Source organism: Neomonachus schauinslandi, chromosome 12 (assembly GCF_002201575.2).
Source record: "Neomonachus schauinslandi chromosome 12, ASM220157v2, whole genome shotgun sequence".
NCBI classification, from domain to species: Eukaryota; Metazoa; Chordata; class Mammalia; order Carnivora; family Phocidae; genus Neomonachus; species Neomonachus schauinslandi.
This window is the reverse complement of record NC_058414.1, coordinates 73436563-73562021: the sequence shown is the minus strand read 5'-3', so window position 1 is coordinate 73562021 and position 125459 is coordinate 73436563. Positions and strand designations below refer to the sequence as shown.

At 43.1% G+C, this 125459-nt stretch overlaps 2 protein-coding genes and 1 non-coding gene across 4 annotated transcripts in view; 2 read left to right on the top strand and 1 right to left on the bottom strand.

Moving 5' to 3' along the window:
- The first annotated feature begins 16991 nt into the window (after window positions 1-16991).
- Window positions 16992-59522, top strand: WNT2 (Wnt family member 2). The gene is made up of 5 exons (XM_021699375.1): window positions 16992-17074; window positions 19195-19421; window positions 24960-25237; window positions 42480-42744; window positions 59293-59522. Exons 1-5 carry the CDS (start codon window positions 16992-16994, stop codon window positions 59520-59522), a joined length of 1083 nt encoding a protein of 360 aa, XP_021555050.1.
- Window positions 59523-76851: 17329 nt separating this feature from the next.
- LOC123326410 lies at window positions 76852-76957 on the top strand. The gene has a single exon (XR_006541072.1). It is a non-coding gene; the product is annotated as a U6 spliceosomal RNA (small nuclear RNA).
- A 22128-nt stretch (window positions 76958-99085) lies between these two features.
- Window positions 99086-125459, bottom strand: part of ST7 (suppression of tumorigenicity 7) — a 184514-nt gene continuing 158140 nt past the window's right edge. Inside the window, exons 12-15 of one of the 2 annotated variants that reach the window (XM_021699418.1) lie at window positions 119531-119681; window positions 110129-110221; window positions 107335-107474; window positions 99086-99438 (exon numbers count right to left, since the gene is read on the bottom strand). In XM_021699418.1, the coding sequence (XP_021555093.1) occupies window positions 99343-99438; window positions 107335-107474; window positions 110129-110221; window positions 119531-119681 (480 nt within the window). In that variant the 3' untranslated portion in view covers window positions 99086-99342. The remainder of the gene's footprint in view (window positions 99439-107334; window positions 107475-110128; window positions 110222-119530; window positions 119682-125459) is intronic. The other variant, XM_044920175.1, reaches the window with a different exon arrangement.

Below are 125459 nucleotides of genomic sequence, written 5' to 3'. Positions count from 1 at the left end.
TTCTCCCTTTAGGAGTAAAGGACTTCCTAGCCCAGCTGCTGTGAGTGCAGGGAGCAGACCGGCCTCTTTGAGAGTTTTCTCCATTAAAGCAAAGCTGCCTTCCCTAAAACAACCGCTTCCCCAAGCTATCGCCAGGGATGGCTAATCAACCTAGGGGTCATTCAGGGGACCTCGTCCCAACTCAAGATAACCCTAAAGGACTCCCCTGCTTCAGAGCTCCCGGTGGGCCGGGCTGAGGTTTTCACTGAGGCTGTGTCACAGCCCCTCTCCCCTCTCGGCCCACTCCTGCTGCCTCCCTTCCCTTGCACAGGTGTTGCTCTCCAGAGCACTCCCTAAGAAATGTCCAGTATGCTAATCACCTGAGTATCTGCTTCCTAAGGACCCCAGCTGTCACCAGCAGTGCCTTGCGTAAGTCATGAAATACATTATTATTAATAATTATTTTCTCTGAAACTTAGTTTCCTAATTTGAAAAATAAAGATTATCCTGAGCTAGGGTTGTTGTTAAGAGTGTTAAATGCCGTGACATAGAAGGGGTTGTAGAGTTTTATAATTGATGCAGATCTGTGGCCAGGCAGACCTGAATTCTGGTTTCAGCTCTACCCCTTACTAGCTGTGCAGCTTTTAAAAAGCTGGCTAAGCCCCCCCAAGTCTCTGCCTCTTCATCTGTGACATAAACATAACAATAATAATCATACTTAAAAATTACCTTTAATTGGGCATTTACTGTATGCGAGTCATTTAGCTAATTTAACAAAATATTTTTTAATAAACCTATTGAGTTAAACCTATAAGGTTGTTACAAGGATTAGTGAACTAAGGCTTATAAAGGGTTTTCTACAATGTCTAATATATGCCATACATTAAATAAATGGTAGCCAGTATAATTTCTGTTATTACTCATCTAAAGCATTTATTACAGTGCCTCACATACTCAAAAATGATACTCTACATGAGAAAAAAAGTCAGATTTTTCTAATTGCCAGGACCGTATTTTTGAGAGAAATATTTTCTGTCATGTAGTGATACATAACTAAAAATACTTAAATTGTCTAAACTGACAGGTGTATTCACAATCCATAAGACAGCAGTTAATAGGTCTTGCAGATGATAAATTATCTGATAGGACTCCCTTTATTTCCCCTTGCCCTTTTTAACAGATTGTACCATACTCAAGTACAGAGAGGTACAAGCAGCCACAAGCCATTTGTCTATAAAGCCAAGTTTATTAAACCCTCTTGTGATAGTGGAGAGAGCTGGAGTTTGCATTCTTACTGTTCCATAGATGAAGACTGGGTGGTGTAAGGAGGTGTATGACTCAGTCGTGGTCAGACTGTCAGCTTGATACCTGCCCTAATACACTTTTACCTTCCCAAGTCACAGAGGACCTCATCTCCTCTCATTTTACACACCACAAGGGGTGACAGAGTTTATCCACCAGAAAGGTACACATTTTCTCAGGTTTTTATTCATTAAATTCACCTGACTTGAAAAATATTTACTCATTTCATGTCTACTTGAAAACTTAATACTAAAGACGTGGAAAAATCCAAGTTAACTGATGTGCTAAATAATCTGAAGTGATACAATTTTAAGCACAGATAGGGGGCTGCTACCAAACACCTAGAAGCCATAAAAGGGAGCCATACACTAAGAACAGTGAAAGAACCCTCCTTGTACATATCCCAGAGCACCCGCACCAGCTCTGGATAGTCTAACTCTTCAATGTGAGAAAAATAAGCTCCTCTTTGATTAAACCACTGTGGTTGGGTTTTCTGTTAATGGTGCCAAAAGTATTCCAAACTAATACGGAGTTATACTTATGTTGCCTCATTCTGCAATTTGCTTCTTCCCTCAACGTTGTTTTCCAATACATCCATGTTAAAAAGCAAAGATATAATTAATTCCTTTGAACTGCTGTATAATATTTCATCATATGTCCATCCTACCATCCTGTCCCCCCACTGATACAATTTTGAGTTATTTTTTATTTATTCTCAACAGTGTTACTGTACATGCTTGTACATGTGTCCTTATATACACGTGACAAAGTTTCTTTAGCTATATTTAGCAGTGGAATAGCTAGTTATCGGGCACAAATATTTTCAACATCATTAACTACTGATGTCGCCAGGTGTTTCTGTTTGCCCCTCCAGATCTTCTCACCAACCTGGGAAGCTGAATCTATGAACCACATCAAAGGACCTTTACACTCTTGATTGGGTTTATCCAGTGGAGAACCCCAGCAGAATATCTGAGGTAGAGCAGGGTTCATGTATTTCTTCACCTGGCTCTCCTCCCTGCAAGACTGCCATCTGTGACCCTCAACTGAAGGGGACTTGCACCTCTATTAGATTCACTCCTTCTGGGTTCCAGGAACCTTCACTTCCTTTTCCTTCCAGTCTGAGGGTGGTAACAGCTCCTTTGCCTACACCTTCAAAAATAGTCTCTTTGTAAATCAAACCTCCTTGAATTATCCCACCATGTGTTTCCAGGCGAGAGCCTTACTGTATCACTCCTACACTGCTCTTCAAGGAGCCTATATTAATTTACAGACCTATCAGCAGTGTATGAGTGAGTGTTCATTACCTACACCACAGCCATACCAACACTTAATATTAACTGAATTACACTCCTTCCTATATGATGGATTCAATAAAGTTGATTGTTTGTTTTATCTTGAACTTTTCTGATTACTAGTGATGGACTTAAACAACATTTACAGAATATTCTATCTAAATTCAGCAGAATACACATTCTTCTTCAGTGCACATGGAACATTCTCCAGGATAGATCATATGTTAGTCCACAAAACAAGTCTTCATAAATTTAAGAAGACTGAAATCATATCAAGCATTTTTTCCAACCACAAATGGTATGAAAGTAGAAATCAATTACTATAAGAAAACTGGAAAATCCACAAATACATGGATACTAAACATCATCCTACTGAACAAATGATAGGTCAAAGAAGAAATCGAAAGAGAAATCAGAAAATAGAAAATATCTTGAGACAGATAACATTAGAAATAGTACATACCAAACTTATAGGATGCAGCAAAAGCAGCTGAAGAGAAATTCACAGTGATAATGCCTACATTAAGAAACAAGAAATTTTATACCTCAAGGAACTAGAAAAAGAAGAACAAAGCCCAAAGTTAGTAAAAGGAAGAAAATAACAAAAATCAGGAAATAAATGACATAGAAACTAAAAAGACAGTAGAAAAGATCAATGAAACTAAGAGCTGGTTCTTTGAAAAGAAACAAAATTAACCTTTACTCACCAAGAAAAAAAAGAGAGAGGACCCAAAATTAGAAATGAAGGAGAAGATGTTACAACTGATACCATAGAGATACAAAGGATCATGACAGTTCCATGAATAATTATGCACCAACAAATTGGAAAACCTAGAAGACATAGATGAATTCCTGGAAACATACATCATACTAAGACTGAATCATGAAGAAAGAGAAAATCTGCTCAGACCTAATACTAGGTAGGAGATTAAATCACTAATCAAAAACTTCCCAACAAACAAAAGTCAGGACCATATGGCTTCACCAGGGAATTCTATCAAACATTTAAAGATTAATTAATACCAATCCTACTCAAATTCTTCCAAAAAATAGAGGAGGAGGGAACACTTCTAAACTTATGAGGCCAGCATTACCCTGATGCCAAAAGTGGACAAGGTCACTACAAGAAAGAAATTACAGGCCAATATCCCTGATGAACAAAGGTGCAAAAATTCTCAACAAAATATTAGCTAACCGAATATAATAATACATTAAAAGGATCTTACACGATGATCAATTGGGACTCACTCCAGGATGCAAGGATGTTTCAGCATGGACAAATCAATGTGATACACCACATTAACAAGATGAAGGATAAAAAAAAATCATATAATTATATCTCAATAGACGAGGAAAAGCATTTGACAAAATTCAACATCCACTCCTGATAAAAATTCTCAACAAAGTGGGTATAGAGGGAATGTACCTCAACACAAAAAGGCCATATATGACAAGCCCAAGCTAACACTGTACTCAACAGTGAAAAAATGAAGGGTTTTCTTCTAAGACCAGGAGTAAGACAAAGATGCCCACTCTTGCCACTTTTATTCAACAGAGTACTAGAAGTCCTAGCCAGTGCAATTAGGCAAGAGGGGAAAAAAAGTCATCCAAATCAAAAAGAAATAATTGTAATTGTCTCTTTTTGCAGATGACGTGATATTATACATAGAATACCCTACAGACTCCACCAAAACACTGTTAGAATAAATTAATTCAGTAAAATTTCAGGATACAAAATCAGTATCTAAAAGTCAGTAGTATTTCTATACACTAGTAATGAACTACCAGGAAGAGGATTATGAAAACAACACATTAACAATCACATCAAAAAGAATAAAATGCCTAGGAATAAATTTAACCAAGGAGGTTAAAGATATGTACACCAAAAACTAAGACAATGATGAAAGAAATTGAAGAGGGCATAGTAAACGGAAAGCTATTTCATGCTCATGGATTTAGAAGAATTAACACTGTTAAAATGTCCATACAAACTAAAACAATCTATAGATTCAGAGCAATCCCTATAAAAAATCTAATGGCATTTTCACAGAAATAGAACAATCCTAAAATTTGTATGGCACCACAAAGACCCTATGTAGCCAAAACAATCTTGAGAAAGAACAAAGCTGGAGGCATCATATTTACTGATTTCAAACTATATTACAAAGCTATAGTAACCAAAACAATGATTTGGGCATAAAAACAAGCACATAGACCAATGGAACAAAATATAGGGCCCAGAAATAAACCCACACATATTTGGTCAATTAATTTACAACAAAGGAGCCAGGGACATACAAAGGGGAAAGAATGGTCTCTTCAATAAATGGTATTGGAAAAACTGGACAGCCACATACAAAAGAATGAAACTGAACCACTATCTTATAATTTTCACAAAATTCAACTCAAAATGGATTAAAGACATGAATGTAAGACCTGAAACCATAGAACTCCTAGAAGAAAACATAGGTGGTAAACTCTTGGACATCAGTCTTGGTGATGATTTTCTAGATTTGACAACAAAAGCAAAGACAACAAAAGCAAAAATAAATAAGTGGGACTACATCAGACTAAAAACGTTTTGTACAGCAAAGGAAACAGTCAACAAAGTGAAAAGACAACTTATAGAATGAGAGAAAATATTTGCACATGACTTATCTGATAAGGGATTAATATCCAACATACATAAAGAACTTATGCAACTCAATAGGGAAAAAATCCAATTAATAAATGAGAAAAGTATATCTTAATAGACATTATTCCAAAGAAGACATACAGACGGCCAACACGTACAGGAAAAGGTGCTCAGCATCACTAATCAGGGAAATGCAAATCAAAACCACAGTGATATATTACCTTACACCTATTATAATAGCTATTATCAAATAAAAACAAGAAATAAGTGTTGACGAGGATGTGAAGAAAAGGGACCCTTGTACACTATTTGTGGGAATGTAAACTGGTACAGCCACTATGGAAAACAGTATGGATGCTCCTCAAAAAAATAAAAATGGAACTACCATATGATCCAGCAATTTCACTTCTGGGCATTTACCTGAAGGAAATTAAATCACTCTCTCAAAAAGATATCTGTACCACCATGTTCATTGCAACATTATTCACAATCCCCAAGACATGGAAACAACCTAAGTGTCCATTAAGAGATAAATAAAGAAAGTGTGTGTGTGTGATGGAGTATTATACAGCCATTAAAAATAAGGAAATCTAGTCTTTAGCAACAACATGGATGGACCTTGAGATCATTATGCTAAGTGAAATAAGTCAAAGAAAATACTGTATCATTATGTATATGTAAAATCTAAACGTTTTTTTAAATGACTTATAGATACAGCAAACAGAATGGTGGTTGCCAGTGATGGGATGAGGAGCAGATAAAATGGGTAAAGGCAAACTTCTAGTAATAAGATAAAGAAGTCCTAGGGATATAGCATACAGAATGGAGACTATAGTGAACCATATTGTACTGTATATTTAAAAGTTGTTATACAGTAAAGCTTAAATGTTCTCATCACAAGAAAAAAATAATTTTAACTACGTATGGTGATGGACATTAACTAAATTTATTGTAATCATTCCACAATATATACATATATCAAATCATTAAGTTGTATACTTAAAACTAGTTATATGTTAATTCTATCTCAATTTTTAAAAGCAGGAATTTAGATGGAATATTAGTCATAAAAAAAGAACGAAATCCTGCCATTTGAAACAACATGGATGGACCTAGAGGGTATAATGCTAAGTGAAAGAAGTCAGAGAAAGACAAATATCGTATGATTTCACTCATCCATGGAATTTAAGAAACAAAACAAACAAAAACAAACAAACAAAAAGACAAAAACAAAACAAAACAAATATAGAGAACAAGCTGGTGGTTGCCAGAAGGGAGGTGGGTGAGGGATGGGTGAAATAGGTGAAGGAAATTAAGAGTACATATCGTGATAAGCACTGAGTAATGTGTAGAACTGTTGAATCATTATATTGAACACCTGGAACTAATAAAACACTGTATATTAATTATACTTGAATTTATAAAAAAAATAGATAACATTTTTAAAAAGCAGTAATTCGGGGGACAGCCAGTTTGTTATGTAGCAATAGATAACTGGAAAAGTTATTCATTGTATTATTTCTTTATTGGTTAACCTAGAGATTACAATATTTATTCTTGACTTAGAATATGTATTAAACATGGTTTCATAATCATGCATTTTTATTCTAATATTTTCTAATATCCTTTGAGACTTCTTTGACCCATAGGTTATTTAGATGTATGTTGTTTAGTTTCCAAAAATTTGGAGATTTTCTTGATTTCTTTCCCTCACTGATTTTCCATTTCATTCCATTTCAATCAGGGAACATATTTTGTATAATTTCACTTCTTTTAATTTGTTAATGTTTATTACCCAGCATACCATCTATCTTAGTGAATGTTTCATGTTCACTTGAAAAGAATGTATAGGGCGCCTGGGTGGCTCAGTTGGTTAAGCGACTGCCTTCGGCTCAGGTCATGATCCTGGAGTCCCTGGATCGAGTCCCACATCGGGCTCCCTGCTCGGCAGGGAGTCTGCTTCTCCCTCTGACCCTCCCCCCTCTCATGTGCTCTTTCTCATTCTCTCTCTCTCAAATAAATAAATAAAATCTTTAAAAAAAAAAAAAAAGAATGTATATTCTGCTGTTGTAGAGTGACATTCTATAAATAACTAAATTCAGTTGGTTGATGGTGTTGAGTTCTATATCTTGCTAATTTTCTGTCTGCTCATTCTGCCAACTACTGAGAGTGGAATGTTGGTATCAACTATGATTGTTAATTTGTCTTCTTTTTCTTTCAGTTTGGTCAATTTTTGCTTCATACATTTTGCAAGCGTATTGTTTGGTGCATACACATTTAGTACTGTATTTCTTCTTGGTAAATTGACCCTTTTATAATTATGTCATGGCCCTCATTATCCCAGGTAAATATCTTTGCTCAGATACCTACTTTGATACTGACATAGCTACTTAATCTTTCTTTTAATTAGTGTTTGCATGATGTATCTTCTATCCTTCTCCTTTTTACCTACTTGTATTATTACATTTGAAGTGAGTTTCTTATAGACAGCATAGAGTTGGGTCTTGTGTTTTTATTTATTCAACCTTTATTTTTAAATATTTGTGTTGAGACCATATATATTTTATATAATTATTGATATGTCTTGATTTGTAGCTACCATTTAATTATTTGTCTACTAGTTTTGTTTTTCATTGCTCTGGTCTACTTTCTTACCTTCTTTTGATTTGAAGATTTTAATTTTTTATGTTCTTTGCCATATCTCTGTATAGTCTTTGTTATTGGGATTATATTATATATGTGTAACTTTTTACAGTTGATTCTGAAATAAACATTTTACAACTTCAGGTGGAATGTAGAAAGTTATCACCATATAAAGTCCCTTTACCCTCCCAACTTGATACTGTAGTTTCTTATGTATTAAATCTACACACATTGAAAACACTATCAGACTGTTCCCTTTTTTGCCTTCAACCATCAAACATATTTTAAATAGCTGGAGAGAAGTAGAAGTTTATAATATTTACCCAGCTATTTACCATTTCTCTTGCCTTTCCTTCATTCTAGGTTTTTCAAGTTTCCTTATATCATTTCCCTTTTGTCTTAAGAAATTCTCTTAGCATTTATTTTAAACAGGTCTGCTGACAGTAAATTCTTCATCTTCCTTCATCTGAGAGTCTTTATTTCACTTTCATTAATGAAGGATATTTTCATTGTATATAGAATTCTGGGCTGAGGGTTCTTTTCGTTCAGAGCTTTAAAAAATATTGTTTAGGGCACCTGGGTGGCTCAGTTTGGTTAAGTATCAGACTCTTGATTTCACCTCAGGTCATGATCTCAGGGTCCTAAATTCCAGCCTGGACCTGAGTGGGGCTCCCCACTCAGCTTGGGATTCTCTCTCTCCCTCTGCCCCCCCCCAATTGTGCATGCATATTCATGCTCTCTCTCTCCTAAATAAAATCTTTAAAAAATAAATAAAAATAAAAATATTGTTTAGTTTCCTTCTGCTTTCATAATTTCTGATGAGAAATCTATAGTCATTTAAATCATCATTTTTCTTTGCTCTTCATAAGTAATGCATCATCTGTTTCTGTCATCTTATAAGATTTTATCTTGGCTCTTAGCTTCCAGCAGTTTTATTCTGATGTGTCTTGGCATGGATCTCTTTGAGTTTACCCTGTTTGGGGTTTGCTGAGCTTTTAAAATCTCTAGGTTTATACCTTTGACAAAGTTTAGGAAGTTTTTAGCCATTATTTGTGCAAATATTTTTTGTTGCAATGGGATATTTCTCATCTCCTTCTAGGACTCCATGACATATTACACTTTGTAGAATTGTTCCACAGTTCCCTGAGGCTTTATTCATTTCCTTTCAATCTCTGTTTTTAGGGCTGGATAATTTCTGCTGATCTGTCTTCACATTCACTCACACTTTCATCTCCATTTTGTTCTTTGGTCTTGGCTAGTGAGATAGATACTTCATTTTATCACTGTGAAAGACAATGTGTACATTTTTGGTTCTGAAACTTCTGTGTTGTTACTCTTTCTGTTTCTTTGCTGGTATTTTCTATTATCCATTTGTTTCAAAAGTATTCATCCTGGGGCTCCTGGGGGCTCAGTCGGTTAAGTGTCTGCCTTCAGCTCAGGTCATGATCTCAGGGTCCTGGGATTGAGCCCCAGGTCCAGGCTCCCTGCTCAGTGGGGAGTCTCCCTATGCCCCTCTTTCTGCTCATGCTCTCTCTCTAAATAAAATCGTTTTTTTAAAAAAAGTATTCATCCTTACTTCTTGGCACATTTTCATAACAACTGCTTTAAAAGTCTTTGATAATTTCAACACCTGTGTCATCTAGAAATTAGTGTCTGTAGATTATCTTTTCCTATATGATTTGAATTTTTCGTGGTTCTTTGCATTCCAAGTAATTTTTATCGTATGCTGGACATTTTGAATAGATCATGAGAAGACTCTGGGTCTAGATTAAGTCCTATGGAGATTGTTGATAGTCTTGTTTTAGCATACAATCAACCCAGTTGGGTTCAGGCTAAAAATTCTGACCAACATTCTGTGGCTTCATGTTCTGATGTTATTTCAATTTTCAAAGCCTTTGCAATGCTATTCATGCCTGCCTCACACATATAAGACACAGTGGTTTGTCTGGTACCTGGGAGGTGGTCTATCTCATAGTTCTGTTCTCAAAGTCTTTGGTATGATATTTAGAGTCAGATCCACAGGTGTACAGCTTGGGAATAGGCACAAGAGTTCACATACAATGTTATGGGGTCTCTTTTCCAAGTTCCTCATTCTCTCTGACTTCCCAGATATTTTCTGGTTCTCAAGGACTCCCCTTCTTGGTCCTATGGCCAGAAACTGTGGCTTTAGTTACCTCACTCTGCCATTTACTTTCTGTGATTCTACCCATTTCTGGAGCCACACAACAGAAGAGAAATGAAAAGAGGAAAAAAAGACAATGGAATTTTGTCCTGCTTTCTTGAGACCACAGCTCCCCTTTTTGGAAAGGAATTTTCCCATCTGTCAGAGTTTTAGGCACATGTGGGCTCTCACTGTTGCTACTGTCACTACTGCCAACACCAACATAGGACTTTTCAGGAGACCCAGGTGTAAGAGATATGGGGTGGAGGGATAGCACTGAGGGGATTTCTCCCACTCTCTCTGGTATATCAGGAGTCCCTTTCATGCTCCTTGAATCAAAACCAGAGGGCTTCTCTGGAGACTTCTCTTGTAGGTCCCTCTATTCCTACAAGGTACCCACTTCAAGGGTTTGGCTACCTTGGGTCCAAGCTGCAAGATACCAGAGGAGGTACAAAATAAGAAACTCATCATAACTTATTAGTACTTAGAATTTCCGTTTTCTTCAATCCACCCACTACCATTTCCTTTTCATAGTCTTCAAATAGCTTCTCTATGCATTCTTTCCAAGTTGTATCTCTGTATTCAGTGGGAGAGACAAGGTATTACTTACTCCATCTAACCTGGAATCAGAGTACCCTTCCTGCTTTTTGTGCTAGTGATGTCATACATTTTCCTTTTACATGTTTTAAACCTCACAAGATATTATAATCACTTAATAACTGTTTTAACATTAATACCATTTTATATCTTCCCACAAATTTACCCTTCCCAGTGTTCATTCTTTCCTGCAATTCCATAATACTATCTGGTATAATCTTCCTTCAATCTAAAGAATTAATATTTATTTTCTTAGCTTTTGTTTGAAAGCATCTTTGTTTTGTCTTCATTTTTGAAGGATCTTTACAATGATTACAGAATTCCTGTTTAGCAGTCCCACCTACCACCCCTCTTTTTTTTAAGATGTCATTCTACTGTCTTCTGATTTCAACAGTTTCCGTTGAAAAGCCAGCCCTAGCTTATGGTTTCTCCCACAAAGCTACTGTGCCTGTCCTTTCATGTAGCTTTAGTATTTTCTCCTTGTCTTTGTCAGCAATTTAAGTGTGATGCGCCTAAGAATGGTTTTCCCTCTATTTGTTCTGCTTCAAGTCTGTAGATTTCTTGAGTATGTGCATTTCTTTCTTTCATCATTTTGGAAAATTCTCAGAAATATTTCTTTAGTCCCATTCTCTCTCTCCTCTAGACATTTTCACTCGATCTCTTATTTTCCTTTCTATATTTTATATCCTTTTAATTCTCTCTGTGTATTATGTGGGTACTTTTTATTGACCTCTCTTCTTGTTTATTAGTCCACTGTTCTGCTGATTCTAGATAGTCCTCAAACCATCTATCTAATTCTTAATTTCAGTCACAACTGCCCTTTCCCCTCCCTCGGTTCTAGGATTCTTATTTAAGTCTTCTGTATGAGTTCCAGTTCTCTGTTAAAATTATCTGTTATTTTTTGAACTTTTAAAAGTCATTTTGGTAACTCAAATCAAAACTCTAAATTACTTCTGGCTCTCTTTTCTGTTGATTTGCTTGCTGGGTTTTGTTTTGTTTTAATTTTTAGGTGCTGGATATAATGGATGAAAATTTATAGAGACCCTGAATGATATGTTCTTTTCAGGGAGAGCTGAGTTTTCTTGTGGCTCACTTTGATCCTGTCAAGAGCTGGCTTTAGACTTTACTGGGGTTGCTTTGTTTCAGTTTTGCCCATACTTATGGAGTACAGTCCTTATTTTCAAGGTAAGGGGAAGAAGAAAAAACAAAGAACAGCTCCTCTTTCAATTTGGAAAGGCATTTTTCAATTATTATAGCATTCTGTGGGGACCACTTTTTTTCTTTAAGCATTTTTTAAAAGTTGTTTTGTTGTCTCCTGACTTCCATTATTGCTAATGAAAAGTTAGCTGTAATTCATATTCTTGTTCACCTGTACTTAATGTATCTCTTCCCTTTGGCTGCTTTAGAGATTTTTCTCATCTTTGGTTTTAAACAGTTTGATTATGATGTATGTAGGTGTGATATGCTTTGTATTTATTCTGCTTGGGGTTTTCTGACCTTCTTGGGTCTATAAATGAATGTGTTCTCTTATATTGGACAAATATGGTGCAGTGTTTTTTCATATACATATATATAATCTCACATTTTCTCTCTCCTTTATTTTTGGAATTCCACTTGCACATATATTAGACTACTTGGCATTGTACCAAATGTATCTGAGGTTACATTTCTTTAATTTTCAGTATCTTTTCTCTCTGTTCTTCAGATGAGATAACTTCTACCTTTAAGTTTATCATCCTTTTCTCCTTCCAACCCCATTCCATTGTTATACCCATTCAGTGAAGTTTTCATTTCAGACATTATACTTTTTGGCCTTAGATTTTCATTTGTTTCTCATGGCTTTCATTTCTCTACTGAGATTCTCCATCTACTTGTTCATTGTGATCATATTTTCCCTTAAATACTTGAACATAATTACAAGTTATTAAAAAAATTTTTTTCCCACCAGTTCCTACATCTAGGCCATCTCAGAGTCCATTTCTTTTGACTGCTTTTTCTTGAGTCTGAGTCACATTTTTCTGGTTTTTCACTTGCCTATTAATTTTTGTTATTGTATGTTCAACACTGTAAATTATACAATGTGGTCTTCCTTTAATGAGTGTTGGTTTTATTCTTGTAAATTTCCCTTGGCTTGTCTGGTTTGTTTTTATTCTTTGAGAATGTGATATGGAGAGACAAAATTTTGAATTTTTGACCTAAAACATGATTTTTACACAAAGGTGTGCCCTTCCTAAAGGGATGGCCTTTCTAACATCTAAAGTGAATGCTTGAAGTGCTTCATGAGGTCTCTCCACTGCCACTGAGATAAAATTATGTCTCTCAACACTGCATGATATGTAGCAGGCGATCCCTGCTAGGCCATGCAGTCTTATCATGTCCATATTCATCTCAGCTCTTGGCCAAGGAACCATGGTGGATCCCCATGTAGACTCTTAGGGCCCCCTTTTTCACAGCTACCTACTTTCAGATACGCTACTCTGCCAATTTCAGCTGCTTCAATAGTCTAAGACTCCAAGTTCTCCTTAAATAAGACTACTCTGTATGGATTCCACTTTCTTGCACCCCAGGGGGAAAAAAGGTGCCTTTTAGCAGAAAAACCAGGACAACTATGGGATAGTCATGGAGCATACCTCATGTACTTCCCTTCTCTCAAAGATCACAGCTGTGTGCTGCCTATTACTCAGTGCCTGAGAAGATTTGTCACACGTAGCTTTAGAGGTTTCTTCCCAGTAGGAGAACAAGTCAGGTACCTATTACTCTTTCATGGCTAGAAGCAGGTCTTTGGTACACATTTAAATGCACACTGAGATTTGAGTGATACTTTTAACTATTCCTAAGAGGAATTTTTGATGAAGAATAGGTAAGAGTGCACTTAATAAAATTTTAGGAGTGATTAAAGACGGAAAGGGGCAATGTTTTTAAGGGCATTGAAAACAAACTTAAAATTTCAAAATTAACCTATGTTATGTATACGATACTCTAAGTTGGATAAACTTAGCAAGTAAAAAAATTATAATTATATTGTTGTTATTTGATATATAACCTATATTATAATGTATATGATACTCATAGATTTAGAAAATAAAAAGATATATTTTTCTTTCCTATTTTGACCCATCCTGTTAATACAAAATGTTTTCACTTAAGGTCACTGAATCTAAGTTGGAGATACTAGACCTTTGAATCATTGGTTAGTGAGTAGCTAAATTAGGAGTCACTGCCTTAGGAAGAAGCCAGTTCAGACTGAAACACAAATGACTATTTGATTGAAGAAGTAACTCTCCATTTTTAAAGGGTGGAGATGGTTTGGTAGTAAATTAGTTCTCTCTCTGCCCTGGGAGATTAGACAAACAATGGATCTAAGTAAGAAAATAGACTGACTCACTTGGCTACGATGCTATACCGAAGTTATAAGCAAACTAACATTAATCTCCAGAAAGGGAATCAGGTTCTGTATACTGTAAATGAGTTTTACAGTCAATTCTGAGATTTCTCACTAAATTAAAAAAAAAATCAGACATCTATAGGCCTAATGGCACTCTGAACCCTGCCTTTCCTTACCTCATCATCTGCTATAGCATAGCTGAAGTCATATGCAATTTACTTCATTATTTATTAACTCTTCTTTAGGGTGGTAGTTTTTATTGCAAGAGAAATGAGGATTGTAATAACTTCCCTTTCTCTGAATTTTCTTGAGCATTTCCCAACTTCTTCTAGTAGTGAACATACTATCTTCAAAGTGAAGGGTTCATCTGAAGAACAGGTACAGATGAGGAGGGAGGAAAGTCAGACCTGTTAGCAGGAAGAGGAGTTGTACAGGGCTCATAATGGCTCATAAGTGAATAGGGGTGGAGAATAAAGGGAAATGTAATCACAGATCTGGAAGAGACAAGTCATCTGGTCCAGACTGCCTCTAGACAGGTCAGGAAGGGGTGTTTGGGTGGGCCTATTTTCACATCTGGATTTAGCTTCTCTTGAACTTTTCAGCTTTTTGCCTTTTACCAAGGCTGATTTCTTCTCTGCAAGTCATGTGGTACTTCTGCCCCAGGATGAAGTCCTTTGGAGTGGATTTAATTAGCTTTGGGGATGGTCCGTTCTTTTTCCAGAAGGTCTGTTTCAGGTTTAGGTCATTCCATTGGCCTCACCAACAACTGAAGGGCAGATGTCCTGGCCACTCAATAATTCCCTGGGCGGAGAGGAAGGGCCTCTAAGCTGATGGTCACACTCCTTGTATTTCTAACTCCCCTTAGCTGTGAGGACAGGAGGTGCTGAGGTGGGTGGAACTTGGAGTTGAGGAGTTTTTTAGGTAGTTTCAGGTCTCGTAGTCCATAAGAGAAGCATACAGCTGCCTACCTTTCCCAACATACACATACACACCCCTACATTATTTGCTGGTAGAAGTGAAATTTTGGCAACTTACGGTTCCTCTGGGGCCACTCATTTCTTCCACATGTCCCAAGTGTCTGGATTTACTGCAAGAGACTGGACAAAGTAGAGTGGAAGTAAACCGTAGCTTATTCTTCCTATCTTTCATCCAGGAAAGAGGTTTATGAGCATCAGCAAAGAGGTAAATGAGATTATTTCTTGCTGTTCGGTGCCTATCACATCGCTCACCCCGCCTCCCACGCCGCCACCAGCGTGTGCACACACTGTGAGCAGAAAAGCAACCCCCACCCACTCCTGCCCCGCGCCCTCCTCACCCCTCCCTCCCGACCGGCACAGACCGACCAGAACTTCCCTTGGGTCGCGGCCCAGCGATATGGAGCGGCCCTGGCGCACAGCCCTGCTCTTCCCGAGTCGTGGGTGGCGCGGTGCTTGTTTCCCTCCCCTCCCTTTCCGGACCCAAACAGGGATGTATCTGGGTCAGCCTGGGAGGGGCTGGACCTGCCAGGGATCGGCGGGGGGGATGGGGGTGGCGATGACAGCATCTTTCAGGTTTTTGGCGTTTCTGAGCTTGGCCCCGTCCAGCCTCTCACCGCGCTCGCGCCCAGCAAGGGCTGATGCTCCGGCTAGTCCAGGCCCTGGGAGTGGGTGGGGGGAGAGCCTGTCCTTTCTATCTGGACAGCCCCCCGCCTCACCGTGCGAACAATGCGGCGCCCACCCCCACCCTCAACACGCACACACATTCCCCATTCCCCAAGGCACGCTCCCCTGGCGGGCGGCGGGTCCCTCCACCCCAGGAAAAGAGCAATGGAACAGTTCACGGCCGCCACGAGTTCCTGGTCTTCCTTCCTTTCCGGTGATAAACGGCGGGGCTGCAAGCCAGTTGCTGCTTAAGATGCTCCACCCGTGAGCCTGAGCCTCTCTTGGCTCTGTGCGGGGGGGCCCAGATCCAGGACCCAGGGTCCTTTTACCCCCGCGAGGCGCAAAGGCGTGACCCGTGTTGGAGCACAGACCCCCGGCAGCTCCCCGCTGCCTCGGTTCCTCCCTCTGTGATCTTTTGCGCTCCACAGCGCCGGGGAGGAGCTGAGGGTGCGTAAAAACCGCATCTTCCCCAGACACTTTGGCTGTGGGTGCCTGGGTGAGGTCCGGAGGGTCATGGACTCCCGGCTCCCCACCCTGCGAGCTCTGTATATAAGCCCAGCTCCAAGGAATCAAGGCCACAGGTCTTCATTTCCCTGAGGCCTGGCCCCTCCCTCCCCAACCTTGCCCGGCTTCGCCTCGGCAGCCCCAAATCTCCACTCGCTCTTCCTCTTGGCGTTGGGAGAGAAGCGGAGCAATGAGTTGAAAATCATCTCTGGATTCTTGCATCCTGTACACAGTAATCTCCTCATCCTCTCCTTCATTTTCCCCACATTGCACGCCCGGAGACTTCTGTTTGCCGGAGGGTAGCCTCGTCTTTCCGCCACACGGGTCCTGTGGCAGGAGCCCCACTGATGCTCTCTGACCGGGAGCTTCCCGAAAGGTGCCTACTACCTCCGCGGGTGCCCGAGGCCAAGCGGAGGTGTTCCTCCGTCCCCGCCTCACCTCATCGCCAGACATCTCTTGCCATCATTTCATCCACCCTTGTATAAAACCCGCGCCCCCCGCCCCACCCGGCGCCGCACCCCCTCCCTCGGCTGCTCCCGGCAGGCGGGGAGCTGAACGGACAGGGGCGCGCAGGAGGCGCGCAGAGCTCTCGGGCTGCCCGCGCTCGCCGCGCCTGGGGAATTGGGCTGTGGGCGAGGCGGCCAGGGCTGGCCTTTATCGCTCGCCCCGCTGGTGGTTTGAAACTTTATCAGCGAGTCTCGCCACTCGCCGCAGACGCGAGCGGGGGGCGGGGGCGCGGCGAGGCGCCGGCGGCCGTGACGAGGCGCTCCCGGCGCTGAGCGCTTCTGCTCGGGGCACGCATGGCGCCCGCACACGGAGTCTGACCTGATGCGGACGCAAGGGGGTTAATATGAACGCCCCTCTCGGTGGAATCTGGCTCTGGCTCCCTCTGCTCTTGACCTGGCTCACCCCTGAGGTCAGCTCTTCATGGTGGTAAGTCCACGCTCGCGGGAGCAGGGGGATTTTGGAGATGGGAGTGGGGAACGCACTAGCCACATAGACCTTTCCCAGTGGCGCTTCTCCGCGGCCACGGCAATCGAAATTCCTGTCGGAACCCCCAGCAGCTGTCCTCTCCTGCCGCCTCAGCCTCAGCCCCTTTGCTTTTCCACAGAAGACCATTCCAGCTTTGACAACTCCAAAAAACCCCCCGGTCTCCCTCAAATGAGAGCTCGGATGTTTGGTTGATTTGGATCCAGATGAGCGACAGCAAAATCAGCCAATTTCTTATCCCGTTGAGAGACACGCTAACCGGGTCTCTAGCTCTGTAGCACAGGCGTGTGTATGTGTGTGTATGTATGTGTGTGTGTAGTTTTCACCTTGAAAACTACAACCCTCTCCCCCCACCTAAATACCCCACACAAAACTCCCTCAAGATAAACCGACGGGCCAATTCCGGCAGTCGAGAGCTGCACAACGCAAAGCGTATGATTTTGCATTATTTCTCGTCCTTCCACATTCCTAATGCTTCACCCCGTGGGACAGAAGGACCTCTTGCTGCCTCCAGGTAGAGATTACCACCTTAACAGGAAGATCCAGCCCCAGGGGGCTCGAAGATGCTACCCTGTTCAAAATCACAGTCCCCCCAAAGAGTAACTTTGCTGTCCTTTGTATGCTGGTCTGAGATTTATTTTGCACAGTGAAGGAGTGGCAGAATGTTGAAATGTAACAGGTCTTAGCGTGGTTAAAAGTTCCAAAGGGAGATTCTCTCCCCACTCCATCTCCCTTCCTTCTGATCTTGAAAAGAGGTGGAGTTGTAAGCTCTGTAATGTCCTTGAACCTGCAAGTTTCAGAACAGATACTAAAATACTGATTCAGAAAGACCAGTTATCATGGGCTGGTTTTGGGGGTTTTTTTGTTGTTGTTGTTGTTTTTAATAAAAGGATCTGGCAAAAGTAAGGAGTCTCAGCCAAATTAAAGGCTAGAGCAGGGAATTTTAGGAAGACCCTGGAGCTCTTCAAAGGAGCAAGGCAAGGCGTTGATGGGAAGAAGGGTTCAATTCCTTCCTAAGCCGCTTTGAACAGGAAGGCGTTTAGCCTTGACGTTGCAGACACAGGATCAAAGACTGATTTATCAGAGTGACCATTTTTCAATAAAATGACTATTTCTGTTTCCATGGGTGTATAAACATTATTTATTGTCCAGGCTTTTTGTCACATTGTCTCTCAGCTGTCACTTAAATATACTTTTTGGAAGTCACAGCTGTAACGATTTTATGATCATATAAAATAATGAAAATACAAGAAAAAGACATTCTCCTTGTTTGATCGCTTCAAAAGACACCTATGGCAGCTTGGGTTATATAAAAGGTACCTTTCTAAACATTTCACAACTAATAGAGAACATCTGGGTAGAGATGATGATGTAATTTTTTGTTAAAGTTTCTTTTCAAAAGTACTTTATGGAGCTATAACACGGTTTGATTCTTCCAAACATTTAGTGTCCTTAATAACAATAGAAAGAATTTTTTTTCTCCAAAGGTTCCCTATAAAAGCCAAAGAGAGCTGGAAAAATGGAAATATTTAAAGGATTCTTTGGTAAGGAAAGAAGGGCATGTCTGTGAGGATGGTGTAACATCAGATACCACGAGCAGGTGTTGATTAGACAGATACAGACAGTTTCTAAAGACACTTAAACATTGGGCCAAATAAATGGGAGCAGGCAGCTTCTAAAGGTTGACTTCCCCCAAAGCGAAGCCCAGACACACTGTGTCATGGAGATCAGAGCCTTCTCGGGGTGGGAAAGTCTATGAAGCCTTCTTCCCCAAACCCACTGCCCCTCTCCCTTACTCCTGACCTTGACTCTTCCACCCCGGCCGGAGCATCATCAGGTGGTGGCCCTGGCTTCCTGTCCGAGACACACAGTCATTGCTCCCTTTGGGGTGGCTTCTACCAGATCGTTCCCCTGCCTGCTGTGCTGCTTCTTGCGTTCCAATATCCCCCAAAGGATAAGGAATTGCTATTTGAACCACGCTCTGAGCTCTTTAGTTTCCCGGGCAACACGGCACCAGCCCTGGCCGTTCGTGGTGTTTTCACCTCCGTGTTGGTCCTTTTCAGGTACATGAGAGCTACAGGTGGCTCCTCCAGGGTGATGTGTGACAATGTGCCAGGCCTGGTGAGCCGCCAGCGACAGCTGTGCCACCGGCACCCAGACGTGATGCGGGCCATTGGCCTGGGAGTGGCCGAGTGGACAGCAGAGTGCCAGCACCAGTTCCGCCAGCACCGCTGGAATTGCAACACGCTGGACCGGGATCACAGCCTCTTTGGCAGGGTCCTGCTCCGAAGTAAGTCCCCTGCCCTCGTGGAGCTCCGTGGGGCTGTCCCCTGACTGGGTCTTCAAAGACCCTGCTCGCCTTTTCTTGCATTTTATAAGTCAGAAGCTCTTTCTGTCGCATGGCATTGTCCCTGTTTTGCAGCTGATGACTAGACAAACCAAGGAACTCGCCTCGAGTTTTGAAGGAGGCCGGGCGTAGTTTAGGATGAAGTGTCTCTTTGCTCTCTGCTCTGTCTCTCTGTGTCCTGTCACAACCTTGCCAGGATCAGATTTTGTCTTCAGGAGAAAGGAGGAAGCAGTCACATGGCTCTCTTGATTTTTTTTTTTTCTTTCTGGGACTTGAACCTTCCAGAGGATTTGAGCAGATCAGGGTGGAATACTCAAATCTTTTACTGACCAAAAAGTATTTCAAAAAAACAAAACAAAACAAACTGTGTGTTTATTAAGAAGCAGAGACAAATCTCTGCTCAGCACCTTTCACCTCCCATTCAGCTACTCAGCTTTGGATCACTCTGTGTCTAAATTCAACATTTTTTTCTCCAGTAGATTGTAAATTCTGCAAGGTAGGGACTAGCCTCTCTTCCCTGCACTCGCGTGATGCCTTCTGGGGCAGGCACCATTCACTCATTGAAGAGTTGAATGAATGGATGAACTCGTAGTGAGCACCTGTTGTTTTTCGGGCACATTTTAGGAAGAATAATATTTATGGAGGATTTGTGTGAGAACCATGAATACATAATTTTCAAACATACATGTTTGTTTTGTTTCTGTTTTACTTAGAAGGAGCATTAAACACTATCTAATTACATAATGAATTTCTTAAAAGTTCTGAATACGGGAAGAAGCTGGTATACAATCAGAGCAAATTAACTGAAAATCAGATTTCATTGTCAAAAATACCCATCCCTTAACCTGGCACTGCTAGCATTCTTCAAGAAGCAGCACGGCCCATTTGCTATCGGGAAATCCAACTGAAAACACAACAGTTTATGTGTGAATCCCAGAAAGAGGAAACTACACTTGTTTTTGCCCACCGCGCCCCCCCCCCCCCCCCCATTCCTAAGAAAATCGTCCCGGCTGTACACTTGGTAATGCTTAACAGAGGGTGTTTCTATCATGTAATCATCACAGCCCTAGGGTTTTATGAGGCCAAATGCATAACTGAATGTCTCTAAAATCCCCCAAGGGCGTAGTACTCTCACTCAGTGTATCCCTAAAGTTAATTTACTGCGATATTCTGCAATTTTATTCTCTAGTTTAAGAACTATATCCTTGTGCATTCCTTTTGGAGTTTCAATATGACATCGCAAATTTTTGAAAGGTTAATAGTAAATTTCAGCTACATGGAATTTTAAGACTTCACCTAGATTAGCTCACCAGTGAATCAATTAAAGTGCTGGACCTTGTCAGAGACAGTTTACAAATATCTAACACCAGTGATCTTTGGGCATGTTATGGACAGGCTCTCAGTGTTTGAGGCTGTATGAGGACTTTCCTTTCCAAAGTACTCACAATCATTTTTCAATCGTTACAAATTAAATATCCTTCTCATTTACAAAATGCTCACCTCCAAATTCTGTCTGCAAAAATCCGTTCAGATGTCTCCGTATTGAATAAAAACCTTTAGATCACCAATCAGAGGAAGCAGTTTTGTCCACAGAACCTAAAGATAGCATGTCCAGCAAAGCTGGAGATTCAACTGTAAAATCCTTTCATCTTGGCTGTAGGGCTGCTGAGAGGAAAGAGGTTAGAACAGGAGGAAGCGATGGTCGTTTGACTTAGTGTCCGGCCTCAGGTAAATAAGAGAGTCTAAGCTGTACTTCCTTCAGAGTTCTTTCAGATGAAGCTGAATGCTTTGCCAAAGTACTCAAAACTTAAAACACTCATGCTACACAATTTCTTTCCATTCTTCACAGAAGGCCAAATTTCTTCCTGGACATTTATATAAACTCCTGTGACTGTCAGGGATGATTCTGTGTTGGTTATGGGAGGGCTGCATTTGGCCTAACATAGTTTATCCTGGAAATAATCAAGAAATTCCAATGAAGCTATCCAAAGATTTTTACAATTAATTGCTTGGAGGGAAATTCACATCTCAAGTTGTGAAGGACTCTCTTTTGGAAACCTAAATGTCCTTATAGATGAATAGGAAAGGCAAAGGCCAACACCACTGATGGAGAGAACATAAGAGTTACTAACATATCCCATGGTCGTAGAGAAAAGGAGAACATTTACTTGCCTCTTTTGCTTCAGAGAGCTAGAGAAAGACAATACAATTTCTGGAAACATTTGCAATTCATTCATTCCACAGACTGTCACCAGCCATAGGCAGAGAGACTTAAAAGACCAAACTAATAAACCCAAAAACATTCCTGCAAGAATACACCTCCAGAATTCTAGAATAAGCCTTAAAAAACAAAAAGGTGAGTAGGTCTCATCCTTGTAAATGTATCAAAAGAAAAAAAAAAAAAAGCAAGCATTTAAAGAGAGAGCTGAATGACCCATAACTTTCCAGAATGTGGAGCTTCTAGTGTTGGTCCAGGTAACCATCCCCTGCCCCAGAAAAAATGATGCCTATGCACTCGATAGACATTTCTTGACTTATCTCAACCCCCAAAGTATTTTTTTTTAATATTTTATTTATTTATTTGTCAGGGAGAGAGAGAGAACATGCACAAGCAGGGGGAGCGGCAGGCAGAGGGAGAAGCAGGCTCCCCGCTGAGCAAGTGCCCAGTGTAAGACTCGATCCCAGGACCCTGGGATCGTGACCTGAGCCGAAGGCAGATGCTCAACTGACTGAACCACCCAGGTGTCTCTCTCAACCCCCAAATTAGTGAAACTTCAACCACATCAGGAAGTTAAGTACCACCGTTTAGATTTGGATTTTGTTTCATATTGTGATGGCTTTAAAAAGAATCCGTTTTTCTAAGAGGCCCAAGATCAAAATTTGTTTTGTTACAAAGCCAACTCTTGAAATGTGCTACTATTTCACACATAGCATTTTAGTGATTCATCTAAGACACTTAACTGAAAACATCTTAAGGCCGTATCTACATGATACCAAAACATCTGGAGGTAAAATGAAAAGTCAGTCAATGTGCTAAGTTTTGTATTTAAATATATAGACATCTAGGTATTTAGTAATGTGTTTGAATAATAAATGACAAATATTTAGAAAGGTGATATTTTTGCTTTGGAAATTACTTCAGAAGCACAGTACATTTTCAGTGACTTTTCTTCCTTCTTTCAGCCAACAAATCAATATAACTGTTTGCAAGTTATGCTAGGATGAATTCACCTAGGCAATTTACTCCTCTACTGCTTTCAAAATACTGTCTGGTCACTGGCATTGTATTATCCACATCTTCCATACCTTTCCCCTAAAAGACCATCTCATAAAATTGCTCTTCTGTCTCCTTAAGAAATAAGACTAGTGCTAAATACAGTAAGCCTTTGGAAGCTCTCCCCTCCGTGGCATCTCCAAATGTAGGCACTACACTCCAAATACAATACCAGGCGTTAGCAGATCAAGGGGTAACTATGGACAAGGCATTTTCCTAAACTATAAAATGGGTGTAATAAAAATTTTATTTATCTGAAAGCCACTACCTGAGGTTAAGCTACATTAGTATCTATTAATCACCTTTTTTTTAATTTTTTTATTGTTATGTTAATCCCCATACATTACATCATTAGTTTTAGATGAAGTGTTCCACGATTCATTGTTTGTGCATAACACCCAGTGCTCCATGCAGAACGTGCCCTCTTTAATACCCATCACCAGGCTAACCCATCCTCCCCCCCTCCCCTCTTTTACAAAACATCTCAATTCACTTAGAAAATCTATGATCCTTGTAATATAACCTGGGACTCTTTAAAAGAGCTCTATGACCATCCCATTTCTCCCTGGAGAGTGCTACCTGCTACCTATGGCAAATATTCATATAATTGATTCTACCTAAATACAGGGCATGATGGATTCCTTTTTTGATGGTTAGAGGTTTCAGGGGAGATATTTTTCGAAGGCTGAGGTAAGTGCCATTTAATATGGTGTAGATATGTTTTCCTGATTTTTAATAATGAGACTAGCAGAGCAAATATTGCAAGGGACATATAATAAATCCTAGCACTGAATGACAAACGGAAACATGCCGGGCTTCAAGGCGAGAAGGTGGTTTGTTCTCCCAGCTGTGTGGTTCAAAAAGTCACACTTGTCTTGACATATTGAATCACTGAATGGCCCTCCATTTTCTGCCTTGCATTGGCATTAGGTTGTTGAGCTTCTATTTTGATTGTTAATATATTTGCTGCGGCACCCATTAATAAAAGGGCATGCTAATAACAATGAAATACAGCTCCACTTGAAAAATGAGGTGCACACGGACTCTAAAGAGCCTTATATCTGTCACTATACCATAACACCGTGTTATGAGTTACTACAGATTATTAAAATAATTTAATGTAGTTATTGCACTGAAATATGTACCTTTCAGCCTGTAAGGGAAAGTAGCTTGTGCTCTAATAAAGAACAATTCTAAGAAAGCACCCCAAAGGGTTCTTGCCCAAGTCTAATTATAGGCGGTAAATTTGTTTCCTTCCAGAAAAACCAAAGAAAAGCTTTTCACTGTCTTTTACCCAATACCAGTGATTAGTGCAGGTGTTCCAGAAGAAAGTAAATTCACCTTAATAGTCAGACGTAGTATGTAACTCAAGGATATTGCATATTGCCTTCAACAATCTCTCAATTACTTGTGAAAGTTGATGCTGAGCCAGAGCTCCCCGGGGCTGAAGGCACAGAGCTGGTTACTGCCTGAGTTCTCCTCCCTGCCTCAGCCCCTGGGGGGTCTTTGTTTTTTGTTTTTTAAAGATTTTATTTATTTGACAGAGAGGGACATAGCGAGAGAGGTAACACAAGCAGAGGGAGTGGGTGAGGGAGAAGCAGGCTTCCCGCAGAGCAGGGAGTCCTATGTGGGGCTTGATCCCAGGACCCTGGGATCATGACATGAGCCCAAGGCAGCCGCTTAAACTGAGCCCCCCAGGTGCCGCTCTAGGGGGTCTTTGAATTCAGGCTTTGGGCCTCGGCTGTTTATGTGACAGGTGTCCTCCCCGAGGCCTGCAAGCTTGGAAGGGGCTTTCAAGGAGAGCTGCCGTAGCACGGATCCCAAACGGTGTTGTGGCGTGACAGACTCCGTTACAGACGGAAGGAAGGCCTCCGAGGCCGCGCTCTGCTCCTCCAGGACAGGAGGCAAACTGAAGCCAGGAGGGGGGCGAGACAGGCTTTTGCTCCGTTTTCCTTTATACGCTTAGCTGACGTGAAGGATGGTTGTCACACAGATGCCTAATCTGACAAAATCTTTTATGACATGGACACAATTCCTATTCAAAAGCGAGCCCTGGCTCTAGAAGAGAACCCTTCAAGAACACCAGAACCTTCCTGCCCCGTGGCGAAGTACGCCAGAGGCGGAGCGGGTGGGCCACAGCCGCAGAGTGAACGCTGTTCGCAACCAGCAATTCCAGACCACGTTTAAGAAAAGCATTTCTGTTGCAGGTAGTCGGGAATCTGCCTTTGTTTACGCCGTCTCCTCAGCTGGAGTTGTGTTTGCCATCACCAGGGCCTGTAGCCAAGGAGAACTAAAATCCTGTTCCTGTGATCCAAAGAAGAAGGGAACCGCCAAGGACAGCAAGGGCAATTTCGACTGGGGCGGCTGCAGTGATAACATTGACTACGGGATCAAGTTTGCCCGAGCCTTTGTGGATGCCAAGGAAAGGAAGGGAAAGGACGCCAGAGCCCTGATGAACCTTCACAACAACAGAGCCGGCAGGAAGGTATGGACGGCTGTGGCGCTCATTTTATAGACTGCATGGCTTGGTCAATCACTTAAGCCAAGCTTATCCTAAGCTTTCCTAGAGCGGATAAAATGCTATACAGTCCCAACTGCCCGGCGCCCAGCCCACCGCCCACCCCTCCCCCACCCCCCTTTAGAGTCTTTCGATTCTAAAGAATACCGTGGACTGGGTTGATATGTCTCCACCCGCACTCCACCTTCCTTCCCACAGCTGAGCTGGAGTCCACCCACTGCTTTTGGCATTGTGTAGAGTCAAGTGTTTTATGGTCCCTCTGGATGCTGTATCATCTAGACAGAAGATATCATCTGTGGGTGAGGGTAGGGCTTCATCCCACCTACCAGTGGGACACTGAATGCTTGTATCTGAGGGGATCAGGACCCGAGCGTCTTCTCTCAAACTCATCAGGAAAGCAACCCACCAGGCACGGCTTGTTGACTTTTAGATTTAGAGATGCTCTTTTTATTTTTTTTATTTTTAAAGATTTTATTTATTTATTTGACAGAGAAAGACACAGCGAGAGAGGGAACACAAGCAGGGGGAGTGGGAGAGGGAGAAGCAGACTCCCCGCCGAGCAGGGAGCCCGATGCGGGACTCGATCCAGGGACTCCAGGATCATGACCTGAGCCGAAGGCAGTCGCTTAACCGACTGAGCCACCCAGGCGCCTTAGAGATGCTCTTTTTAGAACCTGACCCAACTCTCACGCATAAAAGCCCCACCTTGTGGTTTCTGGGACTGGATGAGTAAGTGGACAAAGGGAGGACATGTCCCAGAGGGGTGCTCTGGCCCCTTATCCACTAGTCCTGACTAACTTCCTGGGCTGTGGGTACCCAGTCATTATTCACCTCCTCGCCCCCATTTGTTGGATGAGGCAACAGGCCCTAAGGTGCTCAAGGTCACGGGGAGAGTCAGTAGAAAAGTCAGTACTAGCACTCAGGTTCAGCTCCTGGCCCGGGGGTGCTTTGGCCCAGGATTAAACCATTTCAGAGCTAGTATTCAGATGTGTTGATGTGCCATTTCTTTCTGCATGGTGACAGGACCAGAATAGCTAGAGAATCTGGATGCTGCACATTATCTCTTTGTGTAAAAAAACATTAACTGGCTAATCAAATATTTGGTCAGAACCATTCTAGAATAATCGAATTGCCAATGAGAAGAGATAACCATAATTTCTCTTTTATCAACATGAAACACAAATGTGCTTGACATTAATATATAAAGAAAGATCAGCATAAAATTGGAAAGGTCCCCAGGAGGGCTTTAATAGAAAAAAGAATTGAAAAGAATGCAGATCTGTTTGGATGAAAACCCTTTTACTAGGCTCATGGAAAGAACAAATCTCATTTAAAGGAAATTGGAAGGAAAGTCTTGCTTAACACATGGGATAAAATGAGTGTGACCTGAGCTGTTTACAAATAGTACCTTTCTTGAACTTTAAAAATCAACATTCCTTATTTTCATGAATTTATGAACCTACAGTGACTACTGCCAAGAATATAGACTATGGTTGTGTAATCCTACAACTATTGGTAATTACTGTTTGTGCAATGGTTTAGATTAAAAGAAACTTACATTGACCTTTGTTTTGACATTGATACCACATGTATAAGTTATAAAGTGTGGTGTCTTTGATAGGAGCGTGCTGCTTAATTATTCAAGCAGGGTGTGTAGTTAGATCTAGAAGACTATTTGTAAAGGTAAAGGCATATGGTCCTACATTGTAACCAAAAGAATGTCGATTTATCAAAAGAAATGTTACTTTTGCTTAATAGGCCATTAGGTTTTGAATGTTTCACCTCTTCAAGACAATAGAGCTTAGTTATCATATTGAAGGCCCTGATTTAACATGACTTTTAATACAAATTACGTGGTTCTTCACTGTGTAGAGGTGAGTGGCCGTCAGGCCTCAGATATTCTCCTGCCTAGTCTGCAAAACTTAGGAGGCTACTTTTGATTGGAATAAAAGTGCACACACTGACTTTTTAAAATGTGGCTTTAATTAATGGTGGGTGGGCAGACTTTTTCAAGGAGATGCATGATGTCAGTGAATATGAACTTTAATGAGAGTAAATGTATTGAGATAAACATGCGTCTCTAATTCTCTTCTTGCGGTCATTAGACCCCCAGTCTCTGCTCCCCCTTCTTACCAGCAGAAGGTCTGTGGAATCAAAATGAGAACAGGCTGGGCTTGTGTTTGAAGGCAGGCCTCCTGAGCTAAGCCTCCAACTGACCTGGCTCTAGAAAGCCCCAGCCTCCCACAGCGGAGAGCACTGTCCATTCCTTCTTATTTTCTTCTTCATGCTTTTCAGTGTTTCCCAGATTGTCCAATACGAACATCCTCTACTTTTTAAAATGCGGGTCGGGGACCGTTTTATTTAAAAGAAAAAAACATCGATTCCGAGATTATGTTTAGTCAACACTACAAAGCGAATTCAACACTGCCATTCACAATGGACCTTCATTTCCCCCTAATATTTGAACAGTTTAATTCATTTATTATAGCAGCTGGTTAGAGCACCCTCATGTGTCTCTGTACTGTAATATCATTTCAGATCCTCTGTGCTGTTACATCTTTTTATTTTAATCACAGCCTCAGAATTTGTAATAGCTTTTTTCCTTCATGTATACTTGAAAATTCATCCTTGATTGAGTCTAATTTTCCACCTCCAAATCAGATTGTTAAGGTCTAAAAAGATAAATCTACCTTCTTCAAAACCAGCATTCTATCCAGAAAGAAATTCCAGTTTCTCTCAACAGTTCTCTTTAAGTCTAAAGATTCCATGCCATGAAAACTTCTCAATGATTTTTTAAGATATACAAATTACAAGACAAAGTTACTTGGTAGATATCCACCATTTGTACCCTTTCATAAGCTTGAAAATGGCTTTAACATTAGTCTACTCTTTAGAAATAGTCACAAGTAATCACAACTCGTTGAAACAGTCACAGCTTCTTTGGCCTTTTCTAAGAGAGTCTTTTCTAAGAGAATCAAAATAATCTGTGATCCAACCAAATACTGCCCTCCAGTCACTGGAAAGGTGCATGATAAGAATTCCACAAAAACTCTTTCCCCCGAAGTTCTCTTACTGTAGCGAAAATACAAAGAATATGGAATTTAAAATCAGACCCACCTTAGTTTTAATCTTGCAATACCAGTGGCTTTGCTCACCGAAATTCCGTTTTTCTCCTGTGTAAAGGGTATTCCGTGGTGCTGTGGGAAGACAAGAATAAGGCAAATAGCACAGAACCTGACATGCAATGGTGCTCAATAAAAGTTCCTTCCTTTCTCTTTAGTGAAGTGAAGGTCATCCGTGACTTTAGCAATAGATCTAGACACAAACCCAGTGGGACCTATTACTTAGGATTCAGTCCGATTGCTCCAGGTATCCATAGACTCATCTTCGGTACAGTTAAACACACTAATTAATAGGCATGTAATATTTTCTAGTCTACAAAATCCTATCCAACGTTTTGTAATTTGATCTTCCAAGAAACCCTGTAGGATATAAACCAGCATGAGTATTCCTACTTTTCGGCCGGCAAGCCGCGGACTGGGCAGACTGGGCTGGATGCAGTGACTAAAGAGTCACACAGTTGTGACGTGCTGGGCTTGGGGCTCAAGCCAGGCAGTGCTCACCCTTCTGTGCTCGTGGACCTTCCATGGGGTCTCTGTTGAGCATTTCTGAGGAAAACACAGTGTTTCTGTATTTTACAAAAAGCAGCAGTTGCCCTTGGAAGGTAGTTTAATGATGACCTTTTTCCTTTGGTGTAGGGTTTGTTTGTTTTTTTTAAGATTTTATTTATTTTTTTGAGAGGGAGAGAGATAGCGAGAGCGGGAACACAGGCAGGGGGAGTGGGAGAGGGTTAGTAAGGGAGCCCAATGCGGGGGTCGATCCCAGGACCCTGAGATCATGACCTGAGCCCAAGGCAGACGCTTAACCGAATGAGCCACCCGGACGGCCCCCCTTGAGGTAGGTCTTTCTTTCACAAGCACCCTACAACGAATTTGTAGGACTTTTTAACAACAGGGGGACCGTTCTTTTAAAAGCCAAAACATAACGGCTAGTCACTGTGAGCGTTCCTGAAGCAACTTGGCCTTACTGGGTGGATTCAGAAAGTTCCAACTAATGGCGTGCTGCCACTCTGAGAGTCCTGCGCGCCATGGGACTAAATCTAGGTTGACAGATAATTAAAGCCTTGCCCTGGGAAAGGCACGGTTTGGGGCAATAAAGCCGTAGGTGGGAAAGCATAAGACAAAGAGGCTCCTGCCCACGAGAAACTTTTGACGTGTCCGTCAGGGGACGAATGAGACACCATCGCCAGGCCAGCTCCAGGCTGCGGGTATTAACAGAGAAACCAGCCACAGGGCCAGTCAGCCGAGGAGAGAAAAGTTGTGTCCCAACAAAACTGGGTGTTGGAGCTGAGGAGAGAAAGGTTGTGTCCCAACAGAACTGGGTGTTGGAGCTGGAGATAAAGATTTCCCATGATTGAGATAGGGAAAATTCTTTCCAGGACGAAGAAACTGCAAGGCCAAGAAAGATACTGGAGCAGAAAGAACATCAAAGTTGAGGAATGACGAGGGCTCTAGGGTGGAGTTCATAACTGAGACTTAATAGGGGCTGAGGCTGCAAAGTGGAATCTGCCAGATCTCAGCCTCGAATGCCGTGCAGAGAGATTTGGATGTCGCTGGGAAACAACAGGAAGGCACTGAGCAATGTGGGAGAAATGAAATATTTAAGTTCCGCTCTTACGCATTCTTAATTCCTCTGGAGTCCCCTTTGAAAGAGTGATAGATTTCAAAGTTCGGATGTTCTACAATGTGTTTGAATTAATGCCTTAAATAGAGTAGGAAAATTGTAAGAAATGTTTACTTCCCTGAATTTTATTTTCAGCCTTAAATATACATATAAGGGCTGATGTAGATATTAGGCTTTCTGATGTATACTAACAAAAAATTAGCATATGGCAACTGTGTTGCAATTTATATTTTTAACATAATGTTTACATTATTATTGGCTACTTTATTCATTAGGGGTTCTTAGCTAGTGAAGGCCTCTTGACCGAGGCAGTACGGAGGCTGGGGCTCTACAATCAGAATATTGGCTCTAATACCTGAGCGTGACTTTAGACAGGTTACCCAAAGAGGATTTCCACATCAAATAAAATGTATACACTGGGTTTTAAGCAGGACTAAAAGGCAGGTACCATTACTGTCCATATTTTGCCTATGAAGAGACTAAGGTCTAAGAGGGTGGCTGGAATTAGCAAACAAATTGAATTGACTTGCTAGCTGAAATCATCTGAAATTCAGACTTAACTTGGCTTCCCGTATTTTATATGGGAGAAGTTTGCAGGGTCAAGGGATTCAGAGTTTCTAGTTCCACGCGCTGCCCAAACCAGGGCCACTCAAGGCCAGTGCCATGGAGCACTGGGGCCTGCCCCTGAGCTTGGCCCACTGGGGCATTGGGACAAAGAAGATACTTCTGTCTATAGGAAACATGTCCAAAGTCCAACAGAAATGGATATTGTCCAAGACATAAGCACAGACTTACTACAGGCGAGTAATCTTGGGCCTAATAAAAACTTCCCAGATGCCCCTTAAGATAATTATTAATGGTTCTGAACCAAGAGAACTGGGCATGATTAAAAAGAAATCACATTCTCAAGAAGTAAGGAATATCGATAGAAAATGATAAAATCAAACTGAATTACAGAGCCAGATTGCTTTAACCTCCTATTCGTCTAAACCCTCCTTTAAATAATGTGGGGTATCCTTATGAGGCACAAATCTCACTTCATAGGTATTTGCTTTCTAATTGGTCTCCTTAGTTTGTAGAATTAAATGCATTTTGAAAAGGTAGATCAGTTCTGCCAACCTCACCCGTGTCTTGTACCTAAACAGGGTATGTGCTTGATACTATAGATCTTTATAGAGCATATGAATCAAAAATTAACCAGAATCAAAGTCCCAAAGCAGAGAATAATTTTTAACAAAATTGTTACAGTTCCATGTAAAGTTCTATTATTCATAGAAAATGTTTTTAGACTGGCCTCGTTAGTCAATAAGAATTATTATATATATGGCTAGTCAACGGTAATGTTCTTGAATTCCACAAATATAAATTCCACACCTTATATTTCCTAGCTAAGCCCACCCTGTGGCGGGTCTGATTTTAAATTCCAAAAACAGCAGTCACTGTTTTTGAAGAATGACAGTGCTCAAGACAGTACGCAAATCAACTGCACAGGTGGTTAATAGATGTCCCTGTTTTCCTCGTTCCAGAGCTTGTATGTTTGAAAGATAGAAATTGATTTGATTTTCAGTAACTCTTTTCTTAGAGATGTGGACCTGTCAAAAGGATTTAATTGTTAATAAATGTACTTGGCTTTAAGCCAACATCTGAAAATTAAATGTTTTTAATGTGTGTTTCCCTCAGGAAAACTGATAAAAGACCAGAATTATATGAGTCGCTTTGTGGCATACACTCAACTAAAAAAGTGAAGTACTAACGCTTCTTTGAATGCCCACATTTAATTAAGTAATTTAGTTAAAACATAGCATATAAGGACCTAAAATAAATTCTAAACTGAACTTCTAAGGCAAGGTTAGGTGGATTGCCCTTGTTCTGATAGGAAGAGATGCCCTGTAAAGAAGTCTTACAAAGATACCCTGGGGTAGCTTGGGCGCCATTTTCAGCAAAGCTGACTTAAGAAACCAAAATTTCGTTCTCCTTGGGAGAAGTCTTTCTAACTGGCAAATAATTCTTTGTAGACTATAATTAGATATGCCAATGCTACGTGTAAAAACTTTCATAAAACTCACTGAACCCAGAGAACATGAACCCCTGGGGAAGGTAGAGTGACAAACCCCAGTATGGCAAACGCTGGTAGAGTGATTTGAGGTGTAGACTTGCTGCCAGTCATGTTTGGGTTACATCCTGCCTCAGCCATACTGCCTGTGAGACCTAGGGCAAGATCCTCGGCTTCTAGGTATCTCAATGTCCTCATCTGTGAAATGGGGATAAAAATATGATATATTTTATATGTTTGTGTGGCTTATATAAGACAGTGAATATGAAGGGCTTGGGTGGGTTAATAAGTAGTGAGTATAAAGTGCTTAGTGTGGTTTGACATATGGTAAGACCCTAATGAATGTTATGCTTCATTATTATGCTCTGACAGTAAGTTGGGCAGATAAATATAGAGTTGTTCTAGTCTGCTCAATGCATGTATTACCTTCTTCTAGAGCTTTTTTTTTTTTTTTAAACCTTCAGACTATTGTCTCTTTGGTATAGAAGGCTAATATGTAGAAGTTTCTTAAATCCTAAGTCTAGAAAATAGCCTCTGAAGACCAATGGCTTAAAATGCTCAAAATTAGAGATTTAAGGGCCACATAAAGAATCTGCTAAGAATGATTTTAGCACTGAAGCAATTATGAGCCTATCGAAGATTTTTTGAGAGAAGTTATCTGGCAAGCTAAAAATGATTTCCATGAGGCTGAATACCAAAAGGGTACTGCTGTCCTTAGGAGTCATATTTATTTATTTTTTAAGTAGTCATGTCAAATGAGCAAGTATTTACTCACTGGATGCCACAGAATAAAAATGAGAGGGGATTAAGTGAACGGCGAGGGGCGAAGAGTTGATGCCGACCATGCTGGCCAGTTTGGTGATATGAAAAGCCACAGACGCCATGAGAATGTGAGAGGGGAGGTAAGGAAGGCTAGAAATGGAATCTTGACAGCAACCTTGAAGGAGCAGCCATTAAGAATCAAAGAAGGAAACAGAAGAGACCCTTTAGGAAAGATCTGAGACAAAAGAGAAAACAGGACCTGTGTCATGGACCTGTTTTTGGAAGAAGCTTTCAACATCACACACTGAAGAGAGACAGCAAGTTGCTATCATCAAATCTTCCTAGTGTTCTTTCTTCCTGCTGTAAAACAAGACTTGCCCAAACACAAGTGAATTGAGCAGTGCAGAAGTGTCATTGGAAGATGGGGAAGTTACCCCTCACCCCACCCCACCCTCCACCCCACGGTTCTCATCCCCTTCCAGACATTTGAGTGCAAACAGATCCAAGGCTGTGGACAAGACATACAGCATTTCACATCTTCCTCCCAAAACCTCATTAAAATTATAGCAATGGAATAAAAAATGGTTTAAATCAACTGTAAGGAGAATGGTCAAAGAAATGAGAGAGCCCAACAAATTTGTGGGAAGTGGGAAGTAAATGAAGAAATTGTAACTGATAAAGAAGGATGAAGAAGCCACAGTCTAGGAGAGTAAAAGCAGATGTGGGGATGGGGAAGGAAAAAACAGATAGGACAATAGCTAAAGTGGGAACCAAGATGCTCAATTGGAGCATCATTGGAGAGAAGCATAGGACTGAAAACTGGGACCAACTTAAAAACCCATAGATGGAATAATGAACCCCATCCACTCCCCTCCCCTCCCCCCATGAGCAGAACTCCTCAAAGTCTAGCATAACCTCCAAGGCTTTCTGGAGTTAGAGTCTCCAACATAACAGCCAATGTCCTACCTACTCACCAGAAAGCAAACCTCTCTGGCCCATAAGCCCCACCCATATAACCTACATTCCTAAATACCTTTTTGTGACTTCATTCTTAAATATGAAGAGACTGTCCAAGAATTACCATATATTTGATTAAATTCATCAGCAAGAGAGGAAAAGACCAAAAATTGTAGGAAAAAAATGACCCCAAGAAGAAAAAACAATAACACAGGGATGAGAAGAGAATTTTTTAAAAGCCTAATTAGTCTCCTCATAGATATTTCAGAAGATGTTAACATCCATAAACTGTAAGAATGGATGCTTTGAAAAAGTGACAGCTAGAGAGTAGGAAAGAACTTGGAAGAGAAAGCCAAAGAAACCTCCCAGAAAGCATAACGAGAAGCCCAGGAAAACAGTATGGAGATTCCTCAGGAAACTAAGAATAGATCTATCTATCATATGATCCAGCTATTTCATGTATGAGTATTTACCTGAAGAATACTAAAAGACTAATTCGAAAAGTTTCTCCACCCCATGTTCACTGCAGTATTATTTACAATAGCCAAGATACAGAAGCAGCTGAAGTGACCACCAGTGGATGAATGGAGAAATAGTATGTGGTATATATAAACAGTGGAATACTATTCAGCCATAAAGAATGAAATCTTGCCATTTGTGATGGCACAGATCTTAAGGGTATTATGCAAAGTGAAATAAGTCAGATTGAGAAAGACAAATGCCGTATGATTTCATTCACATGTGGAATCTAAAAAAACAAAATGAACAAGCAAAGCAATACAAAAATAAACTCCTAGAGAACAGGTTGATGGTTACCAGAGGGGAAAGGGGTGAAGCAGTGGGTGAAACGGGTAAAGGGGGTCAATTGTAGGATGGATGGTAACTAGACTTTTGGTGGTGATCGCTTTGTAATGTATAGAGATGCCAAGTTATAATGTTGTACATCTGGAACTTGTACAATGTTATATACCAAGTTTGCTTCAAAAATAAATAAAAAGAAAAAAGCAGCCCAAAAGACAAGTGGAATTTAAGGAGATCCATAAACAATACCCATCTTTCCCTCTTGAATTTGAAACCAACTGAAAAGTGGATAAAGGAGATAGATGGCTAGAATAAAAATGTCTGTTGCTCTGCTGAAAAAAAGCTGCACTGGAGGATGTAGCCTTCGAAACCTCGAAGTACTTCCTAGCACTCCACCCCTGAACTGGTCAGACTTACTCACCCTGTCACAGGCTGTATGTTAGAGCCCCTGCAGGGAGCCCCTTGCTGGAGGGAAAGAACTGATCATAACTCATCTTCTCCACAGGTTGGCAGATGCCCAACAAGAAGGAACCCAGGCACACAAGCCCTGTCCTTCCTCTAAACTCACCAGTTGGACAGTCATTTCTCCTCCCCTGGAGAGAAATGAGTAAGGGAATGGTGAGATCCAGGAGTGTTACTTTAATGGAATTTCTTCCTCAAGAAAACAGAAAGAAAGTATTAAAAATATAAGAGGGAAAATATAAAAGACATAAAGGATCAATTGAGAAGGCTCAGCGACTGACTAATTAGAATGCCATGAAGAAACTAAAAAAATTGAGAGGAGAAAAATATTAAGAGAATGTCTCTGTGCTGAAGGAGTTTCCAGATTGAAGGAGCCCACTGAGAGTTGAGCAGGATTAATTTTTTTTTCCTTAAAATCCTAAGTATCATGCTGATATTCCAGAACACCCAGGATAAAGGAAAGTTTCTGGAGACTTCCATGTAGAAAAAAATACAAAGTGAAATGAAAACAAAAGCCAAAGAATCAGCCAGACATCAGACTTCCCCTCTGAACCACTAGGAGCCAAAGCCTATGGAGCAACACCTTCAGTTTTGAGGAAAAATTGTTTTCAACCCAGAATTCTATACCCAGCCGAACTATTAGTCAAGTATGAAGGCTGAATAAAGACATTTTAGATGCATAAGAATTCAGACAACGTATCCCCCGTGCACCTTGAAGGACTTAAGAAGTTGCTGCAAAGAGAAAGAATAAACCAAAAAAGAGCAAACATGGCATCTAGCAGAGTAGTATGTCCAAACTGGGAGGGCATGATGTTGGCTCTCAGCTGTGTAGGCAGTCCAGGTTGGAAGAAAGTGGAGGATCGTGGAGGCTCCAGACAGATGGAAGGATGGTGAGGGTGCAAAAGATCAGGTTATAGTAAATGCCTTTGGTAGCGAGGAAAATGGGAAAACCCCAGACTTCATTCCAATAACATTCTTCTTTGGCACAGAGGCTGTGATGCTGGATCAGAGGTTATGAGCTGCAGTCCTGCCATGGGCCTTGCTTGCACAGTTAACACGACTACCTCCATATTGATTGTTTTCAATTTTTAGAGCCAATGTCTAGACACACTATGGGAGACACCTATAGTCACAGAATAGGACTTGCATGCCTCATCTTTGTCCCTATAAAAGGACAAGTGCTGCTGATGGAGACTGGGAAGCAGAAGGGGAGGAGGAAAGAGGGACTACAATGTCTTCATATGAGACAGCACCCAAGACTTTTGGAACAAGAATCAACTTTGGGCCTTGACGTTGCCTAGATCCCCAGAACTGTTGAGAGGCGGGGCGAGGAAAGTAAGGGCCGGGATAAATTCTCAACCTCTGTAAGAAGTCTCTTAGGAAATGCCCTCTGTAGATTAGTAGGTCAACAGTGACACACAGGGTTGCCACCTTCGGTTGTTCTAACCTGGCGCTGCACCCTCCAGAGGGCTCCACTCACCTTGTGGTTACTGCGGATTGGTTTAATTATGACAATTTTCTGGCAGATGTGCCTTGGGATGCCTTTCCCTATTCGTCCCAAAGTCAGGGGTCCGCTAGCAGAGAACCATTCGTACAAGCATTTAGGTAACCACCAGAAAGCCTACAAGCAGAATTCCTTTTGAGTGGCCACATCTGGGGTTGTGCGGTGCAGTTGGAAGAAGGGGGAGAGAGGAGGAGGGTACAACAGAAGGTTTCAGCTTTTCACACTGATCCTGCCTGTCCTATCTGATCTTTTTAAACCAGGGGCACATTTCTTTAATTAAAAATTCTGGAAGTAATTGTGAAAAACAAACACAAAAAGCCCAGACTGTCTGGCAGCCCCTGGGATGCCCCCAGGACCTTGGCTTGGCTCACCCCTTCCTTTGCCCGCAGGTAAGCCTGCGGCTGCTCCCCTCCAGCAGCCTGCATGGGAAGCCCAGCAGCCCCTCCCCCCTCTCCTCCCGGGACCCCCGGGGGCGCATCCCCCTGGGCAGGCCCCTCCACTGCGGCTGGGTCCTCGAAAAGCACTTGGCTTTTACTCCATCCCCTCTTTGAGTCCCTCCAAAACAGCATGAGCACAAATTGTTGCTTGTAGCCATTTCTTCCCGGATACGAGGATGTTTCGGAGACATAGGGTAGGACACAAATTCTAATCAATAATCAGCTACCCCAGTTCCTAGAAATGTAATGCGGCTGTCTGCCACGGGAGCGTCTCACCTGCTCCGCCCCCGCTGGGCTGGGACTCCCGGGGCGGGGTGGGGTGCAGCCGCTTCTTTCCTCCTGCAGGGCACTCCCGGCTTTGGACGCCATTCGGGATTTGGGATCTTCTGCCTGGCTGCCTATTAGAGGCACCTGAGACCCGTCGTAGCCTCGAGGCCAGGCCCACCCCCAACCTAGGTTCTGATCTACTCTGCTGAGGGAGAGGCTGGCTTGGGTGCCGGAAGCCGTCCCCAGGTGATTTTAATGTGTGGCCAGAATGAGAATCACTGTTCTGCTCTGTCCAGATGCCAGGGAACAATCCCCAGATTCCTGTTGTTTTACTCTGTTCGATACAGAGCTTGACCCCCCTTTTTTTTAGTGAAAGTATAATTAACATACAATGTTCTATTAGCTTCAGGTGTACAACATATCGATGCGACAATGCAATACGTTACTCAGAGCTCACCACAGAAGTGCAGTCAGCCATACAACGTTATTAGTGTTATTGAGTATACTCCCTACGCCGTGCTTTTGTCTCGTACTTTTGACTTCTAACTGGAAGTTTGTACCTCTTAATCCCCTTTACCTATCAAAGGGTTTGACTCTGTTTTGCCCTCTTTCCAGACCATGCAACCCCTCAGACTGCAGCCAGACTGTAGAAGAGCATGCTTTCCCTTCTTTCTCTGGGTCTATACCCATACGCAGGCCTTTAAAAAGTGGACCATACTGCATATATTGTTCTGCAATTTGTTTTTGTCACTTGGCTTCCTTTCATTCTGTCATACTGATCTACCTCATTATTCAAAGCCCACATAATATTCCATTATTAAGCATATACCATAATTTGCTTAACCATTTTCCTGTTGATGTCATTTGGGCTTTTTTCCTAATATTTTGCTATTGCTGAGTATGCTGCAATGAACATCCATGTGGGTGTGTATCCTTCAAAGCTTGTGCAAATATTTCCAGAGTGGAATCACTAAGGTCAAAGGATACATATATTTAAAATTTTGACACATGTTGCAAAAATGCTCTCCATTTTTAAATGGTGTATCAATTTACTCTTCCACGGACAGTTTGTTAAAGGATTCCTTCCTTGATACTCCTAACCAACATCAAATATTATCGGCCTTTTTACTATTTGTTAATCTGCTAGGCAAAAAACAAGTGTTGCATTCTTTTAGTTTGCATTTCATGATACTAGTGAAGTTGAACATCTTTTTGTACTTTTGTTAGGACTTTATATTTTTTCTGTGAATTGCCTGAATAGATTTTTGATGACGATTAGTTTGGAAGGTGCAATATAGTCCCCCCTACTTAATCTCTCTGCCTCTTTTTTCTCTATTATGCAGGCCATCTTATCTGGTCAATTTCTGACTTATTCAAAAGAAGAGAGGGAAATAGTATGTGTAATTAAAAACTTGAGAAAAGCACAATGCAATTTATATAGGATTCTAAATGTTTTTAGAAAAAGCACAGATCTGGGCGCCTAGGTGGCTCAGTCGTTAAGCGTCTGCCTTCAGCTCAGGTCATGATCCCAGGGTCCTGGGATCGAGTCCCACATCGGGCTCCCTGCTCCGCGGGAAGCCTGCTCCTCCCTCTCCCACTCCCCCTGCTTGTGTTCCTGCTCTCACTATGTCTCTCTCTGTCAAATAAATAAATAAAATCTTTAAAAAAAAAAAAGAAAAAGCACAGATCTGGGAGTGAGACACGGACTCACACCTTATTTCTGCCTCCATCTATCTAGGTAACTCTGGGGATTTTACTTTCCTCGCTGAGCCCTGGCTTTCATAATTATAGAATGGGATTAATAACCTATTTTGCCTAATTGTGGTAATTAGACAAGATAATGTGTGTGAACCACGTCATGGAGCCTGTCACACAGTGAGGTGGAGGATAAGTCATTGTTATTGTTACATTGTTATTATAACATTCGATCATGGGAATTCTTCTAAACTAGGAAGTTCCTAAACTCACCAGAAGTTTCTCAGTCCCATTCCTTATTCTTACATTAGTGTTAGCTACTCTCTAAATCACGCCCCTTCCCTCTGCCTCTCTGACTGAGCAGGGTGTTGTCCCCTTCAAAGTTAAGAGTTTGAATTTCAAGTCTGCAGACCCAGGGACGGAGGTGGCCCCGCGCTGTGATGGAGCCCCGAACAGGCTGTGTGTTAAGAGTGGGGCCTGGAGCTGTGAGCAAACCCAGCATCAGAGAAGGTCTCACTTTCTCCCAAGGTTAGCTGTCAGATGGAGCCTGTGATTAACCCACAATCAACAACTGACCATTGTTCCAGTTGAAATAGTTGCCATTATAAGTCATAGACCCTGGGGGCACAGACTTAATATCTTGGACCCCAAGAGGTACAGAGGCAGGGCCAGGCCATGGTGGATTCACTCAAGCAGTTCAGCAACATCCTCCAGAACCAAGTCCTTCCCATCCTTCGATCCAGCCATCAGCAGCTTGTTGCTGGTCCAGAGTTGGGGGCCCCGTGTCCTGGGGGTGCTCCTGCAGAAAAACCACAGCCAGAGACAGAGAAAAGAAGCTTCTCCTCATGTGTCTCTTTTAAAGTGTGAAGAAATCTTTCTCACAAGTCCCCCTGCTCATTGCTCCTAACATCATATTGGCCCCAGCTGAATCAGGAGCAGGACAATGAGATTACTGTTGCTGATTTGGGCTGCTCTGGGCCAGAGAGAGGCCCAGCCAGTTCTGAAGCACGTGGCTGCCCGACACCCAAGCAAAACCAAGGAAGGAAGAGGGGAATGGCTGTTGCCAGTGATGATAATGATCAGCAGTGTGGCCCAATGCCATGTGTATTTATAAGGAGTCATAAGATATATTTTTAAGATCCGATTTTATTATGCAAATGCTTCCGTTAGTCATCTAAAATATTTACCAACTTTGAAGTTTGCAACCTGGAAACTTAGCATTACAAAGGGAGGGCAGTAATATTTCCTGTCATTTGTAAAGCTAAGAGTATTGTTTATGAGTAAATAACCCAGCTTTAAAAGGAATAAGTCTTGAAGAATGAGCATTCAGTTCCCAAGCACTTGGCATGGAGTGAGTTCTGTGTGGCTCTATTGTGAATTTGGGATAGAAAACTGGACAGGTGGGACCCAAATGGGGCAGTAAGGGAGCCAAGGTGTTCCTTCTAGGGCTGTGTCTGTGGTGGAGGCCTGCTGTCCAGGTCACCCAGGGAACCTCATACCAAACACCTGGAATATAAAGATATGGGGGGAGGAAGGCACATGGGGGAGTGTAGTTCCAGAAAAAGAGTTCATTCTAAGACATCCCTTAAATATCCCCAGATCCCTGTGACCTGGAGGACCAAACTAATGACATTCCCCCTGTTCACGTCTCTGTCCTTGCCCTTCAAGCCTGGCTTATGCTGAAGAGCACAGGTTTCAAATGCTAACAGGGCACGGTCCACCATGAGGGGCAGAACAGGAAACGTAGGGTGCTGAGGCCCAACCTGGGAAGGGTATGAGTGAATTCACAACTGGAGAGCCACCATGATGTCTTGGATCCTTCGGCTCTAGAATACTTGTTTGGGACTGACTTTCTGGAATGAAGAACGTTTCTACACGCTTGGTTAGAAAAGAAACAATCTGTAAAGAGGCAAAAGCAGGTTTGGGCAAATAGAAATAGTTCTCTCAGTGTGTTACCCTAAGAATTTTGTTCAAAGTCCCACCTTGGATAACGTCATCAAGGGGGTTCACTGTCCCCTCTGCCTATGTCTTCCACCCCAGATAGGTGCTGTCTTGGGGATACAAGCAGAGAGGGTGGAAGCCCTCAGCAGGCAGGTGGTTTCTCCTCCTCTGATCCGCAGCTGAGCCAGGGACCAAAGGCATGGTTTTGGTGAGACCTCCAAGGCTGGTTGCCCCCATGGCCCTTCTGTGTGTCACTTAGGATATCTGATGGAGGAAGCCCCTAATCATCAGTCGTGATCTCTCATGAGCAACAAAAAGCTCTTTCAGTATTATAATAATTTGGAAAATTGACTGAACAAGAAATTAGTTCTAACTGTTGGCGAGGGGATGACAATTGTTAAAGTAGTGAATCATATGAGAAAAGGGAACACAGGAAGGCTTGTAATCACAAAACATGCTCTTAGAAAATATTGTGAGGAAATCCATTTATTCATCCATCCTATGAGTTGGAAAGACTCTAGAGTCTGGGTTTGCATCTGCCATTCCACATCTTGGCCTAGGAGGTTGGGCCAGTCATCTTACTTCCCTGATCCCTAGTTTCCTCACTTGTGAAGTGGGAAGAACAGTAGCTCAGGATGGCTCTGGGGACCATGGGTGCTGAGGACTCTCATCACTTAGCTGAGCTCGGGAGAAATGGGCCCTGGTCCGCGTAACCCTCACAAAATTGCACTGGGGTGGGCACAGGTGTGCTGGCTAATCCCAAGACCAAATCGGAAATGTCCCTGGACAGTTCCAGGGCCCACCAGAGCCCTTGCATGTCCCAAGACTCATAGCCTACACAAAGGGGGTGCCCATGCTGGGAGCCAGCTGAGATGGGCTGGTCCCATTTACCTTTGCTTCCTCCCCACAAAAAGAGCAAGCTCGGCCCTGTCATCTGAGCTGAATAATTTGGCCAGAGTTGAGTGATAATCTCCCAAATTGAATGGCATTCTCAGGGTCATCAACTGACTTCCAGCATACCCTGGCTCTGTCCTATACCAGCCATGTCCCTTGGGGCAAGTGCTTTAACCTCCCTCAAACTTGCTCCCCCATCATCTGCAAAATAAATACGGTGGCACAGTATTGTGAAGATTAAGGTCATCGAGATAGAGCATAGGAAGCATTAGCACAATGCCTGAAACATGGAAATAGTAAGAGTCACTATTGTTGGCTTATCAAAAGAAGCAGGCTTAGCAATTCCTGAATATTACTGTACATTTTTAATATAATAAAGCCATATTTACTTAGGAAAAAACCCTCTAATTTATTCTCTCACTCTTCAGACTGACCCTGTGCCCTATTCCATTCAAATTAGTGAGGATTTTGTTATACCAATAGCCAAATAGCGTTCACAATCCCTGATTCTCCCTGGGACCCCACCTACTGTGGTAGTGCGGTGTGGCAGAAGGGACCCCCAGCATCTCCCAGTCCTCAACCCCAGGATCCTCTGTCATCAGTCACTTCCTGATCACTCAGCGGGAAGGGGAGTGGTAGCCCCGGTGGGGGGCTTGCGTGGCCCACACTGAACCTGCCCGTCTCTCCTGGCAGGCGGTAAAGCGGTTCTTGAAACAGGAATGCAAGTGTCACGGCGTGAGCGGCTCATGTACTCTGCGGACATGCTGGCTGGCCATGGCCGACTTCAGAAAGACTGGTGATTACCTCTGGAGGAAGTACAACGGGGCCATCCAGGTCGTCATGAACCAGGATGGCACTGGTTTTACCGTGGCTAACAAGAGGTTTAAGAAGCCAACAAAAAATGACCTCGTGTATTTTGAGAATTCTCCAGACTACTGTATCAGGGACCGAGAGGCAGGTAAGTTCGAAACACTTTATTCACAGTATCTCATTCTTTCACCGGTCAGTACTCCACAGCTTCAACGCAGTCCTGTGCTTTCAGCCTGACAATTCTTTCTTTCTTTTTAAAGATTTTATTTATTTATTTATTTATTTATTTATTTATTTATTTATTTATTTATTTGAGAGAGAGACAGAGAGAGTGAGAAAGAGAGAGAGAGAACACGAGCGGGGTGAGGGGCAGAGGGAGAAAGCAGACTACCTGCTGAACACGGAGCCCGATGCGGGGCTCGATCCCGGAACTCTGGGATTGATGACCTGAGCCGAAGGCAGATGCTTAACTGACTGAGCCACCCAGGGGCCCCCAGCCTGACAATTCTGTAAGTGCAGCCAGCTGCCTTCAGGTTCAACGTTCATGTTCTTATCATTCATATTTAAAGTGTGCCGAGAGCTTTCCTAAGCAACTGGAGAAATGGGTTGATAATGTGCAAGTTCTGGAGAAAGGTGAACCCAAGAAGGTACATGGCAAAGCGTCAGAATAGGCAGATTAGCCAAATTCTTTGGCCTGGACTAAACTCTAATTGGTGGGCTAATGTACACTCTGTACAGCAACCAGCATCTCTCCTGTGATCCTGAAGCCAAGAGGGGTAGAGCTATGCAATGGGCCTTCCCCGTTACCAATCCCACCTCTGTGACTATGGAGGAGGGGCCCCGGGCTTTAAAGTTAGCCAGTTTTGAGATCTGCCATACTTCTCACTCCCTTGTTCTTTCCAGTAGGCTGAGAAGTTGCCAAATACTAGAAAGCAAAAATTTATCCCCACTGGCTTGGCCGTTGGTGGGCAGTGGATGAGAGCTGTGTAAGAGGCATTTTGTTTATTAAAGCCACACCCTTCCCTTGCAGACAGCACTTCATCTGTCTTGAACTCACCCAAAGAGCAGCTCCATCAGCCTCAACATAGCTGTTTCTACCAGTATGGTTTTAGGCACCCGCTGTTCTCCACCTCTCACCTCTCCTGGGCAGTACTGAGCTTCAGGCTTAGCACAGTCTTTACAAAGACTCATACAAAATAAGAATGAGTACAAGTCTCAGTGGATGGGAGGAGATGGAAAGCCCACAGCCAACTCTGGCTCGAGCCAACTTCCCAGACTTAGTAGAAAGCAAGGGAATTCATTATCAGGAAAAACGTCCTTGAATTTAAATTCTAAATTTGTTTTTGGTTCTAAAGTAATTGCAAATAAACTAGTAAGACAGTGCAGATGGCAGCCAGCTCCTAACACTTGATTGACCAAGAGGGACAATTACCAGGGAATGTCAGTCACAAGAAGTCCACAGCCTCTCCTTTGTCCCTGAGTGGTTGAATTTCCTTCCTCGTTTGATGAGCGAGTTCTTTACAGCATTGGGCGGGTTTGTACATGCAGCCTATGGATTAATAAGGACTGAGCTCAAGGACCAGATGCTGTGCCCTGCTGCATTCCTGACGTGCTTTGGGACCTCTAACAAGTCATCCCACCTGTCAGGCCAAAGTTTCAGCCAAATCACCATGAAACCTATACTTTTTAAAATCTTTTTTTTTTTTTTAAAGATTTTATTTGTTTATATGACAGAGAGAGAGATAGCGAGAGCAGGAACACAAGCAGGGGGAGTGGGAGAGCAAGAAGCAGGCTTCCTGCCGAGCAGGGAGCCCGATGTGGGACTCGATCCCAGGACCCTGGGATCATGACCTGAGCCGAAGGCAGACGCTTAACGACTGAGCCACCCAGGCGCCCAGAAACCTATATTTTGATACAGGATTGTCCCAGAGGTCTGGCTCTCCTCTGCCATTAACTAGCCGTTTAACCTCAGGCTCCTCAGATAGGACATGGGGATGATGGCATCGTGGTCACCTTAGGAATTACAATGGATTGACTCCTGTGTGCCAGGGACTGGGCTCAGATCATTGCACACATGGTCTTATTTAATCCTCAGAGCCACCCAATGACATCAGCACATTGCAACCAGTTCCTGGAGGGGTCAGGGGGTTGGGGAGAGGGTGGCTCCTGGTTGATTAACACCAATGACGAACCAAATTCCCATCTTAGCTTTTGAGATCAGATAAGCAGCCCTGGGCATCATCATCCCAATTACCTGGATGAGAAAAGTGAACGACTAGCTCAAGGTCTCCCTGGTCTTGGAGAGGATGGATGTCTGGTTATCTGACCCCATGGCCCATACACCTGACCCTGACACCACAACTTGTCACCAGCTAGCTCTGAAAAGACTCCGTGAAGCCAAATGCTCATTTCAAATGTTAAGAGGACCTGCTTCCCCAGCTCATCTTTCCTGGGTTTTTGGATTGAAGCAGTTCACACAGTGAAGTGAACAGTTACGATGCTTGATGACCATTGAATTGCCTCATAGGTACCCAATTAAATAAAGACCTTGCTTTGTCCTCCCCACAGAGGAGATTCTGAATCTATTCCCTGACGCCTCATCCGGATACTAAGTTATTCTTCCACACTTTGCTTTTGCTCCTCCCGGTATTAGAACACGATTCTGTTTCTTGATCCTAAAATAGCAAACACATCTGCAGGACCTGCCATTCATTAGCACTTGATCTGCATTCTGTCATTGACTCTCACAAAGAATCTATAAAGGGTATGTTATTATCCCATTTTATGGGAGGGAAAAATGAGGCTCTGACAAACAGGTTATGGAATTTGCTTAAAAACTCCCAGTTGATTAAGAGGCAGAGCAGGGACTTGAACCGTCCATTCTTTTAAACATTTTACTCTGTCTCCAGATGCACCAGCTACAAGGCACCCTGTGGCAGGTGCTGACTTTCTGAGGGAAGTTTTATAATTTATTCACTCTCAGTTTATTTCTGTTCTATTTTAGGCTCATTTTAGTTTATCTCATTTTTAGCTTAAAAAGATGTAAACTTGGTTCTTGTTGGTGTTGATTAACCAGGAGCCACCCTGTTATTCTTTTTTTTTTTTTTTTAATGTCTGGTTGCAATGTATTAGATCAGATTTCCATTAAGATTCCTAGATTATTCGTAACTTGCTTAAGCTACCCTTCATGTCCTTTTTATAGCTGAGCCCAAGAAAATGCCAAAGTCATCCATATAAACTTTTCTTTTTCATTCTGTTGACCATCAGGTGACTATTTTAGTGAAAATATGATCCAGGGTATTTGCTATCATGTAGGCAAAATTTCCAATTGTTGAAAGAGTAGAGTTTTCATTGTTCATACTTGAATTCACGTATACCTAGCCACACGTATGAGATGCAGATATTCCCTGAGAAAGCCTGCTTCAACTCACCCAGCGGCCAAGAGCCTTGCGCTTGCCTGTGTGACCTATGGTCTTCTAAAGATGAAGGTTTATCCTGGCCATTTTCTACTAGAAACTCCTGTAGCGTGCACTCTGGAAAGTTGGCCAAAACAGTCGTAGAAGTGGGTGGTTCCAAATCATTCTGGAGTAGCTTCTAACCTCTGTTTGCCGAGGCAGGGAGATGTGACAGAATCTGAGGCCATCGAGAATGGGGAGACTCCTGCCTGTAACTCCCAATGGCATTCCTTCTCTGAGCTCTGCTCCCTTGTCCTGAAAGGAAGGTGTTGGGGGTTGCAGGGCTAGCGTCCTGTCAATCTACATTAAAGAAGCCCCCAGCATGTGCACGTCACTGAGTGAGCAGGTCACGAAGAGACTCTCTTCCCCTCACTAGAACCATGCCTAACCTTAGGAAGGGCCTGTTTTCTGCTAAATGGAACTCCCACATGTTTGAAATGGGTTATCTTCAAAGGTATCCAGGCTCTAAAGTAGGTCCGAATGTGGCAGTAAAATTTAAAGCAAATAATTTTTCCTTCCTTTTCTCTATTAAAATGGGCACTAACCTTTCCCTAAATGACATCTCACACCACCCAATCTGCTTTATTGTGGCCATATTGTTCTGCTTCGCTTTTTAGAAATATCATACACATTTCCTACTTAACTGATTGGGTACCTTCTACTTGTCAGCACTGGAAAAGCAATGGTAGTGAGCACACTGAATCTTGCCAAGTAATAGATACCTGTAGCTGATCGACTTCACTCTTGCTAGCCAGCACCTGCTTCTTGTTCAAGTTAACTCATTATGTGACGGAAGTGAGCCTGCTTGTTTTGTCAGTCTGGTTTATGAAACGGATGAAGGCGACAGGTCTAGTCCACTATTTTCCAAAGGGAGGGCCTCTTCAGAACACTATTAAATCAGAATCTCAGGGGATCGTTGCTGAGATTCTGTCTGCATTTCAAACTTGAGCACATTAAAGTGGAAAATCGATGTTTTAGGCAGTCCCTGACCTACAACATTGTTTTTCGTAAGTATTTTTTCATAAGTATTGGGTAAGAAGACATCCCGGGAGACATGTTCTTTGGAATACCTGATCTCTTATGAAGGAAAAAAAAATTTTTTATTTAAGGAGTTCTAGACAAGTGGCACCCAAAAATATCCCCCTCCCTGGCTTGCCCAGTACAAGAGGGATGTTCCTCCATGTGGAAGCCCTACATTTTCAGGGACCCTCTTGCACTGTAAGTGCAGTAGATCTCAGCCATCCAAGCTTTCAGTGGAATTAGCTTGACGACATGATCAAGCCAGGCCTTTAGTGAAGTCCTGAGAGAATGATAAAGGCATAGCGAGCGAATTTCGACAAGAAAGGCAGAAGGCCAAGTCAAAACCCTGGGCTCCTCCTGGGTGAGGACAGACCCAGACCCCAGGGGGAGAAGGGTGGGAGGAAGGTTGGGTGAGTTCCTCCGAGAGTCTGGCCCCTGCTACACAACTTCTGGGCATTTTCTCTTAATCTGCACAGCAGTTACGCCCATTAATAGAGTAGGGAATTGAGGCTCAGAAAAGCTTAACTTTCCCGAGACTGTGTGGCCTAAGTGGTAAATAAAACAAAATAAATAAAAATCAAAACAAAAGTCCATACTTTTCTCACTATATCACTTTACTTCCTGAAATTTGGGGAGGGGAGACCTGCGTCTTAAAGAGGCAGCGTGAGGACACGGGAACAGAGTGGGCGGAGGGGCCCACAGAGTGGGGAGGTGGAAATTGGTCAGACCCAAGCTTCCCTCCTGTTTGGCTCAGGCTGCCTTGAGGCCCCTTCCAATGACAAGCCCTTCAAGTCTGCAGGAGTGTTAATGTCCTTCACTGTTGCTAAAAAAAATCCCAAGCTCGAAAACGATTAAGAAAGATATTCTTATGGCAACAACAACAACAGACATTTTCCACCAGGCTTCAGTTGAGGAAAATGAGTGTTCAACGATAAAGACTCCCCTCCGATTCCAAAAGTCCACACAGCAGTGTGACGCTGTGCATGTGACATTATGCAGGCCACACTGGAGGCTCCATCCGGGAAGCCGGGCTTTCTGAGACGGATATTCTAGTGGTCGTGTGGTTATCTACTCCGGTTATTGCCCCAGGCGTCTGGAAATCAAAGAAGCCCTCCAGTTAGAGATAGTCCATCTTCAAGGAATGCCATGCCGCTGACCTCTTCAGAGACTGAGTGCACCTCATCACAGGCCACTTTCCCCGTTATGATGTAAAACCCTGACCTGGGCCAGGGGTCACCCTGAGGTCTCCTCTCCAACTGTAGGAAACAGGTGACCCTCCACCTCTTTTTGAAGTCAAGTTCAAAAAACAGAGTTCCACAGTTGCTGAACCTGTTGTTTGCTGTAAGCCCGCCACGTGGCTGCCGGCTGCCGGCTGTGAGTGGGGAATACGCTAAGGTCTCACTGTTTTCTCTACACAAAGCATACTTGGCAAACAGCTTGGAACCCTTGGGAGCACAATTCCCCAACCACGGTTTACAGAGATTCACCAATCTAGACATGCCCCATGGCGTGGCCCGGTTTGCTGAAGCTCTGTGATTGTGACCTGATTGAAAGCAAGGGAACAGCTTGTCAGCCAATAGGAATGGATTGAGACTAAATGCACAATTCCCACAGTACCTCCGAGGTCCCTCATTGCTTCATGGGTCAAATATTTATTGAGCTCCTTCTGTATGTCAGACCATACAGATAAGCCTCTGGAACGCAAAGATGAGGAAGCCAGACTCCGTCCTTGCCCTCAGCCTTCCCAAGGCCTCCCAGTCTCTGGACATGAGCCGGGTGGTTGGCAGGCAATGGGATGCAGGCCAGGTGCTGGGGGGGGTCCTCAGGCCCGGACAGGAAGGGGGCGCTTTCTGGGTTTTGGTCCTCACTCTGTCGCTCTATTACAGGGTCTTACCGTACACGTGTCACTTGGAAAATTAAAGAATAGGTTATTCATCCCTTTCTGCATTGAGATTTATTTTAGAAATTCATGAATTGATATCTGAAAAGCACCAAGACAGCTAGACCAGGAGAGAATGAAATGAAAAATGTATTGGTGAGGTCTGTAAATCACCATTCTCACAGGCAATTGTTGATTACATTGTCTAATTAATATTAGTTACTATCCAGAGGACCCTCTTTTCAAACTCTCAGTGGCAGGTAATACAATTAGCCTGCCCCTCCGTCCTGCAACACAATCTTCCCATTTTCCTCCTGCCCCGCTAGCTGGTCTTCCCCAGTTTCAGTTGCTAGTTTCTCTTCTCCTCCCTGTAAATCTTGAAGATCTTCAGGGCCCAGCTGGGCCCCCTTCCCTTCTGCTTCTGCACCTTCTCACTGGGGGGCCTCCTCCTTCATGATGGCTTTTAACTGCTTCTCTGGCCTCATCTGGGTCCTACCTGCTGCTTAACAGCTCCTCTCCATTGTTCACATCATTATCAGTCTGCTTCTGTTAAAACTGAACTCTTGATTTGTCCCACTCCGGAAACCTGTTTTCCCCAAGCTTCCTCTTCTCAGAAAACAGCAGACCCGTCTACTTCATTGGGCAGCCATAAACCTGCAGGTCATTTGCTACATTCTTTGTCACTTGCGTATTGGCCCATCACCAGGTCCTCCTAAAATGCATGAGGGATCTAGCTCAGAAAGCCTCCCTTGTTCCTTGACTCACAGCAGATACCATTAGTTTTAGTTAGTGTATTTACATATTTGTTTGGTCTCTGTCTGTCCCACTGGACTCTGATTCCATGATGGCAGGAACTATGTCTGTTCACCATTGGATTCCCAGCACCCAGCATATAAATGTGCTGAATTGAATTGAATGGAAAGTTAGAAAACAACATAAAATATGCTCATCGTATGAGCTGAATTCTTAGTTATGTTGGTGCAGTGTCATAACTTAAAGATAACTTGGTTTCTTTGACAGGTGATTATTAAGCATGTCTTCACTCATCACTGATGATAATACGCGACCCATGAAAATTCCCATTTAAACTGAAATGTTAAATGGAATTTTCCCTCATGTTCAAGTGCATTAGTGGACCATTTAAAGACCTTAAGATGTTGCTGGCTGCCCATTTCCCTGGAAGAGAGAAAACTCTCATATGCAGCAGGAGACTATATCAATGGCTTTTAGTTGCCACCAAATACTCAGTTCTTTTACTCTGTGTGGGACTACTTATTAGTTCATCTGATTTTGTTGCTAATGCAAGCAAAATACTTCTAATACTACTTTATGTTAAAGGCGTGACCTGTAAGTCTGCCTTACCTATCAGAATGTAGATGTACTAAAATTATTCAACTTTTAGGATACACTGAAAAGGGCCCTAATTTGAATTGACAGTGGCAATCAGATTGAATTTGTGAAAACTGAAAAAAGAAAACGTTTTTTTTCAGAAAAAAAGAAAATTTCAGAAAAAAGGAAACAAAATTTTCATTTTCCTATTTTTGAAGTCTTTGACATAATTTGCACCAACAAAAAATTTACCAAATTGATGTCCTTGTTTTGCAATAGAAAAAATTAATATGTTACAAACAAAAGAATGATGTTAATGTATTTTAACATAATGTATTTGCTTACTTCATGTAAGTTTTCCCCATGAAACGTATTTCGTGCTGGTGTGGTAAATCTCTTCTTTAAATCTATGCAAATCCTGTATTCCTAATAATTCCTGACATCATGGATCAGCAGACTTTGTTGCTACCCATTGCTACCTATTACTATTTTTAGTGATTACTGATTGGGTAGCCATGGACAAATTAACTTCTCTGGGTGTCTTAAGATGTGTGTTTTACCCAGAAATTCCCAAGGTTCCTATGATTCCATAAATGAATTAGTGAACTTTTAATTAATTTCACTTGAAGTTTGCAATCACAGGACCTGAACTTGATGCCACAGACTCCCTTAGCTTGTTATTTTCAATCTCTATCTTTTAAAAATGTGCTGCATTTTCTGCATGTGTTCTCTATATATCAAGTGAGATCATTTGAGTAGAAACCCTGACCGCAGTGCCTGAGGACTCGGTGACCACTCCCTGGGGAAGCGCGCTCTCCTTTGGCAAGGAAAGGATCTTCGTTTTTAAGAAAATTGTTTTTAATTTAATATTTAATGAATCAGGAATTTATATGTTGACAGCTGAGCACCATGCAGTGTATAGAAGAAATATAAGATCTAACCTCTGTCCTCGGGGAGACAAGATGCATGAGAAATCATCAAACATTTCGAAACAGCATATGAGCTCTATTGCGTGACATGCATTATAGGACTTGGGGAGGGGGTCAGGTGGGCGAGGAGCAGAAACAGGGATTGCTCTGTGGAAGGTGCTGAAGTAGGCCCGAATCTGGAAGAATGTGAAGACCTCTGATCCAGTGGAGTGAGGAAAGGCCAGCACAGCAGATGAGAGTAGCTCTTGTAAGGAAACAGTCTACACAGCTAGTCACTTCAATGGGACAGTGAGGAGCTGGCCTGATCATAAGGGGTACAGGTAGGGGGCCACGGGAAATAAACTTGGGTAGACTAGGTGTGCCAGACGTGGAAAGCCTTGAAGAGTCTGACCTTAACTTTAATTCCACGACAGGATTTGCTAATTTAACAGGACATGCTGTCTCGTGCCAGTCAAGTTTTTCTTGGTTATTATAAAAACGCTGAATAAAATCATCTGAGAGAAGTGAAGATCCTGTCTTTCCTAGGTTTAGGTTTGCAACCCTTACTGCGCGAGGGGCAAGCCGTGCGAGTAGATGAATGTGCCGTCTCTAACATTTGCTCTAACATTCTTTTCTTCCCTCGATAAATCTGTGTCGTTAATGACAACATGTAAGTCAACCAGAGGAGAAACAGCCGATTGGATGACGGGCTTAAGTGAATCTTGCTTTATGTCCTAATGGTCAACATATGGGCTTCTGTCAGCCTAGAGTGGCAGGAATTTCCAAAGACACAGGCCCATCCACAGAGAAAGAGTGCACAAGAAAGCGCCCTTCCTCCAAGGTCCCAGAGGTGTGGGTCTGGGAACTATTAGCAAAAGCTCTTTGTCCTCCTCTGCTGTCAGGAAGATGCATGTCGGTGGAGACAGAAATGTTTTTGCACTGGGAACCCTGACTCCATTATTCATTTGATAGCTCTAGGGGAGGGATGCTCGATTCCGTAAAGTTCCCGTGGCACTGCCCCACCAAAAGTGTGTTCGATGGTCCCAACTTACGTGATTTAGAAATTCCGATTCTTCATCCTCCTTTCCCCCCATGCATATGTGAGCTCTGCGAAGGGTGAGGACAACATTGCGGGGAGGAGAAAGGAGGATCTGGCGGGAACTCACATCTTCCCACGGCACAGGCCTCACTGACTGCCTGGATCTTATGGACGCTGAGTCTCGGCAGATAATCTCCTAACAGTGTGGTGTGAACGTGACAGAAGAAGGCTGGGCTCCCTGAGCCCGAGTCTGCCACACTCTGTCCGGGAAGTGGGATCCGTACCCTGGCACGCCACACATCAGGCCACATTTCACAAACCTAAAGCTAAGGGAAGTCAGGGAAAAGAGCTTCTGACTTGCAACTTATCTTGAGTAAACTGAGTAAATCAAAGTGCAGTAGGAGATAACATTATAAATCACTATGAAGGATTTTTAAAATAAATAAATGTGAAGCATCTAAGTAAGTGTTTATCCTCTTACCATATCACTTTGGGAAACCAATGATAAAACCATTACTCAAAATATTTTTAAGATTTCCTTTGGAGTACTTTAAAGCCAGCCACACATGCTTTTGTAGATACTGTATGATGCAAATATTTGACCTATAAAGATCAATTTGGGTTTTGTAAATATCTCAGCGAATCTTAAAGAAAAGTCCGGGGGAGACTTGGGTGAGTGATCAGGCTAAGACATGCTATTTTGGGTGAGATGCCAATTGGTGCTATTGGCTTTCCTGAATCAGAAAGTTCTGCTTAGCATGAGTTCTTCCCAATGTTTTCAGCCAGGGCCCCATCAGTGACATAAATTAAAACCACCTTGAGGACACGTAACGGTTTTGGAGGTGTGCATGTTGGTGTTGCAATGAAAGTAGTTGAACAGGAGTTCAAGGGGACCATCAATACAGGAACAGAGCAGCGTAAGCTGCTAATACCATGCTAACCAGCCTTCACATTCTCATGTAACTGTAGGTGTCCTCGTTGTCTATAGCATAGCATATGCTGGAGAAAAAGTCCCTTCCAAAACGGTTACACGTCAGGACCTTTGCAAGTTCTTCACTTGATAAAATAGTGAAGGAGAGAGCAGGAAGGATGCTAACTCTCTGCTCCCTGGGATCTGGCAGGGCTGCGGGATGGAGCTCTCTGCCAGATGTTACAATGGTCAAGAGCTTGAGCTCTGGACTCACACAAGCCTGGCTTCAAATCCTGACCTGCCACCTGCTAGCTGTGTGATCATGAGCAGGTTACTCACCCACATCCATTCCCTCATTTCCAAACTGGTGACAACAGAACCTACTTTCTAAGCTTACAAGAATTAAATGAGATAATACAGGCAAAATGCTTCTCACAGGGCCTAACCCATGTCGGTGCCCCATAAATATTGGCCCCAATTATGAACAAAAAGAAAAGATAGAGGATGGAAAAGAAGGCAGAGGGGAAGGAAGCAAGAAGAATAAGGGGAAGCGAGGGAAAAGGCAAGGAGGCAGGGGCTTCGGGCTGACAGGTGGGGCTGGCTTTATTAACCTGGTGGTTCCTGCTGTGGCCCAGGCAGGGAGGAGTAACTCATTAGTTAATGAACTGGTATAGTATTGGGGGGGAATAAAAGATCTAAAAGTGTGTATCTCAAATATTTAGAACTAAACAAGAAGGAAGATCAGAGGGTCCCTTTCACAAAGTGCTCACTCACACACACACACATTTATAGTCTTGATTCTTATCTCTTAAGGATAATGGTGATGCCTTCTGTTTTGGAAAGGACGGTGGGAGGCCCCTAAGACAGTAGAGCCCTTCTGCTGTCATTAATAATGGGGCCTTATTATAATTCCAGGAAAGGAAAGCAATGTGAGCAAATTTTGTATAGATTCTGCACCCTAGAAATGTTCTTCTCAGGGTTTTGATGAAATGGCTCTATATTCTGCTCAAATTACAGCAAGTGTCAAAATTGCTCTCCTGCTCTACAGTCTGTCATTAAATCTAATTAGATCCAAACTCCAAAGTAAGGGCCAATTTATAGTCCATCATCCGGTAGCCTCATCCTCTCCCCAGATGACAGAGTCTGTCTGCCGTGCACCTCTCAGCTGGCACATTCCTGGGAGCCTGGGGTCCTCAGAGGGGGGTCATTCCTCCTCCAGGCGGTGACCTCACCACCGTTCTCACGTCAGTGGCTCTCAACCTTCAAAAACCCCTCTCATCTTCCTTCTTCTGGGCCCTCATTACACCCCGTTTGGTTGGCCAGTGGAGAGTGGTATGTTCAGATGAGTGGTGTTCTCGGGCATTCTGTGGTGTTCTCGGGCTGACTTTGTTTCCTTGACTGAAACCACTTCTGAGTTAAGCTCTTGTCAATGGCCATCACTTTGACCACTTCTCTAAGAGTTTTGATGGAGCTGAGGTCACTTCACTGAGCCCTCCTCGTATTCAGAGCCCGGTTCAATTTTTTGCATCCGAGGGACAAAAACAACCCAACCATGGCTGCAGCTGAGTCAGACCACCAGCTCAGACCCTCCTTAGGGTCAGGCCACTGGGGAAAGGTCACCAAGTTCGATGTCAGTAAAAAGGCCACAGGGTGATTCGGGAATGACACTCTTCACCTCCCTGTCCTAGCGACACCCTCCCTCCACCTCACAGCACCAAGGGAGAGAGAAAATTCCAATTGCATGTATTCATATTTTAATGAATGCATATTGGTGGAAGTGAAGAATGCTTATGGGTGTGCAGGGCTTATGGACAAAACACAAGGTGAAAATTCAGAGCGGCCTCTAGCGTGGCAGGTGACAGTGCTTCTCACACCCCGGGGGTCTCCTTTGCACCATGGCTCCAGGGGCCACCTTTGAGATAGAGATTTCCCACTCTGCATCTCCATGCTGACCTCTCTCCTGAATCCCAAAGAGTATTTTCAGTGAACATTTCTACCTGGGTGACCCACTGTCACAACAAAGTCAACATGTTGAAAACAAAACTCAGGATCTTGGCTCAAAGCCTGCCCCTCCCCAGGTGTCCCACCCCAAGGAAGTTCACCAGCATAAATCCAGTCACTCAAGCCAGAAGCCTGGGAGTACTTCCTGACCCTCACCCTCCATGTCCTGCCCGTCCTGCCTCCTCCACATCCCCTGAACCCTTTAACCTCTCCCACCCCCACCGCCACTGTCCTTGTCCCCATCACCCTGTGCCCTGCGCAGGGCACTTCACTGCTCTCTAACTTGGCTCCTTGCCTTTACCCTGGCCCCCTTCAATCCATCTGACCCCAGCACCCACAGCAAGCCTTCTGAATGTAAATCCATCATGCCCCACTTTGGGTAAAAACTCTCAGGAGCACTCCATTGTCCTTGGGTTAAAGTTTCAATGCCCTCACCTGTCCCACAAGGCCTTCCACGTCTTGGCTTCTGCCCCCCTCTCCCGCCTCACCTCCTGCCACGTTCCCCTTCGAATGCTGCATTCCAGCCAGGTTACACACCTTTCTTTCTGCTGCTCACATCTTAGAGTTTTGCTGGTTTCCTGGCTTTGCATATCTGGCCTCCTCCTCCTTCTTCTCGTTACTGGAACATAAAACACATACAGAAAATCGCACGCCACATGTATAGCTCAGGGAATGGTCTCAAAATGAACACACCCGTATAATCTAGGCCCAGACCAAGACCTGAAGAGGACTGGTATTCCAGAAGCCTCCCTCAGGCCCCTTTTCACTATTCACCAAGGGAAATCACTACCCTGACTTCTAATAACATAGACTGGGTTTGCCCACTTTTGTACTTTATGTAATTAGAACCTTCCGAGTTGTGTCAGGTGTCTACTACTGCATAACAAGCCACCCAAACACTAAACGGCTTAAAATAACCTTAAAGTCCCACCTCGGGCTCATCGCTCCTTGCAGCCATGCCCTTTCATCCGCTTTGCCACCAAGTTTCTTGAAAACTGGCTACACTCCACGTCCGTCTGCCCTCGCCCCCATTCACTCCGCGATCGCGGCTCCGTCCTGTGGTTCTGCTGAAGCAGCTCTCATCAGAGGGCGCCCCTTACCTCCTTCGTGTTGAGCCAAGTGCACGGTTTTCAATCTTTCCTCCTTGACCCCCTCCCCCAATTCAGTGAGCCCCCAAGTCCTCGTGATTCTCCCCCTTCCGCCTGTCACATATTTGTCCGACGCTCAGTATCTCCTGCCTGGACGAATCCAGCTGCCTCCAGGATACCTCCCTGCCCCATTCTGACAAGGTTTCCGCTGCTAACAAATCTAGACAGGCTCACCACTCCCCACGGGGTAAAACCCAAATGCGGCAAGGCACGAAGGCCCTAAACCCGCGCCCGGCTCCCTTTCCGGGCTCTTGGCCCGCCCCACGCCTGCGCAGTGGCCACGCTAGCTGCGTCCCGTGAACGCGCCCCGGGGGGTCTGCTGGGAGGTTCTCTCTCACCTAGGACTCCCTTTGCCCCCTTCTCCCTCCAGATCTACTTATCCTCTCTGTCCTATCTCCGAAGCCACCTCTGTAAAACTGGGCTGTTAACAGCTCCTTTCTGATCCTGTTTGCTGCTATCGATATTAATAGCACTCATTATCATTACTATATATTTGGCTTACTCCCTCTAGAACATAAGCTCCTCAGGGCAGGATCTTTATTTTGTTCTAATATATCCCAAACTCCCACAACTGTGCCTAACACATCTAGGCACTCAATAAACACAGGCTAAGTGAATGGAAGGGTAACATTAACTGAGCCCTTATTTGCCAGGTGCTTTTCAGGCAGGATCTCATTCCCACCTCACCGCAGCCCTGTGAGGAAGGAACTCCGTTTTTATCCCAGTTCGGCACGGGAAGAAACTGACGCCTAATGAGATTAATGAGACCTAATGGCATGCCCAACGTCACCCAGCTGATAGATGGCAAAAGCTAGGACTTGAACCCTGATGTGTCCAAGCTCTAAATAACCTCATTCTACCATCATGAGCTTTGTCTGCAGTGGTGCTTTGCAAAATCTCTCCTGGAGGTTACAGCAGGTCTTCAGCAAATGGAACAGTTACCTAGAAGTAGTGGAGGTATCTCTTTACACATTAATCTCTTCATTATAGTATGAGTGCTCAGAGAATAGGAAGTGAATTCTAATTATTTTATTTCTCCACCACCACTACCCAAAATTCTATGCAGCCGGCATGGTGTCTTACATGTTTGTGTTCATTAGATGTTTGCCGAATGAAATAACGGGCGTGCTGTTAAGAGGCGGCATTTGGCAGTGCGTCCTTCTTGTCCAGTCAGTAATTCTGAGCACCATCCTGACCGTCGCCCCGAACCTAGCCCCAGCTGCTGCCTCTTCTAGCTGGGTGCTTCTTCAGCACGAGAGAGGCTCCTGGCCATCCCTGGCTGGCCCCCCCGTCCCCCCTGACCCCAGCCCTTTGCCATCCTTCCTGTCATCATGAAATCCCCTGCCTGCCTTCCTGCTGTCAGTGGCCTGATCACGCAGAACGAGTTCTGCCCACCCCTCTCCTCTTCTCCACCCAACGCCCTGCTGGAACCTGGCTGCTTCCTGGGTCATTCTTGACAGGCAGGGCAACATGACATTTATGTAGATAATTGGAACACAGTTGGATTGTGATAAACAAAGAGAGAGTCACGAGGCAGGCCAGGAGTTACGAAGCAGGAGAAATTCCTTGTTAAATGATAGAGGAACTGAAAATGAATGAAGTCACTTTCTTTTTCATCCTGACATACTTTTTTTTTTTAATAAGGAGCTTAGCTTCTCTCGTTTTGTCAATTATTTAGAATTGTTGATTGCAAGCAATAGAAGATGGAGTGGTTTAAGCTGAAAGGAGAAATTTATCATAAGGATACAGAACCTCTAGGAACTCAAAGTTTGGAATGTAGCCAGGCCTAAGGGAGAAATGGAAGCAGCTCCAGGAAGATAGTCCAGGATCTGGGCAGCATCCTCTTTCCATGTCCTGTCCTCTCTGTCTCTGTACATCTGCCTCATTCTCATCTCTCTGTAGACCACTGGCCCCCATACATCATCATGGTATACGGCTGCCCGTGGCTGGCTACTGAATGTGTATTTGGAGCGACCACCTAGCTCCAGCAAACCCGCCAGTCCCCAGGGAAATCTACCTGATTGGCCAGCACAAGCCACGTCCCAACGCTTGGCCCAGTCACCTGTCACCAGCAGAGCAGGTGATGTTGTTCAACATGGCAGCCAAATGCCCGTTTCTTTGGGGCAGAAAGAAGCAGAAAGGATCCTTGTGAGTTGAGCAATCATCTGATAATGCTCTTATAAAAGAATTCTGGGTGCTTCCCCAGGAATAGGACACATGAAGAGACATCCTATCTTTGAGAGTCTTTTTCAGACACAAATACATAAAAATGAATTGCCATTTAGGAAACCTCACCTTAAATAACTAAGACAATGTTCCACTGCTAGTTCCTAACAGGTTTTTACGCCAGTTCTGTTCACCGAAGGCTTAGCATCCTGGCTTCGACCAGGAGCCCCACACACATCTAGATGGCCCACTGGACCGCAGCGCTTGACGTAAAGCAGGCTGGGTGGCGCTCGCTCCTCCAGGTCTTACACAAACGATGCCCACACCTCCCCTTCAGCCACCAGAGTTCTCGCCTCTTTCTAGTAAGGCAGCCTAGTCAGGTCTGGGGAGACAGAATCCCCTCCCTTTGAGGGTTCCACACCCTGACAAATTCTGAGAGCCCTAACCTGGGTCACTGCTTCCTTGATGTGGTTTGAGGGCCGGTGAGAGGGAGCTAGGACAGATCCTTCTTTCGTTCTGAGCTGGCCTTGCCCACTCAGTGATCCACTAATTCAAGGCTGGGTAGGGATAAATGGAAACGTTTATCCAGCTCAGAAGTCGGAGCACTAGAGTTAAGTTGCCCACGGCAGGTCCAAAGTTTCGCATCCATCTTTCCGTGACTTGGCCCTGTGGGCACGGCTACACTCGCTGGGGTCGGCGCCTGGGGCCGACAGACACTGCCTGGGCCCCAGAACAGGTGGCTCAGCCCCAGGCCGTGGTGACGAGGGGCCGGGCGCCCTCCTGAGGCCCACTGTATTCGGCCCACACCTTCTCAGTGCCCCCTCCCCCGCTTGTCTTCCAGGCTCCCCGGGGACAGCAGGCCGCGTGTGCAACCTGACTTCCCGCGGCATGGACAGCTGCGAAGTCATGTGCTGCGGGAGAGGCTACGACACCTCGCGTGTCACCCGGATGACCAAGTGCGAGTGTAAGTTCCACTGGTGCTGTGCCGTGCGCTGTCAGGACTGTGTGGAGGCCCTGGACGTGCACACGTGCAAGGCCCCCAAGAGCGCTGACTGGGCGGCTCCCACATGACGTCGGCGGAAGGCTCCGCCCACCTGCCCTCCTGCGGGGACTCCGTGGGATCTGCCAGGACCCTGGGCCTCCTGGCTTTCTCGGGGAGATATTTCCTAAGGCATGTGACCTTTGTCTCAACAGAAGCCCCTTCTCCCTCCGCGGGGGCCTCAGGACGGGGGCCACATGCTGCACATAAAGCATGCCTTATCCTCCCCGACTTCCGGCATTCTGGGGGCCCATCTCTTCCTGATCAGGACAGATTGCTAAGAGGGGAAGGGGGACGGGGGGGGTGGGAGGCTGATCCCGTCTCCACCCACCTAGATGTTTCCTCTTTCAGGAGCACTTAGCCAGAGGGGAAAAGAGTGTCCCAAAGGAGCTTGTTTTGTGGTCTCACAATAAATGCTCACAGTTACAAAATTCTATACTTCTCTCTGGAGGGTAAAGACAGCAGGACCAACTGCCACTGAATTAACTTTAAATCTTGAAAAGACCAAGCAAGGCTTTTGCCTGATCAAGTGATTTTCACAGCCACCCCCTCCAGGGGTAATTGGTAATTGCTTGGAGAAGGATGGCTTTTAATGAACTTTAGGTTTAAAATGCATATTTTTCAAGACGTTTATTGCCATATTAAAGTTTGATGTGACAAGATGGAACCGTTGTCCTTTGGTACAGTTTGGAATCTTTACAATAGCAAGAGCCTCAGAAAGGAATTGCTTTGCATTACTGTCCCCTTGATATAAAGAAGCTTTAAGGAATGAGACTTCCTTCTTACTTAGGATCTGAAAGGAATTTAAAAGAAGATTGATGATCTGGCAGTATTCTGTGCCTATTGGGGGAAGATGGAGGAAAATAACTTAGTGAGTGGAATATCAGAAAATGTGTCTTGAGAGATAAGGAAAAAAGGGGGAATAAAATTCCTATCTGATATGATGCACATGACCCATGGAATTCTGTAGTTGAAATGGCTTTGAGAAAGAAAACTTTGGGGATGACAAGACCAGGGAATCAGCATGCTGACAGAGAGGTTTCCAGAGCTAAGTCAAGCCTGGACAGCCTTCACCATAAACAGATGCCCAGAACAAGTTGGCCACGTGTGCCGAGGAGCATCAGCTTATACCCATCACCCTTCAAGCACGTTTGAAAGAGCTGTCATACTGAACTGTGTTCATCTGATGCTGACAAGATGACAAGACATCATAGCCTAGAGCAAATGACACATAGCCTTGCTTATAAAGTTGGCAACCCTAGTGTATTATATTGCAAACAAATCATCATTTGGAGACTATATTTAAGGGGCCAGCTGTAATTTGGGAACATCAACGTGCAGATTGTGGCTGGCTTCAGCCATGAGCCAGAAGATGACATCCAGGGAAAATAGAGAGGCTGCTGCCCCATTTTGTATGTTAGGTGAAAGAAAGGCGAAATATCTGAAGATACTTCTCATCCCCTTGGTACAGGTAGGTTCTGGTTCTCAGTGGGGTCTCTTCACATTTACTAACAGGATGTTCCATTCTATGCATCTGGTGTCCAGTGATCGAGGCTCACTCATTCATTGACAGCCTGGCCTTCAGTTTCTTGGTCCTTGCTCTGCAGCAGGACGTCTAGACTGAAGCTCATGGACAACAACCTGCTGCAGTACTTTGTCAGAATTGATGCTTGCCTCCCAGCCCTCATCAAAATGACAGAATTCATCTCCTTTCCTTCACTCCCAAACCCCCAAATTTGTCATCTGATTTTCCAAAGTAACTTTCCTCTTTTTATTCTATGGATTCAGAGGATGGGAAGAGTGGAGCAGGGCAGAGTTGCTCTGAGTCAGCATGGGCTTTCAAGGGCAAGTGGGAAGGCTGGGCAGGTGGGCTCTCTTAGTTACATTCAGCTGCCTGTGGACGCTTTTCTGGCGGGGATGAGGGGACTTGCACGGTGGTCCCACAGCCATCAGCCCTTCTTCCTGCTGGATGAACTATGAAATCATAAATCCATGGGTGTATTTAGAAATGGAAAGGATCTAAGAGGACATCTCGGCTCCCTCCAGTTTGTATCTGAGGAAGCTGAGACCAAGAGGGGTGAAGGCCTCTGTGCACTTATCTGCCATTGCCCCCAATCTCCACTGCAAACAGAGGAGTCAGGAAAGTCAAGCACTTTATCTAGTTTGTCTCAGAATTAACCCAAGTGGATTCTAAGTCATTTTAGCATCCAAAGTGGATGGTCATAATTTCTTTTAATTGCTGGGATGTTTTGATCTGACTTTCATTTCATGCTGAGATGCATCCGTCTTGATAAGGAGCAAGGGCATAAGGCATATCCATATAGAAACCTGCCTACATTTTCCAAATCTGTAAGGCAGACTGTGACAGCCCTCTCAAGTGGCAGTGGGTGTGGCCATGATAGAGGGAGTAATAAGAGAATGAAGTATTTTTATCTGCTTTTACGTCTGAAAGAGGAAATCTCCACTATTGGAAAAAAAATTAAAAAACAGTTGAAGATAAATTCAAACTCATTTTCTTTAGGGTTTGGGGGAAGATCAATATGCCATGATTCTAAGAGAGACTGAACTCTGGATTACCTGAGGCTTTTAAGGGAATGTACAGCACAAATTACCCAAAACAAAGTAAAAGAACCCATTCAGTTCGGATCCCTTACAAGTTCCCTCTCAGTGAAAATCTTATGATAAAACCAAGTTTTCTAGGCCCAAGAGGATGCCCATTAATGTTCGGCAATGTCTGAAAAAGTTCCAACACAATAGGAGATCTTGACTGACTCAGTGGGGTTTTCTACATATCTACATATCTTTCTAACGATACCATCTGCACATGACTCTGAGTCTTAGCAAATGAGTTGTCTTCAATAAATGTGCCTCCCCACATTGGTCTGCACTTCGGAAGGCTGGACCGAACTGACTTGTATTCTGTGAGCATGCTTTGTCAGGGTGTATCCAGGTTACACCTCGGACAGCCTCTCCCATCCAAGCTCCAGCACAAAAGCCCCAAGTGCGGTGACCACGACCAGCCGGGGCTCCTTGCCCCTCCAGGATGGAGGCCCTGGCATAATACGGATATCACCAGACTGAAAGGAGCATCCCTGAAGGATCTATCAAATGGCAATATATTCCGTATGGGGCCGGATGATGGAAAAAGGATTGAGAGGGAAAGAGCCAGGTGGTTGTTGCCAAGTGACTGGCTGAGTTTGGTGATGGGGCAGAGTGGCTTTTTCAGCTCTTGTGGGTACCCACCGCCCCTCCATCTGCTGTTGTTCCCCTGTCCCCTCCCAGCACCTTCTCCCCAAGGCATCGGGAGGCCTAGAGGTGCAGGGCCTTGGGCCATTGCTCGCATTCTCCGCACCTGTCGCATAGCTCTGCGCGAGGCTGCCAAGGTTCATTTCAAGAGACGTTCTCGATTGTCATAACCATATTCCTTTCCATCGGAGTTATCACGAAGCTCGAAAACATCAGGTATCACGTTTCTTTTTCAAAGAAAGTAGCTTTAAAGTCAGAAAATCTAGCTTCACATTGACATTTCTCAGCCTGATTAATTTATTAAGGAATCTTACATCAGCTCTACAAAACCTAAAGCAGGGCTCCCTCAGAGGCAGCCAACATGATGGTGCACGCACTTGTCCTCGATGGCGTTTTCAGGCCAAGATATTGTTATTACTTCTCATTTATTAAAGGCTGGCCTGGGGCTGGTGTGGTCTCGCTCAGCTGAAGAACATTCATCTCCCCTCTTGCCTGCTCTCCAAATAAAGGCTCAGAGTGGTGTCCAATCGACCAGAACCATTCTTTTGTGTCTATTTACTGTACTTCAACCTGGGTTTCCTTGTCTTAAGAGCAAGAAGCGTACTCTTAACAAATAAACCTCGCCAGTTCCAAAGCTGGTAAATTGCTTTTGTCAGGTCTGTGCTGACCTTCTGAAAAACAATCCACTGGTATAAATAAGCTCACAAAGGCGTGCTTATTTTGACCTTCTCCTTACCTAGGCAGAGAAAATTTTCACTCATCCATGAGAATGTTCTTTACATTTTTCAAGGGATCAGCAAGGACAGGTGGTTTGCAAAGCCCAACATGATTATTATTTTTCTAAATCATAGTTGTTCCAACTCTAGTTTTTTTTCCCTGATATTCACATGATTCCTGTTTAACCAAACCTCCCACTTCCATGAGCTAATAAAAGTGTCACGCAGATTGTTACAAAGAACTATTGTTATTTACAAGTCTACATTTTCTGTGAAATCAAAACATAATAAAGTGAATTTCCAGTGTTGACTTTGTTATTTTAAACTTATGATAGTCTTGCCAAACCCTCTAGTGGAAAGAAATCCCTGCAGGTTATGGGAATTATTCCCTTGTCTTTTCTCAGGAATACACTTCTTACACAACCTTATCAAGAGGTGGCTCTCAAGTTTGTAAAGATTTTCAGGGAAGACAGTTGGCTTACCTTACTAAAAAATACTCTTGTGAGTTCACAGGTAAGTGATTGAGAAATTGTTCCACATTTTCACCCTGTGTTGCCATTTAAGTGCTTACCCCCTCTAGGTGCCAGCATGCTTTGGCTGTGTTTATAAATTCAGTGTCTCTCCACAGCAGCTAGACCCACCCCCGTTGACCACTCCAAATTATTACTTTCCATGTATATAGTGCTTGCTTTTGGCTAAAATGGTATTTTTTCAGCTTGAACAGAAACATACAAGATCCCCCCCAAAAAAAAAAAAAAAAAAAAAGAAACATACAAGATCCCTTGCCCCTTTATTGAGATCTGTGTATCCTGATTGTGGGTGCTACTTATACACTGGTAGGGAAAGCTCGGAAAATGGAAATAAACTCTCCCCCAGCAAAGGAAATCCACCCAACATTTGCTCTTCCCTGATATACTGTTTTGGGGTAACCTGACTTAGCAAGGTGCTGACTGCACATCAAGTACCCCAAGGTGGCCTGATTGTCAGGCTGCTTGCTGTCCCTCTAGGATGATCTGCAGAAGAGGTAATGATACATGTGTCTACATGTGTTTTTCAAAGACCATTTTCCCCAAATATATTTGCCCAATCATTATCAATGAAACTGCCCTATTCGCTAACCCTTTGGGTGAGAGGACTGTCCTACACATTGTACAATCTTTAGAAGCAAGCCTGTCTCTACACACTAGATGTCGGAGGTACTCTCCTGCTTCCCGGCCCTGACAACCAAAAGTGTCCCAGATATTGCCAGATGTTCTCGGTGAGGGGGTGAAGCAAGGTGTAAGACAAAACCATTCCCAGTTGAGAACCACTGATGTTAACACTTTGGGTCAAGTCCTCTATCGAAATGCAATCCGTATACATTTCTGCCATTTTCACTTAGGCACACTTCAGTGAGAGTGATAGTTTAATGGGATTAAATCTTGGTATTAATGCATCAGACTAACTGGGAAGGAATCTTTTGGAATGGGTGTATCATAGAACCCCTCAGCAGCCAGGGGCAGAACAAGACAGGCTGAGACCTGAAGTTCACTGCATGTCCTGGGAGGGTAGAAAGCACCAGGCTCCTGGGTTTCTACGGATGGGCATTAACTGTAGGAAATCAAAGGAAGGATGGAAGCTAAGCAAGGAAAAACAATAGTGTGGTTTCAGAAGCTGGAGACACAGATCTTCTTAGGAACTCCTCAGTTTCACAACACTCAGTGGGAAAGAAAAGCCCCAAGATAAGGCCTGGAAGGTGGAAGAGTGAGACTTTATAGATCTGCATAAAATAGTTGAGTAATTTTGAGTTTCTCAGGACAGAGAGGAGGGTCATAAGAAAGAGGAGGCACCAAAACGTGGAGAAAGACTGAGTTTCAGGCAAAAAAAAAAAAAAAAAAAAGAATCTCCAGTTTAAGGTCAGGGTGGGTATCATTTGTGGGTTGATCATCGAACACCTCCCCCCCCCCAAAATACACACACAGACACACACTGCCAGTTGTCCCTACTGCAGGTAACCTCAGCCTCGTATGAGGAATTGTAGGAGAGTGAAGCAATCCAAGTGCTGTCCAGTGTGTGCCAGCGAAGAGTGGGAAGAGGGAGAGCACATGCCGGATGCAACATGGGGCTGAGTGGAGAAAGAAACAAGCCTGGATGGCAGATAAAACAAAGGATAACCCGAGCTGGATAGAGGACTTGGGGCCAATGACAACTGGCTGAAAGAAGGAACTGGAAAGCCAGTCTTCTTCTACTTGACAATTTTTCACAGACCTAACCGAATTTATGTTTTAGGCTGCCCATGGAAATAAAGACTAGATGAAACCACTTGGATGAACAAGTGACCCTTCATCTGTTCCCTCATGCTATGATCTAGTTGTAGATAACAGAGCATGATTAAAATCTGATCAACATGATCAGTTTACCATTTAGACTACTTCTGGCTCTTAACTTGATTTTGTAATTTCCGAGTAGTGACTGACCCTGTGAAAGCCCCTGTCATTGAATCATAGGCTCTGGATTTCCCCAGACAGTCCACCCAATCCTATTTTAATAGCACTGCAGGCCTTCCTAAGTTCCACGGATGAGAGGAATCACATTACTGCCCGTAAACCCAATTCAAATAATTAAATGACGAAGATGCATCCAATGTCCAGTCAGCCAGATTGCTCACACTGGTTACTTCAGCAGAGACTGGGGAGCTTGGCAAACCCATCTGTGAATGTTTCGGGGCCTCATGTTACAGGTGGAGGTGACACACCAGTAGAACAAATAGCAGGAAATACAGAAAACGAAATCTGAATTGAAGTCTCCAAAAGTCTACACGCCCAAATAAACTTTGGCATCTGCCCCTTGATCATTATTCTCCAATAGTAATGAAGACTTCATGAAAGGCCTTGAACTCTGAGTCGTCATTGTGGACTCATGCTTAGTCAAGACAAATATTCCCAGCCTAAGAGTACAATGAGAAGAAGGGAGTACAGGTTTAATTTTCTTATATATTGCTGTAACTATAAACAATGCCCTATCTTCTCAGCAACTCTCAGGAAATAATAAGCACCAGTGTTTTATGGGTATTTATACCAGCCCTTGGAGATTTTATTAGAATCATGATTCACAGATGAGAAATTTCCCTCTGCTACAGGGCTTAGTAACTGAAGTAAGAATTACTCAGTATACTGTACAGACAAATGAATTCGAATGCTTCTGGCTATTAACCATTCATTCACTGGTGATTTTCTTTAATTTTTTCTGAACTGACTGAATGATTGGGTCAGGATGATCTCTCTTGTTTGTATATTGTAGAGATACAATGAAATGGTATCTGAGAATTATGTCATTCTGTCCTATGGATACGAGACTTCAACAGAGCAATGAGGTTACATTCCAAGAGTCTGAGAGTGAGGATTCGTGGAATCATAGAATGTCACATTTGGAAGGAACAATGCACATAATTTATCCTAACCGCCACATCTTAATCATGGGAAGACAAAAGAGATTTCATGGTTCAGACTGTGATATAAGCAAGACAATGAATCATCTTCAGGGAAGAACAGTTATTGTTCATTCAATCAGTTTGTAGTGAGCATCTCCTGTGAGTCAGATGCAATGCTATATACAGTACTAGAAACGCAGCAGTGACTAAGACAAACGTGCCCTTGCTCGGAGCCTCCGGGGAGGGCTAACACGGAACACGGGTACTTTACTTCTTACCTTACAAGCACTTCCACGTGCATGCTTGGATTTAGTCCTTACAACTACCCTTAGATATAGATATGATTATCCTCTTTTTTAAGATGAGACAAATTTCAGAGAGATTTGGTAATTGTCCCAAGATCATAAAAAGATGTATAAGAGGCAGGATCTGGACTCAAATATTTGTCTTCTAATTCTCATTCCAGTGTTCTTTCCATTATATCAGAGCATCCTCTGATTGAAACTCAGAAGTATTCTGTCCAATGAGCTATTGAAAATGACTCAGTTGGTTCAATGACCACATTTTCCAAACAAAAGTTAGGATGTGTGGACTGTCAAAATATTTCTATGATTTCTGATTAAATTTATATGCAATCCGGAAAACAAATCATATGTAGATACACATTTAACAAAGCTCTACCAGAATGTAAGTGACTTTTAGTTATACATTTAACAAATGTATAAATCTTCTAAATCTTCCTAGAAAATCTGGGATTTCTGGTTATAAGAAGTTGACTTTCCTTGTCATATGGAGATTCAACCCACAGTTGAATATGGTTAAAAATATCATGGACCAACTCAAACATGGTATAAATCATGACTTAAGTTTTCCTCAAACCCCTACCTAATGCTTGATTAATCAGGTTGAATTAACATGTCAATAATTTTTTTTAAAGATTTTATTTATTTATTTGACAGAGAGAGAGAACACAAGTAGGCAGAGTGGCAGGCAGAGAGAGAGGGAGAAGCAGGCTCCCCGCCGAGCAGGGAGCCCGATGCGGGGCTCGATCCCAGGGTGCTGGGATTGAATGAGTCCCTGCATCAGGCTCCCTGCTCCACTGGAGGCCTGCTTCTCCCTCTCCCGCTCCCCCTGCTTGTGTTCCCTCTCTCACTGTGTCTCTCTCTGTCAAATAAATAAATAAAATCTTAAAAAAAAAAAGTTGGAGAGGTTTGTATAATCCTAGATTATTAGATAATGTCTCTAGAAACAAAAGGTGATCTTTCCTCTACCTTCTAATGTGAAAACAATCCAGCAGGGCTGGAGTAATATATGTTGCTGAGCACAGAGGGAGAGCGAGAAGCAGACTCCGTGCTGAGCAGAGAGCCTGACGTGGGGCTCAATCCCAGGACCCTGAGATCACGACCTGAGCCAAAGGCAGACGTTTAACCGACTGAGCCACCAGGCACCTCTTGAATCAACTCTTCACTTAATCCAACCTTGTAGTTGGGATTTTTTTCTGGTGGTGGCCAAATTAGCAAAAGAAAGGTCTCTTCAGAGTGTAAGGGAACCAAGGACAAGAACTTATATGAATATCTGAGGAGTGTAGAAGAGCGAGAAAGAATTTTTGCCTAAATGGAATCTTAAATGATAGGTCAGGGGAGGGGGTGGAGCATTTATCATAATTATTCTAGAAGTGTATGGAATAGATTTACACACATGTTTATTCATGGTGGAAAAAAAAGTCCCCAGACACGCATTTTAATTTGTGAGAAGGCTGCTAAGAAATGTGAGATCATGGAGAAGGTGGTCCTTCATACAAATGGCTAACAGACATATGAAAAAATGTTCATCATCATTAGCCATCAGGGAAATCCAAATCAAAACCACACTGAGATACCACCTTACACCAGTTAGAATGGCAAAAATGGAGAGGGAAAGAAACAACAAATGTTGGAGAGGTTGTGGAGAAAGGGGAACCCTTTTACACTGTTGGTGGGAATGCAAGTTGGTACAGCCACTTTGGAAAACAGTGTGGAGGTTCCTCAAAAATTTAAAAATAGAGCTACCCTATGACCCAGCAATTGCACTACTGGGTATTTACCCCAAAGACACAGATGTAGTGAAAAGAAGGGCCATATGCAACCCAGTGTTCATAGCAGCAATGTCCGCAATAGCCAAACTCTGGAAAGAGCCGAGATGCCCTTCAACAGATGAATGGATAAAGAAGATGTGGTCCATATATACAATGGAATATTACTCAGCCATCAGAAAAGATGAATACCCAACTTTTACATCAACATGGATGGGACTGGAGGAGATTATGCTAAGTGAAATAAGGCAAGCAGAGAAAGTCAATTATCATATGATTTCACTTATTTGTGGAACATAAGGAATAACATGGAGGACATTAAGAGAAGGAAGGGAAAAATGGGCAGGGGGAATTGGAGGGAGAGATGAACCATGAGAGACTATGGACCTGAGAAACAAACAGGGTTTTAGAGGGGAGAGGGGAGGGGGGATTGGTTAGCCCGGTGATGGGTATTAAGGAGGGCACGTACTGCATGGAGCACTGGGTGTTATACGAAAACAATGGATCGTGGATCACTACACTACATCAAAAACTAATGATGTATTGTATGGTGACTAACATAACATAATAAAATTAAAAAAAAAAAAAGAAGGTGGTCCTTTAAATAAATAAATAAATAAATAAATAAATAAAATCCAGGGAATGTAATCCCGCCTAGAATGTGATTCATTCTTTTGGACCAATAAATAGAGTGAGATGATGTCCAAAAGCAATTTCCCTATTTCTTGGACATGTAAGCATTTTTCCTTATAACAACTATAGCAGAATCAGTTCCCTATGTAGATTATATTGACAACCATGAGGGGAAACAACTCATCCCCAAATGCCATTTTCCTTTCATCAACCTTAAATTGGGCCTAAAATTCTCACCCTTAACAACTCTGCCTGGGGGTTAAGAACTTATCTTTCAAAATTTTTCTTTTAAAATGTATAAATGTGGGGCGCCTGGGTGGCTCAGTTGTTTGGGCGACTGCCTTCGGCTCAGGTCATGGTCCTGGAGTCCCGGGATCGAGTCCCACATCGGGCTCCCTGCTCAGCAGGGAGTCTGCTTCTCCCTCTGACCCTCCTCCCTCTCATGCTCTCTGTCTCTCATTCTCTCTCGCAAATAAATAAAATCTTAAAAAAAATTTTAAAAAAATGTATAAATGTTATTCAGCTCTCTTCCTTAATTTAACAATTATTTATTCGACAAATACCTGGCACAATCTACCAAATATTTTCCCCAGTGTTGGGGAAACAGCATTGAATAAAGTAAATGAAATAAATGAGACTTCTTTTTCTGGTAATATGGCAGACTAAATATCCCAAAAAGAAGCCTTCTGAAGCAAAATGCTTACAAATTTGACATAGGTAAAATAAGCGTCCTTTAAAATATATAAGTAAACTCTCTCCATTCCCACCTTCAAATACAGGAAAGCTCCAAAGGTTAAAAATGAAGATGCTGAGGGGCGCCTGGGTGGCTCAGTTGGTTAAGCGACTGCCTTCGGCTCAGGTCATGATCCTGGAGTCCCTGGATCGAGTCCCGCATCGGGCTCCCTGCTCGGCAGGGAGCCTGCTTCTGCCTCTGACCCTCCCCCCTCTCATGTGCTCTCTCTCTCTCATTCTCTCTGTCTCAAATAAATAAAAATTAAAAAAAAAAATCTTTAAAAATGAAGATGCTGAAAACTCAAGCCTTAGTGCCCCCAGTGGAGGTTTATTAATCTGTCTCTCTAGAAGATTGGGTATGTATGTATGTATGTATGTATGTATGTATGTATGTATGTATGTGAGAGAGAGAGAGCAAGCGAGTGCGAGAGCCTGTGAGCAGTGGGGAAGGGGCAGAGGGAGAGGGAGAGAGAGAGAAGCTCAAGCAGGCTCTACAATGAGCACAGAGCCCAACGCAGGGCTTGATCTCATGATCTGGATATCATGACCTGAGATGAAACCAAGGGTCAGACACTTAGCTGACTGAGCCACCCAGGTACCCCTAGAAGATTAGGTTTTAAATTAAAGGCCAGGGCAGGGCAGGAGACAGGGTTTTGGGCCTTCTTGAAGTGAGGAGTTGGAATTAGGATACAGAATCCCATCTCTTACCACATGAAGTCAGAACCTTCAGAGGGCAATACAGTCAATTATGGAAAAATCTGACCACCAGCACAGGGAATCAACTGGGAACAAGTTTGCTCTGAAATGGCATTAGAGTAGGAAAAAATTAATTAAAATAAATATATAGCCCTGACCATTTACAGCTACTAGCCGCTGTTTAGTTTGATATTAGGATGAACATAAACTATACATTTTAGAAGCTGCCTAGCCAATGAATTAGCCTAAAACAAAAAAACAAAATAGTTCTAGATTGAGGTGCTTAGCAGATACAAGAACAAAAACTCTTTGAGGGTCACATTTTCAACCAGGCTGCAGAGGATTCTCACATATAATACTTCACCAAATCTGAGTTGATAATTTAAAATTACAAAACACACCACAAAATAAGCGACCATGATTGAGAATCACAGAAGAAGAAAAAAATACACTTAGATTCCCAAGAATATCAGATAATAAAATTACTATACACAGACTATAAAACAAATCTGTTTAGGAATGACTTTAAAAAGCAAAATGAATAACAAATATGAATAAAGTACATAATACTTAAAGGAAAAAAAGAATAAGCTAAAAAATATCTGAAAAAGAACTAAAAAGAACATCCAGTAATTAAAAACATAACCACTGATATTAAAACAGTGATTTTTCTGACTATGGTCGCCACTGAGGAAGCATTATTAAACTCTTTCCTATGGCCACCACCATATATAATTCAGAATCTCTCTCAAAGAGCCCAAAGAACTGTAGAAGCTCTTCATTAAAGGTTTGAACTTCAGTATAACCAATGATAGACTGAAAAGTATGAGTAACACTCACAGATTGTATGGCAATGAAAGATCTAACCACCAAGCACTCTAGAAGCTTTGGGCTTGTCACATAAGCCATCGTGGTGCAACCATATGCAGTCATGAATGCAAGGCCACACAAGATGGATGGAAGTGTCATAGAACCAAAGAAGGTGTCCCAAGAGAAGGTTTTTCAAGACTAGATGCACAGTTACCTATGAAAAAGACCTTTGTTAGTGGCATTAAAGAAGACACTGAAGAACATCATGCAAGAGATTATTTTGAGCAATATGGGAAGACTGAGGTGACTGAAATCATTACTGACTAGGATAATGACAAGAAGAGAGGTTTTGCTTTTGTAAACTTTGGTAACCATAACCCCATGGATAAGACTGTTGTTCGGATATACCATACCATGACTAGCTAGAACTGTGAAGTAATGAGAGCCCTGCTTAAGCAAGAGATGGCCAGTGTCTCATCTAGGTCAAAGTAGTTCTTAAAATGTTGGTAGTGGTTGTGGAGGTTATTTTAGAGGGAACGACAACTTTGGTCATGGAGGAAACTTCAAGGGTTGTTATGGCTTTGGTGGTGGTGAATATGATGGCAGGAATGGATTTGGTAATAACAGAAGCAGTGTGGGAGGTGGTAGAAGGTACAATAACTTTGGCAATTACAACAATCAATCTTCAGATTCTGGACCCATGAAGAAAGGAACTTCTCTGGCTCTCCTAACTTTTTTCTTGGCAGTAATTAAAATCTCTGCCACTCCCATAACTACTGGTGTTGCTTAGACACCCATAACCACTTTGGGTTTTGTGGTTTGACAAAGTACTGGCCTTCACCACCACGAGAACCAGAGAAGTGACAGAAAAGTTATGGGTTACAATAGGTTTGTGAACTCAGCCAATCACAGCAGCAGAGCCTAACTGCTACAAGAAAAAAAATAATAATAAGGATGGTATTTGTGACTAATTATATAACAGGTATTTTAGTTTCTGTTCTCTAAAAAGTGAAAAGCATTCCAATGAAAGGTTTTAATGTAGTTTTTTGTTGTTGTTCATATGTTGTTAATTGATAACTGTAATAGTCTGATCATGATGCTGATTAAATGTGTCTTTAAAAAAAATTCACTGGATGTGGGGTGCCTGGGTGGCTCGCTCGTTAAGCATCTGCCTTCAGCTCAGGTCATGATCCCAGGGTCCTGGGATCGAGCCCCTCATCAGGCTCCCTGCTCCGCGGGAAGCCTGCTTCTCCCTCTCCCACTCCCCCTGCTTGTGTTCCTTCTCTCACTGTGTCTCTCTGTCAAATAAATAAATAAAATCTTTAAGAAAAGAATTCATTGGATATGGTAAACAGAAAAGTAGATACAGCTAAAAAGAGAATTAGTGAAGTGGAAGACAGATTTAGGAAATTATCTAGAATTCTGCCCAAGATACCAAAAAAAAAAAAAAAAAGGGAAATATGAAAGGACTTGAGGGACAGGGAAAGTAGAATTAATAGGTCCAACATATGTCTTATAACAGGAATTCCAGAAAGAAAGAAAAGAGATGGGCCGCCTGGGTGGCTCTGTTGGCTAAGTGTCTGCCTTCGGCTCAGGTCGTGATCTCAGGGTCCTCAGATTGAGCCCTGAGTTGGGCTCCCTGCTCAATGGGGAGTCTCCATCTCCCTCTCCCTCTGCCCCTCCCCTGCTTGTGCATGCTCTCGCTCGCTCTCTCTCTCTTTAATAAATAAATAAATAAATAAAATCCTTAAAAAAAAAAAAGAAGAAGAAGAGAGAAAGTGAGAAAGATGAGCAATTTCCAGAATGGATGAAAGATATAAATCTTCAATGTCAAGAAGCACAAGTTCCAAGTAGTTCCAAAACAAACTAAATCCACACAAGAATATACTGCTGCAAAAATGCAGAGAGTAGAAGAAAAAGAAATTTCAAAAGCTACCAAGGAGAAAAGACAAGTTACCTAGAAAAGAAAATCAGGCCAAAAGTAGACATTTCCAGAGCAGTGATGGAAAACAAGAAGGCACTGGAATCATATTTTCAAAATGCTGGGGAAAAAAATCAATCTATAACTTTATATCCAGCTGAACTATCATTAAAGAACAAGAGTAAAATAAAGACATTTCAGACAAACAAAATCTACCAAGAACAGATCTCATCTATAGGAACTTCAGAACAAATATTTTCCAAAAGAAATGCAAGAGGAAAACTTGAGTAAATAAATTTGTATACATGCAGTGAAATTTACAATAATAACTAGGAATTACTCATTTCTGGTAACAGAACAAGGTGAAATAAAGTGTTGGTAACATATCAAGATAGAAAGGAAGTGACCAAAATTAAGCATTTTTTTAAAGATTTTATTTATTTATTTGACAGAGAGATAGCAAGAGCAGGAACACAAGCAAGGAGAGTGGGAGTGGAAGAAGTAGACTTCCCGCCGAGCAGGGAGACCAATGCGGGGCTCGATCCTAGGACCCTGGGATCATGACCTGAGTTGAAGGCAGATGCTTAATAACTGAGCCACTGAGGAGCTCCCAAAATTAAGCATTTTAAATTTGTTTATATTGTTGGGAAGGAGGGAAGAAATATTATAAACTTTAGGCATTGTTAGGTAAGCATGTCACAATTTTAAAGATAACTATGAAGGCAAAAATGTACAATTTCCTCTTTAGTAAGGAGATAAAAATAATTTTAAAACTCTTCAATCAATCTAAAAGGAGAATAGATTTGTAGGTGTGGATGCAGGAGGACTTAGACTAAAAGTAGGAAAACTGGTTAGGATTCTGTTGCTCATAGTAGCTATATAAATATCTGGATATAAACAATAATGATTGTGTAGAATTATAAGAAAAAAATCTAAAAAACCTTAGTAATGGAAATAAGGGATACTTTGAATGGAGAGATTATAATAGAAAGACCTAATATTGTAAACTGTTAACTTTTTACTAAAATTAATTTATAAAGCTACAATTCTAATACAAGACCAGCCAAGGATGATTAGGATTGTTTCCTTTCCCTCCCTCCCTCCCTTTTCCTGCACCAATCCCCTTTTACTTCTCACTCTTGATTCAACTATAGAGCACCAGGCATGTAGCAAATATTCAATAAATCAGTATTCTATTAAAATAAAAGAATAAGTGAATGATTCCACTGATCTGCAAGGAATTTCTGATTTACATTCTCAGAAAAAGTCCCATCAAGCATGATACACAGTACACATCAAGGTAATATCTAACTTTGAATCTCTGCATAAGTATGCAAGCTAACCCTTTGCCAAGGATGCTTTGTGAGTTGATTACAATTCGAAAATCACTGTAGAAGTGTTCCTGAGAGACACAAATAGATGACAATATTGACTTCTTAGGGTTAATCTAATGAAAATAACCCACATTAATTAAAATATAAGAGTAGAAGACCATTACTCATTACTTTCTAAATACTTCCTAAAGTCAACAAAACTTTTTTTTTTTAAAGATTTTTATTTATTTTTTGACAGCGAGAGAGGGAACACAAGCAGAGGGAGTGGGAGAGGGAGAAGCAGGTATTCCCTGCTGAGCAAGGAGCCCAATGTGGGGCTCGATCCCAGGACCCTGGGATCATGACCTGAGCCAAAGGTAGACGTTTAACGACTGAGCTACCCAGGTTCCCCAGTGCCATACTCTTAAAAGCAGGTTTTTCTAATTTCAGCTCCGGAAGAAGAGCATGAGGTCTTGCATTCATTTCCGTACAGAAGCCTCCAGGGCTCTTTTTGCAAACTGATAAGCCACAGAAAGTTTTTAAAAATTCTGTTACATCTATTTCCTAGGCAAGGAGAGTCTAGTGCCTTGGCATTCCCATAACTAAGACTAGCCACACAAATGATTGCTCTCATAATGGAAGGAGTCTGCTCCAGATGGACGTGTGTCTTAGTTCCTGTACCCACTAGTTATGGTACCCAGATACACCAGCCTGAACACCCCGTCTGGGCCCTCTGCTCTCAGGGAAGATACAATAGCCTGGAGTGGGCCAACCCTCCTACTGTGACAACCTCCTTCACATATCCTCCTTGCTACTCAGCCAGAGCCTCTCTCAACTTGAGCTTCTCAGCCCTTTGGGTGTGAAGTTTGATTAAAGATATTGTTTTTAGGTACAAATGGCCCTTTTTAAATACAAACCAACCATTTCGTAAGGGCCCAGACAAGAAGCAATCTGTTTTAACACTAGAGAAAAACTGTGTTGAACTGGGAGCAGAGCTCCACTACCTTCCTATCTTTATAAGGGAATTTCAAGGGTAGTTTTGGTTATCCTTTGCCTTAAGTGCTGACTTTAGTACCTACCCTCTGGGTGAGCTGGGGACCACTGAAATATAATGTGCCACTCTTCTAAGAATTGCAGTCATATGCAGAATCTATGCCTCTCAGAGATCCCCACAGTACCCACACAAAATTAAAAAGAGAGCAGCATATCCTTACTCTTCTTATGTAACTCTTCTTATATAACTTAAATGTGTTTTTATTGGTTGAGGCCATGCAAATCTAAAATGCCTACTAGACTGTGCCTTTACCGGTAAACAGAGATCTTTTCTTCTCTGGCCACTTTATCTTGCAAGATGCTCACCACCTTCCTGAATGGGGTCAACTGTTCTGGGTGAGTTCTCTTGCACTGACAACCCTTGGGCCTGGGGCTTGCATTAGTGAAACTCTGAGGTCAGTAGAGAATGTATGTGAGGGGGCATTCAAACAGATAACTAGAGATGCTAATTAAAAAAAAAAAAAAGAAAAACAACTAGGTCCTGACCACACCCTCCACCACAACCCACCCTGCCTCCAGGACACCACCCCCCATTGGCCCCACCCCACATGGGCCCCACCCTCTGCAAAAAAATAAAAATTAGGTCCTGTCCTAGATGAATTGAGATCAGATACCCTGAAGATGGGTCCAGGTGTTGTATTATTTAAAACTTCTACCGGTGATTATGATGAAAACGAGTTAGAGAGCCACTGATATCCATTATCCCAATAAACTCTCTTAGCCACACTGTTAACTAATTCGGACAAAGTATAATACACAGCGTGCTCGCTTTGGAGCACGTATACTAAAACTGTAACCATACAGAGAAGATTAGCATAGTCCCTGTGCGCAGATCACATGCAAATTCGTGAAGCATTTCATATTTAAAAAAAAAGTAAAATACACAGCAATAACAGGATGACAGAATCCAGTTCCTCAACTCCAGTCAAATATTTTCCCTGACTACGCAATAAGTAGTTACCTCTCAATTCTAAATTATCAACTTTGCTGATGATAATCCAGGAGGATTCAGCAGAGCACTGGGGGCCCCATGCTATCACAGTTGCTGGGGGATGGGCAGTGCGCCCAGGCAGAGGCCACATTCTTAAAGAAAAGGCATTCCAGAATCCCCAGAATTTGTTTTGAAAGGCAGTATCATTCTGCTAGTTATCTACACCCAAAAACTTCAGAATTATCTTTGAGTTCTACTTTTCATGCAGTATCTGTGTCTCTCCATTCTCGTTCTTTCTTTCTTCCACACATTTCTCCCTTTCCTTTCTCATTGCCACCACCCAAACCAAGGCCCATATCACCTCCTTTCTAAATTACTATAATTCATAATGAGCCTCACTGGCCCAGATTCCTCTCTCTTCAAATCATCTTGCGCACTCCAAATAAATCTCTCTAAATAAAGTTTCCACCATTTCATTGCCGTATTCCAAAACTGTCACTGGTTCCCATTGCCTAAAAGGCCCCAATCCCTTGCCCCTCCACAAATGAGCCAAAAACCACCTTTCCGAATCTATGTCCACCTTTCCAGTCAAACCCCTCCCCCGGCCGCTCGGGCGCACCGAGCCCATTTTCGGCAAGCACTGTGCCTCCCGTGAGGCCAGAGTTCTGCAGCCGGACAGTCCTGTGAGCAGACCCCCGTTCTGCCCTCGGGGGCCGGGTACGTGTGTGTGCGGCGGTTGTCTACCCCAAGCTACCCTGCTGCGCCTTGGCCTCAGGTGAGTAACAGAACTGATTTCCTCAGGTCACTGTGAGGATTAATGAGCGAATGAGTAAAACGATACAAAGCGGACGCGTGGACATGGCAGATATTGTTACCACTTTGCTTAAACTATTTCCCGGCTTGTAGTGGGCCCTGTTCGCATTGCTTCCAGGACCGGTTATTAGACTGTTGGCTCTCAGTCTCAAACCCGCCCTCCGGGTTTGGCTAGGGGCCAAGGGCTGAGGCTGCAACCCGGTTCCGCTTTGCGGGTCCTCGGCAGCTCTTCCAGAAGGAGGCGCTACGGGAGACGGCAGGCCTTTCCTCCCGTTGGACATTCCTGTGGGGGTCCTTCCAGCAACAGTTCTTCCTGCAGCAGCAGCTCTGCCTTTTGCAGGTTTTCCCCCACACCCCCAAAGCAGCCTCACTGGGGCTCTAAGAGGCACGAGCGCCATCTGGGCAGGACCCCTGTACCAGCTCTGGGACCTCTTCTCCAAGTTTCTCATTTCTAATCCAACCTTTTCTCTTTGTTCCTCTACCCCTGTGTGCCGGTGGCTGTTTCCGGCTCTTCCTGTCGCTGAAATACCTCGGAGTGTCCTCTATGTCCTCCAGAACCTGGTTACTAATTCTTCGTATTAAACCGTCTCTGTTAACCTAACTGGTATGGCGTGCGTTTCGGAGCGGGCCCCCGGCTGATATTCTTCCCAACACTTCCCCCCTCCAAGTTGAATACACACCTCATTGCCAGAAGGCCTCCCCATGCCCTGAACTCGCACAGATCCCCAGACTCACCACGGAGGAGAGATGGGATGCCCTTGGAAACAAATTTCTGATGTGACTGTCTTGTCTTACCACCGAGAAGCTGAGGTCAAAAGTTAAAGGCAGGACCTGCACCTGGTTCTCTTGCCTGCTCGCGGGGACAAAGGGCCCACAAGTGCCATTCGCTTAGCCTTCAATCATTTGAGGCCCTGCAGCCTCTTCCGAATGACCGCCTTAGCATATCATTTAACTGAGACCCTTTAACTTAGCGTTAGGCATCTGGATAAAGGAGCCCCCCTGTGTGAGTCCCTGGGCTCCAAAAGTACTTAGCTCTGTATTACAGACGCTGTATGTATGCGTGGGCACGGAGGGAGGACTCCAAATAAAGTTCAGTGAATGAATTATTTAATTTACCCCAAACTTTGAGCACAAGTGATGTCTATAGCTCTCATGTGTTCTAGACTATCGCTAGCAATGATCACCGTCTGAATCCAACAAACATCGGAGAAGAGTGTTCTGGCCTTCACGGACGCTGGAAGGTCTGTAGTTTGCTCCCTCTATGCAACAGAATGGAAGCTCTAATGGGATTGGATGAGAAGGCACATCCTACTAGTTAGATAGGACGTTCACATAAATTCACAGCACAGTTTTATTAGGTGATGTTTCCTCATTGATGGACTCTAATACTAAAAGTTATAAATAAGTCTTAGGACAAAGCATTTTAAAGCACAGTTTTCAAATTATTTCCATAAATTTGGCTGTAATAAAATAACCTTAAATTATGCATAGAGGATAGTCATTGCAATATGGGGAGTGACTGACCCAGTGAGATTTTTTCCAGCAACTTCTGGGGCAGCGCATGGCTGTGATAGCCTGCGAGGACTAGGGAGTGTGACCTGATCATTGCCATGGTCCATACCGTCTATCCACGCTTTCCCTGCCACGTCTCAACTTCTCTTCCAAAGAAGGTAGGCTCGGCCTTGGGGTCCATCTGTGGAGACAAGTGGTGACAACACACGGCGGCTGAGTGATGACAAACAAGAGGGGTGGGAGGGTGCCGAGGAGGAGGCGTGTCTCTCCCCAAAGCAAGGCAATTGAGGATCAATTAGTTTAAACAACTTTGGCCTGTGCTAATTTCTTTATACTGATTTGGAAAATTTCACTGGAAATGAATTTGGGGCTCATGTTAGCCAGATAATTAATTTCTTTCTCTGCTTGTTTTTGCTTTTGAATTTTTGCCAACCTTAGGATTTAGGGATAAAGTGTCCAGAGGAGCAGAAAAGCATTCGGGGAAAGTATTTAGGGCCAATCTATATTAAACACACTGTGTGCTGGCTGCCAAAGAGCCTAGAGCAGTGCCTCCCAGACTTTGCTGTGTATTAGGGTTACCTGGGCAACTGGAAAAATAAAACCACATACCCTGATGCCTGGGGTGGGCTCCATACCAATACCATCGGGTAAATCAATAGTTTTGAAAGATTCCCTCCGGTGATTTCAGTGCACAATGAAGATTGGAAACAACTGGTCTAGCGAAAAGAGACTGAGCTTTGGGGTAAAGCAGCCCCGGGCTCAGGTTCTGGTTCTTCCACTTAACAGCCATGTGACCTCAGGAAGAAATGAGGCACCTTTGAGCCCCAGTTTCTTCCTTGGCAAAGGGCGATATTGATACCACATCGAAGAGCTGTGGTAAATATTAAATGACAGGATAAGAACGAAGAACACATGTTATTCAATAAACAGTTGTTGTTAAAGAATTCACAGACAGAAACAAAACTAACTCGTAATTCAAGGCATAGTCGACTAAGTGTGAGACGTAACCCACTAAGGGAAACGGGAGAAGCAACTACTGTCCAGGGAGGATCAAAGAAGGCTTCACAGAAAAAATGACCATTGACCTGAATTTTGACTTATGGGACCATTTGAGTTGGCAGAAAATGAAGAGAAATATCTTCCTGACAGGAGGAATAGCAAGTGGAGCCACGGGATAAAGAAAAGCAGGTTCGGGGAACTACGGGGAGGCCCACGTGGCAGGAGCGAGGGGCATGGAGTGTGTGGTGGGAAACGTGCCAGGAATACCATGGGGGGCTTCGACTGCCCTTCCAAGGAGTCTGAGCCTTTCCGTGTACACAGTGAGGAATCAGTGCTGTCTCTGAGGTGGAAATAGGATGATTAAATCGCTGTTTTTAAGGTTGGAAAGAGAAGAGTTTGGAGGGAGGTGAACCAGGCAGATGGTAATGGCAGTTGAGCAGGGAGAGGGAGGGAGGCCCTGAATTCCAGAACGGTCACAAACTGCATGGCCACCTGGCAGCATGAGCTACTGGTGAACTGTGAGAAGTCACCCTCCAAGGTTTCTATGTATGTGGCTGGCTGTTGGTGGCATGTACACAAGATGGGTGATTTGTAGGGTAAAGAATCTGAGCTCAGTGGGAGACATGCCAAGTTTGAAGTGAGATGTCCCATTGGCAGTTGGAAATGTAGGTCAGGAGCTCAGAAGAGATGGGGTGAAGTCAAAGTGGGTGGGGAAAGTGACCGGCATGTGGGTGAAGCTATGGGAGAGAATGACATGGTGCTGGGAGGGAAGCAAAGCAAGAAGGCCTTCCAGGACCAAGATGAGAACTTTGGGAGAGGCCCACATTTAAAGAATGACAAAGGAAAACTTGGGTCAGAGAGCTTCAAGGAGAATCTGGAGAAAGAGTGTCATGAAGGCCAAAAGAGGAGACTTCCCAGAGTTTTGTGGTCAAGTTGGAATTAGGAAATCGGACAGTCATTGTTTTCCTTTGAAAAAGGAGGTTCTGTCAGGACAGAATTTGGAGGGTTGAAGAAGGAATGTGTGACAGTGTTGAGTAGAAACTCTAAAGAAGGGGGTGAGAAGATAGTGAATGGTAGCTTCAGGGAGAAGCGAGATTGAAGAAGGGTTGGTTTCTATAGACATATTTCACCATTCATTTAAATCAGTGAGAAGGGGACCTGACACTGAGATGGTAGAGAAAGAGGAAAAATGGATGTGGTCATATCCTGGAGGAGACTGGAGCATGGTGAGTAAGAGGGCAGGGAGAAGGAGGACTGGGACCAAGAGGAAGACAATAGAGACCGGGAGTTAACAAAGAATTAATAAAATATTTTTAAATGGCATTTAGGACATAGCTGAAATGAGAAAGGGAGAGGGCAGGAGAGGGGAAATGGAGAGAATGACACGCCTGAGTGGTAAGGGGCTGACCATCAGGAGCAGGGGTTGGGGATAAGCAAGATGGACCAGGTGGGCGCAGAGGAGATCTGCCAGGACGAGTGATGCTCCAGCTTCCTGGCAGTGCTGCAGAGACCAGGAATCAGATCCTGGCTGAGCGGGCAGGAAACAGAAGGGAGCTGGGAGCCTAGGAGATTCGGAAAGAGTAAAGACACAGGCTCTGATGAAACCCAAGAGAAAGCTCTTGGGAGAAACTAAAGGAAAATATGGAGCCCAGGAGATTGTCTTCATTAAAGGAGAATGGAGACACCCAGGTTTTGGAAGTGAGGCAGGTATAAGGGGATGAGTCTATGGTGTGGCTTTGGCAGCGGAGTTCAAAAATCAAAACATAATGAAATTATGACTGGGAAAGTATTTCCTAAGCTGTAAGATAGGTACCATTTTTTAATATGTTGTTTTCATTATTTTGGGAATGGATAGGGTACAGAATATAGGGATAACCTAGTGCATGAATCGTCCATGTGGATGCTGAGGTTGCCCAGGATAATGGCAAGGGAAGAAAGAAGGAGAACAGAACTTTTGACATTTATTAGGGAACCTAGAAAAGTGTCTGGATATGAGTGGATGACAGGGAAGACGATAGTACATCCTCATGCTGGACATGGACCTAAAAAGACAGTTTGTTTTAAAAAGTGTTGCAGAAACATCTGGGAAGCAGCACGGTGGGGTGAGAGGGACACTGACCCCTCTCCCAAGGCATGGGAGAACAGGCTCCACTGGAGAGAAATTGAAGGCAATGCAGCCATCAAGAACATTCAAGAAAGGCTCTTTTGATGGCAACAAACAGAAATCCACTCAAAATAACACCAAAAATGGGCAGCTTATTCTAAGAACATAGAGATCTGACAGAACCCCTGAACAGGAAGCAATGTGCAGCTAGTCTTTGAATGAACTGACATTTATTTCCAGAAAGATGTTGGAGACCAAGGAAGCTTCCTCTCCACTTTTCATTCGAGTGATGGCCTCTCTTATTTTCTCTGTAATTCAGCTTCCTCTTCCTCTTTCTTAGTCTTTTTCCTCACTTGTTAAAATTGCACATGGCCCCACATGACTGCTAGCTCCATCTCTTCGTCACAACCTCACAACCCCACAGCCTGTCTCTCCCTCTCGCCCCTAGTTCAGTGAAAGAAAGAAACTGAGCCTTCTCCCCAGGCATGTCAAGGGTCTCTTGCTGGCCTCTGGATTAGTTGCCCAGAGGTCAGGTGACTCCCCTCCTGGGTAGCTACCTAGGGTTCAAGTCCACTTAGGAGGTGCAGGAGTAAAGGACAGAAATGTTGGTCATGTGTAGCTCAAGACTTCACTAAACCCAGGGATGGAGGGAGTGTGGAAAGTCACGCTTAAAAAGTCCATAGCAGGGCGCCTGGGTGGCTCAGTTGGTTAAGCGACTGCCTTCGGCTCAGGTCATGATCCTGGAGTCCTGGGATCGAGTCCCGCATCGGGCTTCCTGCTCGGCAGGGAGTCTGCTTCTCCCTCTCCCACTCCCCATTTGTGTTCCCTCTCTCGCTGTGTCTTTCTCTGTCAAATAAATAAATAAAATCTTTAAAAAAAAAAAGTCCACAGCAAAAAAGGTGTAGAGGAAGGTTGGCAGAGGACAGAGAGCCCAAGGAAGGGGATGAAAGTATCTGAATGGTTACATCTTGGTTGTCATGGCAGACCAAGGAGGCAGGAGATGGGACACAGACCGGAAGGCCAGCGTGCAGTGCGTGGGAGCGCGGCGTGGGAGGCCAGCCCAGATCAGCCCCCAGCCTCCATTCACAAGTGTGAGGGAACCAGCGGCCCCGCCCCGTGGGCTAGTCGGGCTGAAAGTCCTCAGGCTGAGCAGGACCTAGGAGGGCTGGATTAGTCAGGCCTTTCACATTTTCCTTCTTAGAGGAGAAAGGATGAGGTAGGAGACGTGGTAACAACCCTCAAAATTCGAAGAGTTTAGGAAATCAATCCCGGGCAAAGCTGAACTAAGGCAGAACAGGAAGGCAGTTGTCCTCACAGTGTAAAAGGGGAAGTCAGCCATTGGGGCTGGGGAATGACTCACACACATTCGGATGTTTAAGCTCACTGAGGTCATGTATCCAGAAGTGCTCACCGAGCCAGGTTTCTCCAACCATGGCTAGCGGGTTGTCCAGCATGCCTGCCAACAGCAGGCCAGCCTTTCTCAGGACACGGGCTGCCGTCGCGTGGCTGCTGGCTCCCCAGAGTTAGGGCTTCCAGATGTCAACAGAGAAACAGTGTGGGCCCTGTGGAGCAAGAAGAGCGAGGGAGGGAGCCACGCGGGTGGGAAAGCCATGGCCATGTGGAAGGAATGAGGAGGGAAGCAGCTGAGAGAAACTGTCACAACAACAGTCTGGAAAACGCACACCAGCAAAGATGCTTGTTCTCAAAACTCGTTCCATTTTCCAGTAAAAGGAACCCAGAACTCCTTTTAGGGGCAGAGAAAGTACAAAACAAGCTTAGAACGTCTTGTGCCAGAAAGCAAGGAAGTGACCAAAGAATGATGGGGACATGTCAAAAAGACACAGCCAGACCACATGGGCTCCTTCTAACCAAATGTGGCGCCATTTGGACATACAAATAGTGATCCTCACAGATTATAACCTATTGATAAAATGGGAATTCACCAGTCCTTTAGATACAAATAAACCCACCAATAAATTGAAAGTTAGTGAAGAATAGGATATTTATATAGTGTCAAAGTCCTCCCCACAAAATACTTACTAATGACAGGGGGTAGGGAGGGAGGGAGAAGAGGCACCTGGCAGATAGACCTTCATCAAGTGATGGACATCTTCACCGCCAGCAATTGTACAAATGGAAAACATGTGTTTCTAATGCACTGACAAGAACACAGCCTTACTTTGGAGTGGTCCTGAGAAACCCATTCATGAGGAAATATCAGAAAAGCCCAAACTGAAGGACATTCTACCAAGTAACTGGCCCTCAATCTTCAAAAGTGTTAAGGATTTGAAACTCAAAGAAACTCTGAGGATCTGTTTCAGACTGAAGAAAACTAAAGGGATAACTAAATGTGGGTATGATTCTGAAGTAGAGCCTTTAGCTATAAAAAAAAAAAGAGTATTAGGATAATTGGAGGAACTTGAATGGATCGTTGATGTGGAGAGTGATGTACTGGGTCAATGTCAGTTTTCTGGTTTTGATAGTCACGCTGCAGTTAAGCAGAGGAAGGTCCTTGTTTGTAGGAAATGCACACTGAAGTATTTGAGGGTGGGGGGGCATCATGTCAGCAACTAAGTTTCAAAAAAGGGCTTTTGGACTACACTTCCAACTTCTCTGTAAACTTTTGTTTCAAATGCTTAAACAAATCAGTCTCAGTGGTTTTTTAAAAAGAAGCTTTGCTTTAGGGTATGCAATGGGTTGGATGGGGGCCCCCAAAGAAGTATATCCACATCCCAGAACCTGTAGGCCTGATCTTATTTAGAAAAAGAGTCTTTGCAGATGCAGTTAAGGATCTCGAATGAGAGCATCCTGGACTATCCGAGTGGGCCTTAATGCAATGACAAGCGTCCTTACAAAGGACACACAGAGGCGAGACCATGTGAAGACAGAGGCACAGATTGGAGCGGTGCAGCCACAAGCCAAGGTACCCCCGGAGCTACTTTTCCCACAAATGGGAAAAGCACACAGGATTCTCCCCTAGAACCTCCAGGGGAACCCAGCCCCGCTGACACCTTGATTTCAGACTTCTGGCCTCCAGAACCAGAGAAAATACATTTCTATTGTTTTAAGCCACCCAGTTGGTGGTAATTTGTTACCAGCCCTAGGAAACAAATAAATACAGAACACTTTTCTCCTTTTATTTTGTTGGAAATAGAAAACTAGGAAAGACTGAGAGCAAGATGTGTTTTGGATGTCTTTACCTATTTAGACTACAAAAGCCAGATGGACATTCACCCTCCCCATGGGGAATGCTGCGCTCCTGAGAAAAATGACTTTCCAGGTCATAACACCACCAAATACTGCATCTGACCTTCACCATGGACACGTTGGGTGCCAAAGTCCTAGCTTGTTGGGATTCTTCCAAAGGCAGTGGTTCTCAACCCGGAGCGGTTTGGGCCCTCAAGGGACATGTGACAATTTCTGAACACATTTTTGGTTGTCCTAACTGTGGGATGGGGGTTGATACTGGCATCCGGTGGGTAGAGGCTGAGGATGTGGCTAAATATTTTATAAAGCACAGGACAGTCCCTCACCACAAAGAATTATCTGGCCCACAATGTCAATAGTGATAAGGTTAAGAAACCCCCTTCAATGGGAACAACTTCCTTTTTCGTTCTACAAAGAATACTCACACTCTCTGTCAGGGTAAGAACAGGAGTTGGAAGGAGGAGGCATTCCACAAATCCTTCTGGACTGTTTTTTTCATTGTGGTAAGAAAAGATAACATGAAATCTACTCTCTTGACAAATTTTTTGGTGTACGGTACGGTACTGCTAACTATAAGCACTATGTTGTAGAGCGTATCTCTAGAATGTATTCATCTTGCATAACCGAAACTTTATACCCTTTAAAAACAGCAACTCCCCATTTCCCCCTTTCCCTATCCCCTGACAACTACCATTCTACTTTCTGCTTCTGAGTTGGACTCCTTTAGCTACCTCATATAATGGAATCATACTCTGACCAGCTTACTTCACTTAGCATAATGTCCCCAAGGTTCATCCATATTGTCACATAAGCCAAGATTTCTTTCCTATTTAAAGCTGAATATAATCTCATTATATATATAGACCACATTTTCTTTATCCATTCATCCGCTGATAGACATTTAAGTTGTTTCCACCTCTAGGCCATTGTGAAAATGCTACAATGGACCTGAGAGTGCAGACATCTCTTCGAGATCCTAATTTTAATTCTTTTGAATAAATACCCAGAAGTGGACTTGCTGGGTCATATAGCAGTTCTATTTTTAATTTTTTCAGGAGCCTCCATACTGTTTTCCATAGCAGCTGCACCATTTTACATTCCCACTAACAATGTACAAGGTTCTGATTTCTCTCCATCCTTACCAACAGTTTTTATCTTTGGGTTTTTTTTATAATAACCATCCTAAAAGAGAATATTTCTGTGGGGTTTCTATTTTGTTTTGCATTTTGTCTCGTTAATTTTGAACTGCATTTCCCTGATGATTAGTGATATTGAACATTTTCTCATATGCCTGTTGGCCATCTGTATGTCTTCTTTAGAGAAACGTCTATTCAAATCTTTTGCTCATGTCACGAAGACCAATGTCACGAAGCTTTCCCTCCATGTTTCCTTCTAGGAGTTTTGCAGTTTCAAGTCCTACTTTTAAGTCTTTGATGCATCTTGGGTTAGTTATTGTATATGGCTATAAGACAAGGGTCCAATTTTATTCATTTGTATGTACATATCCAGTTTTCTTAACACTATTCATCGAAGAGACTGTCCTTTTTCCATTGTGTATTCTTCGCATCCTGTAGAATTTCAGTTGACTATGTATGCATGGGTTGATTTCTGGGCTCTTTATCCAGTTTAATTGGTCTATATGTCTTTATGCTGGGACCATACTATTTTTTTTTAAAGATTTTATTTATTTGAGAGAGAGAGTGCGCACAAGTGTAGGGGAGGGGCAGAGGGAGAGGAAGAAGCAAATGTCCTGTTGAGCAGGGAGCCTGATGCGGGACTCAATCCCAGGGCCCTGAGATCATGACCCAAGCCAAAGGCAAATGCTTAGCCACCGACTGAGCCACGCAGGTGCCCCAGGACCATACTGTTTTAATTACTGTGGCTTTGTAATATATTTTGATACCAGGAAGTATGATGCTTCCAGCTTTATTCTTCTTTCTCAAGATTGTATTTGGTATTTGGGTTCTTTGTTGTTCCATATGAATTTTAGGATTGTTTTTTCTATTTCTGTAAAAAAATACCATTGGTATTTTGATAGGGATTGCACTAAATCCGTCGGTCATTTTGGGTAGTGTGAACATTTTAACAATATTAAATCTTCCAATTTACGAACATGGTATGTCTTTCCATTTATTTGTGTCTTCTCTGATTTTTTTCATCAATGTTTTATATTTTGAAATCACAAGTCTTTAAACTCCTTGGTTAAGTTTATTCTTAAATATTTTATTATTTTTGGTAAATGGGATTATTTTCTTAATTTCTTTTTTGATAGTTCATTGTTAGCCTTCCAGACTATTTATATGTCCTCTGGTTCCTGAAGTCTGTGGTTTACAGTAGGATATGGGCTATGGATGAGGTGTGGGGAACAAGCAGAGGATCTGGGGTTTCTCAGGAGTCCCAACCTCATACCTGTAGGCTGGTCTTGAACTTGAGCTCTCACATATGGAGAGAATTTTCAGGTGACTACTGTGAGTTGGCTCTGAACACAACCAAAGAAAAATTTCAATTCTGATTACCACACTACATTGTACAAAGAGTGCCAGTGCCCAAGCCATGAACTCTGAGAGCTTAAGTTCTCACATGATACAGCTTGGGAGAAAAACACTTCTAGGACTCTAGCCACCTCTCTCTCCCCCGCTCCATCCTCCTGCCTTCTGCTCAGCATTTATTGACCACAACCAATGCTAACAATATGCTAAATATTGGGAACACAAAGATAAATAAGTTAATAATTTGATAGGATAGAAAAATTACAATATGAAGTTCTGAGTGCTCTCATGATGCTATTAACAGAGGGAGAGTTTTTTTAAAAGCTTCCTATACATGACAGGGAAAATCAAATCAGGATTCAGCCATGTCACAGGAGAGACATAAAATTGAAACAAATATCTCAAAGCTTGGCCCAATCCTTTCTGTAACAGAAAACTGGCTGTGGGATACATAGAGCTCTTAATTTTTTGAAAGTCCAATGTGCTTTTCAAGTGTCTGCTGAGACCTTTCTAAACTAAAAGAATCTAGAGATATTTTTTAAGGGAAATACACATTTGAGTCCTGAAAATCTATGTGTATAAAACATTTCTTGCTGAAATTTAAATGTAACTTGTGAGAGTCTTGCTGTGGATGCTATCGGGCCCCTTGAGTTTCCAGCTGTCAGTAGATATAACTGCAATGGAACAAGACGGAGAAATTAGGGCCTGGGGCAGCTGTCATGACTCACATTCTCTGTTCTTATAGGGATCATGTAGAAAAAGCAGGTGGATTACCTGAAAGATCCTTTTAAGACATGTCTTTGGCTATGGTGACCAGCCATTGTTGGGCAATCTCATTTGACACTAAAGTAGATGATTAAAATACCTACTTGCCAGGTGCCTGGGTGGCTCAGTCAGTTAAGTGCCTACCTTCAGCTCAGGTCATGATCCCGGAGTCTGGGGATCAAGTCCCACATCAGTCTCCCTGCTCAGTGGGAAGTCTGATTCTCCCTCTGCCTCTGCTCCCTCCCCCGATCATGCTCTCTCTCTCTCTCTCTTGCTTGCTCATTCTCTCTCAAATAAATAAATAAAATCTTTAAAATAAAATAAAATAAAATAAAATACCTACTTGCTTATAGTTTGGCTATTTTTAGATTCTAACATTTTCCAGAATCTAAGACCCTGTGCAAATATGGGCAAAGATGCCCAAAGGACCTGAGCACAAAGGAAAGGGCTCTTTGCAGCCCTACATATGAAATTGCAATCACAGTGCCATTCGAATAGCCGATACCCTTTCTGGTGACAGCTGTAGGCTCATCAGAGCTGAGCGACTGCTCAGCTAATTGAAGTGCCCTGCAGGTTCTATTTGCCCTCAAGAACCTTTCTGATAAATAGCCCTTGACCAGCTCCTTTTATGGCTAGAGGCAGCCCCAAGAGATTGAGATGTATTTTGGACACAATCTGATCCTTATTTCTCAAGGGTCTCAGGCCCTCATCTTTGCAGCTGAGGGAGACGGCAGTGGGCTCCAGAGGCTCTCGTGCCCTGGCCCCATGGCAGTCACTTTCCCTCTGAAGATTCCCCCTTATCTCAAAGAGGAGAGGTGCCTGGCGCTTGTCACACTGTGCTGGGCAGTGACTAAGATAGTTGAAAGAAGGCATGTGGGGAAATCAGAACTGGCAAAGTTGTGTAGGAGAAAAGTGGCTCTTGACTTGTTCACCTTTTGAGAGCCTTCGGAGCCCACTGAGAACAATTTCATAAGCCTGGTATGATATCCCAGCTGTCCAATTTTGTTGGTTTCCCACCTAGAAAAGCCACACCAGGGGAGAGAGTTACAGGTGTTACTTGGCATCAGGTGCAGGTGAGAACCCCAACCCAGGGACTGCACGTGAGGACATTTTCCCCAGAGGACTGTGGCCCTTGCCACAGGCCACAAGCATGGGCATATTGAATTTTTGTTTGTTGATGGAATTCAATGCACAATATAAATTGAATGAATGAATGAAGCAAAGAAAGGAGACAGTGGCTCATTAGAGCTTTGTGCTTGGGTCCCAAAGCAAACAGAAACAAAAATGTTGTCCTTGTGAATTTTACTGAAGCAACTAAAAAGACTATATCCTGTGAAATCTCTAAAACTGCCTATTAATGACGCTATGACAGATGCTTAAGAGCAGGCTAGCCATAGAAGACAAAAACCCGAAAACTGATAAGGAACTTATCAAACTCAACACCCAAAGAACAAATAATCCAATCAAGAAATGGGCAGAAGACAAGAACAGACATTTCTGCAAAGAAGACATCCAAATGACCAACAGACACATGAAAAAGTGCTCAATATCACTCAGCATCAGGGAAATACAAATCAAAACCTCAATGAGATACCACTTCACACCAGTCAGAATGGCTAAAATTAACATGTCAGGAAACAACAGATGTTGGCGAGGATGCGGAGAAAGGACTGTTGGTGGGAATGCAAGCTGGTGCAGCCGCTCTGGAAAACAGTATGGAGGTTCCTCAAAAAGTTAAAAATAGAGCTACCCTATGACCTAGCAATTGCACTACTGGGTATTTACCCCAAAGATACAAATGTAGGGATCCAAAGGGGTACATGCACCCCGATGTTTATAGCAGCAATGTCCACAATAGCCAAACTATGGAAAGAGCCCAGATGTCCATCAACAGATGAATGGATAAAGAAGATGTGGTATGTGTATACACACACACACACACACACACAATGGAATATTATGAAGCCATTAAAAAATGAAATCTTGCCATTTGCAATGACGTGGATAGAACTAGAGGGTATTATGCTAAGTGAAATGAGTCAGTCAGAGAAAGACAAGCATCATATGATCTCACTGATATGAGGAATTTGAGAAACAAGACAGAGGACCATAGGGGAAGGGAGGGAAAAATGAAACAAGACGAAACCAGAGAGGGAGACAAACCATAAGAGACTCTTAATCTCAGGAAACAAACTGAGGGTTGCTGGAGTGGTGGTGGGTGGGAGGGCTGGGGTGACTGGGTGATGGACATTGGGGACGGTATGTGCTATGGTGAGTGCTGTGAATTGTGTAAGACTGATGAATCACAGACCTGTAACTCTGAAAGAAATAATACATTATATGTTAATAAAAAAAAAAAACCCCGAAGACTCAAGAGGATTAAAAACTCATTCTGATATTCTTGTTGCAGAAGGAAGGATGTTGTGGCTTTTTGTCAACAGTCTTGATGCATTCCGGCACCCCCATCTCCTACCTCCTGTAATTAGTGTGGCGACGCATGTTCCAAACCATTTCTGACCTCCCCAGTAGGAACCAAGCGCTCTGTCCCAAATAGCGGCCACTTTCAAACCTCCTTTCTAGAAAACTCTAGAGAAAAGTGCTTTTCACCTTCTCCAGGTAGACTTTTCTTATTGGAGGGCACATCTTCCTTGAAGAGTATAATATAGTGAGGGAAGAAAATTTCCAGGAGAAAGAAGGAGCCAAAAATGAACAGACAACTCTCTCAGGCTCTACCCCTGGCAGCCCATATTTAACATGGAACTGTAACTGCGGAGTGAGAGCTATTCAGAAATGTATCCCTGGGAGTGCAGCGAGCTATAATATATGAACTGACTTTGGAGTAACATGTAATATGCTTAACATAACACTGCAACCAGGGGATCCATTTTTTAAGAATAAAACAATGAGGGAGAATAAATATCATTAATACAGAATGAGTGATGTGGGAGTTCCCAGCGAACAGGGGATTTTCTCACTCTGACATCAGATTCTAATTGCAGAGGGACCAGCTTGGTTGTCACTAACCAGCTTAAAAAAAAAAAAAAAAGTAAAATATAATTTGTTAGATATAAGGCCCACAGGCCTTAGGGTTGATGAAAAAGCCCACTTGGTGGGGCTCCCAGGAGAGTGATAGTTACTGACTGGTCACCGTGGCCGAAAAACCAGCTCAAACAGGCTCTCTCAGGTACCGTCACTGGGTTTTTCTTGGATGACTGGAGAGAAAATACAACACTTGAATTATGACCACTGCCCCAGACCTTCACTTCTCTACTTTGTTCAGCTGTGTTGGCATCCGTGGATGGTTAAAGGACCCCAGGACCCTTCTGGGGGGTGGCGGGCATGACTAAGCGCCGTGGCCAGCACCAAGGGGGACTGAAGAGAGGGTGCAGAGCACATGCCCCCCAGTTAGGGAGCCTGGCAGCACTTCATAGTTGCAGGGTGCCTGGGTTCCTCTGCACATCCTGTCTGGCAGGCCCCTGCCTGGTAAGGAAGGATGGAAACACTCTGAAGGACCATGCGCCTTGTTCATGGGATCCTCCTTCTGATTTGATACTGGTCTTGTCCATTGTTTTCCAAAGTAAATGCTGCAGGACATTCATAAGTATTCTTTACAAAGGGGGAGGAGGAGCACTGAGTTAAGCCGGCTTCATCATGATGGGAGGTCTCAGGACTTTGGACATTGGGAATTTCCACGAGAAAGGTCAAGGCGGCAAGGTATTCCAAAACAGCGTTTGGCTGCACTAAGATTTCTCAGAACCCATCGTGGGGCACACCGGTCTGTATTTATGACAGGGTTCCTCTTCCCGTTTCAAGTCCACACACGGCGTCCTTGTGTTTATGGGGCTATCATCTAATCAGGAATCTTAGTCCCCTGTCGACCGCCATAACACATATGGCTGCAAAGTAAGAAAAATGTGGAGTCCGCCTTGTCTTCTGAGATCCACTCAGGCTCTTTCCGGCATGTTTGAGAGGCAGTGGCCCCGAGGGCACCTTCCCGAGGCCAGAAGGGCCGCTGACGGGCGGTGTGCGTCCAGCTCCGGGAGCCAGGGTGGGCAGGGGGCAGTGGCCATGAGAGCCAGTGGCCCGGGGATCGGCTGCACTGAGGCCACCACCCGGCGGGGGGGGCGTTCAACCCCAGCTCCTGGACTCGGTAGCTGCTGTCATGGGGGCGATGCAGCACCTCCCCCACGGAGTGGTCGGGACAACTGAAAGAGGTCGTGCAGGTCAAGTACCTGGCATGGCATCTGGTACACAAGAAATATAAATAATGGTCATTTGGGGAACATGGGATAAGAAGAAATAATGTGTCCCAAATGAAGTGGTAATTTGGCAAAGGTTTCACAGAAGTTCCTTATCAAGCTGGTGTTCCAAGAACGGAATACATATATTTTATTTCATTTTAATAATTTTTTTCTCTGGACTTCAAGAAAATGACACTCTCTTCTGGTTTAGCATCATCTTCTGTCTTTCCTCCCTTCCTACCAACCTTTGTCAGCCTCTACGTTCCAGAGCAGAGACTACGGAACATCCAGTTCTAGATAACGAGAAAGTGAAGATGAATGCCATAATCCGGAACTCTGATTCCTCGTGGTCCAGTGGGCAGGACAGACAAGTACAATGTACAGAACAAATACACCAGTGGGGAAAAAGCTGCAATTCGAGGTGCAAGTGGGAGAATGTGATGATACCCCCAGCACACAGTAGGTCCTCAGTAAATGTCCGTTGCCTAAAGGAACAAGTGAACAAATGGATATAATTTATACTGGAGGTGAAGGAGGTCATCTTTGATTTGAGGGGCAGAATATCTTTGAGATGTTAACTCCTATTTTCTCCCTGCATTCTCCCTTTTTGTTATTTCAAGAAGTCCAGATTTTGTAGTTCTTTGCCCCAGCAAACTACCGGAGAAGCTGCCTGAAAGAGCCAGTGTTTGGAGGGGCCTGCTCCCTCCTTCAGAGACTGCCCTGGGTGTCCCGGGGTGGGGGAGAAGCTGAGAGGCATAAAGGGGTGGCCTGTGGGGCCCAAGAGCAGCAGGGGCAGCAGGGAGACGCATGCGGGAGGCCGGGCACCGGCTGGGGCCTCAGGTCCTGTGGCTGCTCCTGTGTGCCACCAGACTTTAGGGACGCTGAGGGCTTGGAAAATGATACTGTCAGAGGCCCCAGGACATAGGACTTTGAAATGAAGTTTTCGTGATCTGGGGGCTCAGAGCAGGAAGCAAGTGGTTAAAAGAGTTTGGTGGGGTTTTTTTTTTTCCCCTTAATTATACTCATTCCAGGGGCACCTGGGTGGCTCAGTCCTTAAGCATCTGCCTTCGGCTCAGGTCGATCCCACGGTCCTCAGATCGAGCCCCGCATCAGGCTCCCTGCTCCGTGGGAAGCCTGCTCCTCCCCCTCCCACTCCCCCTGCTTATGTTCTCTCTCTCGCTGTCTCTCTGTCAAATAAATAAAATCTTTAAAAAAAAAATTATACTCATTCCATGCCCTCTCAAATTGTAACCTCTGCCCCCTTCCCTGGAAAAACACACACCAACTTGAGGTTTGCTTGCCTTTTGATGAGGGTCAGTTGAGGTTTTCAGTTCCAAAGGTTTTCTTCCTAAGGTTGGTCACATACAAGCTTCTAGGCTGAGGACCCAAGGGAGGATGACATTGACTTGGGCTGGACATAACAGGAGACAAGCTGGAAAAGGAGGGGAAGAGAACCTGCTTCCTTTCTACCCTCTCTGCACCTGCCAGAGAATTATAGACAGTACCCTGGAGGAGACACAGACACTACCTGAAGGTCATCTGTCCCCCAAGCTCCTGCAGCTCTCCAGAGCATTCCGGATAGGGAGCCACCACCTCTGCCGGACATTTCCATTGCAGCCAATTCCTGTCTGTTCAGCCTAACCGTCTTTGATCCTCAAAAGCCAGAACAGCGTGACTAGTTCCTTCAAGTCCCCTTCCCTTTTAAATTTCAAGTAGTCTGTGACTCAGCACAGATTTGTTTTAGGTTGGTGAAGTGCATGGTCACGGGGTGAGGAGAGGAACAGTACAAAACAGTGGAAGGAACATAAACATGTCTTAAACATATTAACATAGCCTCTGAAGTTTCATATTGAAGAAAGATGTAATTTAAAAAAATAATGGAAAGAAAGATCAAAGTTTACTTAGTAGTCCATGGGTGTAAGGTGTTAGCGTTTATTCTATTAGGGAGCATGTGGTTGAATATCTTTGCTGTTCTCATTAGATATTGCAGAGTAACATTAAAAATAAATTCATTGAAGGCCATAATGGAGAACCAATTATTAGGGAATGCCCAAGTGTGATCATTCCTGGACAAGAAGGAACCCAAACAGAAATTTCTAGAAAAGAACAAAAAACACTTCACAGCAAAATCTAACGGGCAAGAAAGCTACACTTAGAGAAAAATTTATAAACTTAAATACCTTTTTCTTAAAATAAAAATAAACCAAGTATTTGTCAGAGGAAATTAGAAAAACTCTAATTCTTCTACACAAGGGAAATCAAGAAGAGCAAATAAAGATAAAAGCTTAGGGCGCCTGGGTGGCTCAGATGGTTAAGCGTCTGCCTTCAGCTCAGGTCATGATCTCAGGGTCCTGGGATCGAGTCCCGCATCGGGCTCTCTGCTCCTTGGGAGCCTGCTTCTCCCTCTGCCTCTCTCTCTCTCTCTGTCTCTCATGAATAAATAAATAAAATCTTTAAAAAAAAAAAAGATAAAAGCTTAAAATATTAAAATACAAGGCAAAAAGTATGGTTGAATATATCTAAAATTTGTTTCTTTGAAAGAATTAATTAGATAAGCTTTTGTGAGGCTGAATAAAGAGGGAAAAAGGAGAACAGACATAAAATTAGAAAGGAAGAAAGAGAAATAATCACAGATACAGAGGATATTAAATGTATAATTAAATAATATAATTATATCTGTGTATGTGTTACTCTGTGGTAACACATTTGAATGCCTAGAGAAAATGGTAATTTCCTAGAAAAATATCAACTAAACTTAAGAAGTGGAATAGTTGCACAGACCAATCACCACTGCAGATAATAAAACGGTGATCAAAGATCTATCATTAACAAAGCACTAAAATCAGATATTTCACATCTGAGTTTTATCTAGTTCTTTTTTTTTTTTTTAAAGATTTTATTTATTTGACAGAGAGAGACACAGCGAGACAGGGAACACAAGCAGAGGCGGAGTAGGAGAGGGAGAAGCAGGCTTCCCGCAGAGCAGGGAGCCCGATGCTGGGCTCGATCCCAGGACCCTAGGATCATGACCTGAGCTGAAGGCAGACGTTTAACAACTGAGCCACCCAGGCGCCCCTGAGTTTTATCTAATTCTTGAAAAGCAAGTAATGTCAATGTTTAATCATTCTGGGCCATATAAAAATATGGAAAGCTCCCCAATTCTTAAAGGCAAAATGACTTTGATATTAAGTACTAATAAAAGAAGTTTAAAAAAAAAAAACCCTAAAGAGCATTCCCATTTGGTCATATTGTATTATTTCCTATATACATTGCTAGATTCAATTTGTGAGTATTTAACTTAGAAGGTTTGCGTTTGTATTCCAATAAACACATACAAGTTGAGGCTAAGGGACACTTATTGTTCTGCTGGGAGGAAGGATCCTCATAGAGGAAAGCCCATCAGAATGGATTTTGATGTCCCCTCATCTAGAAATAAAAGGAGAAGGCAGGAATGCAACTTGGATTCCAGTTGCCATCTCAGCAAGAAGACAGGAACCGTGGACCTTGGGCGAAAAGTGTAAGAATCATGTAAAAGTAATCATCTTAAAAACTCTTCTGCCATATTGGCTGCTCTGGCCCCGCCTCCCCATAAATTTGCATGAAACCCTTAGCAAGGCCTGAATGCTTGTCCTCAGAGGCAGCAAAACAAGGCAAGAGCTAAAAAGACAGCAACCACTGTGGTATCCAGGCCCGGAAGACCAGAAGAGCAAGAATGAGTCCTGGTTGCTCTCAAGAGTTGAGCAGAGTAGTTGAACAGAGATGTGGAGGAAAGGGAGCAATTGGGGTCACAGCCTGTCTGAAGAGTGACTCTGGGTTATAAGGGGAAAGGTCTATTAAGTTGGCAGAAGTTTAGAGAAGCCTTCCTCCTCCTCACCTGATTAGCTCCTCTCATGGACCATGGACTCATTTCCTTCAGCAATCTCTATTATCCCTGTGTCTTCATTCTGTCCCCATCTTTTCTCCACCTTTACCTCTCCCATTCACTCCCTTTCCCCCTCAAAGTCTAATTTTTGCCTCCCCTTTCCAAGAAATTGCTTTAAAGTCCTAATTATTAAATTCACAAGGTGCTTCTAAATCCGTGTGTTACATTTCTTAGCTGAATCTCCTGCAACTGGGGTTTCTAACAACAATTCACACTAGGCCATTTCCACTTGCTATTGCCTACAGGCTCTGGAAACTTTCACTTAAAGCTTATTGCAGTCTAGAGTCCCAACTCAGGTCGAAATCTCTTTGGACTTTGGTTTTCCCATCTGTTAAATCAAATAATTGTATTAGATAATTAATACATTTTCTTCCAGCCCAAATTTACAATTCTAAGCCTTCCTTGGTCCTTCTCTGCTGGAACCAACCCCTTTCCTCAGACTGTGAATCAAGTTTTATTTGTGCCTATCATGAATTACATCAATTTGTTCAACATATCATTTGAACACCCACTTCAGCTCAAGATTTCTGTTGGGGGAAGAAGCAAAGAGGCAAACAAAGCAGACACAGTCACTGCCCCCAAGAGCAGCACTACTGGTGTGGATATAGGAATTCAACCTCTTCCAAGATAATTTCCTCAGAGCAGGAGCCAGCTGCATATCAGGGCTTTGCACAAATACAGTAGAAAGAAACACTTGCCGGGCGCCTGGGTGGCTCAGTCGTTAAGTGTCTGCCTTCGGCTCAGGTCATGATCCCAGGGTCCTGGGATCGAGTCCTGCATCGGCCTTCTTGCTTCTCCCTCTGTCTTTGCTTCCCTCTCTCTCTCTGTCTCTCATGAATAAATAAAATCTTTTAAAAAAAGAAAAGAGAAACTTGCCAAAAGAATGAGAAGCCCTTGTGCGCCTAAACATTACCTGGCCACTTACTTTGCTCTTGGATGAAGGACGGGAGCCAGCAGGAAGTCCAGCTGGGAAGATGTGGTGGTGGTGCCTTCCCCGCACACTGCCTATTTTAACGCTCATGGGAAAAGTTTCAGGATTCTAAATAAAATGGAAAACAAACTGTAAAGGAGTCCTTTTTTTTAAGCACTGAATTGAGATTTTAAATAGAGGTACTTTTCACTTCAGATGGAGGATTCAATGTTATTTATTTTTCTTCTTTTGCTTAAGTAAAGCCAGATGTTCAGCAGGTGTGAATCGTAGGCTTTCAAAGGTGGTAAGGACAAATGACCATTCTGGTTCAGATCACGAAAATACTCAAAGAACGCTTACAGTTAAGCATCAAGGATACAAAAATTGTTTTTAAAAAAGTACCCCCTGGGCGCCTGGGTGGCTCAGTTGGTTAAGCGACTGCCTTCGGCTCAGGTCATGATCCTGGAGTCCCTGGATCGAGTCCCACATCGGGCTCCCTGCTCGGCAGGGAGTCTGCCTCTCCTTCTGACCCTCCCCCCTCTCATGCTCTCTCTCTATCTCATTCTCTCTCTCAAATAAATAAATAAAATCTTTAAAAAAAAAAAAAAGTACCCCTATGAGAGAACATTTTAAAAACGGCAACTCTGAAAAGTAGTCAGGTTATACAACAGACTGTTGGGTCTGTAGATTCTCATCAAAAGTTTTCTTCTCACAACAAATTTTCATAAAACAAAACCAAACTATAGTACGGAGTTCTATTCAATGAGTAGAATCTCTGAACTGGAACAACTTGTCACGGCATATACGTTTTGTTTCATTCATGCCTCCTGTCCTTCTTTGTGGAAAGCTCTTTCTGTGCATTTGGCCTACAAGGACCAACAGTTTGGGGCTGAAAAAGGTGGTACTTTTGGGCCAAAGACATTCTATTTTCTAAGCCAATGACTGTAGGGGTCCAAAGGGCCTGCTGAGATGAGTTTCGTCAGCAAAGAAAACCACTGTGGGGCATTCAGAAGATCTGGGTCCTTAATAAATTAAATGTAAATCCACAGATTTATCTGGGACACCAACACTTTTAAGGTTGGGAGACATAAGAAGACACACTGGTTGCTGCAATACACAAAAGTTTATTTTTGATTTTTTTTTCTTTTCTGAAGGCAAAATATAATAGAACTGAACATCAATGAATTTTGTACAACAAAAACAGCTTTTAATATGGAACAGACGGTCCATAAACAATTTAAAATCTCGGAATGGCTTCCCTTTTTCAGAGTCATGCTTTCTTGCAGTCCACGAGGAGTTGGCACGAAGAGATGGTGGCAGCCCACTGGGTGAGGGGAGAGGAAGGACAGGTGGGCTTCCCTAGATCCGCGTCAGCTGGTGCCACAGGCTGGATGGAAGGATGCTTTCCACTTTCTCCATGACAAAGTTTAAGGGGGCAAACAAAGTGCTGAGGAACTGCAAAGAAACAGAGAGGCACAGAGTCAGGAGAGATCTTTCAAGACTACAGAACGAACCTTTCCAACCTATAAGTCTTGGCATTATAAAAGTCTCAAAGGCTACAATTTTGTATTTATGTTATAGGAAACAGGTTGATGATCACACCTGCATTCCAGCCCCCGCCCCCCCAGCTGTGATAGATAAGCGGGAGAAGGGGCTGCAGACTGCCCCCTTCATTCCCGACAGCAGGCCCACGGTTCCCAGGCCTTCAGATCCGTCTTCAGGATCTGCTGGCTGTGCATGCAGATGACTAGTGCCATCAAAAGGGACTGACAGTTGGGTGACAAGTAGGCAGAAGAGCTAAAAAATTGTGACACTTCAGACCACCTGCCTGCCTAGCTGGGTACAGAACTCACTTTAAGGGGAAAAGGCAATTTTAAAAAGTCAAGTTTGTTATATGGTTGTGAATTGCTTTGGGATTCTATTGTGTCCCAAACGCCTCTGTCGCCCATGCTCATGTCTGAACTACCTGCTTAGTGGAGTGCATCATGGGAGCCCAGGGGAGGACAGCAAACTGGCCAGTCTGTGGATAGCATGTCCTTGTTGAAGAAGGGCTGCTCTGAGGAGATCTTTGGGATCTCTTTCATTTGGTTTCTAAACTCCGCTTCTCATGTAGAGAAAAATGCTCATTAACTGTGCCTTTTAAGAAAGCCAAGTACCTCGCCTGAGACTCATTTAACATCATCTCAAATTTGTTCTGATTATGTTCTCGTGAAGAATTAGCTTCATTCCACAAATCATCCAGCATCTGGCAGAAGAGGTCCCCTAACAGAGCTCCACATGAGAGAGAGATGTTTGGGTGGTTTCCTTGCTCTCTGTCAGTTCAGAACCAAGGTATTATCTTGCTAGGGTTCCATACCTGGTCCTTACACTATGGAGTCTTGTCCTAATCCCTTGTTCTCAACAAAACATTGTCTACACCACCAAGAATTTCCCAGAGGAGTATAGTGTAGTATGTAAATACATAGGGGTAGGGGGGGGCATGGTTCCGAGGTCAAAGTAATAGTATATTTAATGAAGTTAAGAGAGGTTCCTCTGTATGTTTTGTGGATTTCAGATCTTCAAGGGGTATGCTAAGCAAGTTTCAAAATTCACTTGACCTCAGAATCTTTCCTTCTTTGTTGTTTTTAAGTACCAGTAGAATACTGGGGTGCCTGGGTGGCTCAGTCGGTTGAGCATCTGCCTTCAGCTCAGGTCATGATCCTGGGGTTCTGGGATGGAGTCCTGCATGGGGCTCCCTGCTCAGTGAGGAACCTGCTTCTCCTTCTCCCTCTGCCCCTCCCCCTGCTCATCCGTGTGTGTGCTCTGTCAAACAAATAAACAAAAACCTTAAAAAAAAAAAAAGAACCAGTAGAATACTAATTTTAAGATCTGCGACACATTATAGCTGGACCAATAAGTGTGACATTAGTGTAAGGAAACTCAAGATAGTATAATATTTGGAATCCTTCCCCATGTTGTGTCTTTTACATAAATTAAATATATTTACTCTGTAAGGCACCTAAGTGTTGGATGAGATATAAAGGAGTCTAGGACAAAACTCCCATTGTCAGGAAGCTCAAAGCCCGGGGTCAAGGGGAAGGGATAGGTGGCCACTAAGGCCTCCACACAGCGAAGTAATGATACCAGATAGACCATCATAGAATGGAAGATAAAAGCCCAAAGAAAGCACCAGGAGGACTCAGAAAAGGGAGAGAATCCATTCTGTTGAAAGGAGCAAGAAAAACTTAAAATGAGGCAAGTGAAATAGACCACAATGGATGGTTGGGATATCAAAACATACAGATGGGAAGGAAAGAAATATGAGGAGGTGAGCCCTCCAGGCTCAATAAACAGCTGGAACAGAAATGGGAAAGTAACTGGTATGATCAGAAGGCAGTAAGTAATTTAGCTTAGCTGGAATAGTTAATAGTTCAAAAGTGACCAGAAGAACTCTGGGGAGGGCCCTGAATGCCAAGTTGGGTTTGGAGTTAAGAAATAGGCAGCCACGGGGCACCTGGGTGGCTCAGTCGTTAAGCGTCTGCCTTCGGCTCAGGTCATGATCCCAGGGTCCTGGGATCGAGCCCCACATCGGGCTCCCTGCTCGGCGGGAAGCCCTCTTCTCCCTCTCCCACTCCCCCTGCTTGTGTTCCTGCTCTCGCTATCAATCTGTCAAATAAATAAATAAAATCTTTAAAAAAAAAAAAGAAAGAAAGAAATAGGCAGCCATGTTAGTACTCGAGCAAATGTGGATGGCTCTTTCGCCAAGTGGGTGTTAGATATGTGTCAATTTCTGGTAACCTGAAATTGTCCTTTGTTGTGTGCACAGAACCACATGGGATGCTCACCCTATCGCCCAGAAATGAATAATTACTGCCCAAGCTGCTTATTGAGAAAGTTTGTAAACCTAGTTATGAGAAGATTGCTTATTTGTTTATTAAAATCCTAGTTATGAGATTTTGTTTGTTTGTAATCAGAGACTACCAAGGCTCCATAAAACACAGCATTTGCCTAGTTCTATAAAGAGAAGATAGGTGCTATAGTAGTCTGGATAAATCAGAGATTCTGACAGGGATTGTCAGATTGGGCTCACTGAACAAGGCGATATTGCTGGTGGAGTTATTATATCCTAAAGACTTGACCTAAAACAGATTCAGAACCATCGCAGCTGTGATGGAGTGGGTAAGGAACTACCGAATTAGCCTGAGCCCCTGCAGTTAGATGAAAGGCATCGCTCCAAGTCTGTATTCTGTGCAACTTCATTCACTACATGTGGGGACATCAGGGAGCCTCAACTTGGGAAGCAGAATGAATGGAGAGGTCGTTACAAAGTTGGTTCAAAATAAGGCCTGTTTGTTTGCTTTGTTTTGGGCACTGACCTGACTTGCATAAAAAGAACAAAAGCGAGGCCTCTGAAAATCAAGAGGGGAATCTCTAGCCCTGTTTGATGTCTGCAGTTGCCCCTCTTCCCATACTGCCCAACAAGTCACAGCGGGCCCTGCCTCCTTGGACTTCACGTGCACTTCTCAATAAGGTTCCACAAAGGAAGTAAGTCCTAACACCTCCAATAAATGCGACGATGTACTGTTCTCCCTCACATCTAGAGTGTTTTGTCCTTGGGAGAATCGAGAAAAGAATCCCCAGAAACTTTTCCTAAAGATCCTAATTCTCTTGCAGCACCCAAGTTGAGATATGCACCTTTTATTAGTAAGCTACCTTCCTCCTTAGCACCCCTCCCTGCATCCTCTTCCTCATCCCTCACCCACAGGGAAGAAGCAGACAATGCAATGAGGCATCTGAAGCCCATAAGCCCTCTCATTTAGTAACCAGATAAAGGTTAGTGGCTTTCATCAGAAGGTATTAAAAAAAAAAATGTTTGGTGGAATGTGCCTTGCTTAGGATGTTCATTTATACTTCTTTGCATGTTTGAAAATCAGTCAATACTTTTGGGCCAGAGACTCAACCAATGCACAGAGAAACAGCAGTTTCACTCACAGACCTGGGAAATTTATTGCCTGAAAAGTGAAGCCTGAATGAGCAAGACCAGGCAGCCCGGGAACAGCTCATCTATCTCAATGTCCACAACTTCTGTCCAGAGGGCAGAGATACATGGTCCAAGACGCACCGTGATTCAATCAGTGTCTTAGGGTGAGAAAAGGCAACTGGACTAATAAAAAAGAGAGAGTGACACTTCAATCGCCTGGTCCTCCTTTTCCTGAAACACCATTATTTAGGAGAAGGTCATGGCTCCCAACATGCTTCGTTAACATTCAAAATGCCTCTGCTTATCTGAATAAGTTCCAGGTGCCCTACTGCAATCAGACAATTGACATTTCACTGTAATCAATATCAGACTTCAAAGAGGTCAAGGCCTATAAGTGAAGACGAGAGTCAGAAGTCAGGGGGCTCAGTCTCCGTGAAGGAGAGAGATCAGAGGAGGAAAGACAGAGCCCTTCAAAGCTGACGGGGTCAGAATGCTGACCTTCCCACATTCTGCGAGGGGCTGGGTTTGAAACGATAACTTCTTTATATGAGCAACCTTATCTTGGTAGCCAAACATTTGAGGAAGAGTTAGTCTTAAGTCATGGAGGTAGATTAGATTAGTGGGAGGGAGAAGCCAGTTGAAGCTGCTCATTTTACTATTCTCCAGTGGCTCACGCTTAGCTGTGGGCTTCCTTACTGGCTGCGTATCAACATATAAACAGACTGGAGAGTTCCCAAGCTGCATGCAGCCTGGGGGGTGGCAGTGCAATCTCTCTGCATCTCCTACGAGTCATTATCCCAGGGACATTATCTCCCCGAGGCCTGAGAAAGTCATTTTCACAAGCTGCAAATGGCTGTGGGCAGCCTATGGGGTGGCGGTGATAACCTGCAGGGGGCTTCTCGAAAGGCCTGCGGCAGTGATGGGTGAAAACTTGGGGAAGACTCTGGGGACAGGGTGGGCAGGAGAGGGATGGGGCCTGTCTCCTTCAGGCCATCCATCTTCCTTCCCCACGAAGGCTCTCTAGACATTTTGAAAACTGTTAAACCTTCAGGAAGGGCAAGATGAATGTGATCTTCCAGACAGAGGTTTAAAAGCAAATTTATCTAAACTATATTTGGAAATTATGAGTAGCTGACCAAACAACCACACCCTGGCAGAGTAGAAGCAATGAGGGCCGTAAGGCAAATTGATTATTTTATTCAATCAGCTGATGTAGACTCAAAACCAAAGCTTTGGAAACATGACATGATCCCTAATGGACACATCACTCTGAAATTCTGGAGGCAGTGGAGCCTTTCCTAGAGAAGACCCAATCGGGCAATTTGTCCTTCCATTCAATGTGGTGGTCGCAGCCCTGGCACACCTGAATCGCCTGAAAACTCGGATGCCCAGGCTGTACCCCAGGCTGCGGAAGTCAGCATCCCCCAAGGGGGAAGGCGGGCAGCCACCAGTCACTCGGAGGCCCCCTAAGACAAGGTGCAGCCAGGGGGAAACCTCTGATGCCTAGAAAGTGTTCGCCTCAACGGCTCCAGCAGTGCACCCCGTTCTGGCAAGCGGCCGCTCAAACGCTCGGCTTGCTCCAGACCAGGTCCTTAGCAGCACATACAGTCCTCAACCCCTATCCTCAGAACCTGCTGGAATCCTTGTTAAAAACACAGATTTCTGGGTGCTAACACTCAAGATTCTGAATTTCTGGTGGTGGGGCCAAATGAATTTTATGTAAAGGTCTGTTCTGATCCGAAACTCCCACCAAGTGTTAATTGCTTGTTTAATGAAGAATACTCGAAAAATGACATACTTGGACAAAAATGCTTTAAAAAATGTTTAAGAGAGGAACATTTAAAGGAGGAAGAATAATTGTCTAATGTTGTAAATATATTCCTGTTTTAAATTTTACTAAGTTAAACTCTAATCTATTCAGAATTTTGGCAACTGTTTTTACTCAGAGGTTGGCCTGGGGGTATAATAATGAATAGTAGAGGTCCATAAACTAGAGAGCATCCTGGGTTTAAAAATCACGGTATGTACAGAAGACTTAAGGAAATTTGAGATGTTCTACCAATAGTCAGAGGTTAGAGGTGGCCATGAATATATTAGTTGTCATAAGAATTTACAAAAAGGAGGAGACTTGTTGAATATAGTTTTGGAAGGCAGAACAGGAACAACAGGTGCATATTAGAGGGAGGCAGATTTTATTGTGTAAAGAAGACATCTGAGCCAGGAGACCAGTTAAGACTCTTGCAGAGGAGTCCAAGCAAGAAGTAGAGTGGACAATGAAATGGGCTTTGATGTTAAGTAGGTGAGTTCCCCAACATTGAGAGTATTCAAGAAGAGTCTAGATGACCTCCATCACATTACTGCTGAAGGCAATTTGTTTAAGGTCCTTTTCAACTCTAAGAGTCCATGACTATAATTACAAAAGAGGAGGAGAAATGCTAAACTGTACCTGATTTTTACATTGATTCTTTCTGCAGAAACCACTACCATTTATTTATTTAATAATCATTTATTGAAAACCTACTATGTGCAAGGTGCTGTGCAAAGCTTTGGGGATACAGAGATGAGGAAGACACAGTCCTGCTCTCAAGGAGCTCACATTCTAAAAGGGGGACAGACAAGTTTTCAACAATTATAATATAGTACAATAAATGTGATAATGTTGGTATTCATGGAATACTGTGGAATCACAGAGGAGAGACCTCTAACTCAGCTTAGGAGAAACTCAGAAAGAAAGCTGAGTATAAAAGAAGGAAGAGGAGTTAGTAGAGTGGACAAGCTGGGGTGGTGACGGGAAAGGGCATTCCATGCACAGCAAACAGCACGTGCAAAGGCACCGGGGTGTACAAGAGCCTATGCATCTGGGAGTGGTGAGTAATTCACTATGGCCTAAGAGCAGTGTCTGTGCAAGAGTTGGGAGAGATGAGGCTGCAGAGGCAAGCAAGGCCAGATCATGAAGGGCCTTGCATACCATGCTAAGGAGCTGAGACTTTATCCTGAAGTCTGTGGGAAACCTCTGGAGAAATTCAAGCAGGGAAGTGACATGCTCAGACTTGCAATTTGGAAAGATCATTCTTGTGTCAGTATGAGAGAAAGCCTGGCAGGGGATGAACCTGGAAGCCAGGAGACCAGTTAAGACTCTTGCAGAGGAGTCCAAGCAAGAAAAAACAAGACCTAAATGAAGAGAAGGAGGCCATGGGGAGGGAAAGAGGGGAAGAAGAGGTGAATTACATTTACTGAATGCCCAGTGGCTTAGGAGGTTAGACCCGACACGCTGTGGAGGCCGAGACAGGTAGGATGTGGGGAGTGAGAGAGAGGAGCTCGGGAGGGCTGCTGCGTTTCTGGCTTGAGTAACCGGGCGGATGGCAGTGCCATGGGCGGAGGTCAGGAATACAGGAGGAGTGGTTTTGGTGGTGGGAAAGGAGGGTGATGAGTTCAGTTTTGGAAATGTTGAGATTGAGGTGCCGGTGGGATTTCCAGTTCATCTTCAACACGCATGAAAATACTCTGGCAATTCCAGTCCCTGAGCTCTGCCGAGCAGAAAATATCAATCATCTGGAAAGGGATTAAATCAACCCAGCCAAGTTAGAAATCATCCTTTCTGACTCCACTCACCTTGAAATCAGAATGGAGTTCCAGGGAAACAACTGACACTCTTTTCCTTATTCCTTCTGTTTGAAACTCATCTGTGGCAAATGGCAAAATCAGTAAGCCCACCCTCCCTGCACGTGCCGTTGAAAACGCTTGGTTTTCAACCAGGAAACAGCGGTTCTTGCTTGTTAATTGTTAATGCAGACGGCTTTTCTTATTAAAGCTTCATTCCTCAACCCTCCTGAAAGGCTCTCACTGGATTTCCATATTCTAAATGTCATGTCCGTATACTTAACACAAGTTCTTAATCTACTTGTTCACTACAAGCCCTCCACAACCTCTCAGGTCATTCCCCAAACAAGCCAAAAGTTTGAAGCCATGAAAATATTTTTTATTTAAATCCCTGAAAATGTAAATCTTGTCTTTATTAAAGGAAAGACCCACAATATCTAAAGATTAGAAATAATGTCGTTCAACTTACAGAAAATGGAGCAATTTCCCACACATTTTTCATTTGCTAGGACTCCCTTAATTATTTATTTAATACTTTCAGACTTCATACCTGTTTGAAATCTGGGATTTTTTGTGTGTGAAATGAGGCAAGGCATGCATTAACAAACTACCTACACTTTCTCACTGGCCTTCAACTTTTGGATTCCACCGATGAAGACGAAAATTAAACAGTGAGCAAATGATCAATACAGGCACATCCTTTCCTACACGACACTCCCTCGTTTCTCTCCCGCTGCTTCCCTTGGCTTCCCTGGCCCCTGGCCTCAGGCTCCCTCTTGGCAAATACTCACAGCTTTTGCGAAAACCCCCATAAGTTCCGGGAACTGATGTGTCAGGAGGGCCAGCATGGCTGTGAAGGAACACAATCCAGCAGTAAAGAGAATGAAGAAGGGAAGCTCCTTCTTTGGGTAAACTGAGACTTCATGGAACGCTGTGGAGAAGATCCAGAGGGAAATAGGAGCGTCAGAGTGAAATGCGTTCTTGGGGCATTTCTGTCTGTGGGACGGTCTCTGCAGAGCTGTGACTGAAGCCTCTAGGGAACACAAAGGGCAGGGCACCTGAATGAACCAGCGCCACCCTCTGAGCCGGCCTCCGGCTTGCCTATCTGCTTCTCCCGAGGCCACGGTCGAGCTTTAGTGCTCCACGGGGGAAGCACGATAGGGCTGATCTGAGGATGTCGCACATCTGTGGGGGAACAGTAACACCATCTCTGCCTAATATATAGTCCTGCTTTCTCAAAAGGAAACACAACACATTATAAAATACATGTTCACAGTGCAAAACCCAGAAAATCCAGAATTAAATATACCAGGGGGAAGAAATCCTTTCTCTAGATTTTGACCTTCCTGTAATTTTTTAATCATTATAATGAGGTGATATTGGTTTATCTTGTATTTTTTCCTGGCCCACTTCAAGTATGTCGGTGGAGGGAGCCACCCTGATAGACATTCAGCAAGGACCTCACATGCTGGCCAATTCAACCTGCAAAGGTTGGAGATCAAGGCTACGGGGGTCATCTGGCACCACTGTAGGAGACTCTTGATGATAAACATACTTCCAACAATCTCACAATCACCAGAAAAATAAATAACTGGTGCTCTTCAGAACACCTTTCATAACTTCAAAGTTTCAACTGCTGGGCTTAGGGAAACCAAAAAGCAGGTGGCGCCAATACCAAGAGAGCGGACTCCCCGCTTGCTGCTTGCTGGCTGGCTGTGAGCCCCCCCACCCCCCGGGCGGTGGGGTGCTTACCAGGGGAGCTGGGGCTGGCCCGTGTGGAGAGACTGTGAAACTGCCTCTCGAACCGAAAGGGTCCAAGTGGAAATCCAGATCTAAAGGCCTTTCCTCGACTGTTTAGCTCCCATTATTTACAGCCCTAAACAATAATTGGCTGGGCCTGAAATTGAGGGCAGAGGGGCAGGGAGGGACAAAGCAGAGACAAGCCTGCACACGTGAATCCGGGCGGCTACCTGCTGGGATTCGAAGGAAGGGTGGAGGCACACTCTGGCCCTAATGTCCGACGAGGGGACTCTGAATGTGCAAAATGTGGGGAGCATTCCAAACAGTCGGCGCTCTTGGTATCCACGCCATCCTCGCTGTCAACGCCCAACCCCCAAAAGATTGTGAGGGGAGATCAGATTTTGGACCACTGCATTCAATTAAATAAATGAGAGTCATAATTTTCAACTTCGGGTTCATAAAGATTATTCCTATAAAGTTTCTTTTAAGAGCTGTAATCTTGTTCTAAAAGTGAACCTATTCCCATGGAAACTTAATTGGACTCAATTAAAACATTTTAAAACTGTGCTTTTCAGAAAACTGCCTTTCTTACCAGAAACAAATTTTAACAAGAATCTCCTTGAAGCGGGAGTCCAAAGGTAAAGCGTGGGCCCATAACAGGAATTTCTGAAATCAAATCTAACGCAGCGTGAGGCACTAGACCCTTTTTCACAATAAAACTCGGGCAAGGAGCAACAACACATCACTGAGCTCTCCCAGACCCCTAAGTAACAAATAGGACATGGCCTCTGGCTAGCGAGGAAACAAGGGAGCGACCTCCTGCTGCTTCAATCTGAGACAGCAATTCGTGCTGCACCCAGATCCCACCACGCTGGAGACAGGACAGGCTCAATAATGTTGGCACTGGACGATTTACTATGCACCCAGGGCTCCAGACTTACCCTATTCCTTGGAGCTACGAGACAGGATTTAACTGGGGCTGGTCAAAGAGAGGAGGTGGCAGGAGAGAGGACAAGGAAGAGAGACTAGCCAAAATTTGGAGTTTATTATCTGAGAGAGAAAAGTATGTCCTAAGTCAGGGCCACATGAAGAGCCTGGACATGATCCCTGCATACAGTATGATTTGACAATAGCTACTTAGCAGGACTTGTCAAAACAATGTTGTATTACAGCAAACCGAATCATACTTCGCACGCGCGGCATGGGCCATCAGACTGCTAGCTCGTCAGGTTCTCAAGGGCAGGGCTCCCCCTCTTTCTGCCGCATACAGTGCTGAGGCTGCACGTGTGCTCTGCTCATGCCACCCCAGCTCATGACGTGCGACCACGAGAGGCTCCCGGGAAACCCCTCCGGCCGCCGCTGAGAGCACGCCCACCCGGCCCCACACCTCTGCCTCTGGCAATGACGCCCCTGTCCTGGCGCTGCCCTCCCATCCTTGACTCATCTGCAGCCCCTCTGGCGTCAGCACTTCCGCTTCACACTCCAGTCTGTGCGGAGTGCATCCGAGCAGCTGGGCAACTCAGGCAGAACCACACACAGAGGACCAGCCCTCGAACATCCACCCCAAACTAGTGGTCTCTGCGCTCAGGCCAACCAGCGCATGGTGCCTCTTCATCTAAATTTCAGGGCTTGGAGGTCTTTCCCTGTGAGGAATCTGCAGAGCCTTGGAGGAGCAGGATGCCAGACCCACTCACATAACTCACTTTAATGCACATGCTAGCAAATAAGGACAGGGTTTGGGAGAAGAGTAATAAAAGACAAGGAACATTACAAACATTTATCATTCCCACCTCTTCCCATCCCCACGTTCAGGCACAAAGAGAGGAATACAGAAGTGAGACTTACACGGAAGCAGCTCTCGATCTGCTGTTTCTGTACAGATTGGGTAAGGATAAAACAGATGCCCCTTTTCCAAGGGATAAGGGATCATCCGAAAAGCTGAAAATGAGAGACAGTATGTTAGAGGTTCAATATTTGTCTCATAACTTCTCAGTTTCAAAAACAGGCTTGAGAGCATTTTTATAATGGTAAACAGTTCTGCAAGGAACTCCCAGAAAGGATGCAAGAGTTACCCAAACTCTGAGTTATGTGCAGATAAACTGTCGGAGATGCGTTATGATGTATGACTCACACGTTAATCTCACACTATATATTCTGGGCAAACCTCACAAAACTGGGTGGGGATGGGGTGCAGAGGAGGAGGGAAGCCATCAGTTCAATGCCCAGGATTTCCTCATCTATAAAGTATTATTAAAATGTCATGAGCAGAAATTCAATATAGCTCAACTGATGGTAAGAGAACACAAACCTGGATTGAAATGCTTCCCCAAGAAGCAAATGTGGACTGACTTGTTGAAGCCTGTTACAGATGTACAAATATGAAAGGCATTCTGCCATGTCTATTTAAAAAAATATGTCTAGGTGGATGAGAATTCCAACCAAGATGGACAAAAACAAAAATCTAAAAATGCAGGACTCGGGAGGTATTTCTAAACTTTATATGAAACTTTCCAACCTTCAATATCATGTGGGGGGAAAAATGGATCTGGAGAGATTGATTATCTGTGTTTTGATGATGTCAGGCCACCTAAATTCTGCTTTTGTGGCTTCAGATAACATTAGGCCTCACACTGAATTATGGTTTTCCAATCAATCCATCCCTCTCCATTATCACATGTGTTACTCCCCCTGTTACGATGTCATGAGCATGTTAGTCTCACTGTTGCTATGAACGCAGTGCTCACGAAGTAATTTTTCTTCAACAGATGTCCTGTAACTACAGCCCGCTGTGGATAGAAAATATAAAAACTGCACCCTACACTGGCAACATCAGGTAACGATCCTTGCCTTCGTGTGTGTCAAAGAGGGGTTGGGGGGGGGGCGCACACAACAATCTCTTTAGTCTTAAATGCTGTATTTCAAGGAATCAGAGCTACATCCTCAGCTGGGTAATTACCTACGCCTTCTCAAAATGCCATCAATGCACATATTTATCTTTTGCATGCTTACTTCAAACAGGAATCAGAAACAAAGAATGTTCTCCCTCACAAGACATGACAAGGTTCCATTGTAACCAGCATCAGTGCACATATGGTATTTATTCTGGTGTCTGAATATTATTTAAAAGTAAAAACATTATGTATGTGATTCCAGCATTTGGAATGCAGTCCGTCCACAGCACAGTGGTCTCACTCTGACGTTAGAGCACATTGCCATGGAGAATATAAATCACTATCAACGTGGGATTAGAGCAGAGCCAGTTTGCTGGCAGTTTGCTGAGGTAAAAATGTTATCAATTTTCCTCTTGTAACAGAAACCTCTTAAACAGAGATTAAAACATTAAAAACACCCCAGACTTTAACTCTTCTTAAAATGAAAGGCTCACCCTAGTTCAATTAGACTTTTCTTTCATGCAAACAAAGATGACTTTTGCCCGCTGCAACAAGAGCAAGGGGTGCTCTCGGCACAGGTTGTTAACGCACAAAGATCACGGAAGGAACCAGTTTCTCTCAATAGGTATTCAAGACAAGGAAAAAAAATTACATAACAAAAAACCCCCCCAAACCCTTTTTAGTGTCTTTATAGGATACACTAAAATCTCTTCTGGGAAGCAGTGTGTTTAAATTTAAACTGCAATATGGCAGTTTTTTTTTTTTTTTTAAATATGGCAGGATTTTAATACCATTTCCCATAAATGAAGGCTGCTATGAAAGCATCCCAGAAATGTGGAAAAACCTACGTGGAAGTTTTGTTTTGTTTTGTTTTTAACCCAGATTCCCTATGTGCAACAGGGCTGCTGTAATTAAGAATCTGTTCAGGTTCACACGATCGAAATAAACCCTCAGTTTTCAAAGTGGCTATAAATTTGAATGCTAAATTTTATTCAGAATTGAAGTCAGTTTGCACTTCGGGGAGCAATTTTTTAAATGAAATATAGGAGAGTAAGATCTTAAGAGTGTTCAACCATAGAAATCTAATGGTCGGTTGGTGTCTTTTCACTCAGATGCCAAATCTTTTTTGCAGCAGTATTTGGCATGCATACAGAATTCCGTGCATCAAGTTAGTCTTTTTCTTCTAATCAGTTCTGGTCTTTCTGGAGAGGGTGGAGACAGTGATTATATACAACTTAAACACACACACACACACACACACACACAGAGTCTTCCTGCACTGTCCTCCCCCGGACCCCCATGGCAACCTCCATGACTGTAAAAAGATGCCTACGGTGCTCTTAAAATCTCTTTCTCATGTCAGCTGTCATTTACATTGAGTTCATAAAATAAGATTAAGCTTTTTGGCTTCACTAAACAAAAGCAAATGCAATTTCTGTTTGCAATTCTATCCTTTACCCACCCTGCTGTGCAGGGTCCAGCAGAGGGGGAGATAAGCGGTGGAGGGCTGGAGGGAACAGGAAGAACACTGCCGAAACCTTGCCAGCTTCACCTCCCACCTCCTGATCCCTCTCACTGAAAAGACATGTAGCTGCTCCACAAGAACCTCACAGCTTTAGCTGAATGTCCAGAAATTTTGCAAGCGCAAGTAGTAACACATGGGTTTCGTGGTGCAAATGAGAAGGGGAAAAAGGGCATCTGTTTTATGAATTTCATCTATTTCATGAATGACTACAGACCTCCTAAAAATCTTTGTCTGGAAAAACATACATTTCAGAAGAATTAAAAATATACATGCACTTGGTTAAAAACAAAACAAAAAAGCTGGGCCGCTCCGAGTGAATGCATGGGACACGAACGGCGTTTCTGCATTTTCCTCTGTGTGCTGTCACCTCCCTTACCTTGACTTCTGCTGTGCCGCTGAGGAAGGGGCAAAATGAAACTGGGAGTCAGTTATGACCACAGAGGACCCCCACAGTGAAGTCTGAGGCACTGCACTGCCATCTCCTTTCCCTGACCGGACACGTTTTCTAGGCTCCACACCTGTCAGTGCTGGCTCACCAGAGACCCTAAACTAACACTGGAGAAAAAAAATCAAGAGAATCAAAGAAGAGACAGAAGGATGGATACAGGAACAAACTAATTCCCTATTTTCCCAGTGATTTCTAATGACCTCTCAGCCTACCCACTATATAGACAAGGATAGAAGATAATATTTGATATTTTGTCTATGTTGCCTTTTCAAAAAGGATCTCAGAGAACTTTATATAGATAGATTACTTGTAATAGCAAGAATTGCATTTGAATCCCAGCTCCACCTCATCAAAATGCGAGTGCCTTCCTCATGCACCAGGCATAGCCACACATTGTCCCTGCACTGACGGAGCTCACGGCCTACTGCAGGAGACGGATGATCCAATAATCATGAAAATCTGTGTGGAAGATTTCCCTGCCATAGCACCTCTGTGCTGTGTGTATCTAATGGAGGAGCAGTGGAGGTGACAGCTAACAATGAGCCGAACTTGACCAAGCTAAAAACTATATGCCTGGATGGGTCATTAGTCTGTGTCCCATCTCTTTGTAAAAATGAGAATACTACGGACCCTGAGAAGCTTAAAGGAACTAAGTGTGGCAGATGTTAAGGTGTTAAACACGGGGCCTGATGGCTCAATAAAAGTTAGTTTTCTCCTTATATTCCCTTTCTACTAAACCCACAGTTCCTACTTTCTCGATCAGGTCCTACTCTTGCTTATAAGTAAAAATGCTGCTTGTTTATAAACAACCAGAAGTGCAAACGATAGAACAGAAAATTATCATCAAAACAAATTTTACATTTTCACCTTTGACTGTAAAGTAGGTAACTGGCCATAAGTGCTATTTGTCCTTCGTGAGGCATTTGAGCATCATAATAAAAAATTCTGAAGTCAAAAGCCCGGGGTGCTGATCCACACTCTTGCACTATCTAGTTCTGTGGTCTTGGGATAATCACTTTCCCTTGGTTCAATGATCTACCATTCCAATTCTGAAGAGAAATTCTGGAGTATTATAGCAGATTCACCAACTTGTTGTCGACCCTCAATGCTCTAACACTCTGTTCCTACTTCAATAGCATTGATTGTATGCACACTACACATCATATAGACGTGTGTGCTAATATACATATATGTGAGTATATATGAACAGATGTGTGCGTGTATATGCATACACATTTTAATGTTTATCTCAAAGCATTTCAGAGTACTATTCATCCTTTTATCTCCAACATAATGCTTGGTACAAAGGAGGGACTCAGTATGTGTTCACCGAATAAAGGAATACATGAATTAATGCACAATCAGGAAGAGACAACTTTTAAAAACTCAAGTGGATCCAAATTATGGTCAGTCACCACGTCGGAATAATGAAAGGGACAAGCTGGTCCTACTGGGCAGTAGGTGGGGAGGCACTACATGATACCTGGAGCCTGGCTTTTAGTGTAAGTTAGCTATGACCAGGAACTTTAGCAGACCATTGCTTTCTCCCAAATTATAAAATTTAGCATTAGATCTATGGGGTGAGGGATGGGGGAATCTCTCTTTACAGTCCAAAAGGTGCCAGTCCTTCAGAGGAAAGGTCTGGTTAGTGGAAATGCCCCAAGGACCACATCTTACAGCAAGGAACATTTGCCATTGGGTTCAAAGAGAATAAATTAGAATCAGAATTTCATCCTATGCTTCAACAATGGGCCATTTTCTCCTCTCAAAGGAAATACTCTGCCTTCGTCCCCCTCAAACACACCATCTTCAACTCTTATACATTATTTAGTGAATTCTTTGGGGAAAAAAATCTCCAAAAAGAAAATAAAGAGTCTTACTTGGTCAAGAGGAAAAAAATGGAAACAAAGAAAGGCTAAGTGATTTACCCCATGGCATACTTGTCTTCTGATATATAGAACTAGAAAATTAAATCTTAAAGTTCACAGCTGCGGTCAGCAGACTACCCTGCTTTATAAAATAAATACAGCCAAATGAGCCTTGAAAAGATCGAGGTAGGAGGGAGATGAGGCCACATCAGTATTTAATATAGGTATAACAGAAGATGTGCCATTTAAAATAGAGCCCCATAAGGCGCAACACTGTTGTAAATAGACCCAGTACAAATGAGATTGCTCATTTATATAGGTTTTGTATATTCAACTCATACTTGCAGTAATGTGTGTGTGTATGTGTGTGTGTGAGGATAACCAGAACCTACAGTGTTTAAAATAAGTGTAATTCAGATAAGGTGGCAGCTATATAATGAACTAAGAAATGTATTTTTTAATCTTGTAATTAAAACTTTTCCCCTTTCTTGATTATCTTGACTTTGAGGAACATATTGTGCAATTTCAGGGGCTGGGACTGTGATGAATCAAACATTTTAGAAACCTTTGAAATGCTGATGTATTTGTGGTTGAGGACTAAGTTTTGTTTTTTTTTTTTAACCACCATATGTTTCAAACTCAAACAATCTCTGCCATGCATCAGCTGGACTTTGGGGTTTTATCAAAAATGTGAGTTATTTCAGCCTGATTGGTGGGAACCTCACTTAATTCCACAAGATGACTAATGCTCCAACATAATAAACTCATTAAAAAGCAAAGAAAAATATATCTCTATCGCCACTCCTAAACCAACACTTTTGACAGAAGAATGTTTTTTAATCTCCGAAAGATCAATTAACTAAAAGAATACTCATTTTTAACATGGGAACTGGTGAAATTAGGTACTGTTACTTTCCTCCCTGAATTTCCTTTCTAATGAAAAGGGGAAGTTGGAAGGGAGTTGGGGAATGGCCTTAAATTTCAGAACGAACAAAAAAAGATATAAAGGACAAAACCTAAACTATGAGGCTGGCAATGTCAAAAGGCGCCACCACGTGGTGCACTGGAGGAAGTGCAGCCTCTTGCGCTCAGGCACAGGATCTCCAGGGGACCTCTGAAGGGAGAAGGAGCCCTTCACCCGCTGTAGCTGTCTCAACGCAAGGGCCCTGAAGCCCGACAATCTGGGGTGGGGCAATGGCATTCAGTATCATCTGTGATTCACAGTTTTCAAAAACTGGGTAAGTTAGGTCAATACCACTATAAATAGCCAACTCAGAATTGTAATCCAAGTCTTCCTATTTAAGATGCCTCCATTTAATTTAACCTAGAATGGACACAGATCTAGAAGTGATGTCAAAAGATTGCACGTGATTGTTTGAAGTTAAAGTGGTCATTCTTTCTTCTAAACTGCATGAGAGATTTATAGCTTTGCTTTTAAAAATGACCAAAACTTTGTACTGAAACATCATTTTTATAAACATATGTATATACAGATATACACATACATATTTGTGCTTGTAGAAAAATATGTACATGGGGCGCATGGGTGGCTCAGTCATTAAGCGTCTGCCTTTGGCTCAGGTCATGATCCCAGGGTCCTGGGATTGAGCCCCACATCGGGCTCCCTGCTCGGCGGGAAGCCTGCTTCTGCCTCTCCCACTCCCCCTGCTCGTGTTCCCTCTCTCGCTGTGTCTCTCTCTGTCAAATAAATAAATAAAAACCTTAAAAAAAAAAAAGAAAAGAAAAAATTTGTATGCTTGTTGAGAAAATTTGAAAAATACAAACATGAAGGAAAAAAAGAAAATCTCTTAAAATCCACTTAAAGGTATATTTATTTCCAGTCTCTTTCCTTTGTTTATATGTAGAATTATTTGATTTTTTATAAAATCGGGCTCATTCTATATTTAAAATGTTTAAGTCAATATTCACCATCAAAAATATAATTTCATATAGAAAGATTAACTTTCTAAACACTAGAAGAGGAATAAATACACCTGAGCCTATAAGTAGTCGTGTAAACTGAAGGCTTCCAAGCAAATGTTTCAGAGATAAGCGATCTTCTTATGCTTAATCTATTCAGGAAAGGTCTAAATAGTCGGTATTATAGAAAAGAAGACTGAAGAGAAAGTGAACTTGAGTTTACATCCTGGCTCTGCCAACAGTGTCTGCAAAACTTGCAACAAGCTGCTGGTCTCAATGACTCCTCCTCTCCTAAACAACGGAGGCGGCCACCTCTCAACTGTCTAAATCAGAATGTTGTCAGGAAGAGTATATGAAATGACGGACATGCAAACCCTCGGTAAATTACCCACTTATACACACACTCTCCAAGGTACTTAGTGCCTATGAAGCACTCTCACTATTCTTGTCTAGAATTGAGGTATAGCTTTCTTTCCAAAAACTGAAGAGTAGTATAACTTCCTTGGAGTGGTTTCTATTTATCTGTAAGGTTCAAATGCAGAATTTCCCTTTCCTTGAGGTCCCTGACTGTCTTGCTATACTGGTTTATGTCTAAAAATTCACCTCCTCTCTTCATTCTGCCCGTCTAATCTGAGGTAATTAATTATATTCCCCCAACATTACCACCCTGGTAGATTTTGGAGCTCACTCAGTCACTTCGTATTTGTTCAAATCCCATTGTTCTTCCCAGTTGATCCAGGGCATTCCCCCCGCCCCCACTGGTATCTGATTATATGGGTAACTAATTTCCAAATAAAATTTCTAGTTATTCCTCATGGGATTTTTTTTTATGGTTATGCCATTCCTAACACTGTGTCTTTGTAACTTTTAGCCTATTTTGATCCTTTCTATATTACTGTAACTTTCCTATCAATCAGATCCAACTGGTAAGCTTCTTTTGTTAGGTTTCCAAAACACTAATCTATAAATGTCTTTATTTGGTAAGCCAATCTATCCATGTCATTTTTTTCCACAACTAACCCTAGGTGAGGCCTCTCATGTTCAATCTTGCTGGGCTTTTTCGATCTCTTTTTCATGTTTAAAAAAAAATTCCTTTTGTCTTTTTTGGGTAGAACACCTTAAATGCAACAATAAACCAAGCCAACAGGGACTTTACATGCGCCCACACATGCCCTGAGTACAATGTGCTGTCTCAAAACAAGACCAGGGCACCTGGAGTAGCTTATTATACAAAATGGAGTGGGGGTGGAAGCATCAACCAAGTCAACAACCCTCAAGTTATAAATAGTAAATTATTAAAGTAAACTCACTAGAAATTCTCTAAAGCAATATATTCAAAACTCAACAAAAAACTTGCAAGCAACTTGAGTCCCATCTCTGTCAACTTACTTTTACCCCATTCCATTTGGCTGCCCCCACCCCCCTTCCTGCATCCATTTGGATTCCTGCTGGGTTTGGGAAGGGCAGGAAAAGGGAAGAGCAGAAGATTATCAAAATGAAAATGGAAGCAGCAAAGATAAACAGAGTGAAAGGGATTAAAAAGACATTCCTTTGTGAAGCTGATCAGAGTAGGAGTGAACTAAGAAAAAATTATCAGAAGACTAATACTTGTTTTGTTTCCCTATGAGGGGGGAAAAAAACACCCCACACTACATGTTGTACTTGTTTTGCTTAACTAATAACAGTGTGTCAACACCCATTTTGTCCAATAATCTGTAGTTTTGGGCCTTTTCCCTCAATTTACATTCTTCCAAACAGCCCCACCACTTTGCACAGTGTCCTTGCTTATGACACTGTCCTAGTTCTTCATGGCTTGGTTCAAATCTCCTATGACCCATAAAGTCACCCATGACTGCTCCACCCCACTGACCTCTCCCTTTGGAAAAATCACTGAGCAGCTGCTGCATGCTGGTTACTCCTTCCAACTAGACAAGATGCTTCTCCAGGACAGGGAGCATGTCTCACCCGCAACTGAAGTCTGCTCTCCTTACACAGAAGGATAGTACCTGGCACATGCTCAGACTGATTATCCCCACATCCATCAAACAGGCATTATCCATCAATACACAAATGCTACACCTGCCACCCAACACTAGGGTCCTGTGGTCACTGCTCTTGTTCTGAAGTATAAGTGCTGCTCATTTGTTTGGCCAACCTAGCTCCAGTGGAGGATACCTGTGGCTCTTCAGCCAGTCCTCCCAGAAAGGCCATCTAGAAGTGGTCATCGGAGCCTAGCACGAGGCCAAGCCCTACGCCAAAGATTCCCATGAAGCTGAGGGGGTGCCCAGGTCCCCAAGGAAGGTTTTCCAGTTATAGAGTGCTCCTCTGCCAGAACAGTCCAGATTCATCCCATCCACTGCATAAACTTGCTTTTTGGAGGTATAGGGATGGCATCACAGTATCATCCACCACCACTGGGGAACTGAAGAGTCTCAGTAATTAACCATCATCTCTCATGATGGAACATTTCAGGGAAGAAGAGCTATAGATATGCAAATCATCATTATTCATCATGAACACTCAGGATAAAAACAGTTTTAGCATCTTTCCGTGCTCTTAAAAAAAAAAACGTTTCAAAGAAAGAAAATTACTTACTGCCTTCCCACGTACAATGCAAAAGATTCAAAGCCCCTTCCACCCTCTTCCAGTGTGCCAGATGAAAGAACGCATACGCTATTGCTTCACTGTCCCCTCGCTTCAGGATATGTTCTGGGGGGAGGATTAAGCTTTTCATTTCTAGGAGGTACTGAAATAAAAAAAGGCAGGAGACAGATGCATTAAAACATAGTAATTTGGAATTCAGTATTGAGAATAGAGAGGTTGGTTTCCCTAAAGCCACCACTCATAAGCATTTCATCAAACCTGCAACCTTGTTAGTACATTCGAAGGCAATTACTAAAATATCCAGCAACCCAAAGCTTGCTAATAGATAGTTAGCCTTCTACTACTTTACTACAGTGGAGATCAGAGGCTTTCAGGGTAAGATACTCTAATCAGCGAAACATATATAGACTCAAACAGCAAAATGGAAAATTTAGAAGACACAATAAAGTTGGTATAATTTTGTAACCAGAAACAAAAATACATAAAACGGACACAGGAAGGTTAAGAAGTCATAAGACTAAACCCACTATACTAGAGAGACTTGAGACTGACTAGTGCTGCCCATTATTTTTTTCTATACAGATTTACCAAGGAGAAGGACCTGGTCCTGTGAAAAGAGCCACCCCTTGCTGTTCAGATGCTGGAGGAAGGAGATGTGGCAGCCTGAGCATAGGAAGACCCCAGGGAGGGGAGCAGTACAGACCCCAAACTATACTGTTCGTTTAGATCCTTTCCCAAAGACTGAAGGGTCCTCAGCTTATGCCTCTTCATTCCTATCTTCTACGAAGGAGATGGGAGCACAGGGCCAGAATGGATTCTTTGGTGTTTACTACCAAATAGAAAGGGAAGCAAATTTAGGGTGGTATTTTATATTTGCAAACATTAACTTCTTTTTGCTGGCTGGCTTCTCCCTGGGCTTCACTCCTCACCCACACATACATACACACCATCACCACCAACCACCATCACAACAACCCATGCATCTCCTTTAAAATGGAGCGGATGATGGAGGGATGTGTTTAATTAAAATGGGACAAACACAGCAGAAGGAAGTCTAGGAGAAGAGATGTTCAACAGTTTTAATGTCAGAAACAATTGCCTGAAGATTTATCTATCAGTGGAATTTATGAGAGGGTGAAGAATGGAAGAATCCTGCTACACAGAATGGAGATGATGGTACACCTCTCCGTGTTCTGTTATCTCATGTGGCTTTATGTGCTTTGCACACTGCGTGCAGGTGCCTTTAAGCTTCCTCTCCTGTTGGCATATCTGCTATCGGGATGTACTTGCTTAGCAGGAACCAGGAGGACACACTCTGGCCTCTTGGTTCAGCAAATGAAACTTTCCTCACTTTGGGTCTGGTATCTGAAAAAAATCTCTAAGCCTCAGGCCTCAAAAAAGTGAGAGAGCCTATCGAGAGTGCAGCAGAGAAGAGTGATATAGCCATCACACTTGGCGGTGAGGGGGTGGGGAGCGTGGGAATAGAGGGCCCTCCGTCGACAGGAAGACCTCCATTGGATGGCCTCTTCCCAGACCATTCCATGAAGGTGGTGATTACTCCAATGGGAACTCCTCAAGGATGAGTTCCAAGAGGACTTTTTGGTCAGATCCCTTTTTGAATTCTACAAGTCACTGCCTTCCTCCTTCATCTTGTTTTGAAACAGTGCAGAACAAAAACCTTTTGGGAAAAATTACAATTTTGAGTTACCTAGGAATCCAACCGGCACTACATTTATAATGAATAGCAACCATAATATAAATATAAGGGTGAATTTTACGTTCAGAGATATTTGACTATCCTCTCGTGATCTTGTTACCTTAATCGAAGCGATTATACTCTATGTTGCCACCGCCCATGATGATCTTAAAAGACTCCAAGGCAATGAGTCATGGGAAAGACATATAACCTGTTAAGTGCTATAAATTGTATTAATTGTTTCAGAGTAAGAGAAGAAAGATCATGCAGTTACTCTTAATAATCATCAGGAGAACAAAGGACAGGGAAATTTTCTTGCCTAGTAAAAGCCCTAGAGTAAGACTTGCCTACCAAATAGTCAATTTTTAAAGAAAGAACATGCTGTATGAACTCTGAAACAACTAAATATGAAAACCATTAGTGCATGTGTCCCAGGTATACAGAAATCTCTTCAAGTCCCTGAGAATAAGATGGTGGCTGAAAGAACAGTATAAACTACCATTCCTTTTATTTCTATGATTAGGAAAGTCTCTCAAAGTCATTTCATTAAGCATCTATAAGAGAACTCTTCTCTTGGCCTAAGGAACCTTCAGGAATAGGGGCCTCTGAGAAGAAGTGGGTAGGCCCACATTTGTGGGTAGACTTGAAACAGAGGGGGCAGGGCAGAGAAAACTTGTGTGTATGGGGTGTAGAAAATTACTTATATAATTTTATAATTAGAATAGATATAATAGATCTGCATTATCCAATATGGTAACCTCTACCACATGTGACTATCTGAATTTAAATCAATTAAAATAAAATAAAATAAAAAATTCAGTTTCTCAGTTCCACTAGCCATATTTCAAGTCCTCAAGTGAGGCATGTAGTTAATGACTACTATACTGGACAACGCAGAGACATTTCTGTTAGCACAGAAAGTTCTATGGGAAAGCACTGCTGTAGACAATGGAAGTTTCCAATCTTCAAGTAACTAAAATAATTTTTAACATGAAAAAATTTTATAGACACCTATGGTAGGAATTATTATTATAGTATTAACTGAAAATACATAATATGGCAAAAAGCTACAATAAATGTAATAAAACAGGAATTCATTTAAAAGCATCACTGGGGCGCCTGGGTGGCTCAGTTGGTTAAGCGACTGCCTTCAGCTCGGGTTATGATCCTGGAGTCCCGGGATCGAGTCCCGCATCGGGCTCCCTGCTCGGCAGGGAGTCTGCTTCTCCCTCTGACCCTCCCCCCTCTCATGCTCTCTCTCTATCTCATTCTCTCTCTCAAATAAATAAAAATAAAATCTTTAAAAAATAAATAAATAAATAAAAAATAAAAGCATCACTGGCCATCAGAGCATCTAAATATACTTGGAAAATAGTACACATGTGTGTGAGACAGATGGTTTACTCAGCTTGCAGGCTCAATGTGCTGCATATGGCCTCAAGGACATCATCGTCCACAGCCCTAAAATCAGGCCGTGAGGTAATGCTTTGTTTTTCCTCTAAGCAGCCTCTGATCTTTGTGTATGTGTACTTTTCATACATTGCCTTGTATTAGTTATTTGTGCATCTTTTCCCTCAGCTGAATCATAAGATCCTCAAGAACATGAATCTCGCTTCCTAAGAAGTCTCTCAAAATGAGCATCCTTGCTCTAATCAGCCTCATGATGCTAACCAGAGCAACTCACCAAGGACACTCAGTTACCTTCTCATTGAATTTGCTTGATGGCAGAAATAGGTTATGCCTATAAAGGAGATTTATACTCCAGTATAGTTCCAAACAAAATGTTGGCTCTAACCAGATGACGAAGGCTAATAACAACAATCTGTTATGTTTTTGGCCAGGCTTAAAAATGGCTGGCAAGATCAGTTCTCAACATGTGCAATGTTTAAATTAGAAAGGCATGGAACAACATTTCACATCTTACTTGTCAAGAGAAAAATAAATGGAAGAGGGCAGATCCCTATCCACAAGTATGCAGAAATCAATTAGAATAACTGTAGCTTGCAAATCAGAGAACACTCTCTGCCAGTCTGTAATAATTATTTGGCTTCTATTAGCTAGGCCAGCATTCCGTGCTATCTTGCCTGCTACCCTGCCTCTAACTTCCTTCCAGATTCTCAAATCACATTGATCTTGAAGTATAGCTTCTAAAGGTTTCGGAAGCAACTTTCAAAATCTATTTGTCAGAATCTAGTTCCTTATGTCCATAGGAACATACAAAGTCAGAACATAGAAAGAGGAGCTGAGTAGTATGGACATATTTAAGAGAGGCTGGCTCACCTGTCAGGAGGCTACCCCAGGTGACTGCTCAATGCTCTTCTACTAAGGTCTTAAAATTCTCTAACAATTTGAGTGAAAATAATCCCAAAGTTAACCTTCACATAGACATTAATGTCCAGGAATGAATTCATACCCCTTTTTTTGGATTTTTACAATACCAACAATAGAAGTCATATGAAATCATTAGGGAAAAAAAAATGGGAACAAACAAAATAAGCAAATACAGGTTAATTTTAGCACACTTAGCTAAATTTAGGTAAATTCAACACATTTAGGTAAATTTTAGCACATTTGGATGATGGCTATCAGGTTCCTCCCAAAAAATCAGGTAGTGGAAGAATATTAGCGTGAGAAAATGTTCATGATCTATTAGTAAATGAAGAAAAAGTAAGGGTACCATACAGATTATTATTTTGGTACCTAAAAAAAATAGATATGTGCATTAAAACACTGTAAAGTCACAGACTGAATGTTAATGGTGGTTAAATATTTGATTTTACGGGAGATTAATTTCTTTTGTGCTTTTTTGGTGCTTTCCAAGTTTTCTATAATAAGTCATTTTTATTTCTCTATATATATATGTATATATGTGCATGTGTGTGTATGTGTACATGTAATACAAACATATTTTCTAGACTTGCAACAAAAACATGAAAAAAACAAGCCACACAAATGAAATAAAAGATAACCAGAGACAGCAATTTTTGTATGTTTACAGCGCTTTGGTACAACTGGGTAGGAAAGAGGCTGAAAGCCCAGAATGGATACTTTAAAAATATCTATCAGTAAAGAGTTCAGAGAATAAAATTAGTCCTATTTGGAAGACAAGCTACATATTTTGAGTCTCAATGTTGCCTACTCCCTGGACTCAATAAGACACACGCTGGAATAGGACAAAAATACCACAAGTAACCATGGCTCTCTTGAGGCATGCTGGGCTGGGACTGAAATACGCAGAATCACGGTTCCCTGCCTCCCCTGCTCTCATACACCCTCGGCCATTTTGACCCACTGTTTGAATCCCAGCCCTACTGTTCCACTCTGAGACCCTGGATAAATTAATTTCCTCCAACCTCAGCCCGCTCATCTGTTAGAATAATAAAAATACACATCTTGCCAATTTTAACTGTTGAAGATTATGTAGGATAATATATGTAAAGCATTCACACAGTACCTAGCACATACGTGTTCATGAAATGGTAGCTATTTTTACTAACAAAAAAATGAAATGTTTATATTACTGTGGAGATAAGTTGTATTTTTTGTGTATGTATGTCCCACAAATAATTGAATCTGTTTTTACGTAAAATACTTCAGCAATTTTACAGCAGTGGCAGATCGGCTGAAAAGAACTGGCTACTGGGGGGTCACTAACCAATCTGGAAACAAGCACAATGCAAAGCTGAACTGCCAAGTTACACCTGGTGATCTGTGGTACCACTCAGGGGGCCTCCGTACAAGATAACCACTGCTTGCTGGCTCACTGCTCTATTCATCAGTTACTGTGCTTCATTCAAAAACCACAGGAGTGTCCACAGTGCATCCCAAGCAAAGACTTAGGAGAGATCATGGTGTAGTATAATGACACACCCATGGCAGCACCCACAGTTTACCTTAAGGACACGCCAAGGGCATGGACATGAATTGGTCAGGTCCCTATCCTGATGATCCCTAATCTTTGTAGAAGCGTGTGTGTGTGTGTGTGTGTGTGTGTGTGAAGACAAAGAAACAATAAAATTCAACATGATGACTGCCTTAGTAAGAGGTATATACAGTTGACCCTTGAACAATGTGGAAATGAACTGTGTGGGTCCACTTATATGCAGATTTTTTTAAAGATTTATTTATTTATTTGAGAGAAAGAGAAGAATGCGAGCAGGAGGCACAGACGTAGAGGGAGAATGAATATCAAGCAGACTCCGCGCTGAGTACAGAGCCCAACAC

What these genes read in the sequence shown, in the direction of transcription:
- WNT2 (XM_021699375.1), top strand. Translation starts at nt 16,992, where the DNA reads ATGAACGCCCCTCTCGGTGGAATCTGGCTCTGGCTCCCTCTGCTCTTG. An exon ending in ACAACAGAGCCGGCAGGAAG is followed by an intron (nt 25,238 to 42,479) that starts GTATGGACGGCT and finishes CTCTCCTGGCAG; the next exon opens with GCGGTAAAGCGGTTCTTGAA. An exon ending in TATCAGGGACCGAGAGGCAG is followed by an intron (nt 42,745 to 59,292) that starts GTAAGTTCGAAA and finishes CTTGTCTTCCAG; the next exon opens with GCTCCCCGGGGACAGCAGGC.